This window comes from Indicator indicator, chromosome 19, assembly GCF_027791375.1.
Source record: "Indicator indicator isolate 239-I01 chromosome 19, UM_Iind_1.1, whole genome shotgun sequence".
Taxonomy (NCBI): Eukaryota; Metazoa; Chordata; class Aves; order Piciformes; family Indicatoridae; genus Indicator; species Indicator indicator.
The window spans coordinates 19,214,823-19,358,027 of NC_072028.1; the positions used below are offsets into that span (position 1 = coordinate 19,214,823).

General features: G+C 46.3%; 3 protein-coding genes across 6 annotated transcripts; 1 reads left to right on the forward strand and 2 right to left on the reverse strand.

The window, feature by feature from the left end:
- The first annotated feature begins 457 nt into the window (after positions 1–457).
- On the forward strand, positions 458–10,070 carry B3GNT9 (UDP-GlcNAc:betaGal beta-1,3-N-acetylglucosaminyltransferase 9). The gene is given in 2 exon segments (XM_054389657.1): positions 458–552; positions 8,762–10,070. Coding segments are annotated over 2 exon segments (1,404 nt in total).
- A 12,316-nt stretch (positions 10,071–22,386) lies between these two features.
- On the reverse strand, positions 22,387–61,030 carry PHAF1 (phagosome assembly factor 1). 2 transcript variants are annotated; one of them, XM_054389752.1, is made up of 16 exons: positions 60,967–61,030; positions 55,467–55,549; positions 50,089–50,172; positions 44,254–44,297; positions 43,885–43,964; positions 38,424–38,518; positions 35,506–35,603; positions 32,022–32,134; positions 31,336–31,469; positions 30,597–30,680; positions 29,374–29,456; positions 28,541–28,584; positions 26,556–26,599; positions 25,156–25,214; positions 23,428–23,500; positions 22,387–22,497 (listed from the first exon to the last, which is right to left on the reverse strand). In XM_054389752.1, exons 1-16 carry the CDS (start codon positions 61,028–61,030, stop codon positions 22,408–22,410), a joined length of 1,272 nt encoding a protein of 423 aa, XP_054245727.1. In that variant the 3' UTR covers positions 22,387–22,407. The 2 variants fall into 2 exon arrangements, with proteins under 2 accessions (XP_054245727.1, XP_054245728.1); XM_054389753.1 differs by lacking the exon at positions 50,089–50,172.
- Positions 61,031–80,972: 19,942 nt separating this feature from the next.
- On the reverse strand, positions 80,973–130,039 carry CBFB (core-binding factor subunit beta). 3 transcript variants are annotated; one of them, XM_054389728.1, is made up of 6 exons: positions 129,962–130,039; positions 129,669–129,755; positions 124,992–125,108; positions 104,123–104,239; positions 97,073–97,168; positions 80,973–81,276 (listed from the first exon to the last, which is right to left on the reverse strand). In XM_054389728.1, exons 1-6 carry the CDS (start codon positions 130,037–130,039, stop codon positions 81,208–81,210), a joined length of 564 nt encoding a protein of 187 aa, XP_054245703.1. In that variant the 3' UTR covers positions 80,973–81,207. The 3 variants fall into 3 exon arrangements, with proteins under 3 accessions (XP_054245703.1, XP_054245704.1, XP_054245706.1); XM_054389729.1 differs by lacking the exon at positions 124,992–125,108; XM_054389731.1 differs by lacking the exon at positions 104,123–104,239.
- Positions 130,040–143,205: the final 13,166 nt, after the last annotated feature.

A 143,205-nucleotide genomic window follows, 5' to 3' on the forward strand; every position in this document is an offset into this window, starting at 1 on the left:
GCCCATCTGGATGCCTTCCTGTGTGACCTGCCCTAGGTGACCCTGCTGTGCCAGGGGGACTGGACTTGATCTCCAGAGGTCCACTCCAGCCCCTACCATTCTGTGATCCTGGGCCCTGTCCTGTGGGGTGCAGACAAGAGCCGGGAGCCGTGGGATGCTGGAGGCCATCTGTGCTCCCCAGCCCTCCGCTTGATCACGTGTCAGGCTCTTGGAAGCAGACCCAGCTCCTTCCCTTGGTGCTGTGGCTCCTTCCAGCAGGCCAGAGCGAGCAGGGGTGTGTGTGAGGAGGCAGCTGGTGCCTGGCCTCGGAGCCTGCCGGCATAGGCAGGCCACCCTGGTGGGCAGGGGAGCGTGGGGAGGCTGGGCTGGCCGTGGGCATGAGAAGGGCCGGGAGGGCAGGAGCACAAGGGTGCTGTGCTCAGCCAGGGTTTCCTCGGTTTCACTCCAAGGGTGAGGAATGTCTGTCCATAACCACATCCAGATGTGCCTCCTTGGCAGCCTGCTGCTGAGACACAAGTGAGGGGACGTGGGCTCGGCGCTCTCGAATGGGATGTAAGTATCTGTTCTGTCTGTTTGATCAGGGTGGGCAGGGGAGGCTCAGGCAGCAAGCAGCCCAAAATGGAGACTGTCCCTGCTGCTTCCCTTCTCCTCCAGCCTGCAGCTTTTCTTTCTGCCTTGTTCTTGCAGCGTCCTTAGGTGCAGCACCCTGAGCTGCAATGGTTAACATGCAGCGGGGTCGGCTGCAGGCACTGAACGCAGCGTCCTGCTACGTCTGCTTCATGCTTTACTTCCCAAAGAACTTTCTCTGTGGTGTTTGAGGTTGATTTTACAGCAGAAAGTTTGGGGCTTGTTTAGACTGTGCCTCCAAAGAGAGGGTTTCCTCCCTGCCACAAACGTGCTCCAGTTGCCAGCCATTCCTCGGCAGCAACAGGACACGAATCTCCCCCTGCCTGTCACACTGGTGAATGCTTGGAGCAAAACCTGGGGACTTCCATGCTCTTCAGTGTCACAGAGAGAGAAAGGAACAAATAAGCAGCAAAATGGGCAGCTTCTGATCACGCTGTGTAACAGCTTTTGGGCATGTTTTGATCAACTTGAGCAATGGGTGGCATCTGGAAATGAGTGGGGTAAGTCAGCATGTACTGCCTGTCCTGTCCGTGCCTGGGTGTAACAACACATCCAGGCTCATGCACTGGAGTTCCTGGGGGTTTGGGGCACATCACCAAACTACTGATCAGATCAGCAAAGGGTCTGAGAGCTGAAGAGGCAGTCAGTACTGGGAAGGGCTGGGAAAGGAGGGTGGTTGTTTTGGTGGGGCTGTTTCTTACCCCTTCATGACCCTGCAAAGCTTCACTCTCCTCCTGGGACCAGGGGAAATGCAAGAGGGAGGAGGGCTTGTGCTTGACTGCTCCAGGAGGGGCCTGTCTCCCTGAAGCACTCAGGGTGTGAGCTGAGCTGTTGAGCTCTCCATAGGTCTGAAAATCACTCCACCTACACATAAGACTGCACCTGGATTTAGGAAAGTACCTCTGGAGGCTGCTGAGCCTGTGGAAGATAATTGCATGGTACCTTCTGCTACCTTGTTGGCAGCTGAACGCTCTCATTAGAGACCTGGTGCCACACTTAAGATGAACTGGAGCTTTGCCTGTTGGTTGGATCTTGCCATGGCATGCCTGGCAGCAGTGCAGTCCCACACAGACACTGCCCCCATGGCACATCTTACCCCACAAGGGCCAGGAACATGTCCTGCACTGCTGAAAGGCAGCAGGACTGCAAGCCCCAAACCCTGCCACATCTGCACAAGTGACTTACCAGTGGAGCAGCAGGGTGATGGGAGGAACAGTGCAGGCAGCCAGCATTTCCCAGAGGTCATGGAGATGGTTGTGCAGGCAGACAGGGCTGCAAAGACTCATCAGGGCTCCCATGCACAGCTTCCTCTTGCCTTGTGCCATGGTACTGGGTGGTTCCTTGATGGGGATCGCATTGCCCTCTACAAATCCTTCAAAAGAGGTCGGAGCCAGGTGGGGTTTGGTCTCTTCTCACATGCAACAAGTGGCAGGACAAGAGGATATGGCCTCAAGTTGTTGCAAGGGAGGTTCAGGTTGGATATTAGGAAAAAATTCTTCACAGAAAGGGTTGTCAAAGCATTGGAAGAGGCTGTCCAGGGAGGTGGTGGAGTCACCATCCCTGGAGGTATTTAAAAGGCTGACGTGGTGCTGCGGGATGTGGTTTAGTGGTAGTAGCTTAGCAGTAGTGGTGGGATTGTGAGCTCCAGGTGGGTGGTTAGACTTGATGATCTCAAAGGTCTCTTCCAACCTCAGCAGTTCTATGGGTGGTGCAAGTTCCTTTCTGAGACCCTTGTACATGAGAACAGACATCTGAACACCCCCACCTCCAGCCTTTGTCCAGCTGCTCTGCAGTTTGTGTTTCAGTTTGCACTGTTTCATTAAAGCTTCACCAGCTCTGGTGAATGCTAAAAGGAGGCAACTGCAGCTACCATTTGCAAGCAGCTAATGCGTGACTGGCATTGCAAAGGCCAGGCTGGCAGTGCCAGCAAAGGAGACTGCAATAAAACAGGACCAGCTGGGAACCTGGAAACCACATATTTGAGGACTGGGGCAAGCAGAGAGAAAAATAAGGCACTCTTGTCCTCTAACAGTGCGGATCTCATCCATTTGTTTGCACTGGCCTGAAAAGCAGCTGGGAGAGGAAAGCTGGAAACGGTTTCTGGAGCAGGGCCTGCATTTTTGTTACCTGCTTGCACAGTTTCAACCAGCAGAACTTTTGTCTCCAGGTGCTGCAATGCAATGGCAGCAGTGACACTGTGCTGGTGATGCTGCACCATGGGGGCTGGAGCACTGCTGTGACAACGACAGCATCCAGCAGGATCCAAGCAGCACTGTGGTGTGCAGCTGAGCACTGACTTTGAGCCTCTGCCCCTTTGCTGTGCATGTGTTTGGCTCTGGCTCACAATTCCAGCTGCTGGGAAAGCTCTCAGGACACTCAGCTAATGAAATCCTACAGCCTGTTCCCAGTTTGTTTATAGATGTGCAGAGTTCCAAGGGGCTGGCTGAGATGGGCTCTCCTGATAAGGCAGCTTGGAGACTGCTTTGATTGCTTCATGTTTCTAGAGCTCTGCTCAACCAATGTGTGCTGAGGGGTGTCACTTGTAATCCAGCCAGCCTTGTGCTTCTAGTCAAGATCAAGTTGTCCAGCATGGCTTTGGAACCCCATAGTTCTACAAGAGATCTCTTCACCCACACCCTGCCATGCAGAGAGGCACCAAAGCCATTTGGAGCTTCAAGGAGGTTATTGACTTTGCCTGGGGGAAAACCAAACAATAAATCAAAACCTAACTAACCAACACCAAAAAAAACAAAACCAAAAAAAAAAAACCATACAGGAATAAAGCTCATGACATGGCACCCAAAGAGAAGTGAAAGAGGCCTTCTTCCTCTGCCCCAACACACAGAGCTGGTTTTCCCCCTTTAAACACCCCAAAACCTGCTCAAACAGTGCAAGCCAAGTTGCTTTGTATGTGGGGCCAAACCAGCCTAGCACTGAAAGCTGACATTTCCCTGTGGGCCCCCCAAGGACACCCACGAGATACAAAAAGATGAAGTTTTGTCTGCACAAGACCCAAACTAAGACAGCTCAGCTGAGGGTTTAGAACCTTTGCTTTAGGGCTTCAGGGTCCTGTACAAGGGTAAGAGGACAGCAGCAGAGTGGCTTGGAGCCAACAAAACAAGTGATCTCCACACAGAGTGCTGCTCATGTCTGCCTGCTCAGCAATGCATTCAAGCTAAGCTAGTGTGGACACAGAAGTCAAACACTCTCCTGGCCCTTGGAGGATGGGACCAAGTGAGGCTGGGTTGGAAGATGCAGTCACCAGAGCTCAAGGCAATGCAGGCTCCCTGCTGTCAGCACCCTGGTCTAAGGGAGGTAAAGCTAAATTTGTGCATGGCACTTCTTACAGTCCCAGCTGCAAGGTGGGCACAGAGTGTGGTGGTCCTGCTGCCAGCTGGTTCTTGAACAGCGTCAGCAAAAGGAGGCAGAGGAACAGCAGCACAAGGTGATGGAGGACATGGGAGCTTGTGGAGTGAATCAGAGTGGAAAAAGTGCCAGAAATGAGGTGGGAGAGGAACACATGCACTCTGTGAGTCTAGCTCTCAGTTTCCAGCACTAGGTATTACAACCCAACTTTGTTCTCATGAAATGTGTTCAACCAACATGAAAGGAAAGCAAATATCCAAGACTTCGAGCTTTGCCTCAAAGCATCCCCACCACCCAATATTTTCCAAGCTCCCCTCAGGATTCCAAACAAACTCATTGAACCCACTGGAGCTGGATCCCAAACACTTTCTTTAGCTCATTTCACAGAGAAACAACTAAAACATCTCCATCAGCATCCACAGCACCACATATTGCATGACCTCACAAGGAATGCAGCCCCTCCACCACCCAGCTCAAACCTATCAGTGACAGCTCCAGCTTCAGGAATGGGGAGGGCTGGGAGGGAGCTGGAAATGCTTCACATGCAGTGGGGCAGCAAGTGGACCTCCATGCTTGGTGGGGAGAGGTGCTCCTGAGAGCCAGGCTGGGACAAGCGTGCAGCAGGGCTCCTGGCTGTGTTTTGTACCTGCTTGCTCAGAGTTCCAAGTTCCCAGCTTGCCTTGCTCCTGCAGCTGCTTTTCCTCAGGCTGGGTGGATTTAACCACTCTTCAAGGCACAAAGCAACAGGCCAGAATCTCCAAGGCTTCTTGACTGAATTCAGGGACAGGATCCAGAGGCTTTTCCCCACCTGGGCCCATGTGAGCACAAGTGCCAAGTGATGGAGAACATGACAGCTGCGGCAAAAGAAGGAAGTTTCCAGGATGAGCTCAAGGCTTCATGTCATCCAGCTGAAAAGAAAAGAATGGCAATGTAAAAATCACCATTTAGCTGCTCTTATTGCAGCTCTCCTTGGCCATATTTCAGAATCTTCTTCTAAACTCAGTGAAAGCCAAGCAGAGGACTGGGCCCTCTGCCCGAGTGTGCAGCAGCACAGCTCAGATTCCCTGCCTGGATGCTCACCAGGGTGCCGTGCCCAGCTCTGACTGCTTCCAGCTTTCAAGCATTTTCTTGCTTCTCAGGTCATGCAGGCTCTGCCCTCCTTGGTCCTTCCCACATGTTCCCTTTGCACAGGCTCCCCATGTTTCCACTTCTTCAATATGGGACCTCTCAGCCTCCTGCTCAACCCTCTAACCCTGCTGGTGCTCGCAGCCCAGCATGTGACACTCCCAACCTTCCCCAAGTCCTCCTTTAGCCCACTCCTGGGGCAAACCATCCCATTCAGCCCTGCTCCTGCAGCCATCCTCAGACAGCCAAAGAGGAGGGACAATTTCCCATTTCTCCACACTTGGAGGACATGGGAGGCAGCCCTGGCAGCCAACCCTGCAGTCCCCGAGGCACTGAGTGATGCAGCAGTGCTATAGCCCCAGCTTGGATGGAGATCACCCTCAGTGGTGCACAAAGCCCAAGCATGTCCACCTTGGGTATGGACATGCAGCAGGAACCTGCACTGAGAAACACTCTGCTGTGCTCACAACTCTTTTGTTTGGCATCAGCTATTTTCTTCTCTGTAACTTTTACTTCTCCCTTGTGCTGAGGTGGTTGGATAATCTTTTCTGGCTGTAGGACATACTGGAGTGTCTGTCAGAATCATCAATCCCTCTGAATTCAGGAACAAGGCAGGTTTTCCCACACTGACATCCATGGATAGACCTCACTCCTGCATAACAATCATAGGATGGTAGGGGTTGGAAGGGAGCTCTGGAGACCATCTAAGGCCAGCCCCCCTGCCAAAGCAATCGAGGGCATTTCCTTCCAAAGAAGGGAATTTCAGAAGAAGGAAATCTCTAGCAAAGACTGAAAAAACCCAAACCCATAAAATTTGATCAGAGGAGACTAGCAACTTCTTTTGAAAGCTAGATATCTATATGCAGCACTGAACTCTTTTATTTCAGCATAAAATTGGCTATTTCAGGTCCCTGTCTTTCAATAAATGACAAGACAGAAGAAAATCCTGGCTATCAGCCCAGGCTTGTAATAATTCAGGGTTTGTCTTGGCTTTTTCAGGGGTGCCTGTTGCCAGATCCTGAGATGCTGGCAAGATAGACCTGTAAGTCATGGAAATTATGAGGTTTGTGACACACACGTCTTATTCCAAACCCTGACTGATAAAATTAAACACAGGAATGAGCCAAGACTTCCATCCAGCTCCTTAATTACCATCTGCAGCCTGGCAGCTGAAATAAGATCAAACCTTGGCATAGAAAATTGGAAAAAAAGTAAAATAAAAATCTGCTATCAGAGTGGGGAAAGAGATGAGACTTTGTAAAGGACTCGGGTGGAGAGAACACAAACATCCCAACTCTATCAGGATCCATCCCACAGGCTCCACATCTCCCACTCACTTTGGAGACCACACAGAGCCAAGCAGCACCTCAATAAAGCCCATCCCGTAACAAGACAAGGAGCAAAAATGCCTCAGGTTTAGTTCTTAAGGGCTTTTTGAGACAGGCTCCCTGTATTTTGGTACCTCATCCAGCAAAAATTCTTGTTCATGATGAGCAGAAGAGCAAGCTGGGTAAGATGACCTTGGCTAATTCAAGACAACTGTAATACCACCAAAGGAAGCTTAAGAGCACAGAATCATAGATCAGTCCAACCATCAACCTAATGCTACCACGGCCACTAAGCCATGTCCCCAGGGGCCATGTCCACACCTTTCTTCAACATTTTCAGGGGTGGTGACTCCACCACCTCCCTGGGCAGCCTGTTCCAATGCCTGACCACCCCTGAAGCAAAGAAATTTTTCTTCATCTCCAACCTAACCCTCCCCTGGCACAATTTCAGGCCATTTCCTCTCCTTCTATTACCTGGCATGAGGGTACCTGCATCTCACTGCAACCTCCTTTCAGGGAGCTGTAGAGAGCAATGAGGTCCCCCCTCAGCCTCCTTCAATATAAACAATCCCTGTTCCTTCAGCCACTCCACACCAGACTCGTGCTCCAGACCTTCCACCAGCTTTGCTGTCCTTCTCTGGGCCTGCTCCAGAATCTCAATGCTTTTTCTGTAGTGGGGGGCCCAAAACTGAACCCAGGATTTGAAGTGCCCCATTACTGAGCTGCTGTGGGGACAGTGGTGATGAGAGAAGCTGTTTGCTACAGATGCTGGACCAGCTCCTTCCTTGAACTATGGTTACATGCTGTTTTCTGCTTCTTACCCCTCCTTCATGACTGGTTTTGTTTGTTTGCTTGCAGTTGAAGAACTGGTCGAATGAGACAGAAGATCTCCAGGAAAAGTGTAAGCCAGAAACCATATTTCATGTTTCAAAAGGCAGCTTCACCTCCCACACTTGACTAAAACATTCCTAACATCAGGTTCTGCTTTGCTTCTGCCTATTGGGATTGATTTGCCCCCCTGTTGCTTACCGGTCATGGATGGTTTTTGATCTCCTCTCACACGTAACAAGTGATAGAACAAGAGGAAACGGCCTCAGGTTGCACCAGGGGAGATTCAGGTTGGGTATTAGGGAAAATTTCTTCCCAGAAAGAGTTCTCAGGCCCTGGCACAGGCTGCCCAGGGAGGTGGTGGAGTCCCCAGCCCTAGAGGTATCTAAAAGACACATGGATGTGGTGCTGAGGGCTGTGGTTTAGTGGTGGTGACTTAGCAGCAGTGGTGGGACTGCAAGCTGCAGGTGAGTGGTTGGAAGTGATGACCTCAAAAGGTCTCTTCCAACCTCAGCAGTTCTATGATTTGGCAGAGACAAAACACCCATGGCCCCTCTAACCTTGTTAATGGAGGTTATTTAGAATGGTTTAATATTTTATAAAAAGATCACTGCCAGCAAAAAGGCCTTGAGTGCAGCTGAGAGAGTGCTTAATGTGTTCATTTCCAAGCACAAATCACAACTGGTTTGCTAGAGCTGGCTCTTTGTGCACCCAGTGAGAAGTCTGCCCTTCAGCAGCCAGCTCCCTGCCTCCCTGTTTTGACTCAAAAAAAGGGTAAAAGCAGCAAGAAACAGTTACCAAGCTAGGGGGGAAAAAAATAAACAAGAAAATAATCTAATGATTTTTAAGGGCTTCTAGTGACAGGATGAGGAGGAAGGGATTGAAGAGATTTAAACTGGAGATTAGAAAGTAATTCCTTACAGTGAGGGTGGGGAGACACCGGAACAGGTTGCCCAAGGAGGTTGTAGTTGCCCCCTCCCTGCAGGTGTTCAAGGCCAGGTTGGATGAGGCCTTGAGCAACCTGGGCTAGAGGGAATTATCCCTGCCCATGGCAGGGGGTTGGAACTAGATGAGCTTTTTTAGGTGTCCCTTCCACCACAAACCATTCTGTGATCCTCTGTTTTATGGAAGGAGGGCACTGCTCATCATTTCCACCTCAGTCTTGCCAAAACAGCAAAATCCCTGAAAAATAAAACCTGTTGGGCAGAGGAATGTGGGAGGAAGGGCTGGTTTCACCTTGTGCTTCAGGAGTGATGTTCAGGATGATGGTTTGGTGACTTAACTGAGTCACACAGCCAGAGAAGTAGGATCAGCAGTAGGTTTGCAACCCTTGGACCTTGGGCAAGTTCCTCAATGTATCCCAGTGTCGTAGGAGTACCACAAACTTTTCTGCTGGTTACTTAGATGGTGTTCCAGCCAGCCTTGCCTGCATGCTTCACCAAAGCTGCTAACTCCTCCTTGCTGACTCCCTGTATGTTTATTTACAGATGGACATTGGTGCTGGGCAGATCAGACACAGCTCTTAACAGTCCCAGGAACACCGTGGAGACCATGAGAGTTCGTCTCAAAGGGGATGCGATCTGTACCCTCTTCCTGCTGGTGGCACTTTGCTCTTTACTCTATTCCCAGCTGGAACATTTGGTCCCAGCAGGAAACAAGGAGCTGACGCAGAAGCAGCCTTCAGTAAGACCAAAAGTAGTCTCTGACTCCAGAGGGCCTTGGAGACCAATGCCAGCACAGGCAATAGTGTCCAGACCTCAAGTAACTCCTGTTGTGAGACGAAAGGAAGTGGCCAGCAACAGGGTCCAAACTACAACTCCAGCCCCAATGACTGATTCTGCCTTCAACTTCAAGCTCTATCTCCTAAACAAGGACAAGAGGAACTTCAATCTTCTCATTAACCAGCCCAAGAAATGCAGGAGAACACCAGGAGGTCCCTTTCTGCTCATTGCTATCAAATCAGTAGTTGAAGACTTTGACAGACGTGAGATTGTTCGGAAGACTTGGGGCAGGGAGGGTTTGGTGAATGGGGAGCAGATCCAGCGAGTGTTCCTCCTGGGAACACCAAAGAACAGGACAGTGCTAGAAACCTGGGAGACCCTGATCCAACAGGAGAGTCAGGCATACAGGGACATTTTACTGTGGGACTTCATGGACACTTTCTTCAACCTGACCCTGAAGGAAATCCACTTCCTGAACTGGGCTGCTGAATTCTGCCACAGTGTGAAATTCATCTTTAAAGGTGATGCTGATGTCTTTGTTAACGTTGAGAACATTGTTGACTTCCTTGAGAGACATGACCCCACCAAGGACCTCTTTGTTGGGGACATCATCTACAACGCCCGCCCCATCCGTATCCAACAGAGCAAATACTACATCCCAGAGACCATGTATGGGCTAAGCATCTACCCAGCCTATGCGGGAGGAGGAGGGTTTTTGCTGTCCAGCCACACCATGAGGAAGCTCTCCAAGGCCTGCAGAGAGGTGGAACTCTTCCCCATCGACGATGTCTTTTTGGGTATGTGCCTACAGAGGATCAACCTCAAACCCGTTTCGCATGAAGGATTCAAGACCTTCGGTATCGTTAAGCCATCTGCCGCCCCGCACCTCCAGACATTTGACCCTTGTTTCTACAAGGACCTCATGGTAGTTCACAGCCTGAAAGTTGCTGAGATCTGGCTAATGTGGAACCTGCTCCACAGCCCACGTCTTTCCTGCACTCAGAAGAAGCAAGTGAAGAAGCCTTTCCAGTGGAAAATGAAGGCTCAGGTAACACAGGCATCACCCCTTGGATAACACACAGGCAGACCACAGGAGAAACAGGCAACAAACCAGCTGAGAAAGGGAACCTGGTGCCACTGCAACCAAAGGAACCCACTTCAGAACTACTTCAGCACATGTCATTTACAATCTTAAGAAAAGATGGCCAATTATTGCAGGATTTTGCCCAGACCACACATTTACACATGTGCCGTGTAAGTCTTTCTCCATTAAGGACTCCAAATAACTCTTCATAGTATCTTTAATTTATTATTATTTATTAGAAATGTAGTAGTGCTTAGTGGACCAATGCGTAAAAAAAGATAGTCCTCAGATTTTTAAGCGTTGAGAGATGTAGAAGAAGATCACAGAATTATTGAGGCTGGGATAGACCTTTGAGATCATCAAGTCCAGCCTATGACCTAACACCACCACATCGACTAGACCATGTCACTAAGACACAGGGCAAGAGATCAGAGTCACAATGGTTAGAAAGACCTTTAAGATCATCAAGTTCAACCATTATCTAACTCTCATGGCATCAAGGAGCACAGGAATTGTTGTCAGCTTCTCACCTTGACTTGGACTCATTGAGAAATGACCAAGCTGCACAGAAACTGGAGGAAAGGGAATCAAGTCAAATCACCACTGCTGAGTTGGCTTTCTGTAGGCCTTGCATAAGAGGAGAACAGAACAACTAACAGCTGTTGACATGGGGTCCTATACCTTGAAGGTAGGATGGAAAACAAGAAAATAATCCAGAAGCTGAGGCTGGCATGGCTGGTTGAGCAAAGGGCAGGTAAAGGAGACAAGTGGAAAGAGACAGAATTCCAAAGGGCCTTTAAAGAAAGAACAACTTTGAGGCGATCCCTCTGAGCCTGGATGTTTCATTATTTGTAGCCACACCTCAGTTTAAGCATCTGCTCCCCTGACACACTCAGGTTTTGGCACTTCTACCAAGAGCTCAGACACTCAAGACTATCCGTTTGCACTAAGTGTCAGTCAGCAAAATCACCCAACAGCATCTGATCTCTCTTACCATCTGATCCAGATCTTGAGAAGATTGGAGAAATCCTTTGGGCCTTTGCTTGTGAGGGTAAAACCACACAGAGCTGCTGCTTGTATCGCATTTGGGAGCTTCTTCAAACCCAGGGAAAGCTTGTCAACTGGCTGGGCTGCTTTCTGCAGTCCTCAGTGCTCTTGCCTGCCATACAGCAAAGTGTGAAGAGCAGCCAAGACTCTTCATAATGCTGTGGGTGACATGTGAAGGGAAAAAGTATTCTTCAGACAAGAATGCTTCAGATAAAAGCCTTTCTAAATTTACTGCAAGAAAGCAAAACCACAAAGCAATCTTTCTGCTGGACTTCCCAAAGTTTCAGTCTGTCTGCAGCTTCAGAAGTATTTTAAGTACAAGGGACACTGGATTGCTCAGTTTTGCAAAGAACTGTCAATGCTTTGAAGCAACAGATTACCTTAAGAGAACATCATCTTTTTGGACATCAAAAAGGAAGCAAAATGCCTTGACATCAGGGTTTAAAAAAAAGCTATGAAATCCATGGGGCAAGGAGCCTGGATTCACCTCTGACACCATGGCTGTTAATTCTTTCAGAGTGTTTCCCCCTGTCAACAAAACTCCTATCCACCAGAGAACCCCTAATGCCATCCCTCCTCAGGAGGGCACACACACACACACAGCTTCAAAGGAAACTAAAATCAGTTATAAGTGTCCAGGAAGCTGCTTTCCTTTGAACAGAACCTGCAGCCTGGCTACATTTCTTGTTGGGGTATAACCTTCCTCCCACTCAGCAGCAATCCAGGCTCACTACTCATTAACTAAGCTCAACATGGAGTAAAGCAAGCTGACAGCACCTGTGGGCAGACTGCTGCCAGCAGGCTTGCACATTATCATTGTGAGAGCTTAAGCCTCACAACAATGCACACTCAAGGAAAGGTCAGCTAGAAAGGATCAAAAAATCCCTGTTGACCTTCACTGCCCAGAACAGCTCCTAACTTCCAGAATTGATGTCCATCATAATCAATGCTATGAGGAAATCTCCCCCTTCATTAACATTTTTCATCAAGTCTCATGTTAAAAGAGAAATAAATTCAATCTGATGTTACTTGCCCAACAGAGAAGGTCACTCATTTCTAGTGTGGATTATACTCACAGCAGTGAGATTTCCCACAGCTTTGGGACCAGAGGAGGGTTTTGGGCTTCCCTGCATCCCCAGTCTGTTGGCTGTAGCCACAGACACATTCCCAGATCCTAAATGGAGACTGGTGTCTAGTTTTTTTTTAGCAACTCCTCTGTGCCATGTCTGAATTAACCAGAAATTCCCATTTCTTGCATAAGAGCAACATTTTCACACACAGATTGCCTGTTTAACTGGAATGAGTCTCTGGACTATTTAGGTGCTGGATTTTGATGCTTCCTTGCCCAGGATGTTTTGGCCTGACCCAGCTCTTGTGCTGGGCTCAATCACTGAATTGTTTTGATTGGAAAAGACTTCTAAGATCACCAGGTCCAACCATCAACCCACCATGGCCATGTGCACAGGTTTCTTGAACACCTCCAGGCATGGGGACTCCACCACCTCCCTGGGCAGCCTGTGCCAATCCCTGACCACCCTTGCAGCAAAAAAATTTTTCCTCATCTCCAACCTAAGCCTCCCCTGGCACAATTTCAGGCCATTCCCTCTCACTCAATCACCAGTTGGACTTTGTGATCTTGAAAGCCTTCTTCAACCTGAACAATTCCATGATCTGATAGATTTTCAGGATGCAATCCTGAAATCCAAAAGCTCATGTGAGCTCTACAAGGTTCTGCCAGAGCCTTGCTGGTGGGAGAAAGCCAGTCACACCACTGTCTGCTGTCACCTGTGATGGTCCTGTGGTTATAAGTGTGTACAGAAACAAATCACCTGTGATCAGTTTCCCACCTGGGGAAAGTATTTATGCCAGAACTAAAAGACAGCACATGGATATGCAGCCAGTTGTCAGAGTGAGTCTGTCAAGCACTAAGCCTATCACCACTATTTTTCATGAAGACAGCATGAAGAAAAAAACCACTATTATTTTAGATAACTTGGTAAATATTTCCTTAAGCTGGGCTTGAATTAATGGTAAAGACAGAAAAATAAACCCTGGCTTACCTTATGATTTTTTACAGGGCAGATAGTCAGGTCCAGTGCAGTCCTTGTTGAGATCTGCTTTTTAAGCTTGGAAATATAGATTGACTCCTCCTCTAGAATGTCTTCAGTTCTACCCACAATAGAGTATTAACAAGTGCATTTTGTCCAAGATCAGAGCCGTTGTTCAACAGCCACCTCTCACAATCTCAGTGTGGTGAGGACTGGAAAGAACCTCTGGAGATCATCCAGTCCAACCCCCCCCCGCTAAAGCAGAGCGCCCACAGCAGCATGTCCAGGATCACAATGGCCAGCTGGGTTTGGAATCTCTCCAGAGAAGGAGACTCCACAACCTTGCTGGGCAGCCTGCTCCAGGCCTACAGCACCCTCACACCAAAGAAGTTTCTCCTCTTGTTCAGATGGAACCTTCTGAGCTCCAGCCTGTGCCCCCTGTCCTTTGTCCTCACCAGCACATATCCAGATAGCTGGCAGAAACAGCACTGGAGAACAATGTTTATACTCTGTTGCCTTAATCTATGGAATGCCTGATTTCTTTTCTTCAATGAATACTAAACCTACTATCTGTTAGTGCAAGACACAGTTGCTTTTGTCTTTGCTCTCCAGCCTCTGCTGTGTGGCCTTTTGGACCTGGTTTTAAAAGCTGCAGCCAAGCTCATGGTAGCCCAACCTGCTCATGGGGAAATGCTGGAGGGCAGTGCTGCAGCCCTGCAGTTCATTAAGTTCTACTGACTGCTAAAGCAGGCAAGAAGTCTTTGATTTCACCAAAAGGTAGGTTTCCTAAAAGAGATAGGGGTCTTTACAGAAGACCTTAAAACCCCTTGGTGGGTATGAGCTGGTAGAAGGACCCTTGAAATGACCTTTCTGATGCATCTCAGCAAAGCCAACCCATCCATTTCTGAATGATGTTCTGAGCAGCTTTAATTAGCTGCCTGATTCAATGCACCACTTGAGGTTTTGCTACAAAGCCTTGCTTGGCAGGTTTGGGTTTTTTTCCATAACTAAACCCATCATCAGAAAAGGAAACATAGAAACATCCCAAGAGGGTTCCACCAGTAGCAAGGAAACCAGTCAGACTTCCTTGAGACAGACAATCAGCTAAAGCTAATACAGTGCAGTAGGTTTTACTGAACCCCAGAGATCCCCACACAGTCAGATTTTGGTCCTGCTGTACAGAATTAGCCAGATTTGGTCACTAAAAAGAGCAGAGCTAGCTTGGACCTCACGTTCAACACCTCCAAATCCATCCATCCATCTGAACACATCAACTGGTAGCACATGCCAAGATCTGTTGTCTGGTCAGGCCATGCAGACCTAGACACCCTAAATGAGAAAGCCAAAGCTGGCTCTGAAGCAACTGAGCAACATTTCCCAGATGGTGCTACAAACTCTGCTAACATTTATCAAAACCAGCAAAACACTAAACCCAGCTTCTCATCATTTTCTAGGCAGTAAAAATTCCATCCTGAGAGATAAGAGAGGAAACAAGCCCCGAGAATTGAGTGCATCCAAGTCCCTCAAGAGCAGGCAACAGCTCCCCCACCACTCCTGACCAGCCCAATGCTCTCCCCAGTTCATTCAAACCCAACCCAGGGATCTTCTCATTCTCAGCCCACCCAACGACAAGCCCAGTGCTAAACTCAGGAAAAAACTATAAACAAGCATGGATCCATGGTGACTGCCTTGTGACTGCTCATCAAGGGGCTGATAAGCATGGGTGGGAATAAAGGTATGGTATTAAGACACTCACTGCAGCCATAAAAATCAGAGAATCGTAGAATTGTGTCAGTTGGAAAAGCCCTCCAAGATCATTCAGTTCAACCATCAGCCCAACCCCACCATGGTCATCAAACCATGTCCCCACATGCCTTGTCAACATGTTTCTTGAATACCTCCAAGGGATGGTGACTCCACCACCTCCCTGGGCAGCCTGTGCCAATCCCTGACCACTCTTGCAGCAAAGAAATATGTCCTCATCTCCAACCTAAACCTCCCCTGGCACAATTTCACACCATTTCCTCTCATCTTATACCCTGATACAAAAGGGAATAGACTGACCCCCACCTCACTGCAACCTCCTTTCAGGGAGCTGTAGAGAACCATGAGGTCTCCCCTCTGCCTCCTTTTGTCTAAACTAAACACCCCCAGTTCCCTCAGACACAGAAGGGAGAAACAAAGTTTGCAGCCTCCATACTTGTTGATACCCTCAAAGAATCATAGAAAGCACTGGTTTGGAAGGGATCCCTAAAGGTCACCTAGTCCATCTCCCCTGCAGTCAGCAGGGACATCCCCAACTAGATCAGGTTGCTCAAGAGCCCCATTGAGCCTGAACTTGAATGTCTCCAGCAATGGGGCCTGCACCAACCTTCAGGGCAACTGGTTCCAGTGGAGCTCTCCAGTGAGGAACAGACAAACTTGGGACTTCAGTTTTCCAACAGAAAGCAGAGATGAAAAGGGAGCAGAGTGAACCAGGCTGGTGTGGCTCCTGAGTTGCTTTGCTTGCTTGTTGTATAATCCTGCAGGGGGTTGGTTGTGCCTAGCATTTAAAAATAAAAATCTCTCTGAAGGATGCTAATCCTGGAGTGCAACTCATGTACCACATAGTGTAGGTGTGAAACATGAAAGCACTTACAAACAGCTTCCAAAACTGCAATCTGCAGTGCTCTAAAGTGACCAATTTCATGAGGAGAAAATGGAGAATTAGATATGGAAGAGAAAAAGGTTTGGATAAATCATTAGAGCCTAGTCCAGACCAGCACTTAAGAGTTACCAGGGTATCTTACAGCCCAGCAGGGACCCACTCTGCAAAGTCCAGCCTGCCTTTCCCACTGTTTCAAACAGTATTCCCAGACTGTGAGAAGGAATGGTTTTACCTGCTGGAAAAAACACACATCCCCACAAACCAACCAAGGGTTTGGCAAAGAAAAAAACCCAGCCATCTGAACAGTGACTGGTTACAGCTAAAATGCACACAGGGAGAGAAGATGACATTTGGGTTCCACCTAAACCCTCTATGCAAAACACCCACCCACCCTCCTCCAAGCCCTAATCCCTTTGTTGAAAAACAATTTTCACTCATTGAACTTGTTCCACCCTACCACTGATCAAAGCCCCAAACTTCAGTAAGACCTGATCCTGTTTCAGTGCTTTTCAGGAAGCTCCATTTTTATTTTCCCCTTCTCTGGCTTCAACCATACCTTCACCCTGAAGGAGCCAGAGCCAACCTTATATGAAATGAGCCAACCAGAACTATGCACATGCAGTGGCTACATGTGCAGTGTCAGGGACAGCCAGAGAGGAGAGAGCTGGGTTGGTGCAACCAAGATAAAAGAAGTTATCATCTAAAAAGGTCTTTCTGGGCCCAAAGTTGACATGGAACAGTTATCTGCAGAGCTAGCATGAAAAAACTGGGTTTGCATCATACCACCAAGAGTTATTCTGAACTCAAAGAGCTCCAAGACACAACCTGCCCAGGTGAAATTTGCCATATGAGAAACTTTGGTCCTTGTGGGCACACTGAAGCAAGCAAAGGGGACTAGAATCTCTCTCTTATGAAGAAAGGCTGAGGGACTTGGGGCTTTTTCAGCCTGGAGAAGACATCAATGCTGATCAATACCTCAAGGGTGACTGTCAGGAGGATGGAGCCAGGCTTTTTCAGTGGTGCCCAGTGACAAGACAAAGGATAATGGCCACAAAGTGGAACAAAGGAAGCTCCATCTAAACATGAGGAGGAACTTTATGTTGAGGTTGCCATAGCCCTGGAGCAGGCTGCCCAGAGAGGTGGTAGAGTCTCCATCTCTGGAGTCGTTCAAGGCCCACCTAGACACTGTCCTGTGCAACCTGCTCTAAGTGTCTGCTCTGACAGGGGGGTTAGACTTGATGATCTCCAGGGGTCCCTTCCAACCCCTTTCATCCTGTGAAATAGCTACAGCTTGGCCTCACCATTGCTTTCAAAGGAAGAACCACATACAGACTGACTCTCATATACATTTGGAACCATCAAACAACACCCAACAGAAGCTCAGCAACTACCAGGCTCTAACAAAAAAAAAAAAAAGGAAAGTCAACATGCAGTGGGCACCAACACCCTCAGCTTCCCTTTGGAGAATGCCAGCTGGAGTCAAACCTCCAGCCAGCCCCTGCCAAGGATGAATCACCATCCTGCTGTAATGCTGAGCTGTGGGAAAGACTTTGGGTTTGGACAGGTTTGATGGGAGTTTTGGAATATGAATGATCATGAGTGCATGAATCAGTTCTCAGACACCACCTGATTATTATGTCAGCAGAAAAAAAAAAAAATTGGTTAGAATTAGAAGCACAACTCTTCCTGGCAGCAATAAATTGAGTTCGCTTTACAGGAACTGCATTTGGGAGAAGAGAGGGTTCTAGTATTACACAGCAATGCTGATCGATGTAGCACTGCCCATTAACACCCAGAGGAGCCCAGGGACTGCTTGCAGGCCTAAAGAACATGAGAAGAAATACCAGCTCCACTTCCAGAAAGGGCAAAGCAAATGAAATCCTGCAGAGAATACTCCAATATTCAAGGTAAGGACAGAATCACAGAACGCATTGGGCTGGAAGAGACCCTCCAAGGTCTTGTCCAAGCCCCCTACAGTCAGCAGGGACATCAACTACAGCAGGCTGCCCAGGGCCACATCAAATCTAATCTTTAATGTCTCCAGGGATGGGGGCCTCAACCACATGCCTGTAGAACCTGTTCCAGTATTTCACTACCCTCACTGTGAGGAACTTCCTCCTGATGTCCAACCTAGATCTGCCCTGCTCCAGTTTCAAACCATTGCCCCTTGTCCTATCACCACAGGCCCTTCTCAATACTCCCTCTCCAGCCTTCCTGTAGGTCCCCTTCAGATACTGAAATGCAGCCATAGCAGACAGACTCTGGATTTCTCTACAAAGGAAGAGGACATCAAAATGGGATCACATGCACAGTGTGTTTATTAAAAATGCAAAGGTACTTCACCTTGTATCAAACAGGTTTATCACAAGAAACCCAAATGAGGGACCACTATACTGCCCCCATGCAGGGTCTGCATCAGGCCACACACAGCTCTTCACAAGCACAGCTGCTGATCTGTCACAGCCCCAATCTCTCTCCTGTGAGAGGAGAAGGTGAGGGGCCCTGCCCAGCTGGCCTGACAGAGCTCAAGCTGGCACACCACTGCACCCCTAGCACCCCTCTGCAAGGTATCTTGTGGTTCAGCTCAACAGCCTTGTTCCTACCACACTGCCAGCTTCACCTTCTCCCCCAGAGTCCCTTTATTCCCTGTTCTTTCCAATCTCCATTGTGATTCAAGACTGCCTCCAGTACCCCCACCCAGCCCTAAACTTTTCCACACAGTACATCATCAAGGCTCCACACCAGCTCCCCTAGCACATCAGCACAGGAACAGCCTGGCTTGATCCAGATAGCAAACAAACCAAATCATCTCAGAGAAGCAAGCTAGGAACAGCTGCAATCAAAGGCAGGGTTAGGAAACCCAGAAGAGCTGCTCCACATGATCTCCTCATGCCCTTCTTCAGCTCTGCCTCCCAGAAGTCAAAGGCTTTGCACTCAGCCCAGCAGCAGCAGCCAAGATGTAAAATTGCCTTTTTTTTGTCAGAGGAACTTCGGGATGAAAGGACTGACCTAGAGAAACATCTGGGCTGCCCATTTCATCATCTACACTCTTTTAGTCACCTTGACTCACCAGAGCACTCCAAGTGAGGAGGGGAGTCACTGCAGTTGTCAGATACCTGTGGTTAGCTGCTGGCATCCTGTCCTAAGTCTGACCACAGCAGTCCTGACCTCACACTTCCCAGGAATTTCAACTGAACACGCTTGAGAGCAGGAGAGTGGTGGCATCTGCAGAGCCATGACTCACATAATCCTGTCAAGAATTTATCTCCTCCTGCAGCTACTCTGGAGCCTGCGTTAGAAAAGGATTAATTAGAATTAATTGAAATTAGCAGGATCACTGTCATAGTTTAGCAAAAAGCATAAACATACACATCACCTCCACTCAGAGGTGAGAACATTCTCCAAGACCACACTGAGCTCAGCACAAGGCTTTTGTATTCCCAAACTGAAGGATGGTAGAGAAGGGAGAGCTGAGTGCTCTTCCCTGCATTACATAGCCACAGAAGAAATGCAGGTGGAAAGAGGAATTCAGGTCCTTAGGTCCTGCATTCACCTTTCAGCTGACTTCTAAAGCTCTTCTGTAGAAGATCCTGAGGGCACAAGAAAGCAGCATGAGGTTTGCTCTTTTACTGCAGGCTTTTCTTCCATTCTGTTGGGTGATTAAACTCTTTGAAGCTTGATTGATTTTAATGACACCCAAAGGCTGACATGAGCATAATCATCACATTTTGTAATGCAAGACAGAGGCCACTGGTTAGTTACCATACTTTAGATACTTTCCTTTTCCTCTTTGGGGCAAAACTTTCTGTGCTTTCATACATCTACTAGGAGACAGGCTGCCAAGTTGTGTTAGTTTTTATACAGGTCCTTCAGAGAACACACTCTAGTGGCTGGAAAAGAGGAACATCAGTCAGGTACTTTAAATATAACATCTGAAAGAGTCAAATAAAAAGGACTAATTTATAAGGGGAAAAAAATAAGAAAAAACCAAAACCATCCACGATTTTATTACAAAAACACCCAGCAACTGTATTTAACACAAAAACAGTAACTGAGAGTCTCATTTTATTTTTCTTTCAGTGTACATGCTCATTATTATTCCATTTAATTTACAGAAGGGCTATGTAAAATGAAAGTAAAATTAAGAGAGGAAACAAACAAAGGAAAAAAAAAAAAGGAAGGTTGAGGCCTAGAATTTTCTTAGCAAGCAATGATCACAGGAGACAGCACAGATTGAACAGGGGTTCAACAGGAGTGACACCTAGGGATAAAGGGAAACTTTTTTTCCTTATCCATTAGATTCTCCATGGGGCTTTTTTGTTTGTTTGTTTGTTGTAGCAAAACAGTTGAGAGTATCACAGTATACAGGAAGACTAAATGGCAAAGAACATCTCACACACACACACGCACCACATTTATCCCTGCTACTGGTCCAGGATCCAAAACTTGAGTTAACAGGCCATTTCCTCTCTCTCATTCATTGATAAACTATACAGGATTACACTGTACATGGAGTTAAAATTACAAAAAATGTCCTATTTACAAAATCTGTACACACATAGTAAAACTCACAAAATCCTCGTCTATGTATCACAAGTTGCTACACCAAAATATTAAAAATGGGATAAAATTATACATTTCTCTTGTCCTTTTTTTGTTTTCTTTAGTTTTCTTTAAAAAGGGTTCAATATTTCAAAGACAGACCACCTCTATTTCTCCCCAAATAAGACCAGTAAGAGAACTAGAAACGTAAAGTATCCTCCTGGGATAAAAACGTCGCGAGCAGCATCTCCCAACTAGAAAGAAGCCTAAAACCTGTCTGCTGGGGTGGGGTGTGCAGGTAGCATCTATGTACAGAAATGGTGACACTACAAGAAGGATGTCTTTGGCTAAACCTTTGGCATAAATTAAAAATCATACATCAAAAACTGCAGAGAAATAAAAAAATAGAAGGTTTTCTGGGTGATGGCAGAGCGTGGGAATTTCTTGGTGAGATGCCACGACATGCAGCCTCTCCTGCCCTGGGAGCATGAGATGCCATGCCATGCAGCCTCTCCTGCCCTGGGAGCATGAGATGCCATGCCATGCAGCCTCTCCTGCCCTGGGAGCATGAGATGCCATGCCATGCAGCCTCTCCTGCCCTGGGAGCATGAGATGCCATGCCATGCAGCCTCTCCTGCCCTGGGAGCATGAGATGCCATGCCATGCAGCCTCTCCTGCCCTGGGAGCATGAGATGCCATGCCATGCAGCCTCTCTTGCTCTGGGAACATGAGATGCCATGCCATGCAGCCTCTCCTGCTCTGGGAGCATGAGATGCCATGCAGCTTCTTCTCTAAGCAAACAGAGGTTTCCAAGAGAAAACCTCTAAGATTTAAGGAAATCAAAAGAATTTGGAGCAGAGGCAAAGCTATTTCTTTGCTGAATTTTTCTCCAGTATCAAAAACTCTGTCAAACCTTTTGACTAAAGTAGAATTCAATCCCAGAAACAGCCACTTCCAGAATTATTTTGTGAAACTGCTTATGAAAAACAACCAAAAACCTAGTAAACCAGCCATGGCAGAAAACAAGTAGAACAAAACAAAACAAAATCATCTTTTTTTCAGCATATCAAGTACATATTAGTGCAGGAAGGTGGATAAATTTGATCCACTGTATAAATAAGCTTTTCTGCTCAGCCTCCATTAAATAACCATCACACCCCACTCACACTCAGTACACAGATGCTCCTCAGTGAAGATAAAAACGTTTTGTTTTCTTCTCTCATCAAGTAATTAAAGTGTATGTAGTGCAAATGTTACAACCAAGTATTTATGCAACATGCTACTTTGCTTGGTTTTAAGAAAAAAAAAAAAAAAAAAAGAAAAAACAACAAAAAACCAAAACCAAACCGAAGTTACACAAAGAAAACAAAAAATAAAACCCAAGATGTGGTGCCTGAAAAATCACGGACATATATACATCCTTGTCACACTTGGTACAATGTCCTAAGCCACAGAAATACCCAGGTGTTTATATCTAGAATATATACACACACACAGTTTTGCTTTAGAATGTGACCACCACATCGATACAGTAACACAAACAGACTCAATACCTGCTTCCAGATGCTCCAAGGCTCAGAAAGTTTGTGCTTCTAACTCTTGCAGTCATTACGTGCCCTCCCCACCCTCAAAACCTCTTCCATGTTTTCCCTCCCCACCACTTCTGCCAGTTGAGAAGGGAGGGACAGTCTCTTCAGGTCTGTGCTGCATAGGATGAGGGCAACAGAGAGGAATAAACGACGGCACAGGCACCTAAGCTGCTTTCCTCCATCAACAGTTCCATGCCCCATGATGAAGGGTTGAGAGAATTTCCCCTCCACACCGCTCCTGGCTGGAAAGGCTTATTGAAACCAAACAAAAAACAAAACAAAACCCCCCCACAAACTAACAAAAAAAAAAAAATCCCCCCCTCCAAAATAACAAACCCTCCCCAAATAATAAAATAAATCATAACGTGCTTTCCATATTCTAAGTGGCAGCAAATCAAGGCACGCTGTACTAATTCTGTAGCATTGAGATTTTTAGCTGACTCTGCAGGGGATGCTCACTGGGGCAGGTCTGATGTTCTCAGCTGGCTGCTGGGCCGTGTTGGGCCGTACAGAGTAACAGAAGCTATGTGATTGTTCTGCATCACCTGCAAGAGAACAGCAGGGAAAAAGAGAAATCAAAGACACGTGGAGACCAAACGGGCAGGCAGGAGACTTCAAATGGTAAAAACAGAACTCATCGGCCACCCACGAAAAGAAATCCTGACAACCAAAGGAAGCAACAAGCTCTTGACTAGCTCCTAAAAAATGGTCTCTAGATTGACAGGATATTGTGTCCAGCTCTGGAGACCCCAACACAAAGAGGACATCTAACTGTTAGAGCAGGTCCAGAGGTGGCCACAAATATGATCAGAGAGCTGGAGGACCTTTTCTATGAAGACAGGCTGAGAGAGTTGGGATTGTTCAGCCTGGAAAAGAGACTGCTCCAGGGAGACCTTCGTGCCACCTTCCAGCATTTGAAGGGGGCTACAGGAGAGCTGGAGAGGCACTTTTTACAAAGGCATGAGGTGAGAGGACAAGGGATAACAGCTTCAAACTGGAAGAAGCTCAATTTAGATTAGACACCAGGGAGAAAGTCTTCCCCTTGAGGGTGGTGAGGCACAAGAACAAGCTGCCCAGAGAAGCTGGGGAGGCTGCAAGCCTGATAAGCATTCAAAACCAGGATGAAGCCTTGAGCAGCTTCAGTCTAGTAGGAAGTGTCCCTGCCCATGGCAGGGGGGTTGGAGTGAAATGATCTTTAACAGGTCCCTTCCAACTCAAGCCATTCCATGACTCTAAGATTTAAACCCCAGTGTGCTCCACCACTGCTCGGAACCAAGCGCATGGCATCTCCTGCCAGGACAAGTTCCAGGTGACAAATCTCAAGTTCCAGCTTTAACATGCAAATGTACAATCTCAGAGAAGAGACTGGAAAGCCACTTGTTTCTGCCAATAAACTCAAAAAAAAAAAAAAAGGGAAATAAGAAGTAAGGAGTAGTAACAGCAAACTTCTCATCTTCTCTTGCTTTTCACCTAACCTCAAAGATCATTCGTTGCAGTCCAAAGCAAAAGGTTGACCCAAACGGGTTAGTGTTGTTTGGAGATGATGACCTGAAGAGAAGAGAGGAAAAAGACAAACAAAAAAGAAAATAGATGTGTGAGGATGAGTAATTCTTAATAAAATAAGGTAAATTATAGCATCTTTATTATGGCTTTTATCAAAAGCAAGCAGATCTGTTACTGCAACGCTGCTACTGGACTCCAGGTCAGCCAGAGGGCTACCTCTGCTTAATGTCACAGAGCCAGGGAGAAAGTAATTGAAAGAAATTACTAATGACCTCTACAAGAAAACTTTCACCTAACTTGGACAAGAAGAACTCTGAAAATAAACAGATATATAATGGGGAAAAAAATGGCACCATGTAATAAAATAATTACAAGTTATTTTTGTGCAAGATCCTTTCCCAATCTTCAACCTACTTTGTGGCTCAGCCTCTGCCATGTGTATTTAGTATTTGCTGCCTATTAAACCACTGCTGTTATGTTAAGCACAATTACCCTGTAAGATGCTGAAACAGAATGAATCCCAATTTTACTACACAGGATTTTTCAGGGTTAATGCATCACCTGTCATTCAGTTCCAAGATTCTTGGATCATCTAGGTGAAAATGACAGACTGCCACCCCAATGCATTTTTGGATCACAGCCAAGAAAAATCTCAACCCTCTAGAAAATATTTACCTTTTGGCTTTCTTATAACTGATCATTTTCTCAAATTGCATGCCTGAGACATTTGACATGTGCTCAGTAAAGCAGACTCTGGTGGAATTACTCTGGTTTTCATCTGTTGTGAAGAAGGGCTCTGCAATCACTGTTTTACCTCAGCTTTCCCTATGCTCTAATGACCTCCTTCATGTAAAACAGGAGTAAAGAGGAGCAAAGGGCAAAAGGATTTAGGGGGAAAGAAAAGAGCACCTCTCCTATGAGGACAGACTGAGAGAGTTGGGGCTGTTCAGTCTGGAGAAAAGAAGGCTCTGGGGTGACCTTATTGTGGCCTTCCAGCATCTGAAGGGGGCTACAAGAAAGCTGGGGAGGGACTTTTTAGGATATCAGTTAGTGACAGGACTGGGGGGAATGGAATAAAGCTGGAAGTGGGGAGATTCAGGCTGGATGTGAGGAAGAAGTTCTTCCCCATGAGAGTGGTGAGAGCCTGGAATGGGTTGTCCAGGGAGGTGGTTGGGGCCCCATCCCTGGAGGTGTTTAAGGCCAGGCTGGATGAGGCTCTGGCCAGCCTGATGTAGTGTGAGGTGTCCCTGCCCATGGCAGGGGGGTTGGAACTGGCTGATCCTTGTGGTCCCTTCCAACACTGACTGATTCTATGATTCTAAATCAACCTGAAAAATCACATGAAAGCCTGATGGAAACAGCTTGTTTTGTGTATCTGAAATTGCTGCAGCATTCTGACAGTAGCCATGGCTTACACTTGTCTCAAGATATATCAGTTTCATCTCAGAATTTCTGTGATTCATAAACAGAATTCTGTATCATAGAAAGATGACTGCAAACATAATGCCTGTTCAAGCCAACCCCTGCAGTAACATCATCCTGCATTGCAGCCTCTGTCCTCTAAGAGCAGCTGCTTAGTCTTAGTGGCCAAAGAGTCTGACAGCAAACCAGGCCAAAGGTGCAATAACTCCTCCACTGCCTAAACTCACCCTTTGTTATCAGCTCAGTCCTTGCCAAGCAAAACAAAGAGAGGTCCTTACCTGTGAAGTACCACTGGCTTCTCTACAGGATGCCCCAGGAGATCCTGAATACTGTCCCACTGTAAATATATCAAAGACTTTGTGTTAAAATGAGGTACAGGAAAATGCCTTTTTTTGTATCTAGGAAGAGAATCATGTACATTTGGTTGTGACACACTCATCTGCCAAATAAATCATTTACAGCAGTATTTTGTGACTGAAGCTATATTCAGTAATGAAATTATCCATTACTAAGGCTGGGAAATCCACTCAAGATTTATTCTTATTTTTGTCTCAAGATAGCTTTGAATTAAAGTTATTAATATTAAAAAAAATAACCCCTGTGAATCTTGTGGGTAAAATGTAGCTGGAAAAAAAGTCTCAGCATGTAGCATTTCAGGGACACCTGAGAGGACAAAACAGCTGTGGGAGACCTCAGCAAAATACTTTCTAGCATGTCTCTACAGAGAGAGAAACAGCAGCACTGCCACCTTTCCCAAAAGTCTTGCCTTGATTTAAGTGACAGGTTTGGAAAGCTGCACTATTTACATGTCCAGCTTTTCACCACTCTGAGCTGACTTAAGAAGCTGCAGATTCACACACAAGGCTGAAATTAAATCAAAGCACCGAAAGACATAAATAATTCAAATCAAAAAAGCAAAGAACTGCCACTTTCAGGTTGCTGACTCTCATTTTTTCCTCTCAGTATGGCACCCGACATTCACCAAAGCCTTCATTTGGCACTCCAGGAGCCCAGAGAGCTGCACCAACCCTGGCTGAATGTTAACTGTAGAGACATTGCTGAACCCTTGAGAAGTTTTTTGAACTTAATGTAGCCCTGAAACATGCAGCAGCAACTGTCCAGTGGTCAATTCCATTTAGGTGGTAAGGTTAGTCTTTCAAAGAGTCCACTGTCATCAGGAGGTGTCACATTGGCAGTGACATCTCTGTAAGGCCTGAGAAGCATCCCATTACAGGCACCCTGCAGCAGAAAGCAGAAGGGCACTGGATCCTCTTGGATAAATGCTGCATGGCTTCAACAGCTCAAGTTCAATAGAAAAGCACAAAAAAACTTGTTCCAGAAATCTCTCTTGCAGCTAATGTTCAGCCACTTTCCACAGCAGCTATTTTACTGTCACTTTCCATCACTTCTTTTACTTTTCCATTTCTACCTGCAGCTATCTTCAAATGCACAGCATGCAATAACACCAGAACTGAGTTTACTTCAAGTGTGCTATCAGAAATGCCTTCAGCTCTTAATACAACAAAAAGGTTTCAATACAAAGCATAATACCTATATTAACTTCTGGCCTTGAACTTCTCTATTCTAAAAGGTGGGACAACTGCTGTTAGTTCTTCAAGGTGTATTGCCAGGCAACTCAGATGGTGTAAGGAAAGCATTCAGTTCTGCACAGACTTACCTTGCTGTACGTTGTACATGTTTCTGTCTGTGAATCAGCACTATCTGTGAAAGAAAAACAGAAATGCCTTTGTTTGAACACTCTCCTATAAAATCCCTCATTTTGGGAGGTCAGTTCAGGCAACAGGAGTCATACAAGTATTAGATCACTTCATATACAAATTTACCAGCATTCAAAAGCAACCAACATTGTCAACAACATTGATTAAATGCCATTAAAGCACTTGAATGCAATTTGGAATTGCAGGCAATTGAAGGTGATGAAATAAACCTGCCTACAGGCAGCCAAGTCCCAAGCTCTAACACTGTGTTTCAGCTGTAACCTCACAGAGAAAAATGCCAAGTGTAAAAGAAATTAGATTCCTCTGTACCCAGTTACCATGCCTAGCACAGCCACTCAGGCAGATGACATGGTATGGCTCTCAGCAAGTCCAGACACTTGACTGCACTGGGAAGGAAGCTGGCTGAATTGACAGCTTGAGAGTCAGGAGCTGGCAGCCTGACATCAGCTAAAATGCCACTCTCTCAAAACCAGAGACAGCAAAGAACTTGGGAATTCAACTCTACCTATATCAAACCATCTGCAGGTGTGGACAGCATTGCATTTACACTTGTGGTCTTAAAAACCAAATTGCTGGTAGTTTGAAGCACTTCCACACACACATTTGGGGAATACTGAAAACAGTTTCCTGAAGCAGTGTCTAGGTCCATCCTCACTAAATCAAATATAACACATGGTTTTTGATAACAGCTCCTCTGATTTTCTATCTGCTAACTAAACACACTTCATGCTGAAAGAGTTCAGTGTCTGTGCAGCTCCATCTCTGGCTGTCAATTTACTGTCTGCAGCTGAAGGGAGTTAATGAAGCTGCATCAGGCACTGCCACCAGATGGAAGATGGGGGTTCATCAATTTTAGGACATTTATTTACAGTTTGTTACACATGCTGAACATAAGCTAGAGACCAGAAAGGTGAGTTAAAAAACAAACACAACAAACAAAGAGCAAACAAAAACTCAGACAAATTCAAAAGAAACTCATGGTTATGAGGTGAACACAAAGAATCAGCACTGAACGCTTTTGAAGCACTTCCCAATCACCCGAAGGAAATGAATTTCAAATTAATTTTAAAGGGAGGACTTTCAAATTTATTCTCTTGGCTGAAGCACAAATCAGCCTTTATATGAGCTTGTATACACAGACATTGTTTTGTTTAGGTCTGTATTCCACTACCTGTTCCAGCTGCTTGGACAGCCACAGGAGAACTGCACTTCACCCAGGCAAGTGAAGAAAGAATCCCTGGCCAAAACCTTGCCAGCATCCAGCATTCCCTGGATAACCACAACACTCCTCCCAGTACACCTGTTAATTTGTACATTGAAGAACTCTGCCTCGGTCCCTGTCATCTTCAACCAAAGAGTGGAGCTGGGCACATGCTAAGGTATCTTGAGGACTCTGCCCTACTGACTATGTAGAGGTTTTGAAGTGAACACAGACAGACTTTGTCTACAGCACACAGAGCCAACACATTCTCAATGTTTGTTCTCATTCCCAGCTAAACCAGCTTAAATATCAGGATTAAGCCCTTCGAGAGCAAGCTCAGCACAGAGAAGTTCAGCAATGGATGGGACAGACCAGCTCAGACTAACACTGCCTTATAGATTTGGAGCCTCTAGGTACAAGGTGATTGATTTTAGCAGTGGCAGCAGTACAGAAAATGAGTGATGCTGCAGCTAAAGGTTTGCACAACCCTACTAAGCAAACAAGGTGATGTAAATAAAATCAGAACTACCACCTTGTCCTGAAAGTTTTTTTTCCCCCCACTGAAACAGAAACCTAACACCCAAATTTCTCCCTTGTCTCAATGATACTATGATATGATTTTCAGTGTTAGCATCCTATGATGCTGAAGGATGCATTAGAATTCAGAACTGTAAGCATTTTGTGGTGTGCCCCCTGAAGCAGGGGAAGAGATGACCTACTCACCTCGCTTAATGACTAGTGGAATCTTGAATTCACAGCGATGGTAACTAGAAAGTGCAAATCAGAAAGCTATTAGAGAGCAGAAAAGCCAACATCAACTGCCTAGCACAACCTCAGGGCTCTTAACCACTTCAATGAAAAGTCATACAAATAATGAAAAGGAAAATGAAGGAGTTAAGAGATGAAGTTCTCATTTCTATTTTCTACATCAAATAACGAAGCAGCCTGGGAAATGTTCTGAGAGCTTTCTTGAGGACACAGAAGGTCCTCCAGCACAAATTACACAGTGGATGGAGAAATACTCAGATTAGAAACAGCACAAGAGATTTGTCTGTCACTTGCTTTAATCAGACATCAAATCACTCATTCTTTTAACCATATCCATCCTCTGAAGAGCTCAGAGTTAAAAAGTACTTAAAAATATATTCAGAAGCATGAGACTATTTTATTTTCAATGACTAACTGAAAAAATGCCAAGCAAAAACCAGCCAACCTCCCAGGACACTTCTATGAATGCAAAGTTTGCCTCTAGCAAGAGACTTAGCACATTACAGCTGGACCAAGAACTACCTTACCTCATTTACTCCTTTAAGATATGCTTTACAATATCAAAACATTTAAAAGCATTAAGAAAAAAAAATAAAATGTGGTAATAAAGATGACTGAAACCTGCATAGGGTTATCAGATACACCAAAGACACTCAGGGGGCGAAAAATATCCTGGAGTTCCATAAAGAAAATTTGGACTTTCCCTTGTCAGATGTTTTCAAATACTATTTAAAATTAAAAAAAAAAAACCCAAACCAAACCAAACGAGAGATCAGTTTTAGACTCACATGTTGAAGTTGTAATGACCAGGGTAATTTGTGTGGAGGACAAACTTCTTCACCTTGTGAGTATTTGCATCAAAGAGAATATCCTGTTGAGGTAAAAAGAAACAAACATGAAGCAATTTGGGTAGAGGAAGGTGGCTTTCCCCACACTAACCTGAGACTGGTTACACCAGCTCCTGTAGATAGTGGTATCTGCCTACCACAAGGGTGGTGAGGCACTGGAACAGGTTGCTCTGAGAAGCTGTAGAGGCTTTAAGCCTGGAATTGTTCAAAGCCAGGTTGGATGGGACCTTGAGCAACCTGGTCTAGTAAGAGGAGCCCCTGGAACTAGATGATCTTAAAGGTCCCTTCCAACCCTCAATTTCTGTGTCTTATTCAAGCCAAGTGGAATCATGAAAAGCTGCATTTGAAAATGAGACTATTTGTAAATTCAAACCCACACATTCCCTCCAGCACTCAATCACAGCTGCAGCTTCATTTGCTAATGTTGGCAAGTTTTCTAAGGAGGCCTTGCATTTCCTCCATATTAGTTACAGGAACACAGACTAAAGCAAAACAGCTCTAAGGAGGGACAGGAGAGTTGGACTACATCCCACAGCCTGGCAAGCTTCCACAACTGGTGCTGTGGCACACCTATCTCAGTTCTGTGGGACAGGAGCAGGGATTTCTAGAACAAAAACTAGTATATCCATAACATCAGGCACGGCAGAGGGAGAAAACCTAAGAGTGCAAAAGCACAAAGTGCCCTTCATCCACTGGTGGAGATATCCCAGAATCCCAGCATGGTGGGGGTTGGAAGGGACCTCTGGGGATCATTCAGTCCAACCCCTTGCTAAGGCAGGGCACCCACAGCAGCCTGCCCAGGATCACAACCACCAGGTGGGTCTGGATTCTCTCCAGAGGAGACTTGACAAACTCTCTGGGCAGCCTGCTCCAGAGCCCCAGCACTCTCAAGTGAAGCTTTTCCCCATGTTTAGATGGAACTTTGTGCCCTAGTTTGCATCCATTATCCCCTGTCCTATCACTGATAAAACATTACTGACTGACTCTGCCAGGTCTAGTGCTAGAGAAAACTCAGTGTAGTTTTTCATATCCACAGATTCCTAAGGCAGCAATCAAGACTTTTACAGCCTTTCATTTCCCACAGCCTATAACCTTCTGAAAGGAAGGCTGAGTGTCTACATCAGACCTTTCCAGGCATTTGTTTATGGCAGCTTCCCACTCACCACTCCAAGTGTGAAATAATTGAAGAAGTAGTCATTGCACTTCGATGGGACCTGCTTGTGGGGTGAGGGTGAATGGATTTTCATCTGCAAGAAACATTTTTCAGATGCAGTAAATAACACTCACAGAGATGAATGCATTTGCAACATCACTACATCCCAACAAATTGCCTTAACCTCATGTGAAGACATGTTCAAATAAGAGTTTGCTTCATGACAGGACCATCAGCTGCTTGCAGTGGCATAGTGACACATCAGCTTTCTTTTTTGTTTGTTTTGTTTTTTTAAGTTATCTGAAGTAAAAGATTTGCTACTATGTAAAAAGAGGAAGAAAGGATCAGAGTGTATGAAATTATGGTACAGAAAATAGAATTAAAAAATCTAGGCAGTACACACTGCTCAGCTGCAGTCGATAGTGCTGCCACTTTTAGCAGTTTAAGACAGTTAAATTCAAATTCATGTCACTTGAAATAATAAAATGCCACTTTAAATAAAACATACTAAAAAACCTCCAACAAAACAAAACCAACCAGATTTGCATCAATTTATCTTAAAAAAAAACAAAACAAAACACTTTTAATACCCAAATTATTCACCCTGGTCTAGCAGAAGTCAAGTGAAGCACTCCTAATTTGTGCTGCCTAGCAGCTGAACTTCACCTTGCAAAATGCAAACCCTGTGGTTAAACCAAGACAGCACTGAAGAGAAACAAAGCCCTGTGTGTGAATGAGCCCCCCCTCACCTTATCTTCAGACTTGTAGAAGACTTTGTGTGGAGAGCCCAGCGTGCTCAGCACGTCCTGGCAGGAATCCCCGAAGTACACGCAGCGCTCGAATACCCGCATCTTGGCGTCAGCTAAAACACCCGGGCCACAACCTGGGCAGTGGAAAACAGCTCAGCCTTCATCCCTCCTGCTCACAGCACACACCAGCAACTCAACACCAACAGCTTAGTGTTTCTCTATCACAAACCAAACAGCTGCATTCTTTAGAAATTTCTTCTCATGTCCAACCCAAACCTCCTCTGGTACAGCATGAGGCAGTTGCCTCTCATCATCCACTTCTTTCTTGTGAGAAGAGACAAATCCCCACCTCAGTCCAACCTTTCAGGGAGTTGTAGAGAGCAATGAGGTCTCCCCTCAGCTTCCTTTTCTCCAGGCTAAACCCCAGTTCCCTCACCAGCCCTGTTCTCTAGACCCTTCACCAGCTTTGCTGCCCTTCTCCAGCACCTCAATGTCCTTCTTGGAGTGAGGGCAAGTTTCACAGGGTTTGGGAACTGCTTTGTTTTGTTTTCAATAGTACAAGGTATATAAACCACTTCAAAAGCCAGCTGTAAAGGCATCACAAGTAACCTCTGTTTGATTTATAGAGGTCTACCCTTCTTTTCCTGAGGAAAGAAGCAGCTCAATGTTCTGAGCGTCAGCAGTACCTGCAGTGAGCAGGCGAAGCCGTAAACCTGAGGGTCCAGTTCCATCTCGCAGTACATCGACGTTCTCAGCATACACATTGCCAAGGAAACAGCTGAGAGGCATCAAGGGAGCCCTGGAACCAAACAGACAAAAACCTCCTCAGGATTCACTTCATCTTCACCTAACAAGGTGCTACCAGTTCACTGGAATGGAGCACATGAAATCTGACAGAGCTGCGTTGAGTTCAGACTGAAAATCAGAAATGAAATTAAAAACGGAAGGATCAGAAAGTCTGGGGGGGAAAAGCAGAGGCGTAAGGCAGCACTCAAATGCAGGACCCTTCATATTAGTGAAGCAAACAGCAAGTTTCAAAAGCTCCAGGAACTGCAGAAGCAAGGTGTCTAGTCTAAGCTTTGTGTAACTCCTATGAGGAGTTACCACCTTAGACTTCTGTCAGGTAAAATGGAAGTTGTACAGGTTTTAATCTGAGCTTTAGGAGGGTGATTCAATTGACCTGATTAGGGCCATGAGGATTATTAGAGGGATGGAGCACCTCTCCTATGAGGACAGACAGAGAGTTGGGACTGTTCAGTCTGCAGAAGAGAAGTCTCCAAGACGACCTTATTGTGGCCTTCCTGTATCTGAAGGGGGCCTAGGAGAAAGCTGGGGAGGGATGTTTTAGGGTGTCAGGAAGTGACAGGACTGGGGGGAGCGGAAAAAAAAACAAAACAGAAATGGGTAGATTCAGATTGAATGTTAGGAAGAAGTTCTTCCCCATGAGGGTGGTGAGATACTGAAACAGGTTGCCCAGGGAGGTAGAACTCTCATCCCTGGAGGCTTTTAAGGCCAGGCTGGATGTGGCTCTGAGCAACCTGATCTAGCGTGAGGTATCCCTGCCCATGCCAGGAGGTTGGAACTGGATGATCCTTGAGGTCTCTTCCAACCCTTTTATGATTCTATGATCATGAATTCATTAAGCAGAGGATGAAATCATAGAGGAGAATCATAGAATGGTTTGGGCTGGAAGGGACTTTAAATATCGTATTTATCTCCTTCCAAATCCCATGCCGTGGGCAGGGACACTTTCCTCCACCTCAAGTTGCTCAAAGCCCCATCCAACCTGGCTCTGAGTGTGTCCAAGGAGGAGGCTTGTACTCCTTCAACTAGGCACATCACCCAAATGCAGCAGAAAGGCCTCTGTGTGATGTTCTCCCTACACTTGGGAGGGTGAGTACTCCAGAGCCCAAAAGGTGAAACCAGCTTGTGCAGGTACACCACAAACAACTCTGCTGCTTTACTGGGGAACTTCTCATTTTAACTCAATTACAGTCACATTTGGGAAAAGAACAGCCTTAAGTGAGGTATTTTGTTGTGGATGCCTCCTCCCTGGAGGTATTCAAGGTCAGGCTGGACAGGATCTTGAGCAACCTGGTCTATTGGAAGGTGTCCCTGGCCCATGGCAGGGGGGTTGGGACTAGATGATCTTTAAGGTCCCTTCCAACCCAAACCATCATCTGCTTTTCAGTGGAAGGGCTGCATTTTCTGTGCTAGTTTGTGGAGGCTCTGTAAAATCCACTGTTCCTGGGTAAATTTGTCCTCTGAATGTCTTGAGCAAGAAATCAAGCTTTGAGCTCTCACACACACCACAGCCCCATGCAGCAATTAGTGGTTCCACTAAAGCCCACCAAGTCCCAGATGGGCACAGACAACATTTTTCTCAAGTGCACTTCTTTCTAATTAGGAGCCAATGCCTGCACAAACAAGGTTCTCTCCCTTCTGAGCAGTAATCCAAGGATGAGTAAATCTTCTGCTAACATTAAAACAACTGTCTCTGCAAAAACTACCACTGTGTCACGTTGGGTCTTTATAAGCTGAAAGGAAGAATCTACACGAGTGCCTGCCCAGAGAAGGGCCATGAGGATGATCAGAGGGCACCTCTCCTATGAGGACAGGCTGAAAGAGTGGGGATTCTTCAACTTGGAGAAGAAAAGGCTCCAAGGAGACCTTATTGTGGCCTTCCAGTATCTGAAGGGGGCTACAAGAAGCTGGTGAGGGACTTCTTAAGGTATCAGGTAGTGATAGGACTAGGGGTAATGGATTCAAGCTAGAAGGGAAGAAATTTAGGTTAGACATTAGGAAGAAATTCTTCACCATAAGGGTGGTGAGACACTGGAACAAGTTGGGAGATGGTAGAAGCCTCATCCCTGGAGGTTTTAAAGGCCAGGCTGGACGTGGCTCTGGGCAACCTGATCTAGTGGAAGGTGTCCCTGCCCATGACAGGGGAGTTGGAACTTGATGATCCTTGGGGTCCCTTACAACCCTGACAATTCTGTGATTATCCTTTAGTAACAAACCCCAGGAACTATGTTTTTTAAGAAAATCAAAACACCAGGTACTGTACAATAAATTACTACTTAAAAACCCAACAGAATACAATACCACAGAAAACGTGAACTATATTAAACCAGAATTGTTTCATTAGTATTAAGGCATGAAGATTAGTTTCCTCAGAATACTTCTGAGTGAATTCCTCAGAATACCTCTGAGTGAATTCCCCAGAATACCTCAGGGTAGGGAAGCACTGGAACAGGTTGCCCAGGAAAGTTGTGGGAAGCTCCAACCCTGGAAGTGTTCATGCCTGCTCTCTGGAAACATTCAAGGCCAGGCTGGCTGGGGCTTTGACCTAATCTAGAGGAAGGTGTCCCTGTTCATGGCAGGGGGATTGGAACTATGAGGATAATTAAGGGACTTGAATATCTCTCTTGTGAAGAAAGTCTGAGAGAACTGGGACTGTTTAGTCTGGAGAAGAGAAGGCTGGGAGGAGATCTTATTAATGGCTGCAAATATCTGAGGGGTAGGTGTCAAGAGGAAGGGCACAGGCTCTTTGCAGTGGCACCTAGTAATAGGGCAAGGAACAACGGATACAAGCTAGACCCCAGGAAGTTCCACCTCAACATGAGGAGAAACTCCTTTACTGTGATGGTGCTGGAGCACTGGAACAGGCAGCCCAGAGAGGTTGTGGAGTCTCCTTCTCTGGAGACTTTCAAAGCCAACCTGGACATGTTCCTGTGTGGCCTGCTCTAGGGGATCCTGCTTTGGCAGCAGGGTTGGACCTTATGACCATTTGAGGTCCTTTCCAAGCTCTAACATTCTGTGTTTCTGTCTCTTTAACGTCCCTTCCAATCCAAACCATTCTACAATTCTGTGCTATGACTTCCTCCTCTACTTAAAGTCATTATCAGGTCAATTGAATCAGCCTCCTACAACTCAAGCAAGCTGATTTTAGAACAACATAAATCAAACCAAGATTTGATTATGAGGTCTGAAGACAATGTCGATGGAAACGTGAAAGAGGTTATCTAAAGGCATTCTGCACACCAAAGCCACCAAAGACCCAAACTGAACTAACAGTACAATTATACTTAGCATTCCCAAAACTCTAAGGAAATGAGGAAGGAAAAGTATATTCTAAATGCCCAGAAGAGCAGAAGCAGCTGTACATACTTGGTGTCCTGCAGGCTGTTCCCATTGTAGATGTACATCCGTTTCACAGTCGCACCGTGGGGGATTTGCAGAGAGGCCAGACCATGAGCAAAGTTAGGCTGTGGGTACACAAAATCCTTCTTGTTACACACCAGAGGAGATGCTTCAGGTCAAAGTTGGCTGTTATAGCAGAAACAGCACATTCTTACCACTTCAGGTGAGTCTCTAGCCAAAGACAAGGGAGAAAACACCACCAAACCCCACTTGCAGATGATGTTTCTTTAGATGACATCACTCCTGGACTGCCAAGCTGGGGTGGAATGCTTACTGGTTTTCCACCAAAAGATGGCACTAGTCTGACAAGCAGCCATTAGGTGTGCTAAGATCCAAGCTGGCTTGGTTTCATCTCTGGCAGCTAGCAATGTAGACGTATTTGCATCTTATGTAAGTGCTAAGAAATTGGCTAACCTAAAGGTAGGACCTTTCTGCCTCCAGCTGTGTTAATTTCAGCCTTTTCCTGCTTTTACTGGTTTCTAAGTTGCCTTCATCTGATGAACAGAGACTCACTCCTGAAACAGATTTTCCCCTCTCCTTATCAAAACAATGTGATAAGCTTGTGGTGATAGGATTTCTGAGTGTTCTCCTCAAATAGAAAGCGTGCTAAGGAAGTCAGATTCATTCTTATGGAGCCTGCTCCTTTCCACTCTGAAAAAGGCTCAAGGCTGTCAAGGCACTTTGCTGGCACTGAACATAAAAGAAGCTAACTTGGCCACATGCAATCAACAAAACCAAGGTGTGCAATATGCAAACTGTTACCCTTTAATGGGACATCACATAAGGGAAACAAAAAGTTTAGGCTAAACCATTAAGTCAGAACAATGACTTTCACTGCTGTAGGTATTTAGAAGGGAGCTTCCATCACTCAGATTGGAATCAGGCAGCTCTAGATTTGCTATCTGCCCACAACACCTCAAACAGCTTTCTGAAGCAGTCAGACTTCAGATGACTTGAACGTACTTGTGCCTTAGCAACAGAGGAAGATTCTCTAGAGCCATGAAGTGCCTATGCCATATATACTTCATTTCATAACAGAAACAACATGAGCAGGTTTTCATGTTCTGCTCACCTGCAGGTTGTAAAAAAAAAAAAAAGTTTAAAAAAAAACCCAAACCCCAAAGTCTTCCTCAGTTGGTTCTTTTAAACATGCAGAGGTCACCCTGCCTTGCTAACCAGCTGAGCATTCCTGCATGATCCCCTCTGAACTTGAAAGATCTTGCTACCTTGAAATTTCATTTCACTGTCTTCACTCTTTCCCAATGTCCCACTCTGAAAGGCTCCACAAACATTCATCTTCCCTGGGGACTGTTTCATTACTGTTTCCTAAACGATCCTACTTCTGCCTGTTTCTAATCCTGGAGAGAAATTTGTCTTTCACTCTGTGCAAACATTTTATTAACCTCATTTGAACAACTAGATGAAAGACTCTGGAGAAGGCAAAGTTATTTTCTCCACTGCACCATCCCTGAGAACCACCCCATATACGTCTCAGAGCATATTCACACCAAGCTGTCTGGAACCACTCCTAATTATTTTTAGTGACCTGAACCACAGATCAAAACAAGACACACAGATGCAATGGCTAAAATTGATTCTAGCAGGTTTATTTTAACATCTTTTAGTTTTAGGTAGTCAGCAAGGAGCAGGGAGCTGAAGTTGGTGATCCTTTTGAGCCCCTTGAGGTATTCTATGATCTTTTCAAACCTCCACTATAACCACTGACACTTAGCTCAGCCATTTCATAAATACCCTGGGAACCCTTGCATGAAAAGCAACTATTCTTCTTTGGCTTTTCAGGTGTCTAGTTACACAGTATTGCAGTACATTAGAGGGACCTCCAGAGACCATTGGGTCAAACCCTGCTTCCAACATCTCTGAAATCCATCTGACCCTCACTACTGCCACAGAGAAAGTTTTGGGTTGGAAGGAGCTTTGAAAGATCTAGTTCCACCACCCTGCCATGGGCAGTGACAACTTTCATTAGACCAGGTTACTGAAATCCCCATCCAACCTGGCCTTGAGTAACAATAACTTGCCTGAACACGACTATTAAAGTACTAGGTTGTGACACAAAACCATGGGTCATCACGTTGGCTATTTCTCCCACGTGGTTTTAGCTCTTTCTTCTGCTCTTTTTTTATTTCAAGACCATACAGCACATTCTTTTTAACTTATAAGCCTAAATAATACAACTGAGAGCATTTCCATCCTCACACAATACAAGTTGGACACTTTTGTTAGGATAGGTAGAAATCACTGAGTACTTGATCTTGTTTCCACTACTGGCAATGACTTCCAAAGTCTTGAGAGAACACTAATATGTTCAAGCATTCACTAACTCATTGAATACTTGGTGAACATGCAAGCAGGCATTACAGATAATGCTCATTCATTAGACTTCCTTAAAAGCACTCATCCTGAAGGGCACTTAAGATGAAAATGCATTTTGTGAACTCTATCCCAGTTCCATTGCATAATCGCCTTGATGAGATTCAAAAATATCTGATAAAAGAAGAACAGCCTCCCAGCAGACTCCTTAATATTTATGTATTTGCATAGACAGCCTTCTTATTTTTAGAAGGGTCCTTTCAACAACAGCACTGCTAGTCCCAGTTCAGGATGCAAGCAAAACCTCTGCATGTATGCCTTCTGCTAAGAGGGAGACAATTTTTAATGCTGAAATGATTACGTAGCACAAATAAGAGCACAACTGAGGACTTAAATTCCTTCCCAATTGCTGGTTACTTTTGCTTGCAGGCAAGGCATGTTGTAGGTGATGTTTTTCAAGTACCACACAGGCAAAAAAAAAAAAAAAAACAAACCCAAACACCCTAAAAATCAAAACCACAAAGACTATCCATTAACTAAGAGTGATTGCTGACCTCGTACTTCGGAGTTTCAGTCCAGGAGTCTAACTGAAAAGAAAACGACAGTCCTCTGAAATTGAGGTGAAAGAGTTGCTCAGCTGAATTATACACTGAAAGGGAAAAGAAAGGAAAAAAAACACAGAGTTACCAATATAAAAGAATTCTCCACTTCAGATCTAACAGTGTTTTTATCACCTCAATGAATTTACTACATCAAGATGCAGGACGAGCTCAATTCCAAAGGGCAGTCATAGTGTTATATTTAGTGTGTTGCAGTAGAACACAGCAATAAAAGAAACTTTAGACTCGTTTAGAACTGCCTGTGCAAGCCTGCAGGCACTAAGCTAGCCCTACTGATGGGATTGTACAATAGAACACCATCAATTATACCTTAATATCCCTCAAGCAGTTTAGCAGCCACTGTTACACAAAATAATTCTGTTCATTGTCATGTGAGAGGCTTGTACAGCCAGGAAGTCTCAGACAGATGTGCCCAGCATGCACAATCTACCCTCCTCAAGCTTCAATCCACTCCCTGTCATCCTATCCCTACAAGCTCTGGTAAAAGTCCCTTCCTGGCTTCCTTGTAGTCTCCTTCAGGTACTGGAAGGCTGCTCTAAGGTCTCCCTGGAGCCTTCTCTTCTCCAGGCTGAACAGCCCCAGCCCTCTCAGCCTGTCTGCTCCAGGTACCTCCCTGACACTTCCACCTCTCTTCCCAATCAGGTCTCCTGCTTGCACACCCTGTGTGCCACCTGTGCTCCTGAGCAATAGAGCCTGAGGAGGAACTGCTCCAGACACACATTTACAGATAGCATCAGCAGGAGTACCAGCAGAGTAGGCAGCTCACACCACAAGCAGTAATAAATAAGCACACACACAGCTGTCACCATGTCAAGAGATGTCCTGATTTACTGCAATAAATTGCACATCATCAACTATAAACAGAGAAGTGACCCCCAGTCCCTACTTGAACAAGAGATGTTGTTTTGTCAGTTAAAAGCAATCCCAGGAGACTGGAAGCTTGGGAACATTTTGGGGATTGATGCTACCAAACTTCAACCTGTGCCTGGCAGCTGCTGGGGGGCAGGAACAGAGTGTTCTCATAACACACAGAAGCTGGTTCATTTGCAAAACAGGTTGAAAAACAGCAGAGAAAAGAAAACAAAACCCCAAAGCACACCACACCAAGAGAAGCTGCTTTCTTCCACTTTACCAAAGGAAAGGGCTCCAATGTGCCCCTTTCTTTTCCCCTTACAATTTTATATCTTAAATGACATAGAAGAGAGAGAAAATGAATACAAATATTGTATTTTTTCCCTCCCTCCAAGTGCCTTTCAAAGCTTCAACTTGAGATACATGTCACAAGATATCTGGACAATGCCAGACCGCCCAGGACAGGCAAATAAGAGTTGAGCAATAAGCATGAAGCTTTCAAAAGTCATCATTTGCCTTTTGTGCAGAAAGTGCTGGTTAAGAGCATTTTCCCTGCTTGTCACTCAAAGGAAAACGTGTGGGGAAGAGAGAAATGTTTTGATCTGCAGGGAAATTACACAAATCTCTCCTGTGATAAATTATGATGCATCTTTTCCAAAGCCTTCAGCCAGCTGGAGAAGTGTTTTTCCCCTAGTCATGCCAAGTGTGATATCTGATTATATAAATCACATTGGTTCCCATCCCTTGCAATATTTGTTGATGCTTAGGCTTAAAGGGGAAGGAGTGGTTTTATCCTTACCCCAAGCTCTGTCCTGTCTCCCTCCAGGCCACATGTCCCCAGCATGTGCCTGAACAAGGTAAGCCAGCTCTTAAATGTAAAATAAAAAAAGAATTAATTTACTACACAGGTACCTTGCAGAGTAATTCCACTGAGAACTGCTGACAAGAGCAAAAAGCCTGCTGCTTTGCTGCTGCACTCCAGGTGAAGGAAGAGAGAGAGTTTGCCTTACAGGAAAGCAGCAGGGCGGGACCAGCTGGGGAACGTTTCTGTAGAGGAGGGGATGAAGCCACTGACACCAAAAAGGCTACAAAACAGACAGAGTCCAGACAAAAGCAGAGGCAGATCCAAAACCCAAGTCTTCCTGGTATCAAGCACAAGATTTTTCTGGCACTCCCACTCTGAAGCCTGAGTGAGAAGACAGGAACCTCTCCATCCTCACAGGGTCACGGTGGCAGGAGGGAAGGATGGTTTGGGGTTTTTTGATTTTAGTTCTGCTGTATGAGTTCAGTGCAATCCCACAGCCCACATCCACGCTGAGTGGCACTTGGGCACACGGCCACATCCACGAGGATGTGATTTCAACAGCACCTCTGGCAAGAGCAAGCCCTTCCCAGCAGGGAGTCAGGTCAGAGAATCATGGAAACGTGGGATAAAAAGCCCCTTGGCTTGGAGGAAGCTGCTGACCTCCAAAGTGGTCATATTTCAATCAAGTCTCATGACAAACAAACATCAGCCATAAACTAATGAAGCTGGTTGCAATTTTCCTGATGAGTCTTCTGTTTTTAAAGCCACTCATGTGGCAAACCCAGAACTGCTCATGGAAGGTCAGCTTCAACACAAAACCACTGCTAACCTTCTGAAACATGTTGCCAAACTACCACTGCATCCTGTTGCAGGAAAAGTCTTGCTGCAACCATCTTGGTTTCAAGTGGAAAAAAAAAACCCAACAAAACCAAAACAACTTTCTGTTGGAAATTCTAGCAGAGGCCAACAGAGATAAAACACAAAATACTTGTAAACTTCAAGGGCTTGCACTGGGGTTTTAGAGGAGTATTAGGAAAGGAAAAAAGGGATGGTTCTGTCACATTTCCATTCATGGCATTTGGTACTTTGCTCATAATAAGAGGAAGGTTTCTCTTCCCACCTTTCTCTCCCTACCTCACATTTTTGTGGGATATGAAAACATTCATCATCATTGGGTGTTAGGAACAAATTCTTTACCATGAGGGTGGTGGAACACTGGAACAAGTTATCCAGGAAGGTAGCTGAGTCCCCATCCCTGGAGATATTCAAGGTGAGGCACCACAAGGCTCTGAGCAACCTGATCTAGCTGAGGATGCCCCTGCTGACTGCAGAGGGGGTTGGACTAGACCTGTGGAGGTCCCTTCCAACCCAGATTCTATCCCTCCCACAAGCTGAAAATTACTAGAATTTGTCTTTTGTGATTCAGAAACCACAAAGAAAAGAAAGTCAGAGAAAGCCTGCACTGCATGATGCAGTTCAAACTGTTTATGATAGGCAGCCTAATACAGAGCATTTACCAAATTTCCAGGGAGCAAACTGAATAAGCAACTGCAGTAGTGAAATGGTGAGAGGCAAATGCTTCAATAAGTGTATTTTTCATCTCTCCATGTCACTGGATGAAAAGATGTTAGGAAAAGCTATCATCAGATGAAGCAAGTCTGCTAGTTTTCTTAATTGAATGTGACAGGCACACAAGAGCCTGCAAACTCAGCAGGAGGACATGTGGTACCAAAGCATGCTTGCAAGTGCTTGCACAGACTCTTACCCAGCCATAAAACACACTATTCCTGATCACAAGCAATGCTTGCAGCTGGGCATCTATTTTTATGGTTCCAGGTATCACAATTTTGCAAGCACTTCACCTCTACAGATCTGCAAAAAAACCACTGCCACAAAAAAAAAAAAAAAAAAAAAAAAAAAAAAAAAAGGGAAAATGTCAAGCATAGGGAACCACCTTCATCCTTCTGAGTTCTAAACAAGCTCTTTTTCCAGAGGAGATCTAACTACAGATCTCAAGAGTTCCTGCCCAAGAGAAAATACTAATTCTCCTCTGGTAAGACCCCACCTTGAATACTGCATCCAGTTCTGGTGCCCCCATCATAAGAAGGTCACAGAGCTGCTGAGTCAGTCCAGGGAAGGGCCACGAAGATGATCCAAGGGCTGGAGCACCACTGGTATGAGGATAGGCTGAGGGAGCTGGGGTTGTTCTCACTGGAGAAAAGAAGGCTCCAGGGGGACCTTAGAGCTGCCTTCCAATAGCTGAAGGGATCCTACATGAAGGCTGCAGAGGGACTTTTCAAAAGGGTGTCTAAAGACAGACCAAGGGGGAATATTTGAAGCTGAGGGAGAGCAGGGTCAGGCTGGAGCTGAGGAAGAAGTTCTTCAGTGCAAGGGTGGTGAGACTCTGGAATAGGCTGCCCAGGGAAGCTGTGGCTGCCTCCTCCCTGGGGGTGTTGAAGATCAGGTTGGATGAAGCCTTGAGCAGCTGAGTCTAGGTGAGAGGCATCCCTGCTCAGGGCACTGGTGTTGGAGATTATCTCCTGAGCTCTCTTGCAACCTAAGCCATTCTGTGATTCTATGATTAAGATCAGGACCAAACTGCAGTTCAGAGATGCCAGAGATGTGGTCCTTGGAGCATTATGGCTAGAAATCCTCCAAGCTTCATTTATCTCCATGTAAGATTCATCTACTAAAGTAGACTTTTATGCAGTGATGTTACTTTAGCCACATGACCCTCCACAGTTCATAAATCCTGTTCTGTAACATGCAAGAGATGCTCTGCAGGGAGCAGGGAAAAGGACTGGATATACAACCCCCATCCATCACAAAGCACACCAGCCTATTTGGGATCAGTCTGCCTACTGCAAATGGACTGGGTTAAGCTAAAAATAGAAAATGATGCTCCAAAAAGGGTACCTTGCCTAAACAAAGTTAACCTTCTTTCTTGTTATGCCAGTTTGTGCTCCATTTCTTGAGGTTCCCGAGCAGTTTAATTAGAAATATCCTCTTCAACTTTTCACCACTGGTTTCTTTTCATCACCTAACAACCTCCTGAAATACACTCTCCATTTTCCTATGTAAACAAGGAGCTTGCTCCTGCTGCAGAGGTGGTAAACAGCCAAGGAGCCAAGAGTGGGTTCAGCCAGGCTACTTAAACTTGTCCTGGTTCTGGTCATGCTGCATGATGGCAGGCTTCACACCTCCCCAGTGCTTCCAGTAACAGGAAGAAGGCACAGGGAGGTGCAAGGCTGTTCTACACAGGCTCAGACTTGCCCCTGCCCTAGGAAGGGTGCAGCAATGTTCTGAGAGCACAGAGCCTAAGCAAGCAGTCCTCTGCACAAAGATCAGCTCAGCCACCTCTATGTTCATAGTATCACAGTATACATGATCCCAAAGGGCACTTGAGAGCTGACCATGTGTAAGAACATGCAAAAACAACAGCATCAACAAAAAAAGGTCAAGATTTGCTGGTGCTGGCAGTTCAAAACTGACTATTAATGACATCTGAAGGCACCATTCTGTGCCAATGACTCTCTGCCTCACTGTTTCCCTCCAAGTGCACTTGCAGTACCCTTTACACGATATTCCAGCTGTAAGAACAGAACCATTCTGGAACACAACTTCAGATCATTTGACAACAGAAGTGCCTACACATTTCTCTAGGCAGACATACAAGAAAGGCTTCCTGGAAGTCAGTCTATGACTTTAGCTGTGCATCTCAGAAATACTTTGGCTTACCTCCTGGATGTGTTGCTCCAAATGACTGATCAATTTGTTCTATGGTTGGAGCAATTGCCTGAGAGTTAAAATGGACACCACTGAAAAAGAAAACAAAGTGAATCTGCCTTAAGAATATCAAATGGATGCTACAAAAGTTTAATGCAAATACCACATTTAGACTGGAAGAGATCTCCAAGACTGAAGGAAAAAAAATAGGTAATTTAACCAAGTGTTATGTTCAAGAAAGTATAATTATCTACAACCTTGTTAAGTAAACAACAACTATCAGCAAAAAAAAAAAAAGATTGAAAACATGAAGATTAAAAAAAGGAGAGAAACTAATCACTGGAGACAAGAAGAAATCATGGGAAGTCTAAAATCACTTACCAATATTTTAACTTCACCTTAGTCAAGTCATAAACTTCAATCACCTGAAATACAGGAAACAGGAACATCACCATATTTCACATATTTTAGAGGCAAGTTCTTGTCAAAAGAAAAAAAAAACAAAACACACATCAAAACCCAACAAAAAACCCTGCTCTCATCATCCTGAAGAATGCCTGTGCAGGGTGCACTGAATGCACTGTTCTAACTTCCCAGCCCTTCCTGAAGTAAAAGATGAGCACAGCAGGACTAAGCAGCAGAATTCCATTTCCATACTACATAAAAAGACATCTAGCAGCCTCTGCAAGCATTACAGAAGATAAAAAAGCAGCCCACAAAGAATCAGGCAGAGCTGTAATACCTACTTCTGAGATCCATCAAATATCTCAGACCATACTGACTATTCCAAGGAGCTCCTCTCTCTCTCCACAGGCAACAGTGGCTTTGGATCCTTCCTTCTGAATACATCAACATGCATCTGAGATTGGCTTCATGTGGTTTTCATGTGACTGTTACTGGTTCTTGAGACTGGACTGGGGTTTAGCATCAGAGAATGCTTAGGGTGGAAGGGACCTTCAAGACCATCTAGTTCCAACCCCTCTACCATGGGCAGGGACACTTCCCACTAGACCAGGCTGCTCAAGACCCCATGCAACACCTCCAGGGAGAGGGCATCCACAACCTCCCTGGGCAACTTGTTCCAGTGTCTCCCCACTCTCACTGCAGATCAGTTTTGGCAAGTAACCATGATCAAACACAAGCTTCTTCCACCCTGTGCTCCTGTGCCAGCAGCAAAACATATAGAGCACATCAGAACTGCTGCAAAGCAAAGGTAAAGTGGTTTTTAATCACTTTGTGTGATCCTCCAGCAAATCACTGGCAGATTTCGCAGGGACTCAGCCTTCAACTAGAGAACAACACAGAATTCTCCAGGGAGCTTGCTACCAACTGTGGCTTGAAAGCCTAAAAATATCACCAGCTAAGAAGGAAGTCTTGGTTTTGGGAGATGCCCAGCAAATAACCCTAAGTAAAACAACTTGCAATGACTAAACCACTACGTATAAAGAAAGACATCTACGTTTACTGGTACTCCCTTGACTCACACAAAACTGGAAGAGTTCTCTGAAGCACTTTGTTCATGAAGCACCCCCAGACATTTCAGGATACAAGCAAGAAGCACAGCACAAAGCAACTAACAAATGAACATTCTGGTAGGATCAATATTAAGAGGAGCAAGCAAATGTTGCTTCTTAAATACACTTTGAAGGATGCTTCTTGGAAAAACCTAGTTAGCCAGCATTGCAATTCAAACAGTTGGAACTTGGGCAGGTTTCCCTTACTGCAGAGCTGGTACAAAACCAAACAGGCAGCTTTTAAGAGCAGCTAGGAAGGATTTTACTTTTTTTTTTTTTTTTTTTTGGTGACCTTGCACATCATCCTTTCCCCCCAGAAAATTAAGGAAAAAATCACCCCCAAGCACAGAACCAAGTTTTGCAGCAGCTGCTGGAGAGCATGAAGCACTCTCCTGAAGTTCTGCTGAAACCTGCTGTGATGGTGGAAGAGAGGAGGACAAGTCAAACAACAAGCAGCTGTGCAGAAGGAGTTACACAGAACCCAAATGAGAAACACCCCAAGAGCAGCCCACAAGCACCAAACTTGCCACTAGCCCCCTTCCTCTCTATGCTGCAAGGCTATTGAAGTCCACATGCCTTTTACTAACAGCAGAGGAAGAAACAAACACAACTGAAAAACATTTACAGGCAAAAGACCTCCAAGAAGTATTTATGGAAAGAAATGTCATAGAATGGCTTAGTTTGGAACAGACCTTAGAGATGATCTACTCCAACCTCCCTGCCATGGGCAGAGATGACCCTCAACTAGACTCAGCTGCTTAAAGCCTCATCCAGCCTGGCCTTGAACACCCCCAAGGAGGAGGCAGCCACAACCTCCCTGGGCAGCCTATTCCAAAGTCTCACCTCCCTTGTATTGAAGAACTTATTCCTCAGATCCAGTCTAACCCTGCTCTCCCTCAGCTTCAAACCATTCCCCCTTAACCTGTCTCTAGACACTCTCAGGAAAAATCCCTCTGCAGCCTTCCTGGAGGATCCCTTCAGCTATTGGAAGGCAGCTGTAAGGTCTCCCCTGGAGTCTTCTCTTCTCTAGGCTGGAAGTCATGAAAGCCACATTGAAGAAACACTCCAACAGGCCACAGCACTAGAGGAGGATTTAATTTTCCCTGCAGAAGCCACACTGACAATAGGATTAATGTGATTCCATGTGCAGATCAAAACAGGAGACCAAGGAGTGCTCGGTGATGGGTTTACTACACAGGCAGCTGGTTTAAATTATTAAAAGCTGATGTTTTGTCACAGTCAGTTTTGATAATTACCACTGAGTAAGCCTCATAAAAACATTCACAGAGCTGCTACCCAGCAGCAAGGGGCCAGAGCTCTGAAACCCCACTCCTTCTCCATCTCAGAGGGACAGTGTGAAAGAACCTTGTTGCTACAAGTCAGAAGAGTGTTTTCAGAACCTGGTCCTGGATCTACTCTGACCAGAGCTCAAACTTAATGTACTTACAATCACTGAATTGTTTCAGTTGGAAGAGACCACAGAATGTTAGGGGGTGGAAGGGACCTCCAGAGCTCATCCAATCCAGCCCCCCCCTGCCAGGGCAGGATCACTTAGAGCAGGTCACACAAGAATACATCCAGGTGGGTTTTGAGTGTCTCCAGAGAAGGAGACAACCACCACCTTTCTGGACAGCCTGTTCCAGTATTTTGTTACTCTCAAAGTGAAAAGCTTTTCCTTCTGTTCCCATGGAACCTCCTCTGCTCCAGCTTGCACCCCTCACCCCTTGTCCTATCATTGGACACCACTGAGCAGAGCCTGGCTCTGTCCTCCTGACACTGCCCTGCACATCTTTATCAACATGAAGGAGCTCACCCCTCAGGCTCCTCTGCTCCAAGCTGCAGAGCCCCAGCTCCCTCAGTCTGTCCTCATAAGGCAGATGGTTCCACTGCCTTCAGCAGCTTTGTGCCTCTGTGCTGGACTCTTCTCAGGCAGTTCCCTGAGGTCCTTCTTGAACTGAGGGGCCCAGAACCGGACACAACATTCCAGATGTGGCCTCACCAGGGTAGGACAGAGTGAACCTCTCTCTACGTGATAACAACAGCCCTTCTAATCCACCCCAGGATGCCCTTGGCCTTCTTGGCCACATTGCTCCAGCTTTGCTCCTGCACCAGCTTCTTCAGGTCTGTCAACTCCGTGTTCCAGCAGCTTGTGAAAGACTGAAGTACAGACATGTATTAGAAACCCAGCACACAGAGCAAGGAGAAGGAGCATCCTGATTTTTCCAGCTTTGCTGCTGAGCAACACTGAAAATAGACTTCTATCCTCTTAAAAACAGGCATCACTTATCCTATGCTATTCCTTAACAAGGCCTCTTGCACTCCCAAACTGATCCCATATAGGTTTCTGAGTGCTTCTCCAAGAGTAAGTTTCCATAGCTCTCTAAGCACCTCCCCAGCTTCACTCTTCATGCTTAAACCCAAGGTCTCACCAGACCACAACATACCAGAAGAGATTGCTTTTCTTCTGGGTTTGTTTTTTTGAAACAAACTTAAAACCACATAGCAGAGGGGGTTGGGTTTTTTCCCTATTCTGGCTTTAAAACACATTATGGAGAAAGGTGAGAAGAAAAGCTCTTGAAACACTGGCTGTGCAAATGACAAAACCAGACCTTCAGGAAACTCTTTGGGGGTGAAGAGCCAGGGCACACACTTGTTATGGCACTTCAAAAGCACTACAAGATGGCACCATTCTGAAACACATCAGTAACCAAAGCCACACACTTGAAGTGACTGCAGCAGGTTTGAGTTCAGCCTCCCTAAGAATTAAACATGTTTGGAAAAGATTTTGTACAGTAGGTGCAGCTTACACTGAAAGTTCCACCTGACAGAGTTGTCTTCTCTTCAGAACTGTCAGTTAGAATGGCTTAGGTTGGAAGGGACCTCAGAGATCATCTACTCCAACCCCTTCTACATTGAGAGGGATTGCCTCTCAAGTAGACCAAGTTGCTCAAAGCCTCATCCAACCTGGCCTTGAACATCCCCAGGGAGGGGGCATCCCCAACCACTCTGGGCAACCTATTCCAAAGTCTCACCACACTCATACTGAAGAGCTCAGCTTCTTAAGATCCAGTCTCAACCTGCTCTCCCTCAGCTTCAAACCATTCAACCCTTGTCCTGTCACTAGACAACCTTATGAAAAGTCCCTCACCAAAAGAACCCTCCCCCTCTTATTCCAGAATGATTTCATGAGCAGAACCCAGCATGAGACAATTACAAACTGAGTTCTGGAAAACTGAAAAAAAAAAAAAAAAAAAAAAAAGCAAAGCTCAGCTGTCCCCCATCTGAGCTCAATTTGAACTGAAAATTGCTCTTCAAAACATGGATTTTTATAGTTTATATCAAAGAAATTTTGAAAAAGAGAAACACAACCACACCAGGGTGTCTCAGGTTACTACTGGCCAAATAAGGACTCCCAACAACTCCTAATTTGAGTTGCTACTCACTTGAAGCATACAAAGAGCTCAAACTCCAGCTGATACCACATTACTGCACTCTGAGTCATTCTCCTGACAAAGCCCCAGGCTGACATTTTGAAGAGTGACTTTGTGCTGTTGGTTTTACTGGAGACATGAGTGAGCAAGGGGAATAAGGCTGCACCTCCTACTGTTCCAAAGCTTGGCAGTGTTGGGTGTGAGCACCCTGTTCCAGATTCAGCTACAGGGGAAGCATTCCTCTTTTTAGCATCACATTTAGCCTCACACTTCTGCTTTCAAATACTAAGCAGGATGGCAGTCAGGGCAATTCACTCTCACCCAATTAGCCAAATCAACACCTTGACACTTCCTAGCAGGGAAAACTCAGCAGGCCAGGTGAGAACCACACTGACAATTGTTCAGCACAGCTGGTCCTGCCAGAAGGACCACTATGCATAACTCAAGTTACATATAGATATCTGAAAATGTTTCAGTTAAAGCTTTTCAAAATTCTTTACTGACCTAGTCACATCTCTCCAGCCCCACAGTCACCCACATTGTGTATGGATGAACTGTTCCACCACAGATCATCTGTGAACACAAATACCAGGAGAGCTCAGCAACCAACCTGCCCTTTATTTTGCATCTTAACCACACAAAGCATCCCAGGGAGAGGCAGGTCAACATTTGGTCACTTGAAAAGCATAGAAGCAGAATTGCTGGGCTGAGGACTTTGCAGGAATAAAAAATTTGTCTGGAATAAACTGAAGTCAATGCAAGCAGCAGCTGCTCATGACAGACCTGAATGTGGCTTTCTGGGAGAAATCATGCACCCACTGCTAAGCAAAAACTTAAGTCAGCTGAAGAGAATAGGAGGAAGTCAGTTTACTTAGGAAAGTAAAATGGCAACATGGATAAAGGAACAATCTGGGCAAGAAACAGCACTGTCTGGCCTGCATTCATCAGTGATCTGATTTCAGATCCTCTGCTCAGCTTTAGCAATGGCCTTTCACAGCTTCTGCTGCAACCTCAGACAACACAGGCATCACTGGACCATCATACTCCTGTGGCACTCTTACAGCCCCCAGGATGACATGTTAAAGTGTCTTAAACCTATAAACCAAGATTCAATCCCCCCAAGCAGAGAAATGCAGTTCATTATCATGACAGAGCACTATAGACAGCCAATTAAATGTCTAAAGAGCCACATACTTATGCTCTGTTAAGTGCCAATACATCCAAGGGGGTTGATTTGCATGGTTTTGTCTGCAGGAAAGGTGTTTTATTACCTTAAGTCTCTGATTGAAAGCATCAAACAGCAGTTTGATTCCATCCTGAGTCAGGTTAAGGATGAGGTCATGGCTAAGAGGTGACTGTAAGACAAAAAAAAAAAAAAAGAAAAAAGAAAAAGCTGTTAGGTTTTTAAGTTCAAGGCTTCTTTGTTAAGGTATCTACCACTGTGGAAGTATAAATTGGTTACTTGGGAAGAACAAAACTGCCTCAGAAAAACAACCACTTGTTGTTCAACAATAAGCATAACAACAACAAAAAAAAATATTCTGGCCAAATCTCTCAACTCCTTCAGGTGAAAACAAGTAGAATGGTTTGTGAGACCTGTACCCTGCAAGAATTCCCTAAGGGGTAGCTGTCCATGACTTGAAATGGAAGAGGTAAAAAAAAAACCCAAAACCTAAAACCACCAAACACAACACCTTGAAGATTAACCTTCCAAGTTCAGCATCAGAGACATCATGCAGGGACACTCTGGTGCCACCTTGGCATGTAAAAGTAGCAGCCCAGCTCACCAGGCCTCACATCAGAACCCAGCAGACATTGACAGAAAGATGGGGAGAAGGTTTTCCACTTCAGGAATCAGTGTGTCAGTCTTCTTCAGGCCTCAGAAGAAAGGCTTCAGACTCTCATGTTGTGAATTTAGGTTTCCTTAGTTACTGTGAATCATAACAACTAAAGGCTTCATTTGCAGCCTGCTGGAGTCAATAGGAGACATTCCACTGGCTTCACTGGTGTCTGTATAGGCTCTAGGCCATCTCAATGGGCTGCAGCACTTCTGCACCAGCACAATCCACAGATACAGTCAGTTGGCCTCAATTCAGCTGTTTGATCATGTACCATCTAAAGCATATTTGCTTCACAAAGCTCTACCCTCCACAACTGTCTCCTCAGAGGAAAAAATGCTGAAGGACAGGCAGGCAGCAACATTCATGCCCTAGCATTGCACCAAGCAGTTATCTTGCAAAAAGCAGAACGAGGATGGGACATCTGGAGCAGAGAGAGGCCTCTCCTGTGGGCAGCCACACCACACAGCCCTTCTTATGAATCAAGCATAAGCCATCTTACAGATGTTTCACCCTCCCCTTTGCTCTTCTGGAAGAAGGTCTGTGTTTTGACTCTCAGAAGTCTCATTTTCATCCTAAACTTTCTCACACTGTCTTCTAGCCTGGATGATTTTTTTGTGTGTGCATTGCCACCCCTCCCCAAACTATATATTTAAGTCATCAGATCCTAGCCTTCATACTGCTAGGTCAGAACAAGCCACAGGGCTTTCAGTTCCTACTTGTGAGGCTGATTTCTCATTCCCCTTGATCACTCCAGTAGCTTCTCCTGAAGCAAGTTCAGTTTGAGCTCATCTTTCTTGAGCTGATGTGTAAGCTGTCTCCTAAATTAAATCTTCCCAGCACCTGGCATAATGGCATCAATATTTCACTACTGCTGGCAAACTTGTATCATACCAAGTAGAACTGAAGCAGCAATACAGCCATGAGCCCAAGGTAAAAAGCTCCAATCCTGGATCCTGTTAAGGCTTCTTTAAAAATCATTTGTAAATTCTATTTAGGAAGGCCACAGGCAGAGCAAAAACCATGTGTGATGGTGCACTAAAATATGCCAACAGAATTCTGATGGGAGGTACAAGTCAAAGTGCAAGGTTCTGCCACCTGGGTTGGGCCAACCCCAGGCACAAATCCAGGCTGGGTGCAGAATGGGGTGAGAGGAGCTCTGAAGAAAGCCTTGGGGGTGTTGGTTGATGAGAAGCTTCCCATGAGCCAGCAGTGCCCTCATGCAGCCCAGGAGGCAGCTGTGTGCTGGGCTGCAGCCAGAGGAGTGTGGGCAGCAGGGCAAGAGAGGGGATTCAGCCTCTTTACTCTGCTTGACTGAGACTCCACCTCCAATCCTGCCTCCAAATTCTGGTGTCCCCAACATAAAAAGGGCAGAGAGTCCAGAGGAGAGCCACAAAGATGATCCAAGGCCTGAAGCACCTCTGCTGTAAGGACAGGCTGAGGGAGGTGGGGTAGTTCAGCCTGCAGAAGAGTCCAGAAGGACCTTAGAGCTGCCTTCCAATCCCTGAAGGGAACGTGCAGGAAGGCTGCAGAGGGACTTTTCATGAGGGTGTCTAGTGACAGAGCAAGGGGGAATGGTTTGAAGCTGAGGCAGAGCAGGGTCAGACTGGAGCTGAGAAAGAAGTTCTTCAGTAGGAGGATGGTGAGACTCTGGAATAGGCTGCCCAGGGAGGTTGTGGCTGCCTCCTCCTTGGGGGTGTTCAAGGCCAGGTTGGATGAGGTCTTGAGCAGCCAAGTCTAGTTGAGAGGAGTCCTAGCCCATGGCAGGGAGGTTGAAGTAGATGATCTGAGGTCCCTTCCAACCTGCATCATTCTTTGATATGCTCTGCATTCTACTGGTTTCTGAGCTGAATTTTCACAAGTTTATTCCAAATTTGCAAGTACTTTGGAGTGGGTGAGGAAAAAAAAAAAAAAAAAAAAACACAAACACCACCAAACATCTGAGAAAAAAATTGATAATTAGCACAACAAACAGCTTCTGGTCTGTGCTGCTGTATTTTCTAATGGGAAAAAAGAAAGTTTCAGATTTAGTTCACGTGACTCAATACACAAAATAGAACCTCAAGTATGAAAGATGATACCAGGAAGCAACAGGAGAGTCCTTGCTGAAGGAAGCAGCTCAGATGTGCAGTTATACTGCTAATCTATATAAAGCTGCAGGGAAAACTATTATCACTAAGCAACCTCAGTGACAAATCCAGAGGAAGAGGCTTGGGAAAACATACAAAGGCAATTAAGCACCCACTTAAACTGCCAGTTTGGGCATCCCATTTATGTCAAGTTAAAAAGAGCCACAGGCAGAGCTAATTGTATTTAATTGGCATATAAAATTTTGAAAGGAAATACTGCAGCCAGTTCCAGGATTAGAGATTCAGGATTTTAGATGCAACAAATTTACCATTTGATCATCCTCTTAGAAAGCCAAGAGGAAAGATGTTGATGGTTGAGCAGGTAGAGTTTAGCTTGATAAAAGTTGTGCATGGCAAAGTTGATTAAAAGCTTGGAATCTTTTAGGGATTGCAGCAGTGGCTCTCTGTGCCATGATGTTCTGCAGGAGGGTGAGGATACAGCCACAGTCAGCTGCAGGTCCTGAATGGCACATGGGAAATGGAATCATACACAGAAAAAATTATCAGCAGCACAACTGTTCCACACAGGTGAAGACTACTTTTGTTGGGCTATGAAGATGTTAGAAGGATTTTGACATTTATTTCAGTTTGGAAAGAAAAACACTACACCCTGTAGATAGAATAAAAATCCAGGCCACATGGTCCAGAGCTGCTTCCTAGCTTGCTCAAACCTGGCTTTCTAGCACTGGACCACTAATCCTTCAGTGACTCTACAAACCTGAGAGAACCAGGAATCTCACCATTTGTCTGAGCAAACCTAGAAATAATTCTGGAAAGCACTGTGGTAAGAAAAGCTGAACAGCCTCCAAAGCATCCAAACCCCAAGGAGCATATTCCCTGCCAGCCAGATGCTCCCAAGGATTAAGTACAAGGAGCAAGATTTTCAATTGGCAATTCAGCCACCATAAACCCCATAAATCTACATAATGTGAAACAAACAAAAAAAAAAAAAAAAGGATAAATTTAATTACAGGAAATCCATCTCCAGCAGCACATACCAGAGCTGAGCCCCTTCCCTAGCCAGTGCTCCCTGCAAACCTGTGAGGCCTCAAGCAGTATTCAGATACAAACTGGCACTGAGCAGACTTTGCCTTTCTCCTGATGCAAGGATCTGCAGGGCACAGGATGAATGCCCATTTCTCATCACTTACATTTGGAGAGTCACAGTCCAGCTTTGGCCATCTCCTGTTTCCCTCCCCTTTGTCATAGAATCACTTGGGAGACAAAAGCCCTCCAAGACCATCGAGTCCAACCATCAACCCAATGCCACCATGGCCCTTAAACCATATCCCCAAGTGCCATGACCACATTTCTTGAACACCTCCAGGCATGGGGACTCCACCACCTCCCTGGGCAGCCTGTGCCAATGCCTCACCATTCTTGCAGCAAAGAAATTCTTCCTCATCTCTAACCTAACCCTCCCCTGGCACAACTTCAGGCCACTTCCTTGTGTTTCATCACCTGATACTAGGGAGAAGAGGCCAAACCCCACCTCACTCCAACCTCCTTCCAGGGAGCTGTACAGCAATGAGGTCTCCTCTCAGCCTCTTTTTCTCCAGCCTTTCTAGGAAGTTGGTCTACTGTAGCCCCCTTCAAATCCCCAAAAGCTGCTCTAAGGCCTCCCCTGAGCCTTCTCTGGTCTGAACAGCCCCAACTCTCTCAGCCTGCCTTCATAGGAGAGGTTCTTCAGCCCTCTGATCACTATTGTGGCCTCCTCTGGACTCATTCCAGCAGTTCCATGTCCTTCTTGTATTGGGAGCTCCATAGCTGGACCCCAGCACTGCAGGTGGGGTCTCACCAGAGTGGAACAGAAGGGCAGAATCCCCTTCCTTAACCTGCTAGCCACTTTTCTTTGGATGCAGCCCAGGACACAGCTGGCTTCAGAGACTGGAACATCTGTGCATATGAGGAAAGGCTGAGAGAGCTGCATCTGTTTAGCTTAGAGAAGAGTTGGATCTTATTAACACTTACAGATACCTAGGTGTGAGTGTCAGGAAGATGGGGCCAGATTCTTCTTAGTGGTCCCCAGTGACAGGGCAAGAGGTAATGGCCATAAACTTGAACACAGGAAGTTCCATCTACACATGAGAAAGAACTTCTGTGTTTTGAGGGTGCTGGAGCACTGGAAAAGGCTGTCCACAGAGGTGGTAGAGTCTCAGTCTCTGGAGACTTTCAAGGCCAACCTGTTACTGTCTGACCTTCACTAAGTGACCCTGCTCTGGCAGGGAGGTTGGACTCTGATCTCCAGAGGCCCCTTTCAACCTCTACCATTCTGTGGTTCTCAGCACTCCCAAGTCCTTCTCCTCAGGACTGCTCTCTACCCATTCCCTGCCCAACCTGGACTTGTGCTTGGGATTGCCCCAACCCAGGTGGGGGATCCTCCCCTTGGATTTGGCAGACAATCACTACATTGTATGTCAGGATGACCCTCTAAAGCCTTCATTCTGGGACCCAAGGAAGTGGACTACAGAATCATAGATTGGTCTGGGTTGGAAGGGACCTCCAAAGGTCATCCAGTCCAACCCCCTCTGCAGTCAGCAGGAACATCCCCAACTGGATCAGACTGCTCAGAGCCCTGTCAAGTATCACCTTGTGAATATCTCCAGGGATGGGGCCCCAACCATGTCCCTGGGCAAGCTGTTGGAGTGTTCCACTCAGTGGGGCAGACCCCACTCCACTCACCTGCTCACTGTAGAGAACCTGGACGTTTTTGATAATGCGACAGTGCTTCTGAAGGATTGCTACAGCCTGAGCCAAGGGCATGCCTGTAGATAAAAAACAAAGACATTTCTTCAGATGGGAGATCAGCTTCCAGTGGTTTGTAACAGAAAGGTTACAGATGAGGTCAGAGCTGCCATCAGCAAACAGCAGGTTACAACAGGAAGGTATGCAATCGGCAAACAAGCTGTCCTGACTCACGGCACCAGCACAGACGTGGGGACAGAGACAGGGAAGTCATTGTTTATCTACCACCTTGTCAGGCACAGAGGAAACAAAAGGCTATCTAGCCACAAAATTTCAACAGCAAAGTTCAAGCAGAAAAAGCACAGCACTTGCCACAATCCTGACACAGCATCTTTTTGGGGTTGCCTATCTGCTAAGTGATGAAACAGCCGGGACCGAACGCCGCCAGATGTGGTGAGGGCACTCCTCTACACCCTCAGGAGGCTCCTGCAGCTCGTTTTATGGCATCCCCTTTATCAAGCTTGATAAAGCCCTGAGCAGTTATATCAGGTAGATACAAACAATGAGACAGAGCAGTGATTCTTCTCAGACCCAACAGGCCACATTAGCTCTGAGGCAGCCACATTTGTGTCACGGAGGGAACTTTATCAGTTTACAGACAAGATAAAGGTGCTAAACAATTTGGTGCAACTGAAGGAATACACTTAACCCTCTAACAACCCCAAGGGCTCTTTTCTTTGGGTGAGATTTTTTTCCCTTCAGTATCTTTCTTATCTTGACAGCTATATACTTTTAGAAATGGAATGGAACAATTGATTCTGCAGAAAGAATGGCACCACACCATCCCACCCTTTATCACACTTCAAGTCTTTGTTGCTTTTCCAAATGAAAGGTGAGCCTGCTCCTGGATTCCAAACAGGCCTTTTTAACAAAGAGAGGTTATGAGCTCATAACTGAGAAGCTTTATTTCCTTCCTAATTGCTGCAAGTCAATTTAGATTAGTTATCTGACATTTTCTTTACACTCCTTACAATGTTCTTCTGCATTTCTAGCTTTTAAGTATTAAGAAAGCTGCCTTTGGGAAAATTTACCATGGGACTTGAAGTTTATTTAGGGAATCATAGAATGGTCTGGGTTGAAAGGGACCTTCAAAGGTCATCCAGTCCAACCCCCCCTGCAAGTCAGCAGGGACATCCTCAACTAGATCAGGCTGCCCAGAGCCTTGTTGAGCCTCACCTTGAATGCCTCCAGGGATGGGGCCCCAACCACCTCCCTGGGCAACCTGTTCCAGTGTTCCAGCACCCTTATGGTGCAGAACTTGTTCCTAACATCCAGTCTAAATCTGCCCTTCTCTAGTTTGAAGCCATTGCCCCTCATCCTGTCCCTGCAGGCCTTTGCAAACAGTCTCTCTGCAGCCTTCTTGTAGCACCCCTCAGGTGCTGGAAGGTTGCTATTAGGTCTCTCTGGAGCCTTCTCTTCTCCAGGCTGAAGAAGCCAAGCTCCCTCAGCCTGTCCTCATGGCAGAGGTGCTCCAACCCCCTGAGCATTTTCATGGCCCTCCTCTGGACCCTCTCCATCAGGTCAATGTCCTTCCTGTATTGAGGGCTCCAGAGTTGGACACAGTACTCCAGGTGAGGCATTCACATTTCTAGTTACCAGCTACACCTCTCAGACTATATATCATGTTGCAAAGCACCTTTTAGACACTAGCTACAGGACCAAAGTGAGAAAACTCCCTCCCTCCCTCCCTCCCTTGAAATATATGTCACACATACCCCCACATCACCCTAGGCACTGCTTTAATGCAATACCAACATAACACTGAAAGGGAGAAGGGATCATTTTCACTGTCACACTAAACTACATGCCTGTTGTGCTCACAGACTGCAGATTTCCTGCAATTAGGAAACCAAGTTTGGGAAAAAAAAAAAAAAAACAGGCTTTCTAGATCACAACCACAGCAATTCCATTTATAAACACCATACACAACTGCTGCTGTGAAAGTGTTTTTCACATTAGCCTGCTTGAACTAGGATAGTCAGAAATCCTGGAAGCTTACTTTTTTTTTTTTTCCCTCCTTTTTGCAGACTGAAATTCTACACCAGGGGATGATACAGGAATTATTTTAACAAGGGTAATAAAATTAACATGCAGAGCCAGGCAATAAAGCAACACTGTTTCCTATTACCTAGGAAATGGCAGTTGCCTTGCAGCCCAAGTGCTGGGTTGTGCAAAGACAGCTCTTTTCTATCAGATAATATTTTCAGAATGGAAATGCTCATCAATAACAGCAAGAAGCCAAGATCAATGATGCTGCTGTGAGAGTTTTCACATTTCTTAATCTAGGACATGAGATGACAAAAAAAAAAAAAAAAAAAAAAGCAAGGATGCTTTAAAAGTACAAAGCCACTAATTTTAGGAGACCTGTAGAAATGAGACCATGGGCTCTTTAACCAAACAAGTAGCAAAGGCTGAAGCAAAGCCAGCTGACAGCATTTATACCCCAAGGGGAAGCATCAGGAGCAGGTAAGGTTTCAGTCACAAAGCATGTGGTTAAAGGAACTGTGCACAAACACCAAGCTCAGTTTGTAGCCTGATGTAAACTGATGCAATCTGGGGCTGGTAAGTATGCAAACAGCTGGCTCATGTGACTCCTTTACTCACAGCTTTCCCAAGCTACAAGCAAGTGGACATGGACTGATGTTGTTCAGTTCTCAGCCACGCAGAAAGCAGCAGATTTTGGCACACAGTTGCTTAGCAAAGCTATGATGAGCAACTCAAGTTCTCCAAGAGCAGCACACAGCATCTCAAATGTGTGGAGGAGACAGTATCCTCCCTCTGCCTCCATCAGCAGACAGCCAAAGGAGGACTAAAGGAACTGGGTTATTTTTCTCCACCCTTCTCACACACACACACTACACCCCCTTTTCCTCAACATTCATCAGCCTTTGCAGTCAAAGAGGAAAACAAAGAATTCTTTTTTCCCCCGCTCAGCAGTCAGGGGGGAAGGGGAAAGTCAACATGGTTTCCAGCACATCAGTCACTCAACCACACTGAGCCACAGCAAGGAACACCCACAAAGATCAGTGCTAGGTCTTGTCTATCACAAACACCTCCCTTTTCTAAATGCTGGAGTGGTACAAGTGGCTCAAGACACTCCTCTCACATACAGTGGTCATGAACAACATGGCTTGAAGAATTCGTATATGCTATGACTGCATCTTGAGGGGCACAGGGGTAGAGGAGTGAATAAACATTCATTAAATCTCACTTCTCACTTCACTGACAAGAGAAAAAAGGAAGGATAGAAGAAAATCCAAGAGGAGATGAATTGTAACAAATTATATAAGGGGAAGTGAAGTTCGTTAGGAAAAGAAAGTATAAAAAGCAAGGGAAATGAAAGTATGCCTTAGAAATTATACACCTCAAAGGCTAATAACACAGCTATAGGCACTGCAGAATAAGTATTTAATTGTTCTCTTTTAAAACAGCAGGAATGTAGCCCAAGAAGAGCAGCGACACAGGTACATAATTGAAGACAAAACTCAGCCCTGGTTAATTTTTTTGTGCTCTGGTCACAGAATGAGTCAAGGCTGGAGCCAGAAACAGAATCCAAAAAACTCATGTAAAAAATTTTCCTGGCATTTCCCCTCAGTCATCTCCACTGTGGGCACAATACTGGAAGCCAGAGTCAGCAGCAGTTCAGGAATACTGCCATTAGCCCTGCTCAGAGCAGAGCTAAACAAACCCTGCTGGCAGCCAGGATCCCATTTACACCAGCCCTCCCAACCTCACTACCAGTAACACAGCCAAACCCAGCTCCAGCAGCAGGGACCATGTTCATCCAGCATCAGGAGCACAGGACAAAGTGAAGGATCTTAATACCTCGTCAGCCTCCTGCTCTGGAGCAGCAGGTCATGCTAATTATACATTAGACACATCACGTGGTGGCTATGTTTACTCCAAGCATTACAGCCCAGTGCCCTCCCTCTTACATCTCTCCCTCTGTGTGTACACAGAGAGACACAGATCACAGCTTGAACCAGGAGACTGCATTCACGGGCTTCTTTGGGGGGTGCTCTTAGGAAAATCCAAGGCATTTCCCCTCTTTATTTTTCGTTGTTGTTTTTTTTTTTTTTTAGTGAGAAGAACAGAGGGAAGCTGGTACTACATATTTCTGCAGACTGGCAGGGTGTATAATCCCAGCTTGCTTTTCATTTTAGGTAACACAGGCACTAAAGGATGGCAGAAGGTCACAGAGAGCAGAGAGCACAGTCACACGTTAGCAGTACAAGGAGATCACCAAGATTTCAAAGTGTGGGACCCAAGGTGCTATAATTAGCCTCCAAAAGCCACTCCAACACTCCCAGTAACCAGCCAGTACTTAACTCTGAAGCCACAACAGCATGAACAGCCCTTTGTGTCTCAAGGGGTTCATACAAACAACTCCAGGTCACAGCACCACTCCTCTAGTGTCATCCAAGTTCGTGGCAGTTGTGTCACAATGTTCTTTAAGGAACAGTCTGTCCCCCTGCTGCCAGCAGCAAAGTGTAACTCAAGTGCTGGCAGATACAGAGGGCTGCCACGCAGAGCTCTGTTTACATTAGCCAAACTGCTACTACCATTAACCGTGCTTTAGACAAAGCAACAGCAGCCACGGAAAACTCTTGAAAGAAAAAGAGCCCAGTGTGGAGATCTCAAACAATCACTCAGAAAATCAAACAGCTACAGAGCTTCTCAGAGGTTTGAGGACCACCAATATCTGCTGGCAAACACAGGCCACCTGGAAAACCCACACCATCCGAGTTTCAACTGCACACCAAAGTGACCTAAGCCAAATTTTCACCGTCTAAAGTTCTTTCTTATGGCAGCAAATAAGGCAATGGCTGGTAGGAAAAGAACTCTCTGAGAGATAAAAAGACAAATCATTAAAGGGGAGAAATGCTCCTTATCTAACCCTCAGGAAACCTTTCCAGAGTTTATTTTCTCCACTATAATGTCACAACCTGGCAACAACACAAAGAAGCTGTGAAACTCAACTCATATTTATGAAGACTTTGTACAAAAAAACCCCACAAATGCACAGTATTTACGCCAAGTATCAGTTAGAGCTGTTGGTATCAGCTGACACACATTCAGGTGACAATCAGCACATCCACGGAGTGGATTTAAGCAATTACCAGTCTGAGATGGCAAACCAAAACAGAACAAGGTGAAGGAAGCAAAGAAAACGAACGAGCTGATAAACAAAGCACAACTTAGCATGCAGTTGCTCAAGATGAGACTATACACAACAAGGGAACTCCTAGAGCTCCTACATTAGCATTTTAAGCTACAGAGAAGGGTGAGCTTTGACTCTTTCTCCCTTTCACTCCTGCAACCCCCTGAAAACCCTGGGAGAAACTTTACGAACGACGGACCAGAATCCCCCGCAGGTCCCACGCACAGAGCCCGGGGCAGGCAGGCAAGCTCCAGAGAGACACACACACACACTTACCCAAGGTGAACTCCCATTGCTCGTTCCCCAGAGACCGCTCGGGCACCACCTCCAGATCTAGCATTGGCTCAGGTAGCGCGGAGGCCGCGGGCTGGCACGGCAGGTCACCGGTGGCTCCGCCGGACCTCTGAGAGAAGCAGGAGGGAAGCTCGCAAGCCTGCATCCCGACCCCCCACCATGCCACCACTCCCCGGGGGAACCCGCCACCCCCAACCCAGCCGGGGAACAGCGCTGAGTCACAGCGGAACCCCCCCGCGTCGAGCTGAGGAGGGGGAACCCGGGCACCGCCACCACACCAACCAGCCCCCTCTCTCCGCCTCACGGCCCCGCTGCCGCCGCCCGCCCGCCCTGCCCGGGCCGAGCACCGAGCGCGGGCAGCCGCTGCGCCTCCCGGTGCGGGGAGAAGGAGCCGGTGCGTCGCTGCTCATCCCGAACGTACCGACGGCAGGTCCCGGCCGGCGGCAGAGGGGAGCGGGGGGGGGCTGCACCCCCCTCCCCCCGCGCTGCGGGCGCGACTCACCTCACTTGCGGCTGCTGAAAAAGTGCTTTGCAGCTGCCGTCAGGCGAGCCCGCGCGGGGCGGGGCGGGGCGGGCCCGCAAGGCTGCGCACCGCCCCCCGCCCGTGGCTCATGGGACAAGGTCTCAGCTTGGCGAGGGGGAATCGCCAGGTTCGAGTCCCGGCCGCGCAGGCTCCGGGCTGCCTCGGGGGTGGTGGGTGCAGCCACGCTGTCGCCGCTTTCTGTCCTTGTCTCCAGGAGAGTGTCGGACCCGCAAGGCAAAGCCTAATTACACCGTGTCACAGCCTGTCACGGTAGGCTCAGGATTAAGAAAGAAAAAACAAACCAACCCAAAGCGACCCAGTTGCATCCAGTTTTTCCAGTTGAAAGGACAGAGTGGGGGAAGCAGAGCTACCAGAGGGGTGATTCAACGAGGAAGAAAGTCTAATGAGGTCATTTGCTGTGCAGTGTTCTTTGAGAAAACAAAGAACATTGAGCTTGAACCTAGGAAGTTCCATGGAAACAGGAGGAGGAACTTCTCTACTTTGAGGGTGCTGGAGCACTGGAACAGGCTGCCCAGAGAGGTGGTGGAGTCTCCATCTCTGGAGGCTTTCAAAGCCCACCTGAATGTGCTCCTATATGATCTGTTTTAGGTGAAGCTGATCTGTCAGGGAGGTTCAACTCAATGATCTCCAGGGGTCCCTTCCAACCCCTACTGTTCTGTGATTCTGCGAAAACAGGGATGCTGCCACCCAAAGAAGTCCACTTTTCCTCTGGGATGGTGGGCACCAGACATGAACCTGCTCTGCTCACACCCAGAAAACCCCAGAAGATCCCAGGTGCAAGCAGTTGGCATCCACACAGTGAATGAGGATAAGAGAGCTCTCCTGAGCTGTTGAGATGCTACCACTGCTTTGGCCACCCCAGCATCAGACCATCACCCACTACTACAGTGGAAACTTGACCTGAGATGAATGGTACCAGGTCAAGCATTGCCCAGCGTAAGCAGAGAATTAAAAATAAATGAGAAAGACCAAGGGTAAAAGCTCGTGTGCGAAGTGATGCATCTGATGGAGTCAGAAGGGTCCAGAAGCTTTGGAAGGAGCTGAAATTCCTTCTGCTGGCAGGTCAAGGTTCCAGGAGGGGCAAAGAATGGAGAAAGATGCATTTTTTCCCCCCAGGTTTATTTGAGGGTGGTAGCAGAAGAGCCTCTCCTTGGGCAGTACCCATCTTCTGTCCCCTCAGTGGTGTGACACTTGGTCCTGGTTTGATTCCATCATCCTTGTGCTGCCCACATGCCCCATCTTGTGTGCACACCATGTCCCAGTGGAGCTCTGCAGCAGGCCAGCACCACTGCATAGAATATCCATCACACAGAGTATCCATCAGGGACAGAAAACACCAGTGAAGAAAGCCTTTCATGCAGCTAATCACAGGAGTTTGGGTGTCTCATATGAAAAACCAAGACAAAACCAGAATTCCTGCTGGGTTTTCCACTGCATCTCCTTCCCACTGGAAACCTCACATTCCCCTCAGATGTTCCACCTGCTCCTTGTGTCACCAGCAAACACAGAACCTTCCTAAAGCCCAGAGGAAGCCTGGAGGGCCCTGGTCTCTGGTGGAAAGGAGCTTTTCCCTTCCACCCAAGCTTCTGGTGAGCTGCTCCCTAAATCCCGGCGTGTGCAGAGTGTGCATGCCCTGCTTCCACCCCAGCTCCAAAGACACACTGTCCATGGAGCTTCAAGCAACCTTTTTGACTGACAGAATACACACAGATACCCACAGGAGCAACCTCAGCTCCTTCTCCACGGGCAGAGAATCCCTGGCAGGGGGACTGGAAGCATCAAGACAGAAATCCCAATCATGCTGCGGGGCAGGACCTCTGCCAGGCTCTGCTCTGAACACCTCCTTTCTCTCATCTCTCAGGTCACAGAGCTGTGCAAGTGGGTGAGATTTTAATGTACACTGCACAGAGCAAGCCCCAGGGACATCAGCTTTCCCTTGAAGTCAGCTGCACATTGCTCTGTTTATTATTCATGCCTTGCTTGCTGGGGATTTTTTTTTAAAGCATGGTGACATCTTAATATGCTGAAAAGCTCAGAGGTGCTGCCAATTTTCTCCCTTCCTTCCAGCCCTCTGACATCTCTTTATTGGCTCAAAAAAAAAAAAAAAGAAATTAACCTTTCTTCTCCCAGGATCACAGGCTGAGCACTCCAACCCAGCACATAAATATATATCTGTAGATGGTGACATCCATCAGGAATGGACTTGAGAGAAGAAATACCCTGGGAGGAGTCTTGTGTGCCTCATTTATTTAATAAAGCATGCCCCAGCACCCACTTTGAACTGGCATGCACCCCTCAGGTGCAGTGATGGGTCCAATCTTGTCCAACGTCTTCATCAGTGACCTGGGTGAAGGGGCAGAGTGGACCCTCAGCAGATTTGCTGCTGACACAGACCTGGGAGGGCTGGCTGACACCCTGCCAGGCTGTGCTGCCAATCAGCATGACCTGGACAGGTTGGAGAGTTGGACAGAAAAGAACCTCAGGAAGTTCAACAGAAGCAAGTGTAGGGTCCTGCATCTGGGGAGGAATAACTTCCTGCACCAGGACAGGTGAGGGGGGACCTGGTGGGGAGCAGCTCTGCAGAGAAGGACCTGGGAGTGCTGGTGGGCAACAAGTTGCCCATGAGCCAGAAATGTGCCCTCATGGCCAAGAACACCAATGATCTCCTGGGGGGCACTAAGAAGAGTGTGGCCAGCAGGTCAAGGGAGGTTCTCCTCCCACCCTGCTCTGCCCTAGTGAGGGTCCTGGGTCCAGTACTGGGCTCCTCAGTTCAAGAGAGACAGGGAACTACTGGAGAGAGTCCAGTGGAGGCTACAAAGCTGCTGAGGGGCCTGGAGCAGCTCTGTGAGGAGGAAAGGCTGAGAGCCCTGGGGCTGTTGAGCCTGGAGAAGCTCAGCAAGAGCTAAAGGGTGGGGGGCAAGAGGCTGGGGCCAGACTCTTGTCCTGTCCCAGAGACAGGACAAAGGTCAGTGGGCACAAACTGGAACCCAGGAGGTTCCATCTGACCAGGAGGAGAAAATTCTTTGGTGTGAGAGCCCTGGAGCAGGCTTCCCAGGGAGGTTGTGGAGTCCTCTTTTCTGGAGAGATTCCAAAGCCACCTGGCCACTGTGCTCCTGGGCAAGCTGCTGTGGGTGCCCTGCTTTAGCAGGGGGCTTGGATTGAATGATCCCCAGGGATCATCCTCCCACAGTGCTGGGATTCTGTGAGTGTTAGGTGCTGGATGGAAAGTGGGTGGATGCAAATCAGCTGGGCTTGGCAGAAGCTCTTCCTAAGCTCACTGCAGCATTGACTGATGCCCTTTGAACCTCAGTGCTGCAGCCTGGGGACCACAACAGCCTGGGCTCTCATTAAGGAAAAGTTCAACATCCTTTGAGAAAGAGTAGGGGGAATATGAGCTGAATGGAGACTAGAAAGCAAGGAAATCCCACTGCAGCATCACAGAGAGCAAGTGGATGAGAAGCTCAGCATGAGCTGTCAATGTGCACTTGCAGCCCAGAAAGCCAACCAGAGCCTGGGCTGCAGCAAGAGAAGTGTGGCCAGCAGGTCAAGGGAGGTGATTCTCCCCCTCTGCTCAGCTCTGGTGAGACCCCACCTGGAGTACTGCATCCAGTTCTGGAGCCTCTATTACAAGAGGGATCTGGAGGTGCTGGAAGGTGTCCAGAGAAGGGCCACCAAGATGAGCAGAGGGCTGGAGCTGCTCTGTTATGAAGACAGACTGAGAGAGTTGGGGCTGTTCAGTCTGGAGAAGAGAAGGCTCCCAGAAGACCTTCTTGTGGCCTTCCAGTATCTGAAGGGGGCTACAAGAAAGCTGGGGAGGGACTTTTTGGGATATCAGGTAGTGACAGGACTGGGGGGAATGGAACAAAGCTGGAAGTGGGGAGATTCAGGCTGGATGTGAGGAAGAAGTTCTTCCCCATGAGAGTGGTGAGAGCCTGGAATGGGTTTGTGCAGGGAGGTGGTTGAGGCCCCATCCCTGGAGGTGTTTAAGGCCAGGCTGGATGAGGCTCTGGCCAGGCTGCTGTAGTGTGAGGTGTCCCTGCCCATGGCAGGGGGGTTGGAACTAGATGATCCTTGTGGTCCCTTCCAACCCTGACTGATTGTAAGTGCAGGGCAGCTGCAGACAGAGCATCTCCTCAGGTCCATGCCCAGCACTGTGCCCCAGCCCTCTGCTTCCCTGGTGTGGGCAGCTGCTGGGGCTCCCTGGCCACCTGGGCACACTGCTGGCTCATCTGCAGCTAGCTGCTGACCAGCACCCCCAGGTCCTTTTCCACCAGGCAGCTTTCCAGCCACTCTCTCCCTTGTGGGGTGGGATGGCAGCTGTAGGGAATTACTAGCGTTTTACTCCACTTCCCCAAATCCCACACATCTGCAGGGAGATGTCATCAGAGAAGAGCTGAGCTGTGCAATCCAACCCACCAAAAGAAAGAGAAGAGGAGAATAAAAATGCAGAAGCTACCAGGAGGCACCAAAAACGCAGGAGGGTTGGAGAAAGCAGCAGCAGCAGCAGACAGCGAGGGCGAGCTGCCCTCTCCTGATGAGATTTCACAGCGACACGAATGCTGGCTGGAAGGAAATCTGCCCTGGGGCTGGCTGCCTCCCAGAGCACTGCAAACAGCCCCCAGACTTGGCAGCCCTGCTCGGTTGGGGAAAAGGAATTTGCTGTAAAGCTCTGAAGTTGTTCTGGTTTCTCTGGAGGTGCATTTGCTGCTGAAAAGCTTTCAGTCTGCAGTTAGAAAAGTCTCCCAACAGCGTTTACAGCTCTCCTGGCTGCAGAACAAAGGGAGCTCTGCTTGTGCTCCTGAGGGAAGCATGGAGATGCTCTGGGATGGTTTATCCCAACTCCCGGGAGGGAGTGGGGGGTGGGGCTGTCCCACCTCTCCAGAATTTATCAACTCTTCTATTTATCCCACAGCCAAAAGCTTTGATGGATCCTACTGAGGTGGACAGCACCTCCTGGACTCAGCTCAGGCAGAGCCACGCTGCACCCTTCATCCATCAGAGAATCACAGAATTGTTTGGCTTGGAAAAGCCTTCTAAGATCATTGAGTCCAGCCATCAACCCAGCCCCACCATGGCCAGCAAACCATGGCTCCAGCTGCCATGGCCACAGCTTTCTTGAACACCTGCAGGCATGGGGACTCCACCACCTCCCTGGGCAGCCTGTGCCAATCCCTCACCACTCTTGCAGCAAAGACATTTTTCCTCATCTCCAACCTAACCCTCCCCTGGCACAACACTAGGGAGAAGAGACCAACCCCACCTCACTGCAAACTCCTTTCAAGGAGTTCTTAAAAAGCAGTGAGGTCTGCCTTCAGCCTCCTCTTCTCCAGGCTAAACAATCCCAGTTCCCTCAGGTACTCCTCACCAGCCCTGTTCTCCAGGCCCTTCAACCAAACGGGCTTCAGCCAGCTTTTTGCCCTTCCCTCAACACCTTCCAGCACCTCAATGTCCTTCTTGGAGTGAGGGCCCCCAGACTAAACCCAGCATTCCAGGAGCAGTCTCACAATCACTGCCTTGGCCCTGCTGGCAAGTGCTGCACCAGTGCCAGAGTGGGGGTCCCCAGGCAGGCAGGGGCTGGCAGTGCCAAGCCTGGCCCTTCCCATGGGATACCGCTGGCTCCAGTTCTCCCTGGCTCAGCACTTCTCCCCTCCTTGCCTGTGCCAAGCACGCCCTGCTGGGATGTTTTCAATCACCCAGAAACCCACTGGAGCAGCAGCCAAGGTTGAGAGGCAAAATGTGCAGCGTCAGCCCCTGGCTGGGGTGTGGGGAGCTGCCCCCCTGCTCTGCCTGCAGAAGCTGTGGCCAAGGGGCAGTGGGGCAGTGCCTCATCTCAACAGGCTGGTTGCCTGCACACACACAGCCTCCAGCATGTCCTGAGCCCCGTCCAGAGGCCCTCACAGGCTGGGGCTTGCACCCTCTGGGAGAGCATCCTCCCCTCTGCCAGCTCTGGGGTTTGCTGGGCTCACAGCAAGAGAGTAAAGATCCTGAGGTGGTTGTGTGCATGACCAGGGACAGAAGGTGATGCCCACACAGCTCTGGTACATCCTTTGCTCAGTCAGGACCACACTGACCATGGGCATGGTTTCCCACATCCTGAATTTGGGTGTCTGGCAGCTGCAAAACCTCCTCTGCATTTTTTTTGCACTGTGCTTGGTGTCTAGAGATGGTCAGAAACTGGAAGCAGCCAGGACTCCTCCAAACATGCCAAGAGGTTGTGTTAAACACAGATGGAGAAGAAGAGCAGCTGGCATGGCCCCTGCCCCTTGCAGGGCAATCTGGTGTTCCTTCCCATGGCAGGGGGGTTGGAACTAGAGGATCTTTAAGGTCCCTTCCAACACAAACCATCCTGTGATTTTCCAGGGCTGGGATGAGGGCAGGGGCTGGAGGGAGGGATGGATGGATAAGGATGAAGGGAGCAGCAGCAAAGCAGCAGCTCTTCTGCATCACCCAGGCACGATGGCTGGTGTGGGTACATGCATTTGGCAGAACTCATCCCTTCCAGAGATGTCTCAAAAGCTCTGATTCATGCAGAGTTAGATCTGAATTGGCTTCAGCCTCATTAGAAACAGATGTGCTGGTCTCTCTTTCCTTCTCAGGGTGGTTTAGTCTGGGAGACGGTGCCAGGCGTGGGCAGGATGACAAGTCCAGCTCCCCATGGTGCTGGTGCTGCTGGGCAAGGAGCTGGAGCTGCCAGCTGCCCTTACCCCAGTGGCTCACAAAGCCAGGAGAGCTGCATGGCTGGCAGGGCTTTCACCTGGGCTCAGTTCCACATCTAAAGATGTTGGGTCCTTGAGCAGCCTGATCCTGGGGTCCTGAGCAATCTGATCTAGTTGGAGCTGTCCCTGCTCACTGCAGGAGAATTGGACAAGATGATCTTTGAGGATTCCTTCCAACCTGATGCATTGTATGATTGGGTGACTTCCAAAAGTGACATTTGAGCCTCAGAGTGGATGCCAAGGATGGGCCACAGGGCAAAGCACACAAGGAAAGGGCAGAAGGCACCAGCCTCAGCACTCAGGGTTTCATCCTTTAATGGGAGAGGAGTCAGAGCAGCAGGTTTGAGTGGTGGAGCCCTCCTGGAGCCCCTGAAGATCTCACTTTGTTGCTGACTTCTGTCAAACAAGCAGTGTGGGGGTGACTCAGATCTCACTCACGGCTGCAGCAGATAAAACAAACAAATGAGATGCTCAGTAAGCCTCACTCCAAGCTCTCAGCCCCCTTTGCAGCTTCCTCATTTCACAGCAGGAATCCACTTGGTCCAAGGCATGCATCATGGAAATTCCTCCTGAAACCCAGCTTCCATCAGTGACATTTGGGAGCTTCCCTGGGTCTTGGGGAGCAGCACCTGGAACCACCCAGGCACTCACTCTGGCCAGGGTGGCCATGTCTCCATAGCTACTTTTCTGTCCCCTTTTCAAGTTTTCATGCCTGTGGGCCACCAGCCAGCTTCTCTGCAGCCCTTTGGGGAGCCAGGAGGAGCATGTCCATCCACCCTACACTGCCACCAGCACTGCTAGCAGAGACTTTGCTGAGCAGATCCCCCACTGCCAGCCCAGCCCCAGTGAGAAGGGGCTGTGCACCCAAAGGAGCAGTTTTCCACCTAGGTCAACATCCATGCTTGCTGCCACTGTGTGGTGGCAGAAAGCCATGAGACACCAACCCCCACTTTGCAGGGAGCTGAGCTCCCCTCTGAGTGCCACAGCCACAGTGCCAAACCACTGGTCTCCACCACAAGCTCCCCACCACTGCTGGCTGGTGTGCCTCCACCAGCAGCACTGCCTTAGGAGGAAGAAGCTGTTCCAGGGAGGGAGGCCAGACCCTGCTGAGGGCTGAACGCAGCACACACCCTCAGTGGGAAATGTCTGCTGCTGGCTGCTCTGGTAAAGCCACCAGGCTGTACCACCAGGGCTACAGCACTAAACCACAGGGCAGCCCACTAGAAGGGTGGCACATTGTCACCAGAGTGATGAGGACAGCAGCTCATAGGGGCTGCTGTCTGTCACAGCTGGAAGCCTCTCATGAACTCAGTATAGCTGGGCACGAGAGGAGTTTGCTGCCATGGGAAGAATTCCTGTTGGCTTCCATGTGTCATGCCAGAGAGCCAGGAGGGATTGCCTACAGCCTTCCTCGGCCAGAGGGGAGCTGGAACAGGGCCTTTCCTGCAGCCCCTGCTTTCCCACCTCACTCCTTTTCCCTCTGCAGCCATCTCTCACACTTCTGCACCACAGGTTCTCCAGTTCATTCCCTCTTTCATTCTGGTCCTGCTTTGCAGTGTGCTGCCCCACGGTCCCACCAGCACATCCTGCTCTGGATCCAGAAGCAGAGGGTGAGACAGAGAGGGTTTGGAGCAGCTGGTAACCAAGGCACCTTGGTGGGCTTGGTGGTTTGGGGGACTCATGCACCCCATGGACCCACCGACACCAGGTCCCAGCGGTCAGACACCAGATGCAGTCTGCAGAGCAGAACTGAAAGCAGAACCAAAAAGAGGATCTGTCCTCTCCTCTGTGTGGGAGCATCTGCTCAGCAACTCCAGGGCAGGGTCAGCACTGCCAGGAAGGGGGCTTGGGGGCTTCCCAGTGGCACCAGCAGCTCTGGCCCAAGCAGAAGGCAAGCACTGGGCAGCTCAGGAGTGGTCTGTGCTTGCAGTGCTACCTTTCCCTCCCTTATCTCCTCACCCTGCCCCCCCCCATCCTCAAATGCAGCAAAAGCAAATGACCTGAGGCTGGACCCCATCTGGCCCAGAGGCAGGGCTGAGCAGCTCCTAATATCCTCCCTTTCTGGCCTGAGGCAGCTGTGGGCACAGGCTGCTGGTTCCAGCAATGGTTTGTCTGGGTGGCTGCAGGCTGGGGGCAAGGCAGAGGCATCAGGGAAGGCCACTGAGGAGCAGAATGGTGCTGGGAAGGGAACTGCAGCATCCCTTCATGGGTTGGTGTCTCACTGCCATCTCCCACCCCTGTGAGAAGGGGCCAAGGGGATGTGAAGCACAGAACTGCTCAGCTCTCAGTGGGACAGGAGGGGACCTGGAGCTCTTTCTGGTAGAGCTGGAGGGGTCAGTCACTGTCAGTAACACCTGCCCTGGTGGGACCCCACTTCCCTCCAGCCCACCTCCATTTTCACTTCCAACCTGAGGTGCTCAGGCACCTGCTCACTTCCCAAAGGCAAAGCCACCTGTGGCTGACCCCAGCTTTGTGTGGCTTCTTCCAAGAGCTGGCTGACTTCCCTCACACAGACCTCAGCTCTTCACAGCCAGAAGAGCCTTCACTGCTGGGAAGGGGCAGAAGCCCTCAACCACTCCTGAAGTACTCCAGCAGCAGCAGCTCTACCACCCCTGGCAGGTGCTTCAGCAGCTGTGGTGGCTTGGGGAGCTATCAAAGCCAAGCACAGCCAGCAGCCAGAAGCTTGAGTTCTGTGCCCCTGCTCCTGTTTCTTGGCCTGGACTTGGCTGGATTTTTGCATGGTATGAACAGCAAAAGCACAAGGGCTGGGAGATGCCAGTGGGTAATGCTTACAGGGGTAGACTCAGGAAACCAGCGGAGAGCAGCTGGAAAAGGCAGGAACTTCCAGCTGGGTGTGGACGTTTCTCCAGCTCTAGGAGGCTTTTCTACTTTCAAGCTAGCTCATCATCTGCTATGGGGAAGAGACGATTGCAGTCCTCAGCACAGGAGGGACATGGACCTCTTGGAGCACATCCAGAGGTCATGGAAACGATCCAAAGGGCTGGAACCCCTCTGCTGTGATGAAAAACTCAGGCAGTTGGGGCTGTTCAACCTGGAGAAGACAATGCTCTGGAGAGACCTTACAGCAGCCTTCCAGGATTTGAAGGGGGCTACAGTAGAGCAACTTCCTAGAAAGGCTTTTGTAGTGACAGGATGAGCAGTAATGGCTTGAAACCAGAAGAAGGTGGATTTAGATCAGACAGGGAAAAAAATCTTCCCCATGAGGGTGGTGAGGCACTGGAAGAGGTTGCCCAGAGAAGTTGTGGAGCCTCCAAGTCTGGAAGTGTTCAGAGCCAGGTTGGATGGGACCTTGAGCAAGCTGCTCTAGTAGGAGGTGTCCCTGTCTGTGGCAGTGGGGCTGGAACTAGATGATCTCAAAGGTCCCTTCCAACCGAACCCAACCCATGCTATGATTCAACAGTTTTGTCTGTGCAGTGGGAAAAGAAGGCAAAGGTTGTGTGATTAGCTGGGTAACTCAGTTCTAGGCTCTTCACATCATCAGGCACTGCAGGGGGTTGTGAAGAACTCCCAAGGAAGGCTCCAGGGAGACCTTCTTGTGACCTTTCAGTACTTCGAGGGGCCTCTAAGAAAGCTGGGGACAGTCTTTTGAGTGGGACCTGTTGTGATGGGACAAGGAGTGATGGCTTGAACTGAAAGAGTGGAGAGAAGGGAGAAATGTTTGACACTGAGGGTGATGAGAGCCTGGCCCAGGTTGCCCAGAGAGGTGGGAGCTGCCTCATCCCTGGACCCATCACAGCTCAGGTTGTTTGTGGCTCTCAGCAGCCTGCTCTCATTGCAGATGGGGCTTGGATGACCTTCAAAGGTCCCTTCCCAACCCAAACCCCTCTGTGATTCCACAGCCACCACTGCAGGGTGACAGCAGCAGCAGCCAAGGCAGCATTTAACTCTCCCACACTGTTTCCCCCACTCCTGAGCTTTAAAACCTGAGCTGAGGGCAACTCTGGCAGTGGCTCGCTCTCAGCCTGCAATGGAGAAGGCTGTGTGATAAAGTCACTTAGAGCCCCAGCAGCTGCCAGGCGTGCAGCAGCTGATGAATATGCATGGCCTGGGATTTACATTCCATGGCAGCACTGAGGCAGGCCAGCAGGCAAATGAGTTATGAGAAACGTTGCCTATGCAAATGCCCTGCTGGAACTTCTCACCATAATTCTCCTCCTCGGAGCCGCTTCTGCCCTTCTCCTATTTGCATTGGAAATGGAGTAACAAAATCATGTAAGGACAGAGACTGCTCCTGTTTCTCTGCAGGCAGGATGGATTCCTAAACAGCTCTGTCACAGAGTGGAGCCCTGAACTCATGGTGGACACCAAAAAAAGGGAAAAAAAACCAAACCACCCCAAAACCCACACAAGCCCTCCAAGATCCTGGCAGGTCATGACCTTCTGGAGTTCTCCAAACCTGTCTCTCCTTCATGTAACTTCCCAGCCCTCACCTGAGGAAGGAGTAACTTGAAGAGGACAGACCACCACAGACCTGCAGGAACAGAAAGCTGCTGGTTTCACCCCCAGGTTCATTTTCACAGTTTCTAGCTGTCAAGGGGATGACCAGGAGCCCTGAGCAGGACAGCTGATGGCTGCTGGGTCCTTCAGGAGAGACTCAGTAACCCTTGTGTTCAGGCTTTGTAAACTCTGTAACATGGGCTGAGCAGTTAGCACTCTGGATTCTCCCACCTGAGAAAGCAGCTGTGTGACTGCAAGAAGTTAAAGTCAGCCTGAAGTGACCTCATTGCTCTTTACAGCTACCTGAAGAGAGGATGGAGTGAGGAGGGGGCAGCCTCTTCTCCTTGGTGACAAGCAACAGGAGCAGAGGAAATGGTTCCAAGCTGTGCCAGGAGGGGTTCAGGCTGGAGGTTAGGAAATATTTCTTCACTGAAAGGGTTCTCAAACATTGGAATGGTCTGCCCAGGGCTGTGCTGGAGTCACCATCCCTGGGGATGTTCAAGCAGCCTGTGGACCTGGTGCTTAAGGACATGGTTTAGTGTTGGCTTTGCAGTGCTGGGTCAGAGGTTGGACTGGATGATCCTGGAGGTCTCTTCCAACCAAAGATATTCTGTGATTCTGTGCTACCTCACCTGGCCCAGCTCACCAGCAGCCTTCTCCATTCTGGTAAGCTCCAATGTTTCCACTGGTCTTCCACCCCCCAGCAGAAGACAGCTGTCCCTAAGGCACACAAATTAAGGGGAAGGATTGGAATGTTTTAAACCCCCTCTTCTACTGCAGGTGCCTCAGCCTGACAGATTCCCTCTGCTATTCATGCACCCAAGAACAATCCAAGAGGAGTCGGGACAATCTGCCTCTGGCCTTCAGATGCCTCCACCCCACAAAAAACTTCACAAGTTGCTCCTCTGCTTGTGATGAACCTTGTGCAGGAAAGTAAATCACTGCATCCACCAAGGTGTAGGCAAAGCAGTGAGTTCCCTGATGGCTTTTACTCACTGCTCTTCGAAGATACCTTTCAAAATGAACTGCTTTGATCATAGATTCACAGAATGCATCAGGTTGGAAGGGACCTCAAAGGTCATCTTGTCCAACCCCCCTGCACTCAGCAGGGACATCTCCAGTTATATCAGATTGCTCAGGGTTCCATCAAGTTTGACCTTGAATATCTCCAGGGATGGAGTCTCCACCACATCTCTGGGCAACCCACTCCAGAATTTCACTACCCACCTTGTACAGAACTTCCCTCCAGAATTTCACTACCCACCTTGTACAGAACTTCCTATTAATGTCTAACCTAAATTTCCCCTTCTCTGTGATCCTGGGCAAGCTGCTGTGGGTGCCCCTGCTCCAGCAGTGGCTGGATGATCTCCAGAGGTCCGCTCCAACCCCTACACCATTCTATGATTCTCTGATCTTTTCCAACCTGTAGGATTCTATGAGGTAACATTTCTTAGGGTTACTTGAGCAGACAGCCACTTGCAGAGTAAGCAGAGCACAACAGTTATAAAATCCCCAGGAGGCAGCAAAACCCTGAGGCAGGAGAATCAGCGTTTTCCCCAGGTACTTCAGGCTGTAGGAGAGCCACCACTAAGCCCTGGCCAGTGCCTCAGCACGGGCGAGCCGAGTGACCACTGGATGTCACTATTGCTTTAACCACAGACACACCGAGCCAGCGCTGGAGGTCAGCGCTGAAACAGGCAGAGAGCCTTAGCAGGATGTCACAGAGCTCTCAGGGTTGGAAGGGATCTCAAGGGTCATCCAGTTCCAACCCCCCTGCCATGGCCAGGGACACCTCAACACTAGAGCAGGTTGCTCACAGCCACATCCAACCTAGCCTTAAAAACCTTCAGGGATGAGGCTTCCACCACCTCCCTGGGCAACCTGCTCCAGTGTCTCACCCCCTTCCTGGGGAAGAATTTCTTCCTAACACCTAAATTCCCCCTCCTCTAGCTTGGATCCATTTCCCCAGTTGTATCACTACCCAATACCCTAAAGTCCCTCCCCAGCTTTCTTGTAGCCCCCTGCAGATACTGGAAGGTCACAATAAGGTCTCCTTAGAGCTTTCTCTTCTCCACAGTGAACAGCCCCAACTCTCTCAGCCTGTGCTCACAGGAGACGTGCTCCAGCCCTCTCTCATCCTCGTGTCAGAAATCAATCCAGAGCAGCTCAGGTTTTCACTACACAGAAGTTTATTATGAAAAGTTAAAACATGTAACAACAACCAAAACAACAACCAAAAAAAGAAAAAGTAGCAAAAAGCAGTCCTGTAGCTTAAGGCAACTCTTATACAGGAGATGAATTCAAGAAAGATGATGCAACTTCAGTTTAAATAGGAACCATGAAAAATATCCAATTGCATCAATAACTTAAAACTGCACTTTCAAAAGCAAGAGGGAAAAGGGAGGGGGGGGGGGGGATGTGAGGGTTTGTGATCTTAATGCCAGCATTAAGATATGGAAAGAAGCAGAAATGCTAAATGAAGATAGGGAAAGCTGAGTATTTACACAGAGACAGCAACCTGACTAACTGATAGCATCGCTTCCTGTGTACCCCTGGTTGCAAACCACTGTCTGAAACGGGGAGGAAAACCTTTTTTGTTCTTTTTTTCTTTTAGAATAAAATCTTCAGACCATTCATTCAAAATTGCCACAGAGAGCAGAGAAGATTCCAAGGGGAGGGATGCGTGCAGGTGTCCCTTAAACAACTCACTGCAGAAAGACTTTGAGGAAGAGTCTGGCTTGAAGGGGAAAAGAGGAGCAAGAAGAATCCATGGCCACAGAGTGTGGGGAAAAGAAAACCCCAAGAAAAAACTCTTTTAGGTGAGTCACATTGAAAATGAAGTATCAAAATATTTCTGTTTGATGACATCCTCACAGTTTACAGCTACTGACATTTGGAAGTGATGTTAAATAGCCAGATGGTTAACACAACATTGACATCTGCTTATGTTTTTGCCAGACCTTTGGCATCTTTTTTTTTTTTTTGCCAGACCTTTGGCATCATTTATTTTTGCCAGACCTTTGGCATCATTTTTCTTTGGCCAGACCTTAGACATATTTTTTTTTAACAAACCTTTTGCATAATTTTTGTTTTGCCAGAACTTTTGCATCTTTTTTTTTGCCAGACCTTTGGCATCATTTTTGTTTTGGCCAGACTTTTGGCATCAATTTTTTTTCTTGACCAGATCCCTGGCATCAGTTTTTGTTTTCCCACAATCTTTGCCCCCCCCTTTTTTTTTCCACCCAAATTTTTGCATCATTTTTTGCATCATTTTTGTTTTGCCAGAAGTTTTGCATCTTTTTTTTTTTTTGCCAGACCTTTGGCATAAATTTTTTTTTTTTTGGCCAGACCTTTTGCATCATTTTTTGCTTTGCCAGAATTTTTGCTTTTTTTTTTTTTTTTTTGCCAGACCTTTGGCATAAATTTTTTTTTTTTTTGGCCAGACCTTTTGCATCATTTTTTGCTTTGCCAGAATTTTTGCTTTTTTTTTTTTTTTTTTTGCCAGACCTTTGGCATAAATTTTTTTTTTTTTTGGCCAGACCTTTTGCATCATTTTTTGCTTTGCCAGAATTTTTGCTTTTTTTTTTTTTTTTTTTGCCAGACCTTTGGCATAAATTTTTTTTTTTTTTGGCCAGACCTTTTGCATCATTTTTTGCTTTGCCACAATTTTTGCTTTTTTTTTTTTTTTTTTTGCCAGACCTTTGGCATAAATTTTTTTTTTTTTTTGGCCAGACCTTTTGCATCATTTTTTGCTTTGCCAGAATTTTTGCTTTTTTTTTTTTTTTTTGCCAGACCTTTGGCATAATTTTTTTTTTTTTTTGGCCAGACCTTTTGCATCATTTTTTGCTTTGCCAGAATTTTTGCTTTTTTTTTTTTTTTTTTGCCAGACCTTTGGCATAAATTTTTTTTTTTTTTGGCCAGACCTTTTGCATCATTTTTTGCTTTGCCAGAATTTTTGCTTTTTTTTTTTTTTTTTTGCCAGACCTTTGGCATAAATTTTTTTTTTTTTTGGCCAGACCTTTTGCATCATTTTTTGCTTTGCCAGAATTTTTGCTTTTTTTTTTTTTTTTTTGCCAGACCTTTGGCATAAATTTTTTTTTTTTTGGCCAGACCTTTTGCATAATTTTTTGCTTTGCAAGAATTTTTGCTTTTTTTTTTTTTTTTTTGCCAGACCTTTGGCATAAATTTTTTTTTTTTTTTGGCCAGACCTTTTGCATCATTTTTTGCTTTGCCAGAATTTTTGCATTTTTTTTTTTTTTTTTGCCAGACCTTTGGCATAAATTTTTTTTTTTTTGGCCAGACCTTTTGCATCATTTTTTGCTTTGCCAGAATTTTTGCTTTTTTTTTTTTTTTTTTGCCAGACCTTTGGCATAAATTTTTTTTTTTTTGGCCAGACCTTTTGCATCATTTTTTGCTTTGCCAGAATTTTTGCATCTTTTTTTTTTTTTTTTGCCAGACCTTTGGCATAAATTTTTTTTTTTTTGGCCAGACCTTTTGCATCATTTTTTGCTTTGCCAGAATTTTTGCTCTTTTTTTTTTTTTTTTGCCAGACCTTTGGCATAAATTTTTTTTTTTTTGGCCAGACCTTTTGCATCATTTTTTGCTTTGCCAGAATTTTTGCATCTTTTTTTTTTTTTTTTGCCAGACCTTTGGCATAAATTTTTTTTTTTTTGGCCAGACCTTTTGCATCATTTTTTGCTTTGCCAGAATTTTTGCATCTTTTTTTTTTTTTTTTGCCAGACCTTTGGCATAAATTTTTTTTTTTTGGCCAGACCTTTTGCATCATTTTTTGCTTTGCCAGAATTTTTGCATCTTTTTTTTTTTTTTTTGCCAGACCTTTGGCATAAATTTTTTTTTTTTGGCCAGACCTTTTGCATCATTTTTTGCTTTGCCAGAATTTTTGCATCTTTTTTTTTTTTTTTGCCAGACCTTTGGCATAAATTTTTTTTTTTTGGCCAGACCTTTTGCATCATTTTTTGCTTTGCCAGAATTTTTGCATCTTTTTTTTTTTTTTTTGCCAGACCTTTGGCATAAATTTTTTTTTTTTTGGCCAGACCTTTTGCATCATTTTTTGCTTTGCCAGAATTTTTGCATCTTTTTTTTTTTTTTTTGCCAGACCTTTGGCATAAATTTTTTTTTTTTGGCCAGACCTTTTGCATCATTTTTTGCTTTGCCAGAATTTTTGCATCTTTTTTTTTTTTTTTTGCCAGACCTTTGGCATAAATTTTTTTTTTTTGGCCAGACCTTTTGCATCATTTTTTGCTTTGCCAGAATTTTTGCATCTTTTTTTTTTTTTTTGCCAGACCTTTGGCATAAATTTTTTTTTTTTGGCCAGACCTTTTGCATCATTTTTTGCTTTGCCAGAATTTTTGCATCTTTTTTTTTTTTTTTTGCCAGACCTTTGGCATAAATTTTTTTTTTTTGGCCAGACCTTTTGCATCATTTTTTGCTTTGCCAGAATTTTTGCATCTTTTTTTTTTTTTTTGCCAGACCTTTGGCATAAATTTTTTTTTTTTGGCCAGACCTTTTGCATCATTTTTTGCTTTGCCAGAATTTTTGCATCTTTTTTTTTTTTTTTGCCAGACCTTTGGCATAAATTTTTTTTTTTTGGCCAGACCTTTTGCATCATTTTTTGCTTTGCCAGAATTTTTGCATCTTTTTTTTTTTTTTTTGCCAGACCTTTGGCATAAATTTTTTTTTTTTGGCCAGACCTTTTGCATCATTTTTTGCTTTGCCAGAATTTTTGCATCTTTTTTTTTTTTTTTTGCCAGACCTTTGGCATAAATTTTTTTTTTTTGGCCAGACCTTTTGCATCATTTTTTGCTTTGCCAGAATTTTTGCATCTTTTTTTTTTTTTTTTGCCAGACCTTTGGCATAAATTTTTTTTTTTTGGCCAGACCTTTTGCATCATTTTTTGCTTTGCCAGAATTTTTGCATCTTTTTTTTTTTTTTTTGCCAGACCTTTGGCATAAATTTTTTTTTTTTGGCCAGACCTTTTGCATCATTTTTTGCTTTGCCAGAATTTTTGCATCTTTTTTTTTTTTTTTTGCCAGACCTTTGGCATAAATTTTTTTTTTTTGGCCAGACCTTTTGCATCATTTTTTGCTTTGCCAGAATTTTTGCATCTTTTTTTTTTTTTTTTGCCAGACCTTTGGCATAAATTTTTTTTTTTGGCCAGACCTTTTGCATCATTTTTTGCTTTGCCAGAATTTTTGCATCTTTTTTTTTTTTTTGCCAGACCTTTGGCATAAATTTTTTTTTTTTGGCCAGACCTTTTGCATCATTTTTTGCTTTGCCAGAATTTTTGCATCTTTTTTTTTTTTTTTGCCAGACCTTTGGCATAAATTTTTTTTTTTTTGGCCAGACCTTTTGCATCATTTTTTGCTTTGCCATAATTTTTGCATCTTTTTTTTTTTTTTTCCAGACCTTTGGCATAAATTTTTTTTTTTGGCCAGACCTTTTGCATCATTTTTTGCTTTGCCAGAATTTTTGCATCTTTTTTTTTGCCAGACCTTTGGCATCATTTTTTTTTTTTGCCAGACCTTTTGCATCATTTTTTGCTTTTGCATCTTTTTTTTTTTTTGCCAGACCTTTGGCATCATTTTTTTTTTTTTGCCAGACCTTTTGCATCATTTTTTGCTTTGCCAGAACTTTTGCATCTTTTTTTTTTTTGCCAGACCTTTGGCATCATTTTTTTTTTTTGCCAGACCTTTTGCATCATTTTTTGCTTTGCCAGAAGTTTTGAATCTTTTTTTGTTTTGCCAGACCTTTGGCATCATTTTTTTTTTTGCCAGACCTTTTGCATCATTTTTTGCTTTGCCAGAAGTTTTGAATCTTTTTTTGTTTTGCCAGACCTTTGGCATCATTTTTTTTTTTGTTTTGCCAGACCTTTGGCATCATCTTTTTTGGGTTTTTTGCCATTAATGAGGAGTGTAATTCTCAAATTTAAAAAGAAAAAAAAAAGACTGAAGTGTTCTAAACACACAGAGTTGACCCTCAAAATAATTTCTTAATGCTGAAGCCAGATCACCTATTTTCCAAGGGTGCTTAAGTGATGATGATTCAAATCAGGCTGTACAGGAAGCACCACATTTTAACCAAGCCAAATGACATCACTTTCCCCAATCTACTTTGCTTTAAACATTGGATGCAATTGAAACGTTTGGGGAACAAAACCCGTTCACCATCGCCCCAAAGAGAACAAAACTCATCCCACAGCTTACCCTGTTAGGAAACACAACAACAGAGCCTTGCTTTGCATAGGATCCAAGACAAGTGTGAGAAATTTTCTGCACACAGCCTCATCTCAACTTTTCACCCTTCAGCACAACCTTACAGAAAAAAAGCCTCGAGAGAGAAAATATACTGAAAGCAGCTATCTTAAACCATGATTTTCAACACAGATCACCTTGGCACCTGCTCACTTTCTGTTCCCAGTTGAACCTGCTGTTGAATATCTTGATTGTAGAGTTGCAGTATCCCTTTTTTTTTTTTTTAAGAGCTAGTTAAAAAAGATCCCTGAATAAAACAGAAGCCAACCTGCGACTTCCTCTGAGTTTCAGCAAAGGACTATATACAGGGGCTACAATAACCACCCACATTGGCTTGAGACAGAAGAGGAAAAAAAAAAAAACAAAAACAAAAACAATCTAAGACAGATACTGGGGAAGAACACATTAAATGGATGGAAAATAAGACATTTGAAGGTTTTTATTTCAGAAGTGGAACCAAGGAATCGTTAAGCAGTGAAGAGAATACTGCAACTGTAACGTTCACAAACCCACAGCGTTTTGCAAACTGATGCCAACAGCTCAGATTCACTGGGTTGAGAGCCTGGAAATCATGCACAACAATGTCAGCAGTTTTAAGAAGGGTCTTGCAAATTCAGGGAGATAAACAGACCAATGGAAAGGGAACCTGAAAGGTAAGGATGCGTATCTAAAAACAAAAGCAGGAGCACAATGAGGACAAATCAAAACTCAAAAGCCCATGTTAAAAAAAAAAAAAAAACAAACCCCAACAACAACAGAATAAAAGAGCTTGGAATGAATTTGGCTTCCAGCAGTTTACAAAACCAAAATAAACCAGAAAAAGAAAAAAAAGAGTCTTAAATCTGTCATATCTTGACCTATTTTTAAGTGACAATTTTTATTACAGTTGAGGAAAAAAAAAATAAATGGTTTTATAGCTGCATAAGTTTCCATTTCACTAAAATAGTGCCAACAAAAATAAGTTTGCATAGAAGAAACAAAAAAAAAAAAACCCCAAAACAAAAACACAACCCCAAAAAAATTTCCAATTGCCACTGGCTACATGCTTCCAAATGGGAAATGCAGGTATCATAACATAAACATAGTGCAAACCATGGCAGCTCAGGGTGGTTGGGTCAGGAAACAGACCATAATATACCCAGTTATCACAGTTTCTGGTCTTTTATTAAATCCTTTTGCCAAGTAGAAGCAATGCAGGTGTGCAGAGCCGTGGGACGCCTGCTGCTGGGACAGACTAACGGAGCTTCAGATCATCGCCACTGCCTAGGTTAGAGCCCGGGCTAGGGTCTTGCTGTCTTCTTGCCTGCAGGAACAGACATGCATTGAGGAGCACAGAAGTCACTGGGCAAGTTATCAGAGCAGTTCATTTCTTCACTGTGTTAACATCAACAAGACCATACCCAATTGCAAAGCAGAGACTTCACATTTCAAGCAGTAACCAAAACAATTGTTTTGAATGTCAAAATCGTTCCTTCCCCCTCAAGCCCATCCTCCTCCCAAACCAAAACGATCTTGGAAGAGAGATGTGGAGCCAGCAGGTGGGCACCATTCTCTCTGGAGAGGCACAGAGCTCTCCATCCAGCCTGGAGAAGGCAAGGCATAGTTAGGCAACTGTTTTGTGCCTCCTTCTCCAAAACACATTTTCTGCCCTGTGAAATTCCTTTAGAATCATAGGGGTTGGAAGGGACCTCTGGAGATCGAGTCCAACCCCACTGCCAGAGCAGGATCACCCAAGGCAGGTCACACAGGAATGCATCCACATGGGGCTTGAAAGTCTCCAGAGAAGGAGATTCCACAACCTCTCTGGACAGCCTGGGGGCCAGGGCTCCAGCACCCTCACAGCAAAGAAGTTTATCTTGATGCTGAGGTGGAACTTCCTGGGTTGCAGTTTGTATCCACTGCCCCTTGTCCTATCACAGGGCACCTTTGAAAAGAGCCTGGCCCCTTCCTCTTGACACCCACCCTTCAGATATTTATAGACATTGATCAGATCTAGTCTCAGTTCCTCTGTTAACCCTTCCTGTAAAGGTTTCAGGATCAAGTGAAGTCTTTCAGGATCACTGTTGGAGGAGACAGACTAGAAGGGAAGATGGCTCGGTACATCACACTGTTCCCAAATTCATCTCCTCGCAGTGTTTTCAGTTACTTAAGCTTTTCCTGGACTAGAGACTTACAACACTGCACTGTTTCAGGTGCATTTTAGCTACTGAGGGGTGAGATGATCTGCTCCCTCTGTTCTGCCTGCTCTGGTCACACTCTGCTTTTCCTCCACGCGGAACTCGGAACGTGACAACCACCATCGCAAAGCCACAGAGTTCTCAGTAACCCCTCTGAAGAGCCACACCACAGTATCACAGATTCACATCAGAGCTTGGAAGGGACCTCAAGAGATCATCAGGTCTAACCCCCCCACAACCAACAGCACTGAAGACCTTGAGTGCTAGAGCAGCTTTTGCAAGCTGGGTTTTTTTCTACATCATTTCCAACCCCCAAAATCATTCAGCCCTGACGATGGAGATGGATGTGGAAAAATTAACATGGAAAAGGCCACACTTTGGGGCTGTTTTTTGTTGTTTTTCCCTTCAAGAGAAAATTTAAACTGCTCTAAAGACTTTTGTTAACACCAACTGGCTGCTCAAAGTTTCAATACACACATCCCTACTAAATTAAGACTTGCACTACACTTAACAAAAGGAGAGCAGCACAGAGGAGAGGGAGCCTTGGGGGTCCTGGTGGATAGAAGGATGACCATGAGCCAGCAATGTGCTCTTGTGGCCAAGAATGCCAAGGGCATCCTGGGGTGGATTAGAAGGGCTGTGGTCAAGAGGGGTCCTCCTCCCTCTCTACTCTGCCCTGGTGAGGCTGCATCTGGAATATTGTACCCAATTTTGGGCCCCTCAGTTCAAGAAGGACCTCAGGGAACTGCCTGAGAAGAGTCCAACACAGAGGCACAAAGCTGCTGAAGGCAGTGGAACCATCTGCCTTATGAGGACAGACTGAGGGAGCTGGGGCTCTGCAGCTTGGAGCAGAGGAGCCTGAGGGGTGAGCTCCTTCATGTTGATAAAGATGTGCAGGGCAGTGTCAGGAGGACAGAGCCAGGCTCTGCTCAGTGGTGTCCAATGATAGGACAAGGGGTGAGGGGTGCAAGCTGGAGCAGAGGAGGTTCCATGGGAACAGAAGGAAAAACTTTTCACTGTGAGTGTGACAGAGCCCTGGAGCAAGCTGCCCAGAGAGGTTGTGGAGTCTCCTTCTCTGGAGACACTCAAAACCCACCTGGATGTATTCTTGTGTGACCTGCTCTAGGTGATCCTGCCCTGGCAGGGGTCAGGACTGGATGAGCTCCAGGGGGTCCTTCCAACCCCATATGCTCTGTGGTTGTGTGAATGCAGTCCCACTTTGCAGACTTTTCTCCTACTGAACAGATTGGAACAAGATTTCTTCTGGTTTTGACTGCTGCCTTTCTTCTCCAAGGAAAGAAAGGCAAGCCCTGTCCTCAGGAATTACCAAAGCCAGACTTACATCCAAGCTAGTTACCAATTTTGTACTCAACGGACATTTTTACACTTAACTAGGAAAAACCAGCAAGTTAAATGCTCCTCTTGCCCTGCTGTAAAAGCAGCAGAGTTTCTTCTTCAGGACCCAGCAATTTTATTGTCAGATTTCAGGGAAGGCTCCAAGGTATGGACATATGGTTGCATTTATGCTTTGCCTAAAGTGGCCTTTTCTTTCCAAACATATGAAAGAATTCACATGATTCATGACCTCACTGCTACTTGCAGAGTCTGCAGAAGCCACTACTGAACAACTACCAGATTTGCTCTTTCAAGTGATATGCAAAAAGCATGACAAATTACCCTCCAAATGTACCCAAAGCAGTCATTACAATATCTTACACTAGTCCGGGTGGATAAAAAAGTGTAATTTTACATTTCAGTGAGTGAGGATTTACACAAGGGACTGCAACATGCCAGGCTGACTGCTCCATCTCCCTCAGACACCCTGCTTTACTCCTGAGCAAGAACACCAACATGTGAAACAGGCCTGTTCTATCAGTCCCCACCCTGCCAAGGGGCATGTGGCACACTGACACAGCTACAGCTAGGCTGCACAGGCTGGAAAAAGGGAAAAAGCACCATAGATCTGTCTCTCATTTTATTGTTCAGACAGGAGAAACCACCTTGAATGTAGGCAGCAAGTTTGTGGTAGAGCATCAGGCACTGGGCAAGATTTTTGGCCACTGACAAGGGGCAAAATCCTAGAATCATGGAATAGGTTTAGGGTGGAAAGGAACTTCCAAGGTCATCCAGTCCAACCTCTCTGCAATCAGCAGGGACATCTGCAACTAGAGCAGGTTGCTCAAAGCCCCAGACAACCTGACCTGGAATGGGTCCAGGGATGGAGCATCTACCACCTCTCTGGGCAACCTGGGCCAGGCTTTACCTACCTTCAGTGTTAAACATTTCCTCCTTCTCTCCAGTTTAAGTCTCCACCTTTTAGTTGACACCCATCTCACCCCTGGTCCTGTCACAACAGGTCCTGCTCAAGAGTCTGTCCCCAGCTTTCTTAGAGCTCTCTTTAGGCAGTGAAGAGCCAGCAGAAGGTCTCCCTGGAGCCTTCTCTTTTCCAGGCTGAACAACCCCAACTCTCTCAGCCTGCCCCCTCAGCAGAGGGCTTCCAGCCTTGCTGTGGCATCCTCTGGCCCCACTCCAACAGGTCCCTGTCTGTGCTGTGCTGAGCACTGCAGGGTGTCAGCAGAACAGAGCAAAGGGGCAGAATCCCCTCCCTGCCCCTGCTGCTAGAGATCAACCCAGGACAGAGCTGGCTCTGGGCTGAGTGCACATTGCTGGCTGTTGCCCAGCTTTTCACCCACCAAACCCACAACTTTCCTAAGAAATGCCATGAGATCCCTAACTCTGCTTGCACAAGGAGTGTGACTACCAGTGTGGTGGTACCTGGTACTTCATAGAATCAGCCAGGTTGGCAGAGACTTCCAAGCTCATCCAGTCCAACCTGTCACCCAGCCCCATCCAATCAACCAGACCATGGCACTAAGTGCCTCATCCAGGCTTCTCTTCAACATCTCCAGGGATGGTGACTCCACCACCTCCCTGGGCAGCACATCCCAATGGCAAATGTCCCTCTGAAGAACCTCCTCCTCACATCCAGCCTAGACCTCCCCTGGCACAAGTTGAGACTGTGTCCTCTTGTTCTGCTGCTGGTTGCCTGGGAGCAGAGCCCAACCCCCACCTGGCTACAACCTCCCCTCAGGTAGTTGTAGACAGCAATGAGGTCTGCCCTGAGCCTCCTCTTCTCCAGGCTAAACACCCCCAGCTCCCTCAGCCTCTCCTCACAGGGCTGTGCTCCAGACCCCTCCCCAGCTTCGTTGCCCTTCTCTGGACACCTTCCAGTCCCTCAACATCTCTCTTGAATTGAGGAGCCCAGAACTGGACACAGTACTCAAGGTGTGGCCTAACCAGTGCTGTGTACAGGGGTACAATGACCTCCCTGCTCCTGCTGGCCACACTATGCCTGATGCAGGCCAGGATGCCATTGGCTCTCTTGGCCACCTGGGCACACTGCTGGCTCATGTTCAGCCTACTATCGACCAGCACCCCCAGGTCCCTCTCTGTCTACTTCTCCTCAACCTATTACAGGAAGCCAGCAGTTCCTTTTCTAGATGTCAAATGCCCATTTCCAGAACTGTCTCAGGTTGGGGTGCTGTGCTCAGCACTGCTAATCCATCCTCTGCAGTTCAGCAGGTGCTGTCAGTCTGGAAACACACCTCACAACACCATGCAGGAGCAGCAAGAAGGCCTCCCAGTGAGTAATGAGCTCAGCTTCTCCAAGATTAAGGAGCCTTGCTTCAATTAAGAAGGATGCATCTATCTTTGCCACTGGGAAATGGAGGACTCTGCTGTGAGTCATGCAGAATGGGTCATGTGCAAGCAGCAGTTATTCATCTTCCCCCAGCAATATTTCATGGCTCAGTCAAACACTGAGTTGAAGTTTGAAAGGGAGCACTACTTCCAGTGTTACTCATCTGCTCTTTAGTGAAAAGACAATATTGGCTTGAGAGTAAAAAAAAAAAAAAAAAAAAGGTAAGGTAAATAAATAGAACACAGATCCCACTACAGCTGTAATTTTCCTTTAAAAACTATGTGTTGAAGCCAACATAGCTGCCACTCTCCTTCCAAACATGGAGCAGTGTCCATTAGATGGACACAGAGGGATCTTCAGTACAGAATCACTGTGGTGGGGAAGGACCCTCCAAGATCAGCAAGTCCAACCATTATGTGCACTGGAAACCCAGAAGGCCAACAGTGTGCTGGGCTGCATCAACAGCAGTGTGAGCAGGAGGACAAGGGAGGTGATTCCACCCCTCCCCACCTGCAGCACTGCCTCCAGTTCTGGGGCCCCCAACACAAGAAGGACCTGCAGCTGCTGGAGAGGGTCCAGAAGAGGCCAGGAAGATGATCACAAGGCTGGAGGAACCTCCCCTGTGGGGACAGGCTGAGAGAGGTGGCCTGTTCAGCCTGGAGAAGAGAAGGCTCCAGGGAGACCTTATAGTGGACTTTAGGGACTTGAAGGGGCTCCTAAGAAAGCTGGGACAGACTCTTGTGCAGGGCCTGTTGTGACAGGACAAGGAGGGCTTCCAGCCCTCCCATCACTGCTGTGGCTCCTCTGGACCAAACAGGTCCCCATCTCTCCTGTGCTCAGGGCTCCAGAGCTGGACCCAGCACTGCAAGTGGGGTCTGAGCACAGCAGAAGGACAAAACCCCTTCTGTCAACCTCTGAGAAAATATCTCCAGCTACCTCCTTCCTCTGCATGTTCAGAGGCCTCTGATGTACCACCTAAGGAAACCAACTCATTTAACCACATGAGATGATCAGGAAAAGATAATGCAGTCCCAGCAGCTGGTTCACATGATAGCTCTGAGAAAGCAGAGCTGGGGAAGCTGGAGGGAGATTTTAGTTAGGATGGCCAGGGCTGCCCTGAAGCTGTCCTTCCTTTGCCACAAATCATCTAACCAGCAGGCAAAACTGGCACCTCTCAGTCCTAGGCAGTGACCTCACAAGCCCTTGCTCTGTATATACAACTTGAGGCACTGGTGAAGAGAAGAGGAGGAGGAGGGAGGTAATTTGAAGAAGGGCTCTCACTAAGAGTATCCAAAATAAAGTCTCTCCATGGACAACTCCACTGCAATTCTTTAATTGCATTCTGGCAGCTCCATGCTGCTGAAACAGACAGAGCAGATGCATTATGAGCCTTGGCATCTGTCATCTATAATTTACTAAATAAGTGAGAAATCAGCCTGGGTTATGAGAAACTAACCAGTGCACATTTGGATTCTCTCAGAAGGACTGTCAGCCTCCTGAAAAGGATTGAAAGAAAGAAAAAAACAAACCCCAACAAACCCAAACCTGAGAACACATTGCAGATACTTATCTAAAAAGCATACAACCATGGGACAAAACCCACCCAAACAAAAAAACCCCAAAGGCAACTAAAGCAATACTCAGAGAGTGACCAGTTCCAGCCAAGCACACCTCCACCTTAGTCCTGCCAACTGAGGCAGACCTAACAGCAAGGAACTGAGAGCTTGCTGACTGAAAGTTTGCTGAGGACACCAAACCAGGTGGGGTGGGTGAGACAGCAGAGGGCTGTGCTGCCCTGCAGCCAGACTGAGCCAGGCTGGAGAGCTGGGCAGGGAGAAACGGAATGAAATTCACCAAGGGCAAGGGTAGAAGTCTTGCACCTGGGAAAGAACAACCCCATGGAGCAGTAGAGGTTGGGGAATGACCTGTTGGAAGGCAGTGAAAGGCAAAGGGACCTGAGGGTCCTAGGGGATGGGAGGTTGGCCATGAGCCAGCAATGTGCTCTTGTGGGCAAGAAGGCCAAGGGCAGCCTGGGGTGGGTTAGAAGGACTGTGGTTAGTAGATGGAGAGAGGTTCTCTTCCCCCTCTGCTCTGCCCTGTTGAGGATGCATCTGGAATATTCTGTCCAGTTCTGGACCCCTCAGCTCAAGAAGGGCCTCAGGGAACTGCCTGAAAAAGTCCAGTGCAGAGCCATGAAAATGATGAAGGGAGTGAAATATCTTCTTTACAAGAAGAGCCTGAGAGAGCTGAGGGCTCTTTAGCTTGGAGAGGAGGAGCCTGAGGGTGCCCTCATTCCTGTTGATAAAGATGTGCAGGATGAGTGCCCAGAGGCTGGAGCCAGGCTCTGCTGGGGGATGCCCAATGCCAGCACAAGGGGCAGTGGTGGAAGTTGGGGCATAGAAGTTCCTTGGAAACAGGAGGAAAATTTTTTCCCTGTGAGGGTGACAGAACACTGGAACAGGCTGCCCAGGGGGGTTGTGGAGACTCCCTCTGTGGAGATATTCAAAACCCAGCTGGATGTGTTCCTGTGTGATCTGCTCTAGGTGCTCCTGCTCTAGCAGGGGGATTGGACTGGATGAGCTTTGGTCCCTTCCAACCCCCAGCATTCTGTGATTCCTCTGAGCTACTGGTTAACTGCAGCCTCTCCCACAGATGTGTGACCATAGCTCAAATGCTCCACTTCAGTTACCCTTCCTCAACAGGATGAGGAAACTCAGCCTCCTCAGAATCCCAGTCAGCAAACCACTACAAGAGAAAATGCCAGTGTTTGTACAATGGAACTTCTCTGGTCAGAGTTCCAGCCTGATGAAGCACCCTGGATGATGTCAGGTCTTTGAGGAGCTTGAGAAGAGACTCTCCCTCTCAATCTTTGCTTCACAGTATCACAGTATGCTAGAGGTTGGAAGGGACCTCTGGAGATCATTGAGTCCAACCCTCCTGCCAAAGCAGGATCACCCAGGGCAGGTCACACAGGAACACATCCAAGTGGGTTCTGAATGTCTCCTGAGATGGAGACTCCACCACCTCTCTGGGCAGCCTGCTCCAGTGCTCCATCACCCTTAAAGATGTTCTCCTTCACGTTGTCTGAGGAATTTTTGCTGCAGCAGCAAAGGGATCCCATCATCAGTACATCCTGCACCTCTCAGCCTCTGGCAGTCAGCAGCAGGCTTTGCAGCCCAGAGCCAGGCTCTGCAGTTGCTTTGCTTGCTGGCCACAGCAGCCATTTTGCACTCACCTCTGCTATTCACTTGAACCTGGGAAGAAGTCTCTCTCAATTATGTCAAGCACCACTTAAAATTATGCAAATAATGGAAACCAGCCTCTCCAATTTGGCAGGAGATCTGGATGTTAAACTACAGGCCTTGCAGAATGATTAATGCTATGAATTCCACGCTTGATGCTCCTCTTTATTCCTACATCCATTCTGCTGCCCTTTCAAACTCACTGGAGTCAAGACAAACAAGTTTGAGGCTGAGGGAGCTGGGGGTGTTCAGCCTGGAGAAGAGAAGACTCCAGGGGGACCTCAGAGCTGCCTTCCAGTACCTGAAGGGATCCTACAAGACTGCAGAGGGACTTTCCATGAAGGTGTCCAGAGGCAGGACAAGGGGGAATGGTTTGAAGCTGAGGGAGGGCAGGGTCAGGCTGGATCTTAGGAAGAAGTTCCTCAGTATGAGGTTGCCTAGAGAGGTTGTGGGTGCTCCCTTCCCTGGAGGTGTTCAAGGCCAAGTTGGATGAAGCTTTGAGCAACCTGGGCTAGTGGGAGGTGTCCCTGCCCATGGCAGGAGGTTGGAGTAGATGACCTCTAAGGTCCCTTCCAACCTAAGCCATTCAGTGACTGGATGCATTTTCTTGACAAAGGCCATAGATTAAAATCATTTAGCACCTACCACCATCAAGAGTTCATTTCAAGCTTCCAACAATCTTCCTCCCAGAACAAAGTACTCTCCACTAAACTGCTCATCAGTTGGGTTAGATGCTGAGGCTGCTGGAGAGCTGTGGAGCACAACCAGGCCAAGCAGCACAATTTCCCTTCCCAGTCTTGGCACTCTTCTCCTCCTAAAATCTTTGCAATGGTTGAATCTTTGTTTAAAAGCTCTTCTGAAGCTCCAGATTCTGGTACCCCACATTGGTAACTGGACTCAAGTAACAGCAGGTCAATAAAGAGAAGAGCACAGCTCCTAAGAGCTTCAAGAAGGGACTAAAATGTTTATCTTTGGGTAAAAACTTCCTTTTCCAAGGGAACAAAAATAGCCAGAAATGCTCCCTTTTAAGAAACTATTGTTTGAAGGCTGGTCTAAAGGTTATAAATTTATAATTAATATTGATTGCCTGCAGCTAGTTGCTCAGCCCCTTTCTAACCTTCATTGACTGCAAGAAGATGCTTAGATTACACTATGCCTTGATTTGCAAGATTGATCTCCTCTGTCCTACAGTCAGCATTGATTCTCTTCAGCTCAAATTGTTTCTCTGGTATCTGCATTCCATAGCACTTCTGCACAACTTCCCCCCCCCCCCCCCCCCCAGCCACTTGGTGGTTTTGGGAAGCAATCTCTAGTCATAACATCACAGAATGCATCTGGTTGGAAGAGGCCTCAAAGATCATCCAGTCCAACCCTCCACCCAGCACCTAGCTGTAAGCCTCACTGTAGAACCTTGGGGCAACAGATGTTCACACCTCCTTCAGTGCCTGTTCTCTAAGTTATGTTGTATTCACCCTGAACAGAAACAAGTCTTCTACATATCTGCTCACAGGAACACACCAACACAGCAAGTCTGCACTCCCCACCTGTGCTCCTTTGAGCTAGACCACAACTAATCCTAGTCAGGATTTGCCTTCCCAGCTCAGTCTCTGCTCAGTGAGGGCACCTTCTGAAGTTCAGGGCAGGTTCCCACAGCCAGTGGTTGCTTCTAGCAGTGAGAACGCTGATGGGGAGAGTTACTGCCAGTGGCTGGGGTACAGAAAGGCTCTGGCTTGGACTTGCTGCTGTGCAGACCAAGGGCACTACTAAATCTCATGGCCCAGTGCAGTAAGTCAGAACTGGCACCTCTGGGCAGGAGTGGACAGGACAAGTGACCCTCAATCAACCAACAAGGGATTGCATCCCATGGACATCATCTTCAGGGTCAAGCCTCTTCAACAGCCAACGTCCCAGGAGGACTCTGCCTGTTTGGCCTTCAATCCTGATCAATGTACTCCTAAATCCAATTCCACATTACATGGTTATGTAGTCCTGCTCTGGCAGGGGGGTTGGACTCCATGATCTCTGGAGGTCCCTTACAACTCCTAACCTCCTGTGATCCTGTAATCCAGCTCCTCAATCTGGTTCCTGTCTGATGCTGAGTTCAGGCTGGGACTTGCCCCGTGCCTGCCCCCAGCATCACAAGGCTGGGTTGGTATTGGTCTATGTCTATTTGTGTATTTCATTTTATTGCTCTTCTTTCCATCCCAGCTGCTTCCCTTTCTCTCCCAACCCATCAGTCTCCCTCCTTTATTCCCTCTGGGAAGGCAAAGGGCATCTGACACTTATCTAGTGGCCAGCCCAGCCCTGACCCTTGACACCTCTGCACATGAGGCATTAACAGTTTGGGTTTCTTGCACATCCAAAAAGCTGCATTAAAGGTTATACCAATCTTATATCCTTGGAAAGTACATAAATAAATAGTAGCAAATAATAAGTAGTAAATAATAAGTAGTAAATAAATTCATTCCAGATTAATTTTTGAAGGGAAAAAAAAAAAACAAAACCCAAAACCACCAAAAAACCCCCAAACTCAGAACTCGATAAGGAAAAATGAAAACAAACGGAAAGAGCCTTGCTGGAATATTCTGTTTTCTGCTGAAGCCAATAATATTTGACAGTAATAATTCCAGCATATTTAGGCTGGTGTTTAATCTTCAATTCCTTTTTTGTTTTGGCTTGGATTTGTTGTTTTGTTTTGTTGTGTTTTTTTTTTTAATGAAGAAAGGAGAAGCCTAGGATCTTGGAGGAATATCAAAATTAGCACTCTGGAGCCCTCAACACAAGGATGTGGATCTGATGGAGCAGGTCCAGAGGAGAGGGCCACAAAAATGATCAGGGGGTTGGAGCACCTCTGCTACAAGGGCAGGCTGAGGGAGCTGGGGGTGTTCAGCTCTAGGGAGACCTAACAGCAACCTTCCAGTACCTGAAGGAGGCCACAAGAAAGCTGCAGAGGGACTGCTCCCAAAGGCCTGCAGTGACAGGACAAGTGGCAATGAGTCTGAAATTAGAGAAGAACAGATTTAGATTGGATGTTAGGAACAAGTTCTGCACCATGAGGGTGGTGGGAAGACTGCAACAGGTTGCCCAGGGAGGTAGTTGAGGCCCCATCCCTGGGGATATTCAAGGTCAGGCCTGACAAGGCTTTGAGCAACCTGATCTAGCAGAGGATGCCTCTGCTGATTGCAGGGGGGCTGGACTGGATGACCTTTACAGGTCCGTTCCAACCCAAACCATTCTATGATTCCATGTTTTTTAATCCAGCAATTTTTAAAGGATGGAGGGTTTTAGTGCTTTGTATTGAGATGGATTTATACAGGAATAGACAAGTTTCAAAACAGTGCTATTTTTTATTTTTTTCCCAGCAAAATGAAGGTTTTTTTAAAATGGGAATTTCATGCAGTTTCCTGAAATGGCTCTGCTTAGCCATTAATGTAATTTAAATTTAGCCCAAGACCACAAACAGACAGATTGCTAGACTAGACTGTTTGAGAGAAGAGCAAACCACTCTGCCTCTTTACTCTTACTCACAGTGCTGCTAAAATAAAGAGCGTGGCAGGAACATGGGAAATGAACACAAAACAGAAAAATATGACATTTAAAAAATGCCAGATGAACAAATGAAGTTGGAAAACTGAGACGAGATCCAACCCATCCCCAAGAAAAGCAACCAGAAGAACATCCTTAGGCTAAGCTCAGGAGCAGGACAAACTGTGCACTCAGATCAATTGTGAAGTTATGGTTTGGCTGCACAAAACAAACCACAAAAACCCTACACCTGCACAGAGCAGCACACATGAGAGTCTCTTATCTTCATCCATTCCCTGGAAAATCCACTGCTTTCCACCTTCTGCTGCAGCCAAGAGCTGCCAGGGGATACCTGTGTGCTGCTTCTCTGGGCTGAGCACAGGTTGGTACTTCCAATGTATTCTAATTTCTCCAGCTGGGGGCTGCACCCAGTCACAGAATTGTTTTGACTAGCAGAGACCTTTAAGATTGAGTCCAACTGTTAGCCCAGCACCACGACACCATGCCCCATAGCACCACATCTACACAGCTTTTTAATCCCTCCAGACATGGGGGTTCCACCATTGCCCTGAGCAGCCTGTTCCAGACCATGACAACCCTTCAGGGGAAGGAATTGTTCCTCATGTTCAACCTAAACTTCCCTTGGCACAACTTGAGAACATTTCTTCTTGTTCTGTTACTTGTTCCTTGGGAGAAGAGACCAACCCCCACCTCACCCCAACCTCCTTTCAGGGAGCTGTAGAGAGCAATGAGGTCTCCCTTCAGCCTCCTCTTCTCCAGGGTAAACAAACCCAGGACCCTCAGCTGCTCCTCACCACACTTGTGCTCCAGACCCTCCACCAGCTTCACTGCCCTTCTCTGGACCTGCTCAATGTCCTTCTTGGAGTGAGGGCCCCAAAACTGAACCCAGCATTTGAGGTGCAGCCTCACTGGTGACAAGTAGAGGGGGATGATCATTGCCCTACTCCTGCTGGCCACACCATTGCTGATCCAGGCGAGGATGCTGGTGGCCTTCTTGGCCACCTGGGCACACACTGGCTCATGTTGAGCCTTACCAATCTCTCTGTCATTCTGGACTGTGTAACACATTTTGCATCATGCTACTATGGCCAAAACACCAAATAAAAAGCTAAAGCTTTTACTCCAAGACTCAAGCACCTGTAGAGAGCAAGTCCACAGCAGTTTCTGCTCATCCCTAGAGACATTTAGGACTGGACTTGGTGTGCCCCTGGGGAGTCTGCTCCAGCTGGAGGTGTCCCTGCTCACTGCATGGAGGTTGAACAAGATGACCTTTGAGGGTCCCTTCCAACCCAATGCTATCTGTGAATTATTCCTCAATTGTTCCTGCAGTTGCTCTTTTCCCTCTCCCTTTCAAAATCTCACCCCTCTGATTTCCAGATATGAGCCCTTTGAAGTGCTCCCAACCACCTCTGCTGATCACTCCTAGGCAAGGATATACCACTTTGGTTTAAAAGTCTACAGACAGGCTTAGGACAGGGAATCTTTTCTGCACAGCAAGCTGTATAAATAAAGAACTGAAGCTGATCATTTTCATATGCTGCCAGGCTTTGGATGGATAAATGTTTCCAAAGAGCTGGCGCCTCTGTTTGGGGTAGGAGTGGGTGGAATATTGTAGGATTCCCCCTCTGTCCCCCACTGCAGCAGAATCTGGTCTCTATTAAAGACATTTCAGCTGTAATTCTACTGTCTGAAACATCCTGAGTTTAGACAGTGTTGCAATCCCTAAAACAATCATTAACACTGATGGGATCCTGTTCCAGGTCTGGCAATTCCCAGTTTTATTTTCCTTGCCAAGCTTAGCAGGGAATCAGTTTTCAGTAATGATGAAAGGTGTATAGATATCACATTAAAAAAGAGGATGCTGAGGGAACCTTCATCTGTGTGCAGTCTAATATACATTAAAAAAAAAAAAAATCCACTCAGCACACTTAGAACTGATCTCTTCTAGCTGCCCATCTCTGCAGTCCAAGCTAAGAGCCAGAATTTACACTCCCAGTGCACAATAAAGCTGGGACTAATGTTTTTATAGCCACTGGCAACGCCATCATCAGAGGGATACCACTGACAAACTCTCTTTCCAGGCTGATTGAGCACTGGAAAATTCAATACAGACCATAAATAAAACAAACATGGGGAGATACATTTATGCATTGCTTTCTACTGAGAATTCTATCTGATGACCACGAGCACTTTCTGTAAGTGCCTGCTGATTAAAGTTCATTTGATTCTGCCTGACTACTGCATTAGGACACGAGTGAAGTGAAAGGCAGGGAAACAATGAATGGTTTGGAAGGAAACCTGATTCCTCCTTAGGAATTGCACTGTAAATCTATCTCTGCTCTCTCTCTCCTTCTCCTCTGTCCCAAAATATCCTGGGTTTTATGCAATTCCAAGATCCAGAGTGCAAAAGCTCCTTGTAAACATTCCACCAAGCACACAAATGAGAACTGAAATGTAAAAACCAATTATAGAACTCCAAGTAATTGAGGCAAAGACCTCTTGGTTACACATATTAAATAGGGACAAGAAAAACAAAACATGAAGCATGCAGAACAAAATGCATTCCAATTCTTAGCAACCTGGATTTGACATCACATAAATCTGACAATGCTTTCATTCTGCTTAAACAGACTTCAAGACAGTAATTTTTTTTCCTTTTCTTCCTTTCTGTAGGTAACCTACACCAGTGCTTTAGAGCTGGGACAACTGCTGGTGTTGTTTGAAGAGAAAATGGGTACTTGCAGCTAATAAGGACATGATTTAATAACAACTGCCTGCTGCTTTATTAAAAGCAAGAGCCTTCTCAGAAGCTATTGACTCCAGCTCTTGCAGCTGGCCAGGGATGTTGTTTTGTATGTCTCAAGTGTGAAAGGTTTTGATGTTTGTCATCTAGCCCTACATGCTCCATCTCACTCTTAATTGAAAGAGTTTTTGTGTGTCTTAGCTGCAAATCAAGTGTTTACTACACTTGGAGGAAAGAATAAGTCTCACAAAACTCCAGGAGTTGTTTCAGGAAGCCTCACTCTTTGTTAACCTTCAGCACTCAGTAAGCACACAGCTGCTTCTCTGTAGTAACAGGAGTGGGGAAGGAGGGCACAGGAAAGGAAAATAAGAAAAGCTTGAAGTGAATTGAGGTCAGAAACACAAAGCTCATCTTCAAGTTCCTACTGTGTTGTTAAAATTAAGGCAGATCATGAGCAGCATTAAGCTAATTCTACCTTTTTGTACTGAACTTACAAGCAGGTTCCAGCTGTGCAGTGACAATGATTCAGGCAATCCAGCTGCTGCTCCAAGCATCCAGTGATAGGGAGGCCTCCAAGGCAAGGATTTTAGCTTTGCTACAGCTGCCATTTGACCTGGTGTGTAGAGATGCACACCAGCCACCCCTTCTAAATGAGAGATGGTATTCTCTGCATCTGCCTTTTCCCCCTCCTTCTTGTGCTCAGTCTCTTCCAGTTGCACTTGGAAGGGAACAGTCTGATCATCTCAATTATCAGTAAGGATGCCAGGAGAAAAGTAGCTTAGCAGTAATAATATCCAAATGTTCTAAAAAGCTAAGCAGCAGCAGACTGATCACATTTGATTACAGTGAGCTCAGGCTGTACTGATGAATTAGGAAATAGGAAACAGAGTTAGTAAGGGAAAGCAATTCCGAGTGTTTGTTTTCTCTTTGTTCACTGCCTGACCTACAGCCTCTGCCTTAACTTGCCAACTCTCCTTATGTATTACTTGCCCTCTTACAGATCTTGCCTTTCTGACATCTCAGAGCAGCTGGTTTCCATTCCCTTTTCTGGCTCCTCTTTTCTTGATCCCCCTAATTTCTGCCCTCAACAAGAGCGAGCAAGATTCACGACTGTGGGCCCTAAAGAAGCAAAGAACAAGGTAGGAGGGACACACCAGTGAAACAAAGGGGTGAGAGCTCCCATCAATAAGAAAAAAGGTGAGAGGAAAATAAAAGCAGCCTGTACAAGAAAGCAGATTGTGGTAACTGATTAAATTCACAGGGAGTGTTTCAACAACATGGGCCAGTGGGCTACAAAATGATGTACCCACAGCTCCCAAAGTCTTTCCTGTGCTCATGAAAAGGACATGGGGCAAAAGATCCCTCTCTTCCTGCTATTGAAGTATCAGCTAAGAGAGAGATGGCAGTTCTGTGGACAAATCTATCCTTACAGCTGAAGTACCCCCAGAAAAGGCCACCTACAGAAAGGAGGAAAGGGTAAAAAAAAAAAAAAAAAAAAATCAGAGACTTCTCAGCACAGCTTAACCTTGCAACGCAGTTCACAGGAGTTCAAAACAAGGCATGTGGCAATTCTGACGTGACAACAGCAAACACAGCAAGCACACAACATTGCACAGACAGACAAATGGAAACAAATCTAAAGTTTTGGGAAAGTACTAACCAGTTACTGACAGCAGCTGTGAAACCCTCACCTCCATTTCCTCCCGATGAGACCTGTCTCTATCCTCGAACTCACGAGTCCTTCGCCGAGCTTCTTCAAAGGCTTGTTGTGCCAATGCATCCTCCTGCTGCCAAACCAGATGACATAAGAGTGACACAAAAGGCTACCCTCCTTTTCTACATCACATCACACTGCTTTTGAATAGCGGGGATCACTTGGCAGCAGAGACTAATACGTCCTACAGAATCTGCTGGAACGCAGAGCGGCTCCAGCAAAGGCCAAGCGAGGTTAATGAAATACTCACCTTCAGCACTGCAGTGGAGATCAGCAAGGCTGCAAAGCAGCTGCTACTGAAATACATTTTGAAAGGAGAAGCTGCTTTCTCCAAACTGCTGCTTTTGTAAAAGCTAGGAATTCTCAAAAGTTACATGAAAAGAGGCAAAACGTTTTTGTTCTCATGCGAGACACAGAGCTGTTGGAGAGAGTCCAGGAAAAGGCCACAAAGATGATTTAAGGGCTGGAGCACCTCTGCTATGAGGACAGGCTGAGGGAGCTGAGGGTGTTCAGCCTGGAGAAGAGAAGGCTCCAGGGAAACCTTAGAGCTGCCTTCCAATAGCTGAAGGAATCCTGCAAGATTTCCATGAGAGTGTCTAGAGACAGGACAAGAGGGAATGGTTTGAAGCTGAGGGAAAGTAGGTTTAGACTGGATGTGAGGTAGAAGTTCTTAAGTACAAGGGTGATGAGACTCTGGAATAGGCTGCCCAGGCACATTGTGGATGCCTTCTCCCTTAGGGTGTTCAAGACCAGGTTGGATGAAGCCTTGAGCAGCTTAGTCTAGTTGAGAGGTGTCCCTGGCAGGGGGGTTGGAGTAGATAATCTCTATCCAGGTCCCTTCCAGCCTAAGCCATTCTGTGATTCTGTGATCCAAGTCACCTTGAGGACAGCATTCAGATCTAGCACTAGCACTGGGAGGTGTCCCTGCTAATGGCAGGGGGCTTGGAACTAGATGCTCTTTAAGGTCCCTTCCAACCTAAACTAATCTATGAATCATGATATAAACAACAGTCATTTAATGCTCTTTCATTTAAAAGCCAAAAAAGGTATTGCCTAATTACAAACCAATTAAAACCTCTGTCTTATGAAAAGCTGCTGAAGGTGCATCACTACACAGTAGTAATCCTTACTTATTTTAATCATTGAAACTTTTCAGATGCATAAATTGCAAAGCAGAAGTCATTCCTCCACTTCTTTGTACACCCTCCTGTACAACCTGCAGGTTTTCAACAGCCCTGTGGTTTATTTTCCACAGTGGTTTGTGCCCAGGAAGACATTTAACAAATTAATGCTCAAAAAACACTCCTTCAGACCCTATTTTTATTAGGAAAAGTTTCCAAACTGTTATTAACACTTCAGCCATTATTAATTGGGGTGCAAATTATTTCTCTTCAAGAGATCTCTGACCACGTATTTTCCTCAGAATAAAAACAAATGGTTCTGGTGCCACTGTTCTCTTGAAATGTTCAGAATGAAGGAGCCAAACACAAAGAGGTTCCACAAAACTCTGCACTGGGACAGGGACTGTTTCCAAAAGCCTGTAGTGATAAGACAAGGGGCAATGATTTGAAATTAGAGGAGATTTAGATTGGATGTTAGGAACAAGTTCTGCACCATGAGGGTGCTGGAACACTGCAACAGGTTGCCCAAGGAGGTAGTTGAGGCCTCATCCCTGGAGATATTCAAGGTCAGGCTTAACAAGGCTCTGAGCAACCTGATCTAGCAGAGGATGCCCCTGCTGACTGCAGGGGGGTTGGACTGGATGACCTTTGGAGGTCCCTTCCAACCCAAACCATTCTATGATTCTGTGATAAACTGCACTGGTTCTCCCTCAAGCCCTCAGCTATAATTACCACTAATTCTGCTTCTGACTCCCACACACATGCAAATGTTACTTTCAAGTTGAGAATTTAAAAAGAAAAATCCTAACCTTGACTGTTAAGAGGACAAAAACATGCTGAGAACCCAAGTGAGTTTTAATCTACCAAGGGATTAAGTGCATGAATGTTTTAATTTAAGATAAAGCATCCCTAGTCTGAGAGAACATTAAATGGCTTTTTTTGCCTTTGGCACACTTGTGCAGCCTGAAGCTCCTTTGTGAACTGATGTGGATGAGTGTCCTTCGTGGGCCAGCACAGTGAGATACATGCAGCTGTCAGTCAGGAACAGGTCCCCAGACAGCTGTGTTGAAAGGCAATGTCTAAAGCTGCCAGTAAGAGAACATTTTAACACTGCTTACTGTTTTTTTTAAGGGTAGAATTTGGCCCTTTAGAACTATCTTAACGTTCATGCAATGCATGGTAGCCAAGGTCAGACAGTGGAAAGGAAGTTTGGTCTTAATAATGCAGAAGGATGGAGATAAAATAGATGAGCTTGGCTCCCAGGTGACTACAGAAAAGCTGCCTTCTTTCTCATTTACAAAAGCTATGCATGCCAGAATCCCAGCATAGTGTGAGATGGGAACTCTGCAGATCATCCAGTCCAACTCCCTGCTGCTAAAGCAGGGCACCCACAGCAGCTTGCCCAGGATCACAATGGCCAGGAGTGGTTGGAATCTCTCCAGAGAAGGAGAGTCCACAACCTCTCTGGGCAGCCTGCTTCAGGGCTCCTGCACCCTCACACCAAAGAAGTTTCTCCTCCTGTTCAGGTGGAGCCTCTTGGGTTCCAGTTGATGCCTGCTGTCCCTTGTCCTTTCATTGACCACCACTGACAAAGAGTCTGGCCCCAGCCTCTTGCCCCCCACCCTTTAGCTCTTGCTGAGCATTGCTCAGATCCAGAGGGACTCCTCTTCTCCAGGCTCAACACCCCCAGGGCTCTCAACCTTTCCTACTCACAGAGATGCTCCAGGCCCCTCAACATCTTTGTAGCCTCTGCTGGACTCCCTCCAGTAGTTCCCTTGAACTGTAGAGCCCAGAACTGGAAACTACACTCCAGATGTGGCCTCTGGGGTATGTCTTCAACACCCTTTGTGGTGTGGTTGGTTGGTTTGTTTTTTTTTTTTTTTTTTTTTGGTTTTTTGGGTTTTTTTTGTTTTTTTTTTTGTTTTTTTTTTTTTTTTCATTTACAGACTAAATGAAAGCAGGTGTTTTTTTAAATAAAATATTTTGCTTTTCACCATCATTTAAAGTGTTCCTGAAAAAAAAAAAAAAGATTAATATACAGCTTCAGGCAGAATATTTTAAAGATATGGTCAGAACCAGAAGAAACTAAATCAGAAATTCATAGTGGAAGAATCACTGTGCTGACATCCACACTAACCACTTGCTGACACCTGAAACACTGATTTACTAGTATCTGAGAAAGGGAGGGGGGGAAAAAGCATCAGATTTTTTTTTTTTTTTTTAAGTACAAACCCCAATATTCTGCTCTGCTCCTGGTGCTACACCAGAGACATTTTGTTAACTCCAGGAACTTGTACCACAGGAAATATAATAAACTTTTTTTGCTTTCCCAATGTCACTCAAATCTGGTAATTACAGCCTGGAGAATTTAGCTGAGCCCAAATCATTTATCCATTTTAGTGTCACTCAAATAAAAATGCTGCTACTAAGAAAAAGAAGCAGCAAAACATTGAGCCAGATCAACATGGGACCAGAACAATTCCAACCCAGGAAAACAAAATAAAAAGAAAGAAAGAGGCTTCAACACACCCCAACTCATAAACAAATCCTCACACCCAGCAGCTTGGTAGGAAAAGACCTTGTGAGACCAACCACTTACAACCAGACCTAAGAATGAAGTCAGAAATGGTGTTTTAATGACACTAAAGATAAATATCAAATCCAGGGAAATTTCAGGCCCAATTGGGAAGCATGTTCAAGCTCCTGGGTAGAGCTGTGTCTTTGTTAGTCCTCTGAAGCCTGAGCAGGCAGATGAATCAGGGCTCCAGCAAGAAAAAGTGAGACTGGTCAGCATTAAGACATTGAAAAGCTGTCCATTAAAGAACACTAAAAGTTACTATCCAAGCATTTTAATGTTATGCAGGTGATTTTTCTCCCCAAAATATTTTTTTGAGCTGGTGAAGGACAGTGTAATTTCCAAGAGCAGGGCAGCAAAAAAGGGTTTTATCCAACCCCAGCATTAGTAAGAAGTGGGAAGAGCCAAGAAAATGCAAGAGGTTTGCATTTGCATAGGGCAAGCCTACCAGAAAGTGTGAATAAGAGGTGTGTGAAAGCCAACAGGACCTCTGATGACAAAAAACAGTGGGTACCAGAGGCACTTAAAGGTTTAAGTATGAGGCACTTAAAGCCATTCTAACATCTGTGTTATTTTGGGATCAAAGTCAGCAGTTAGGGCAACTGCTGCCAGCAGTATTAAAACAGGGTTAAAAGGGGAAGCAGAAGTGACAGATACAGGAAGAAGGAAACTGAAGAATGTCAAAGATTGCCCAAATGTTTACAGCACTAACAAATACAAGAGGGCAGCTCTGGGTCTGTGTAGTGCATTATGACACTGGAAACTCTCAGCTACTACTATTGTAGCAAATGGAGATGACCAATGACCTCCTTGTCATCACTGAGAAGCACAAACTGCAAGCAAATGACACAGTATCTGCAACTGAGTGCATGCAGATCTCTGTAGATCCACACTTGTAATACCTCCAGCTCAGCTCCCTGTGCTCAAAACTCAAGCAAGCACTGACACCTCAGAGCAGACAACCACCCCTCACACACACACAAAAGAATAAAGCACATGCCAGTGCACAAACTCTTTCTGGAGGCAACAAGAAGGAATTCTTAAGTCTAGTCCAGACAGTGTATACACATTGGGAAACTAAAATAAACCCAGAGCATGAAAAAACATTCATGGGGAAATTGAGAAGAGAAAAATTCTACACACAGGTCACCCAATCCCCCTCCTTTTTGGAAGGGTGCCCATTTTTGCCAGGAACTATCCAATTTTGGAAGACAGTGACACTACCCTGGAGTGCACACTGAAATCTGTCTCATCTCAGTACAGAAGCCAGGTGACAGTGTTCTGCTTCAGACTTGACACTTACAGATCAAGGATCTTGGGATTTCTTTGGTACAGTCCTCAGGGTTCTGTGTTTGACCTTGCTGTGTAAGCTCCTGTAGCCTAAAGGCCTTCTGGTGGAGTCTACAAGGAGTTACTCTCTTGCTAGAGAGCTCAGTGCTGTGACAGGGACTTTGCTGGCTCAAGACACCAACACCCAGCTCTGGCAGTAGAGAACATCAGAGCAAACAGCTGTGTTCAAGTCAAAACTTGGTTCTGTGGCTTCTCTCATGGATTAACTAAAGGTGGCAGGACTACTCTCAGAACAGCACATCCTCTCTTTTGAGGCAGCCTGCAGAAAGCCTGTGGGGCTGTGACCAGTTCAGAGGCTGTTTTAAACACAAAGAATTTCTTTTAACCCAGAACACAGTCACAATAGAATGAGCTCAACATGCAAAATCAGTTTAAGTTAGGGAGAGAAAAGGCACCACAAAGCTTGCAACTGCACACAGCTCCATATAAAATTTATTTCCAGCTCTTGTCATCAATGTGCCCTCCAGTTCTGCATGCCTGGGAGAGAAGAGTGCTCTTGGTATTTAGATGGAACCAAAGGGTTCCTACTTGTGACGTAGTCACCAACTGTGGCTGTGAAAAAAGGGAAACCCCAAGCAAGTGAGGGCTGGGAAACTGGAAACAAAAAATGCAGCCTTGGGTAAATCAGTTCCAGTGCACAGCTACCAGAGCAAACCCTTCAGAGGGCACAAAGGGAAAGCAAAGGTAATTTGGAAAACCAAACAGTTTGTGTGACTAGTAAAAAAACACCCAGATGTAAGACACATGTGAAGGGTAACAAGGACAGACAGAGGGGATCACCAGTGTCACACAAAACAGTTAAGTTACATGACTCTGGGTCCCTGAATGTAAGGGAACAAAGGGAAGGAGATAAAGAGACATGAAAAAGAGTTGTCCTTTAAGAGAAACTGAACAGTGGTTCAAAGGGAATTCAGGGGGAGTCTCGATGGTCTTGGGTGAAAGGAAGCCTTCAGAGAGAAGCTAGGAGAAAACATCACTACACAGGTGAAGAGTAAATTATTAAGAATCATTTGTTGGAGAACACAGAACCTGGGGAGGAAAACAAGAAAAAAAAAAAACAAAAACCCCAGGCTGCATGAAATTGCTCACCTTCCTCCCTCTCTTTGCATGCTTAACAAACCCTTACATTCAAAAGCATTTTTATACATTCTTAAATTATCAAACTACAGAAACAAGCTGCTGAGTTCACCACAAAATATGGACTGGATGGCAGAACTCTGCTAACTGATGTTCCTGCACCCCATTTGCTGTCCACTGCAGAGGAAGGTGACCTGTGTGGAAGCCCACAGAAACCTGGTGCAGCAGCTTTTAGGAGCTTTGGTACCAAGCTTCGTCTCAAAAGCAAAGATCTGTCTCAAGTCTGACAACAATAAGGAACCCTACAGCTGTGTAAGTGAACCTCCTCTATCAGATGCACTTAAAAAGTCATTTCCTCTGGAGTTACTTCCCTCTTGTGCCTGTCCAAAGATCCAGCTGCTCCACAGTCATTTTGGTGGTAGGAAGTAGGTAGATAGGAAGTAAGCCCTCAAAAACTCCCATACCTTAAAAGAGAGTCTACCACCATTAGAGAACAAAAGAAATAATCCTCCCTTCACAAGTAATAAACCAAAAAGCTGCTTAAAACACCCCAACCACTCCAAATTTAAGCAGCTGGACAGACTTGCCAGTGAAATGGTTACAAGCTACAGCCACAGCTTCTCAAATACTTCAAGATTTATCACTCTGTAGCACCCCGAGTGCTAAATCACCCACAAAGTTGTAAACTGCAGATGATTCCTACCCCTAGTATTCTGCTCTAATTAAAACACTTACTTTAGCTACAACCACATATGTCTGAGCTTCTATATTCTGAAGTTTTCATGGGGCTTTGCACTCCAAGGGAAGGCAGAAAACAAGCAAACCAGAATATGAGCTCACTACCTGACTGCACCTATCCTCACAGGAGGACAAATGGCCAAGGCACATGGGCAGAGTGTCTTACCTGTGCTCTCTCTTCATCAAATTCCAGGCAGCCCATACCATCCAGTCTCTGTAGATCTATCCAGCCTTTCCAGATGACACAGACACCGTTGAGAATCATAGGTGCCTTCAAGTACACCTGAAAGCAAAGCACAGCACACTCTGAGTTTGAAAGCGCTTCCACACATGAGTTTGAAAGCGCACCACGGAAAATACTGACACAGGAAGCTTCTAGATGTATTCTTAGAAGAACATCCAAACCAGCTGGTAACATGAGACTCCACAGCTTCTCCTGCCTCCTTTCCAAGAACTCCTTTTAATCAAGCCAGGGCTGCAACTTTTGCCTACTGTGCTGGATGGAACAAATTTAAGCTGCGCTCTTGTTGTATAAACCGCCCTGCATCAGGATCTGGTTAGAATCCTGTAACTGCTTTCAGTTAGTCACTGTTTGTCTTGTCAGCTTACCTTCATGTCACAAAAAGTGGCACGGTGCCAGGCAGAGAGGATCCTTTACACCACATTTAAATGGTTAAACGAGGACACATGCTTCCCTTCTCCCAGGCAGCACCGTGTTTTACCACAAAGCAGAGGGCTCTTTCAACAAAGAGCTTGAGAGCAGCCCTGAAGAAAAGGCCTTGGGGGTGCTGGGGGATGAGAAGCTCAACAGGAGCCACCAGTGTGCACTTGCAGCCCAGAGAGCCAAGCAGAGCCTGGGCTGCAGCAAGAGAAGTGTGGCCAGCAGGGCCAGGAAGGTGATTCTCCCCCTCTACTCCACTCTGCTGAGACCACACCTGGAGTACTGCATCCAGTTCTGGAGCCTCTGTTACAAGAAAGGTCTGGACATGCTGGAAGGTGTCCAGAGAAGGGCCACCAGGATGAGCAGAGGGCTGCAGCACCTCTCTTATGGACTGAGAGAGTTGGGGCTCTTCAGTCTGGAGAAGAGAAGGCTCCAAGGAGACCTTACTGTGGCCTTCCAATATCTGAAAGGGACTACCAGAAAGCTGGGGAGGGATTTTTTAGGGTGTGAGTAGTGATAGGACTAGGGGGAATCTACAAGTGGGTAGATTCAGACTGGATGTTAGGAAGAAGCTCTTCCCCCTGACAGTGGTGAGACACTGGAAGAGGTTGCCCAAGGAGGTGGTGGAAGCCTCATCCCTGGAGGTTTTTAAGGCCAGGCTGGATGTGGCTCTGAGCAACCTGATCTAGTGTGAGGTGTCCCTGCCCATGGCAGGGGGGTTGAAACTGGATGACCCTTGAGGCCCCTTCCAACCCTGACAATTCTATGAAAGAACAAGCACCTGAAATCTGCAAACTAGTTGGAGTTTAGTAAAATAAACTCTACCATCCACAGCCTGCTGAAAAGTAGCAAGTCTTCCTGTGTCTGTTCTAGCATTTGGGAAAGACTTTTCAAAGAGAAGCAAGAGCAGATGATCAAACCCATCTGCAGCACCACAGTGCCTGGAGCTGCAGCAAGGAATAATGCATGAGCTGAAGGCCCTACATCTATCTAGGTAATGGCAGATGATACAGGGATTTCAAGCAGAAGAACTTCCCCTTCTAAAGGCCACAGATTCATCTCCACACAGGGAATTTAAAAAGAAGCAAATGCGACGCTTAATGAGTTCTGACACACTGTGTTTGGTGACATCAGCCTTAAAAGAAAACAAACAACCCCAAACCCAACAAACCACCCCACAGCACAATTACCTAAATAGTAAAGAAAAGAAGAAGGAAAAAGAAAATCCAGTCACTCTTCAGTAGTTATTTTGAGTCTAGTTGGCAAGTCAAAAGCCCTCCTGGAACAGAAGTCGGTCTGTGTTCAATCACCAGAGAGGCAAATCATGCATGCACGCCTGTGCCCACTTCAGATTTAAAGACATTCAAAATCCTGTGGAGCCTTTTCAGTCTTCAGGAGCAGCCCACTTAGGATGTGGAATTTCCACACTGAGACTCCTCTAACAGTTCTGCATTCATCCTCTGGCAAATCCTCAAAGTGTAATTGATGGTTAGCATTTCAAAGCATCCCAACTGTGCCTGCTTGCTCAGTTCTAATGCTTACCAGCTCAGGTCACCCAAGCAGAAAAAGAAAAGGCCTGGAGATAGAGAAGATAGAGAAGGGTGGTAAAGTCTCCTTATGCAAAGGCTGGTCTGGTAAAATTAAGCATTGAACAAGATGGAAGTGTTGCGGAAGAACTGGAACAAATAACACAGAGTAACAGAATGGTTTGGGTTGGAAAAGACCTCTAAGGTCATTGAGTCCAACCACCAACCAAACCCCACCATGTTCACTAAACCATGGCCACAGGTTTCCTGAACAGCTCCAGGCATGGGGACTCCACCACCTCCCTGGGCAGCCCGTTCCAATCCCTGACCACTCTTACAGCAAAGAAATTTTTCCTCATCTCCAACTTAACCCTCCCCTGGCACAATTTCAGGCCATTTCCTCCCCTTCTATCACCTGAGACTAGAGAGAAGAGACCAACCCCAACCTCATTGCAACCTCCTTCCAGGGAGTTGCAGAGAGCAATGAGGTCTCCCTTCAGCCTCCTGTTCTCCAGGCTGAACACCCCCAGTTCCCTCAGCTGCTCCTCACCAGACCTGTTCTCCAGACCCTTCCCCAGCTTTGTTGCCCTTTGTCAGGGCCTGCTCCAGCACCTCAATGTCCTTCTTGGACTGAGGGGTCCAAAGCTGAACCCAGTATTCTGGGTGTGGCCTCTCCAGGGCCCAATACAGGGGCACTACCCTTGCCCTACTCCTATTGGCCACACTGTGATGGAAGGCTCCACTCCTGGAAGTATTCAAAGCCAGGCTGGATGGGTCCTTGAGCAACCTGGTCTAGTGGGAAGTGTCCCTGCCCAAGGCAGGGGGTTGGAACTGGATGATCCTGAAGGTCCCTTCCAACCCAAACCATTCCATCATTTTGGTCATCTTCAGGTTTTCCTTTCACCTAGCCTCTCCTATCCTTCTGGCCCACAACAAAAGCCTGGGACCTCAAAAGTTACAGAGGACTTCCCAAAGATGACAAAATGTAGCTTCTGAAGCTGCCCAGCAGGACAGTATACTTTGTTTGGAATGCCTCTACCTGCCTCCTTTCAGCAGCTGTAGCTCAGATGCAGCTGCTGAGGGCTCAGGACCTCAAACACCCACCTTGCACATCAGCTGTAAGCCTGAGTAGTGCTGGAAACTTTGAAAGTCTTCAGAAGGCAAAGGAGAAAAGGGCAGCAAGTTGTCAGAGCTGATGTGATCCTTGATGCCCACGATCTGCCCTGAGCAGCCTGCCCAGCAGCTGAGCTGCTGACACAGCAGCTCGCACACCGCTGGCCTGCAGCCTGCCCTTCCAAGATCAAGAGCTCCTGAATCACAGCCTTCAACCTCATCCCACGGGGTTCAGCAGCTTTTCCAGAAATCAGATAGCAAACACTTTTCACCTCTAAAAGGAGGAATCCCTTAGCAAGAGAGCTGAGTTTTTGCAGTCACTCTATGGTCATTCAAATTCAGGATAACTCCCTGTCAAGACTACACGTGTTCACACAGGAACTTTTGTCTCATTAAAACACACATTCAAGCACACTGTTGCTTTCCCCATTGTTTTAGAGAGAGGGATTTCAACTCCTTTTCCCTCCTCTCCTCTTTCTGGAGCATGGAAACCACCTAAGGGTGAAGCCAAAACCGTTTAACCACACATTTCCTTCTTCTCACACAAAGCCACGCTGGGTCCCTTGCCGTTTCCGAACCTAACAGAACGATTAGTAAGTTACTGCTCTGCTCTGGGAGCACATCACCTGTTATGGCACCTCAGCACCCAGCACCAAGTCAGCTTTTTAAAACTATCAGAATCCTCTGCTCTCAAAGCTGCCTTAAGATAGTCACAGTAGCAAAGGCAAAAGTCTTTCAGGTGGAAAAGACCTCTAAGATCGAGTCCAAGCCTCATATAGCTTCCACCTTTAGTCCTCAGTATTACTGATTGAAAGTGGATAAAAGGAAGTCTTTGTTAGAGTAACTCTTTCAAGGTTTGGTTGCTAACCCCAGGCTGACTGCACTTGTATCAGTTTACAAACCTGCCCCACACCTCCAGGTGCTTTTCATCATAGTGTCTGGAAGAAGCTGGATTTAGATTAGACGTTAAGAAGTTCTTCCCCAGGAGGCTGATGAGGCACTGGAACAAACTGCCCAGAGAAGCTGTGGAGGCTACAAGCCTGGAAGTGTCCAAGGTCAGTTTGGATGAGGCCCTGAGCAACCTGATCTAGTAGGAGGTGTCCCTGCCCATGGCACAGGGGTTGGAATTTCATGATCTTTAAGTTCCCTTCCAACCCAGAGAACCATAGAATGGTTTGGGTTGGAAGGGACCTTAGAAATCATCTAGCTCCAACCCCCCTGCCATGGGGGCAGGGACACCTCCTATGGGGGCAGGGACACCTCCCACTAGACCAGGTTGCTCAAACCAAAACCAGTCTATGATTCTATGTCAGTCTTGGATGAAACACTTGGATAGACACTGGGATGAAAAGCTCTGGAGAGCAGCAGGAAGGAGGAGGGGTGGAAGTCAGGCAATCACCAACTTTATCTTCAGTGGACAAACCTAATGCTACTTTAGAGGAACATTTCAAGAGGACAAGTTGAATTATACAGCTGCCTCCTTTCAGAGTACACCTCCCCCCCCAAACCAAAGGAGGTGCAGCTGTTCTGACAGTGACAGCAGAAGGCTGAGCATTATCATACACATGCTGAAGGAGAGAAGCTGTCCTTCATTTTCCACACACACAGGCACAGCCTAAGCTGATCAGTTTGTCAGATTCTGAGACTGTCACATACTGAAATCGGCAATTTTCCCTAACTTAAACCAGCTGAAATTTTGCTGAGATGGTTGTTACACAGAAGTTTAATTTCACCTCATACTGCATCTCTCATTTCCACCTCCTACTACAAATCAAAGCAGCATTAGAACCTTTTAAATGAGAGCAGCAGATATGTTGCTTTTACATCTGAAACAGGCTTTTAGAGTTAGAACAAATGTTCTGCTTGGTGACTGAACAACCACCAAGAGTAAACTCCTATATGCTGGCAGATTGTCTGGATGGAGGCTCAGCAGCTCCACAAACACACAGGTGGTGCTGCATCAATATATTCAGCCCTAAGTTGTTGAGCTGTGTTTGTGCTTTCTCAGCCCTCAAGTTGGCCTCTCTCTGTGCCACACAGGCTATCTCACCTTCCTTTGCGTCCTCTTTCAACTAATCTCTTATTTCTTTTCACCTGCATTTGAATGAGCAACCCTCTGCTCTACCCCAACCAACTGGGAACTGGCTTTGTTGTTAAAAATAGGCAGGGAGGTGGCTCCTGGAACACCATTTGTATTTTTCAAATCCAGTTTGTTTTTTAAGAAGTGAAGCAGACAGAGTGCAGTTCTCAATGAGTTTAAAAAAAGAACACACACACAAACGCTGCTTCACTTGAGCCCAGGACCCCAAACTTCAGTTTCACATCCTATTCTAGTCCTCTAGTAAATCTTTATCTCACAGTACCAGGGGTATTTAACTGATGTGCCACAGATACACTATCTGTATGCTCCATCCACACATCCTGCAGTTAAGAGAAAATGTTCCTTCTCCATAAAGCAACCCAAGCCATTTCCTCCCCCAGAGACTGCACACAGTTCTCACCACCCACTGACTAATGAATCAGCAGGCTCACAACAGCCACCACCACCACCCATGAGACCAGCTTCAACCCCCCAGGAAACACCAGTCCCCAGTGAAGTGCTGTGGTGTGTGTGTCCCCCTCCCCCCTCCATTTCTGTTTTCATTTTCCCAGCACACTGGAGCAAAACACATTCTTACAGCAGAGGCTCAGTTCTGACTCACCCTCTGCCTCATCACACACACATCTGCCCATTCACAACTGCTCACACAAGCTGCCTCTCTCTTGGCTGAGCCAAGTCTGTCTGTCCCAGTTTTGATCCCACCTTCTGAATCATCCTCCACTTTTAAACACTGAAGCAGCAGCCTCCCTGGAGACTTCACGTACGAAATGCTGACCATTAAGCATTTGCTCCAAGCAAGAAAGATATTAAATCAGTTAAGGCTAACTTCATCATTTCATCTTCTCTCAACATGCTCTGTGTGCAGCCAAGCAAAAGGGAACTACTTGTTCAAGGTGTTCAAATAGAAACCTCTGCATTCCTCTGTCTCCTCCTTTCAGATTGCTCTTCATGCACATCCACACATCCTCACACACACAGTGTGATGGGCTTGCCACACAAATCTGGCACAGCTCCTCTGCAGTGTGGAGTCATTCCCTCCCTCCCTCCTCAAACCACAGAATCCCAGCATGGTGGGAGATGGAAGGGACACGTGCAGATCATCCAGTCCAAAACCCCTGCCAAAAGCAGCAGCACCCACAGCAGCTTGCCCAGGATCACAACACCTGGGGGGGGCTGGAAGCTCTCTGGAGAAGGAGACTCCACAACCTCTCTGGGCAGCCTGCTCCAGGGCTCCAGCACCCTCACACCAAGGAAGTTTCTCCTCCTGGTCAGATGGAACCTCCTGGGTTCCAGTTTGTCCCTGCTGCCCCTTGTCCTGTCGCTGGACACCACCGACAAGAGCCTGGCCACATTCTCTTGCCAAGCATTGAGCAGATCCCCTCTGGGGCTGCTCTTCTCCAGGCTCAACACCCCCAGGTCTCTCAGCTTTTCCTCCTCACAGAGATGCTGCAGACCCCTCGGCATCTCCGTGGCCTCTGCGGGCCTCTCTTTACATAGATGTGGTATAAAATACAACAACTCACTTCCAGATCATAGCCAGAGAATTGCTGCTAGCCTGGGTATCTAAAAGGGGCAGATAAAGAAGCAGGAATTTCTGAAACACCAAGAGGAGGACAAAAAAAGCTTTCCTAAAACTTTGCAACACAACTTACACACCTAAAGCCCTCAACTATTTGGGGAAGAAAACAGAAGAGTGCCTTGATCGGTGCAACAAGAATTAAAGTTACAGCAAAAGCTGACAACTCCACACCACACTGTTTGCTCCTGATCCCTCCTCTTTTGAAATAAACTAACAAAACCCAACCAAGTCCGGGAGAGCTTGCATCATCCAGCAGGCTCTGTAAACTGGCTTAGGAAACAAACCCCTTGGTAACACAGTTTGAACTGGGAATGAAACAGTAAATAAAGAGAGTTGAAAAGCAGCCCATTTACAAAGTCATTATGGGTGCAATAGGCTTTGTAGTGATTTTAATCTCAGAACAATAGACACATCACTATAAATCAGAAGAGCTCCAAAACCCGACAGTTTTAGATCAACCCTTCTGTCTCCTGCCTTCAAGGGAATTGTTCTTCTTCCTTTAAACACAAGGAGGAAATGTTTTCTAAATTGTTTTGAAGGCTACATCTTGAACAGCTGCCACTCTATGAAAAGGAGGGTTTGGGACAAGTTAAACTTGACCCTGTTCTGCAAGAAGGCAAAGCAAGTGACACCTCCTGACAAAAAAAAAAAAAAAAAAGAGTCCTTCCTCAACAGTTGTACAGGGATGACCTGGCTGTGGCTTTCAAGATGAACACAGCTCTCCAGTTTCTCAAGGGTGGCACCTTTCTCACTACTGCACCACATCACCAATGACAGGCTGTGGCTGCTTCATATGCACCTGCCATGGGGGGACTCCAAGATGACGCTGGCCAGAGCAACAGGGCTGCCCCTGGACACCTCAGCAGGCACAGAGGGCCATGCAGCACCCAGCACTGTCGCTTCTCTGCCTGGGACCTGCTTCTGCCAGCTCCTCCTCCTCGGGGCTGCACACAGGTGCCAGCTCCTCCTCCTCGGGGCTGCACACAGGTGCCAGCTCCTCCTCCTCGGGGCTGCACACAGGTGCCAGCTCCTCCTCCTCGGGGCTGCACACAGGTGTTTCACTTGCAGTTTTAGAATCATAGTCCAAGAATGGTTTAGGTTGCAAGAGGCCTTTAAAGCTCATCTCATCCAAACCCCCCTGCAGTCAGCAGGGACGTCTGCAACTAGAGCAGGTTGCTCAGAGCTCCAAACAACCTGACATGGAATGGGTCCAGGAATTGGGCATCTCCCAGCTCTCTGGGCAACCTTGGCCAGGGTCTCAGCACCCTCACAGTGTCAAACACTTCTTCCAGACCAAACCTGCCTTTTAGTTTAAACCCATCACCCACTGTCCTGTCACAACAGGCCCTGCTGGAGAGACTTTAGCCTCTGGAAATCATTTGAGATGAGGCTGGTAAGATCAGGCCTTCTGAAGTATCCTTTGGAAAAAGCCCACTCCAACTTTTTCAAGTCTTCTTCTTTCCCCAGTATCACCTTCACACACCCAACACTCACCCCCAAAAATGATCAGAAAGAGATAAAAAACCACCCCCAACCTTTCAGGCTTTTTGTTTTACAGAACACAAAAAGAATTTCTGGAAAGAAGGTTCAAAACTCCAAATGAAACAGAGTTACTCTATTCCATCAGCTATGACAAGGTGGATGCCTTCAGCAAATTCAGAAACATTAACAAAGCAAGTTTGTTTGCTGAGAGTCTCACTCTAGGCTGTTAAGAAGAAAACAGAAGTTCTAAATGCAGCCTTTCATGCCACCATGGTTTAAAGACTACAAAAAGCAGTGGAAATCCCAATTTACTGACTGTGAGGAACAGAAGGATCTGCTGGAATGAAAAATATCCCAGGAACTGCTACCAGCCTGTACGAGAATTCTGATAGCAGACACCATCCCTGGAGATATTCAAGGTGAGGCTGGACAGGGCTCTGGGCAACCTGATCTAGTTGAGGCTATCCCTGCTGACTGCAGAGGGAGTTGGACTGGATGACCTTTGGAGGTCCCTTCCAACTCAGACCATTTTATGGTTCTATGATTCCATGAATACCTAAGAGCAGCTGAGCAGAGGGCTATTTCAGCTGTTATTTGCAGGGGTTTGTTGGTGCATAAGAGGTTCAAACTGGTGGTGAAAGATTTGAAACCCCTGCATTTCCCCCCCTTTTAGAGCAATACATCCCTAGTTGAGTCTGCTTTTGCCTCAAGTCAATTCATCAAGTTGTAACTATGATTTAATTTCTCAAAAAGCTTTTTAATTTAGTCTGACTCTCATCACAGAACAGTCAGGGGTGGAAGGGACCTCAAAGCTCAGCCAGTTCCAACCCCCCTGCCACAGGCAGGGACACCTCACACTAGATCAGGTTCCTCAGAGCCATATCTACCCTGGCCTTAAAAACCTCCAGGGATGGGGCTTCTACCACCTCCCTTGGCAACTTTTTAGGAAAATACTGTACCTGCCAGACTCAGGAGGCAGAAGAATAGGTCCATTAAATCTAAGTTTTAGTCTCTTAGATGCATTTCCCTCTCTCCATGGAAATCTACACATGTATACGTGCCTGTATATACATGCAAATGTCAAAGGTGATGCAAGATGCAGCTTGAAATATTACCTTGAGGCATTTCACAGCCAAGGGGAAAAAAAAAAAAAAAAAAGATCATCTCAAAACTCTTCAGCAGTAAGTTGCAGTCAAGAACACCAACCACAGAAAAATGTGTTTTAGCTCTCTAATTAAAGCAGGTGTTTGATAACAAGTGATAGCATTCCCGTAGTGTATTCCCTGAGGAAAGAATGTGCTCCAGGTCACAACTGGAAAGACATCTCAAGAAATACTTGCTATAGTTTTCAGCTTCATAGCAAAACCTGATGGCCTGGTGTTCTGTTCTCTGGCCAGGTCTGAAGTATGGCTGTCTAAGGCACCTGGTTTTATCACTAAGGTCACTGAAGTTTTGCAAACTGCCCATCGAGGTAAAACTCAGGTGGAACACAAACCATTTTTGCAACAGGTAGTAAAAACATCCAGAGGATCAAAGAGATGGTCCAGTTGGAAAAGCCCCAAGATCACTGAGTGATACCTCACCTAAAGAGCTGTGTCCAGCCTTCAATACAAGAGAGACATGGACCAGACTGAAGGTCATGAAATTGATCAGGGGGCTGGAGCACCTCTGCTACAAGGACAGGCTGAGGGAGCTGGGGGTGTTCAGGCTGGAGAACAGAAGGCTCCAGGGAGACCTAACAACAGCCTGCCAGTACCTGAAGGGGCTACAAGAAGGCTGCAGAGGGACTGCTTGCAAAGGCCTGCAGTGACAGCACAAGTGGCAATGGTCTGAAATTAGAGAACAGATTTAGATTGGATGTTAGGAACAAGTTCTGCACCATGAGGGTGGTGGGAAGACTGCAACAGGTTGCCCAGGGAGGTAGTTGAGGCTCCATCCCTGGGGATATTCAAGGTCAGGCCTGACAAGGCTTTGAGCAACCTGATCTAGCAGAGGATGCCTCTGCTGATTGCAGGGGGGTTGGACTGGATGACCTTTGGAGGTCCCTTCCAACCCAAACCATTCTATGATTCCATGCTTCTGTGCACTTCAACAGCTTCACCCTTCCCTTAAGCTGGAGTCAAGCATGGGAAGCCTGCATGAACATTTATTCAGGGAGCAGGGCTGTATAAAGCTTTAAAATAAATGAAAATCCGTAAGGTTTTGTATACCATAACAACTACAGAGATTTCATCATCCAGTAAAATTTCACAGTGTCATAATTATTCTGCAGAAAAATATCAGCTTCTGCAGAGAAACATCATTAGTAATGGCTGGGAGTTTTTCTTAAACAGAGTAATGAGCACTTTCAGAGTTATGTTTAATACCAAGTTCTCCAAAGAGCAAAACCCTGAGAAGAAGTCAGCACAGTCATAAAAACAGTGAATTATATAAGCACTGTATGATTCATGGGAGAGGGGAATGGGCTTCCATTCCCTATAAATTAGCTACTGATTCATTTTCTTGGAAGTTCCAAAAGTCTCTAGCTGACATAAGCTGTAGTTCTAGGCAGCAAGAATAAAGCTTATTCTTACTCCTCTGAAGCTCTGTCAGGAAAGCACCACCCTTCATGTTTCATATTGTAAGACCTTCTGAAGTCATTAGTAACATCTCAGGGGTGTCAGCTGAAGCCAAAACTCACCACGAGCCAGCAAGGGCTGCTGGCAACCCAAAAGGCAGCTGCGTGCAAAGCAGTGAGAGCAGCAGGACGGGGAGGGGATTCTGCCCCTCTGCTCTGCTCTGCTGGGACCCCACCTGGAGCACCGCATCCAGTCCTGGGGCCCCCAACATAAGAGGGACATCGAACAACTGGAGTGGGTCCAGAGGAGGCCACAAAGATGATCAGAGGGTGGGAGAAGCTCCCATGTGGGGACAGGCTAAGAGATCTGGGTCTGTTCAGCCTGGAGAAGAGAATGCTCCAGAGAGACATTAGAGCAGCCTTCCAATACCTGAAGCAGGCTACAGGAAAGCTGGGAAGGGACTTTTGACAAGGGCTTCGAGTGACAGAAGGGCCAAAGACTTTGAGCTGGAAGAAGGGAGGTTAAGACTAGAGATTAGGAAGAAATTCTTGACAGCGAGGGTGAGGAGACACTGGCACAGGTTGCCCAGGGAGGCTGTGGTTGCCCCCTCCTTGGAGGTGTTCAAAGCCAGGCTGGATAAAGCCTTGAGCAACCTGGGCTAGTGGAAGGTGTCCCTGCCCATGGCAGAGGTTTGGAACTAGGTAATCTTTTAGGTCCCTTCCAACCTAAACCATTCTGTCAATCTATGAATCTTTTTGCTCTGCTGTAACTAAAACCCTGAGAGTTTCCTGCAGTGAAAACCCATCAGGCTCCCAGGCTGTGCTATCCCTTTGCAGGGTGCTATACTCTTGATTCTCCTACTTCTGGAGACATCTGGACACAAGATGGTTGCCCACTGCTCTTCTACCCATGTGAAAATGCTTGCCCTTAATATATTAAAAATAAAATAAATCCTCAAGCTTCAGAAAGGAATCCCCAAAGACTCTTCAGCAGCATGAGAAAAAACACTCTACTAGAGCTGTTTTACTTTGTCTAGATGTCTTCCTGCCTTAGTTCTCCTATTCTTCAGCATTTTTAGGCTTCTAATAGTTTTCCACAAATAAACCCCCAAAAAATCCAGTAGTGCCCCTGCTGAAGAATGTTTGCTCCTCCCTTGTTTTAATCTAATTTGGTACTTTTGGCTGAAAAGAAGCTAAAAATTTCTGGTCACCTTGGACCTGTTTTGTCAGACAATGCTGGCTGCTCCTCAACTGCCATCAAGAGAGATTTCATCAGGACATAAAACCTCCCATCAAGTGTTCCAGAGCTGTTTTCTGCCCTAGATTTCAGGCCTAAAAGTAGCTGAAATATGTGGCAGACAACATTTTGTCCTCAGCCAGTGGATTTCAATAGAAAATTAAAAGCTTAATGACCCTTACTGCAAAACTTATGCCAGGTTTAAGAACTCCTTCTGTCACAGAATCACAAAATCGTTAAGGTTGGATAAGATCTTGAAGATCATCAAGTCCAACCTTCTACCCAACATCTCCATGACCACTAGACCACGTCCCAAAGTGCCACATTTACTTGTTTTGTGAACACCTCCAGGGATGGTGACTCCACCACCTCCCTGGGCAGGCTGTTCCAATGCCTTGCATGCCACCTTCTGTGGCTTTTCTGCTCTGTTTACACTGAGATGAACAGATAAAATGAATTGCATACCCTGAAGTCCCACAATAGAGTTGCTGCCTGCTCCCTGGAAGTTTTTAAGGCCAGGATGGATGTGGCTCTGGGCAACCTGATCTAGTGGGAAGTGTCCAGGCCCATGGCAGGACGGTTGGAACTAAATGACGATCCTGGAATACTGCATCCAGTTTTGGGTTTCCCAGTTCAAGAAGGACAGAGATCTACTTGAGAGAGTCCAATGGAAGGCTACAAAGATGATTAAGGGATTGGAGCACTGCCCTATAAGGAGAGGCTGAGAGACCTGGGGCTGTTTAGTCTGGAAAGAGAAGCTGAGGGCTGGGGGTCAAGAGGGAGGGGACAGGCTCTGCTCTGTTGCACTCTGTGACAGAACAAGGGGCAACGGTTATAAAGTCCAGCACAGGAGGTTCCACCTCAACATGAGGAGGAACTTCATCAATGTGAGGGTCACAGAGCACTGGAACAGGCTGCCCAGAGAGGTTGTGGAGTTTCCTCCTCTGGAGACTTTCAAGCCCCATCTGGATGTGTTCCTGTGTGACCTGTGCTGGATTCTATGATCCTGCTCTGGTAGGGGGGTGGACTCAATGATCTCTGGAGGTCCCTTCCAACCCCTAACATCCTGTGAGCCTTGAGGTCCTTTCCAACCCTGACAATTCTGTGAACTAAGCAAAATATCTTAGGAGACAGAAAGAAGGCAGAAGTTCTTCACAAACTCCTCAAGTAGCTACAATCTGGATTTCATATACAAGTCTAGATATTACTGCAACAGAAAACACAGACTTTCTGCTCAGACAAAACATCTGCAGCATCAGCTCTTCCCCCCCAAAAATGATCCTTTCATTAGCACTCATCCTCTTGGAACAGCAGTCTTGTGCAAGAGCCCTCTTTCCCCCACTCCCCCCCCATATTGTTGTCCCAGCACATATTTCACCAGGCCAACTTGTTAAAGCACCAAATATGCAATTATGCAAACTAATTAGCTCATTTTGTTACTGGAGCTTTGGACAATAAAGCTTGGAGAAGCATTTCAGTAACTTCCAGAAGAATGACAGTTCCTTGTAGCAAATGCTTCATCATCCTATTGAACGTTTCTTTTCTGTAGTAGGAAGTATGAAGTGATTTTCACAAAGCAGCAGACATCCTCCCCAGCAATGCTCTTACTTTTCTCATTCATTCAGAAGAGGAGAGAAGCCTGATGTTAACAACTCCACTTAGTAAGTGGAGACTGATTATGCAAAGGAGAGGGATTCAACAATCCCAAGCGTCTGGATTTCCCCCAGGATCCCTGTGGCAGAAACCTCCAGCACTGCTTTCATCTGCCCCTTCTACAGAGCTGCTTTCCTAAATCCCTTGCTAGCTCTGGGTTTGGTCCTCTCTGGGCAGCTTGAGGATGATGGCATCAGAGCAACTTTGAAGGCTTGTCTACACAAGTGTGTTTAGACCACCAGAAGAAGTTGAAGGTTGTATGTAAGTCTGACTAACTGCTACTACATGATGGAATAAAGCCTAATCTGAAACAGATTTACTGATGGCAGGTTTTAAGTAGTTAGGGAGGCAGCAAAGCTGGTGAAGAGCCTGGAGCACAAGTCTTGTGAGGAGAAGCTAAGGGAACTGAGGTTGTTCAGCCTGGAGGATGCTGAGGGGAGACCTTCTGGCTCTCTACAACTACCTGAAAGGAGGCTGGAGTGAGATGGAGGTTGGTCTCTTCTCCCTAGTAACAAGGAACAGCAGTACAAGAGGAAATGACCTCGAGTTGTGCCAGGGGAGGTTTAGGTTGCACATAGAATTTCTCCACTGAAGGGGTTGTCAAGCCCTGGAACAGGCTGCCCAGGGTAGTGGTGGAGTCACCGTGCCTGAAGTGTTCAAAAAAATGGACTTAAGGACATGGTTTAGTGGTGGACTTGGCAGTGTTAATGGTTGGACTCTGTGATTTCAGAGGTCTTCTCCAACCTTCATGATTCTGTGAGCCACAGAAAAGGTTGGTAGCCATCACAACCAGCCGTGCTGCAAGCACTGCTCAGGAGCTGCACCATCACTGCATGCACCACAGTGCATGAACAAGGCTGCACAGGTCCCTGGAGGATGGGAGGAGTGACAGGATTCCCAGGAAAAGGCTGTGGGTACTTGTCACATGAGAGAGGCCTGGTGTGACTCATGCTCTAGTGACAGAGGTCACCCAGTGATAAATCACTCTGCAAGAACAACTGTCCAGCTACCCAGCACAGGACAACATGTACCTAATGAGCCATCAGCTCTCAAGATTCCTCCTCCCCAAATCCACTTTGCTAACTGGTGACAGTGCATAAACTGGATGCAGACAGAGGCATCTCCCAGTTCTGAGGGTGGATAAGCAGACACATTATGCCCAGTTGTCTTCAAACGAAGTTTTCAATTAGCTAGCTCTCCTCTATGCAACAGCAGGTCATAATGACCAACACCTCAAAGCAGCTAGGCAAAACAAGAGGAAGTTTCACTCTCCTCTGAATCAAAAATGGTGTAGAAGCATAAAGAAAGAAATGCTGTATCTGTGGCAAAAGAAGAAGGAGAAGAAAGAAACTGAGCTGTCTCTCCTAAATAGAAGACTCTTAAGCACAAACACAGTAATAAAACTGTGAGGGTTGTGAGACACTGGAACAGGTCACACAGGCAGATGGTAGAAGCCCCATCCCTGGAAATTTTGAAGACCAGGCTGGATGGATCTAGCGTCAAGTGTCCCTGCCCATGGGTTGGAACTAGATGATCCCTGAGGTCCCTTCCAACTCTGACAATTCTATGAAAACTCAGAATCACAAGCATCTATAGAAAAGTCATACTCTCTCCAGATCATAGAGATGATTCTGGATGAAAACTGACCGAAGGAACCATCCAGAACAGTGGATTCTTCTTATCCATCAAGCCTCTGCAGGACTCCCACCACGCAATTCCAAGAACAAACGAAGATGTTTAGTCAGGCTGGGTACAACAAACTGCATACACTTCCAAGCCCATTGATCTGTTGTTAGAGTCACCACACACTGACTTCCTTGTTTAAAACTTACAGAAAAAGCCTGAGACATAAAAAAAAGGAATGAGAGTGATGTGGGTTTCATCAGGGCAACTCCATTTCCCCTGGCTGAAGCAAGCAAAAGAACCCTGAAGGGTCCAAGCACACAGCTCAGCAACTGATGTACCTTGATTGTCCCTCAGTTGCTCTTCACAGAACAATCTCTGCCTGGTTACCACGATTTTTGGGGTTGTGGGGTCATTAGGAACACCCAGGTGGAAGGATGAACAATTGTTCAAGGGTGCTTGGGAAAAGCACCAACTCTGAGGACAGGCATCAGTCAGATCTTCCAAGTGCCACATCCCTGAAACAAGCTGAGACTAAGCCAGAAGAGGAATTCTGCTAGCACCAAGGCAGACAACAGCAGATGAAAATGTAAGTCTGGCCACAAAATAACATTATCCTAACCTGTCAGTGATTAAAGGACTAGCTAAAAATCAGGCAAGGACTGTAGGGAGCTGTGCAACAAACCCCAGCTCGACTTCAGATCTGGAAGCAACTACACTGTCCTCCGAAAGAAAGCATTTATGAGAAGGATAGCTCCTAGGAAACAAAATAGCCTCAGCAGCTGACTTCACATATTAAAAGGTGACCCACAAAATACCAAGATACCCCTTAGAGGTTGACATATGCTAGTTCTTAACTAAGTTACATCCTACAGACCCATGTGTCTCCACCACGCAAACAGCTCCGTCAATGTCTGTTAGGTGATGCTCAACTTGTTAGGGCTGTAGCACTGTCCCCTGAAGTGCCCTCAACAGAGACCTTTAACAACAGGTTGAAGGAGCAGACAACTAAGAGCATGAAGTGTTGGTAACAGTTAAGACCACATGCAGCTCATGGCTGAGTTTGCCCTATGTGGTGGGGCACACCACAGTACCATCTTTAATTAACATTATGGCTCTAGCATCCTTCTGGTTTCCTCCCTACAGCCCTACCTCCAGACATCTTTTCCCACTGATTAACAAAACTAAACTCATATTCTTTTTTTGTCCCAAGACTCAGTGGAGTGCAGGGAACACACACAAGTAACTGCTAACTGTGAGAACATCTTAGACGGTGATAGTGCAAAAACCAAAAACCCCAAATACTGCAGGACTGAAAATACAGGAACTTAATGAAATACGGCTCTTTAGCAAGGGCAAAATGAGAGCTGAAACTGTAAATCAGAGACTCTTACTGAATTATTAAAAGTAACCATACCTAAAAAGAAGGAAACAGAAAGGTACTGCTCCAACTCTGTTTGAATGACTAAATCTTTTGTCTAAATTCTTGATGAAGTGGTGAGGCCCAAAGAAAATGAAGTAAAACCTCTGACACAGTACAGGTTAACCTGATATTCAGGTATTCCTCATCAATTAAGCCTTCACTTTCTCCAAGTAAATTCCCCTGGTGATCCTGTGTTTGACCAGGAACTGCATTTGCTCTGAAAATGAAGCAGCCATTGCACCACCCCAATATCATCTATGGGAAGTCAGAAAAGAAAAAGATGATCTGGGGACAAGCCGCAGCCATCAAACCTCTAGTAAGGAAAGAGGATCCATGGGGAAAACTGGTACTGTCAGCTGCCATTTTAATATAGTTTTAATTCAGATGCAACACTTCTCTTCCTCAATCCAGTTCTGTGATGTCTGCAGCAGAAGAGATTTTCAGCTCTTTAAATTCATCAGCTTATAGTCAAATACAATTTCTTAGTTGTAACTGCACGAGTAGAAACCCAGCATCTTCTGGGAGCAAACTGAGGTCTGGCAATCTTTAGTCATGGCTAGAACAAAGTCTAATGAGTAGAAACTGTAGCTCCCTCCCAGATGTGGCAAAGCAAGCACTCTGAATCGATTTAAATCATGCCTGATGTGCTCTCCTCCAGAGTTCACAGCACATTCAGCTGAAAGAAGCCCGTGCTGAAGACTCTGCTTTGTGAGCAGCAGCCGCTCAACAGCAGACAGGAAGTTCAGCTGCCTTAGAAGAGAGATGGAGAACAGCAGTGTGAAGGGGAGGGGAAGTAAAACAACTTCACACACTCCACCAGTGCAGTGGCTGGTATTGAAACGACAAAAGAGGATACCTGAGAGCTATATAAACATCTCAAATAACAAACAAAATCCTGGGACATTATATCTTGTGCAAGAATTACACAGAATGAATCATGTGAGGAAAGCTTGATCTGACAGCTCTTCACAAAACAAGGGGACTTGCCATAAAAGTAGGTTTTGAGTCCACACACACACACACTTAAGCCTGAAGTTCACAAGGTACCTGTATAAAGCCAGAGTAGAAATTAGAGAATGTCAGTAAGCACAACAAAATTAGTCTAAGTAATTAATGATACCAAAGAACCAAGATGAAAACCGAGCTCTCTGTCCCATCCCAAGTGTTCAATGAAGTGAGATTTCAGGCCATGTATTCCACTGTTACACTGTCTCTGAATTTCTTAGCAACATCCATTCACCTATTCTTTAAAACCCCACCAAACAGGGTATCAGCTGACAACACAAAGGATGAGGAAGCCTTGGTATGGTTCAGATATCCAGAGCGAGGACATACACTGAATTTGATGTCCCCCACAATCACAGTGAAAAACAATGTTCTATCAGTTTTACAATCCAGGGACCTATTTTTAGTACTACTTTGTCTTTTGCTATATGACAAACCTGAAAAATTGCTCAAACGTGCAATTAAATTTGCTGCTGGTAAGAGACAGCGCAGAATCTTTAAAACTATCTCGAGAAAAAGAGTTAAGGCTTGAGTTTAAAGCAAGTAGAAACATTAAGTGAACACTTGGCTACCCAACTCTTGAATTAATGAAGAGAGGGTATCCACCAGAGGCTTAACCCAACCATTGTAAGCATCAGATGCCAGCCAATTAAAAGGCAAATTAAGCACATGGAAAAACCCCTTGGTTAAGAAATACCAGGGTGAAAAACCTCAAGCCTGTGAAGGAGATGCTCACAGAATCCTAACTCTGACATAGATTCACAAGTGTGCTCCTCTACCTAAAATTCATCATTTAGGAAGCAGCTCCAGCAGTGGTAGCTTTGTCAGTCTGTGTACAAAACTCCTTAGGCACAACGGTGACACACTTCAACTCTGGGTAAACTATTTTGAGCCATCATTTGCTTAGCTAAACACTGAAGCAGAATTCCCAAATAAAAATAATTCTCCTGTTGGTTAAGTTTATCTACATTCTAGATCTCAAACTAAAGCCTGAAATAATAATTAAGTGACAGCTCTCCCACCCCCACCCCCCTACCCCCCTCCCAGCCGTTTTTTATTCATATAATTAAAAACATGCCTTGCTGGCTCAAATCCAGTGATGAACAAACACACATTATGCACTGCCTCCAGAATCAAAGCTCATAAAACAACGTTGCACAGAGCTAGGAAAAATCACATGGTGTTAAAGAGACTGCTGAGGTCTGTGAAAGCAATTCTTAATCAAACCAAGTGACAACAATCTGCAGGGGACCAAATCTCAAGACAATTCGTACGAAGCACTTCAGTGTTTTGTGTTGATAAGGTAAAGAAACACTCTCCCCATTCTGCTGACTCCTCTGCTGAATGAAGCCACTCCCAGAACTTCAGACAAGCTGAGCTCTGGGCAGAGCACTCACATGTGATTTACAGCAGTAAAGTTTGATGGCCAGGGTGAATTTGTGATTTGTTCACAGCAACACTATTCCCATTTATTAGCCTGTCCACCTCTAGCCTCATTCAGACAAAGATCTTCTAAGCATTTTAAGTGAAGCACTCCAGAATTTACTGTAAACACACATAAAACAGGGAGTGGCATTCATTAGGGAGGCTCATGTTCTATTTTAATACACAGCACATCTACCAGGCTCTTCCATGATTAAAACACAAGAAAATGGATGAAGTCGTTCAGTACTTGAAGAACTCATTCAGAGAAAACAAAGTTACAAAAATCATCCCAGTAAATAAAATTAGTTTTGAACTGGCAAGAGAGACCTCAGTCTTCTTACACATTACAAGAAAAATTCCTCATTCAATTGTGAGCCAGAATCAATATTTTTCAGCAAGAGCCAGATTCAATTCAGTTTCCTTAGCAAAGCAGCCAGTACCCAGCACAGCCAACCTCACTCCTTCTCCCCCAATTTGTCAGACTTCTGCAAGCCTCACAGGACTAAATGGAAAACAATTTTTTCTTCCAAAAAGCCTCATTAACTTGAATTCCAAATACCATATCTGCCCTCAGGAATTTTTTTTTTCCTTCCAATCAAGTTTTCCCACCATAGGAAATATTTACCTTCCACCTAGCAGCATTTAAAAGACCCAACATGCCATTAAACCTAAATGTGCTTCAAACATTTCCTGCAGCCTGGTAGGTTTGGTAGCATTAGCTGTTACTTGTTACAAGAGTGGGGGGGGGGGAAACACAACCAAAACGTTTTAGGCAAAAGAATTTTGTAGTCTACTAAAAAAAAAAACCCAAAACTTTTAAATGGAACAATTATAGAGAAATTAGGCTGAAAAAGGAAGGCTCTGGGGACTTAAGTGCTGGTCCAAACCTACTGAGGTCTGCAGGAAATCTCCTAGTGATCTTTGGATCAGTCCCAAAGCATCTACAGTAGCATAGATAAGTGATGGCAGCTAGATTTAAAAGATGTTTTTCCTGTAAAACAAAACCAGCTCTAAGTGATTTCAGGAACTTGATTCAGATGAGACTAAGGCAAGGTTTCTGCCTTTAAGTCTAACACAGCTTTAGAGCAACCATCACTGTCATCGGTAAATGCTACCTTTCAAGAGCATTCTATGGGACAGCCACCTCAGCAAAAAAAAAAAAAAAAGTTCAGAAATCAATTCTGAATGCAAAGCTGCTCCTAGTGAAACTGAGAAACACATTTCATTCCACTAAGCAGCACACTGGACCCTTGCTCTGTCAACTGGCAACCCAAGACCCACTGAAGAAAACCTGTTCAAACTGCAAATTTTCATTAGCCTACCACAATCCACTGGACCAAGTCTAATTTCTGAACCATTTTAGCAGCACTTGCTCCACACCAAATTTCAACTGTTGCCCAGCATTTGATCACCTCAGCATGACAGCAGAAATCAAGTTCTTCAAAACACTAAAAAGCCACCAGCACTGCCCACGTGTTTGTCTCCAGAGATATTAAAGCGAAGCGAAACCAGATTTTATCCTGCCAGCTCTCAGTGGTACTCATGTGACTACCTACACAAAGCCAAACTGTGAAATATTAGTAATAGAACTAATAAAGACCAGCAGCACGGCACACAAATTTCTTTCAGTGGCAACAATTTCCTTCTTACCTTGCCTCCTTCTCTTTCAAAGTCGACATATTCTCGGGTCGGTGTCTGTCGCTGCTCCCCCTGCCAGCTGGCCGGAAAAAACTGGAGAGACAGATTGGTTCCTGTGGCCACAAAAGCCTTTTAGAAAAATCAATACAAACAGGATCAGGGAGCAAGACATTACATAAATTATGCAGGCAGTCATTTATTTTTACATCAGTTTATGTCTTAAGCCAGGCAGCAGAGAGAATACTTAAAGTCAAAAACATGCACTCATCATTTTTCTTTAAGTATTAAGTTACAAACATCTGATTCCATTTTGACAACATTTGCCATTGGCTGCTTTGGATAGAAAATAAAACATGGAATCAATACTTTTCTTCAAATCAGTTTTGCTGACATTAGGATCTGTCCTTTCAGTTCTGTCTGGACGCCCTGCACAGAGACTCAGTACCTGCAACGTTAAAAATTGCCTGTGCTCTTTCAAGAGCTTGCACAGAATCTCTAAAAGAAGTACTGCAGGAGGAAAATGAACTCCTGAGCTTGGCCTTAGTAACAGGTCTTTTTAACAGCAAAGGGCTCCTCTCTCCTTTCCCAATCTGCTTGTACTCAAATACTTCTCTGAACTGAAATGGAGATGCCCCTATTTTATTGTCTGCAGGCAAGCAGCATTGACATACAGCTCAATTAAACTTCACAGGACAAAGTGCTCATGCCACATTAAGACACCAGTGACATCCAAACCAGCAGATGCGGTGCCAGTGGGAAGGAGGCAACCATAGGAATCCTCTACTGTAGCCCTTTGTAAAAACCATTAAAGGGACTGACAACCATAACAGCAAAAAGCAAATGTGGCTTTCAAGTCAGTAATTTTCTAGGTTTCAAAGGAACATACAATTCAGTTTGCTTCATAAACTCTGCATTTATTTGTACATCAACTCCAAGCCACGAAGTCAGCTTGTAGATACCAAATAAATAACTTTTTTTTTTTGCAAGTAGAACTTGGAGTCAGAGTATTTACACCTTTCTCTGCTACACAAATGTCCTAAAAGCATGCAAAATACTCCCACATGCCCTCAAAGTACTCCAAGATGCTCCCCAAAATAAAACTCTACTCTACTCAAAATCCCAGGGTTAAATGTAATTCATGGCAATCAAATAATCGTATTGATTACCACAATCCATTAATCCAGAACACAGGGTTTTTTTCTTAAAAGCAATACAAACATTGCTCTAACAATTTGGCATTTCCTTACAAGCAGCATTTTTCCAAGCAGCCCCAAAATTCAGCAACTTTGTAGCCTAACTGCGCTGCTACCTATGACACAAAAGGTCTCTCTCTATGTTATTTAAGACAGTTCCGGTGGTGCACTGCAAGGCTGTCACAGGATTAATACCTCCCATTTTGAAAGTAGAAGTGCCTTGTCTTGACTTTTTCCCCCTCCACCAAGTGATGCTAATACTCTGCAACCAGGTTCTGTGCCACACCATCCTTCAAAGCAGATTTAAAAAAAAAAAAAAAAAAAAAAAAAGTATTTATTTTTCAAATCTGTCAGGCACATTCTCCTTGTCATTACAATGGAGGAATTGCTCCTACTAATAGTAGGGCTATTGTCTAGGTACATGAGTATTTGTCCTCCCTACAATAAGCAAAGACAAACGTTTCTATCACTGAAACAGCAGCTTCATCAAGGGTACGCTTGCACAAATAGGAGGTACCAAAACTGGGAGGGCTGCAGACCATCCATATCAGGCTGACGAGTTCTTATCACTCCTTTGCTTTTCCAAGTGGTTCTCTTAATGTATCAACAAAAAAATTCACACCATCTCCAGACGTTTTTGACTTGTAAGCCGTCACTATTTAGTTTGTTCAAGAACCTTATCACCTCCTAGCACCTTTAGCTAATATGCCTTTTATACTCCTTCATTTATGCACTTAAAACGCAAGGAGGGAGATCTCAGAATGTGGACCAAGAGGGCACTGCAGCCCTTCAGACCACCCCAGTGTCTGCACATCCCAAGGATACTGGCTCAGAAGCACTCTATTTGCTTTCTGGGAAACCAAGTGAGGCAGTGAGGTGCCCACGTCTCCTTGCTTCTACCTCGGATTTGTGCAGGAGAGCCATGCAAAAAAAATACAAGAGAAAAGAAGAAAATGAAAGTACAAAATCCTCACAGAATCATGCAGGCAACCCATCAGTTATTAATAAAAGCTATATAGAATTATTCCCTGATTTTTGAAGCTTGTTCCCTCCCTTTAAGCCATCCAATTAAGACACTCACATGCTTCTCAAGCCAAAAATCATAGCTAAACACAGAAAAACTTGAGGAAGGTCTCACTAATCTCCATCACTAAGCAAATTAGAAAAGATATTTAAAAAAATCAAAATCACATCATTGAACTTGAAAGTTAAAAAAAAACAAAACAAAAAAACAAAACACACCACAATTTTTTTTAGTATCCAGAGCCTTTTAAAGCTCAATCTAAAATTCCTCCAACTTTGCAAAAAGCTGAGCAGGTAGCACAGGGGTGACCTGACCCCTACGTAGACAACATGAATACATGAACCTTCCTAACAAACAGGTTGTGAGGAATATACTCAACACAAACTGAAGCTGTAAAGTTATGCCAATAAACTCCAAATCTTACCTGACATTTCACAGTTTCTTTCTCAAAGGTAATCATTTTATTTAATCAAGAGCTGTTTGGCAGAACTAACCAAAACCCCACTGCTGGTTCTACACTAAATCCCTAAGCTGCTCTCTGCTTTGGGTTTTTTCTTATTTTTTTTTTTGCCTGCTAAAAAATATGTGAGCTCTTTTTGCAAAAGCTCCCTTTGGAGATAAAAGAATAAATCCTTGATGTCTGGAAAAAACATTCAAAACTGAAAAACCAGTCAAATTGCTAGCTTTTTTTTTTTTTTTTTTAACATCAGTCATTACACACACTCCATTTCTAAATAAACCTGACTACTTGTGCCCCTCTCACAAAACAAAACCAGATGTTTCCGAACAAGAAATTCAGGAGGCTGTTTTATAATTAAGTAGAAGTAAAAATACACAGGGCAGGTATCACTGCCTGCTTCCACGGGGTGAAGTCCTGGCAGAGAAAGGCTTAGAAGTAAAAAGGTGAAACTACAGTGACTCCCCATTTACAGAAATAAAGTAGCTTTCCACTGCAGCCTGTGCAGCTGATTACCATCAGCTACACGTTCTTTAGTTTTTAGGGAAGGACTCGGGTACACTGTGCACTTTCACCTGTCCAGGAACTTCTAACACAAGCAAACTACACTCCCTTACCTACCCATTGTCTCCCTGGTGACTTCTTCAAGGAAGCAAAACACGTACAATGAAAAATGAATGTTAAAAAAAAAAAAAAACAAAAAGGCAAACAACAAACCAACAGTAAAATTAAGAGAGTGACTAGAAAGGGCCTCTCACAAAACAGTATTACAGGTTCTAAGACCACAGATAACAAGCAGGGCTAAAATAAAGTTACTCAGTGAAAGATGACCATGTACTTGAGTGTCTTATCCCCATACTCACAAAAGCCAATGAACAAATCAGCTGCAGTAACTGCTGTGTTTGGATGTGCAGAAGTCTGATTTTCACTGTGCATGAGAATAATTTCATTGGGAGCTGACTGGTAATATCTATACCACGTGGAATTAAAGGATGATCTCAAACCAACCTAGGCAAAAGTAGGGGTTATTTTCTATGGGAATGGAATTTTACCTCATCCTTCATCATATACTCTAAATGAAAGAGAGGTTACTTCTTCATTTCAAGAACAGTGAAGAGTTAAGAACTTCATTCTCATAGTCTGAGCTAATGATCCTGTGGAAGGAACACACAGCAAAAATCAAACCAGGAAATTAACTGGTCGGTTCTTGACTACTCCGAGCCATACTTCATCTCACTTCTCAATTCAGAAGAAAGCAGTCTGTAACTAATCTTAATGAATGAGAAGAACTGGACTGAAGTTGTGAGTTTCAAAGCCTAATTGTCAAAGCCTTTGATCTAGTTCACAAATACACCAAACAGCACATTTAAGACTTTTAGCGAGCATCTTCTGTACAATTTTTACTCATTTCTGAAAGCTACTATTTCCGGGGAGGGGGAAAAAAAAAATAATAAGAAAAAAAAATTAAAAAAAGAAAGTTGCCCTATTGAAATACAGCTTACAACCGTAACACGTGCCCGGGGAGCAGAGCGCACCGGCGAGTGGCTCTGAAGGGAGATTTTCCTCACCTCCCATCACCTCCCCTTAACCCTGCGCTCCAGTCAACCACGCTTTCACCGCCCCAGTGAAAGCACAGCGAGCTGAGGCGTTTTAGCGGAAAAAGCACTGCTCCTGAAGGGAGAGAAGCGCTGCCTTTCAACCAAACCCGCTTTTCCCTCAGCGGCTGAAAGGCGGCAGATGTAATTTTTCTTTTTCCCGAAGGAAACTTTTCCGCACCCTGAGCCCGGCAGCACCCCGCTCCCACCACACCCCAGCGTTCCAGCTTTGCTATTCCCAAGCCTTCCACTTTCAAAGCTCCCTCAAACTTCGTATTTTTTACAAACAAGAAGGAAAGCGGCCGAGGGGCCCGGGAGCGTTGCCCGGCCCCGGCCGTCACCCTGCCCGCGGCGGACAGGCGCCGGCGGCCGCCCCGGCCCGGTCCCGTCGGGCCCCGAGGGGAGCCCGGCGCAACTTACGATCTCGGAGCGGCCGTCGCGGCAGGCGTTCTGGAAGCGGGCCTGCCTCTCCTCGTGGGGCCGGTCCCTGAAGCCGGTGTATTTAATCTGCGGGGAACAGGGCGCGCAATCAGGAGGGGCCAATGCCGGCGATAAGGGGGTAGCGGAGTGCACTGACTGCGCCTCGTCAGGCTCAGCTCCCTCGCCGCGGCTGACGCCAGGCAAGGCGCGGGGCTCCCCCCGGCCCCTCCGCCGAAACTTTTCCCGCGGCGGAGGTAAAGGGAAGCTGCGGGGCGCCCTCTCCGCCGCCTCACCTCGCACTCGCGGCTGAGCTTCCTAAAGAACTCCTCATTCTCGAACTTGCTCCGCTGGTCGGGGACAACCCGCGGCATGGTGGTGGGGCCGCCGCCGGCTGCCCGCCCCGCGCTGTCCCAGCCCCAGTGCTCGCCTCGCCCTTTGTTAGCCCCCGCCGCCGGCGCCCCCCTCCCTCCTGTCTCTCCCTCCTCCCCTCGCCGCGCCGCTCAGAGGAGCAGCAGCAGCCGCCGCCGCCCGCTCCCGCCTCCCCGCTCGCTCTCTTTCCCTCCCTCCCCTCCGACTTCCTCCCCGGCTCGTAAACTCGGCCCGAACAGCCGCACCATTCACAACTCCGCCGCGCATGCGCCGCGGGGACGCGCCTCTGCCTCTCCCTCCCTCCCTTCGCCTCGTCTGAGGCGGGAAGCGGGATGGAGGGGCTGAGTCGGTGTCCGCCCGGCGTCCCTATCGCCGCAGCCGGGCCTGACTCACCCTTCAGGGTTTGAGGAGAGCGCCGTGGCTCCCTCTTGCTTCCCCCCTCCTCTCGTTAACGCGGCTTGTCTCGATGGTTTCCGGCTTCCTGCTTCGAAGGGAGCAGCCTCGGCGATGCCCGCTGCCCCGGTGGCGGCCGTCCCATCACAGCGGGGACTCGGCGGCCTGTCGCGGCCAGCCCCTGCACCTGCTCCGGGCGGAGAGGGGAGAGGCGGCCGCGTCGTGTCGCCCCCCAGCGCCGTGGGTCCGGTGCGGCAGAAAGTGACAGGGCTGGCGTCCCACCGGCCCCCTTCATGGACCAGCGGGAGCTGACCCGCCCCAGGAGGTGCTGTGAAGGGCCGAAGGGTGGTCCCAGAATCGTTGCCTCACAGCTATCAAAGCCCCGCCAACCGAAGGGGGCTGTATCAGTCGCTGCGCCTCCTCAGACCACAAGCAAGGCGCTTGTTCCTGGGGAGAGCCAAGCACCCACTGCTTCAAAGCATGCCTTTGAAATCCGGCTACCTAGAGCCAAAAACCTAGCACTTCAAAAGTTCGTGCTTAGAAAGCATAGCACCAAGGTTGCAGCCTGAAACAGGCTAATTCAACAAAGGAGCTCAGCAGGACATCATCTCTTGTCCCCAAATCCATTTTTTCATACATGCCTTGATGCATTGTTTTCCCACAACAACTCACAGAATCACAGAATTGTTTTGCTTGGAAGAGACCTCCAAAATCATCGAGTCCAACCTCTAACCCAACACCACCCTGGCTGTTAAATCATGACCCACAGTGCCATGTCCACAGGTTTCTTAAACACCTCCAGGGATGGTGACTCCACCACCTCCCTGGGCAGCCTGTTCCAAGGTCTGACTTCCCCAGGTTTTTAGCAGCTCTGCAGTATTGTAAAGAGCAGCTTCACACACACAAAAAAACAACAGTTGGATATTACGATTACCTACTGCCAAGAGAAAAATATTAGAGCGTATTAGATCTCTTGATAAAGAAATGAGGTTTTCTAATCTCTCAGTATTACAATCTTAACTTTACACGTACTCATGCAAATTGGAAGAGGGCAATGCTGAGGTTAGCCAGAAGGCATGATCTGAATCAAGTATGAGCAAATTAATATAAAAAAAGAAAAAGGAGGGAAGCATCTGGATCTCTTAACTAATTGTGTGTAAACTTCATAAAAGAACAAAACTAACATTTTCTTGCTAAGCATAGACAATATTATAAAAAGATATGTAATACATACTGCAGATTGAGGCAGTAACTCTGTATGTGTTTAAGCTGAATCTTCCCAGTTTGGGAACATTACCAAAACACAGATCCCTGTCTAAATTCAGAAGTTAAAAGAATGGTTTTAAAAGCTTTCTTCACTCATAACCAAATAGAAAAAGGAAATACACTGAGATTGAAAACATTAAAGTGTTATAGATTATCTTGATTCAATTAGATTTATATCAACCCTTAAGTGAAATTCTCCTGAATGTCAGGCACATTTAAAGGTCCCAAAATAAGACATTTTAAAAAAAGGGAAAAAAAAAATCCATATCACTATTCATCTCACAACATGATCAATACCAAGAGCGTAGACCTGCAGGAGAGCTGCCAAGTTCATAAGGTAGAAATCTGCTCCCTTAACCTCCAATAATCTTTCACTTCTTGCTAGTACATCACCCAGTTCCCACCTCCTCACTTCCCCCAAACTGACTGAGCCTTCTCCCAAACAACAAGCTGGGGGGAAAAAAAAAATTACTCACCAAGGTCAAAAGCAAGATGAGTGGTTGTAAAGCCCTAAAATAAGATACAGGAGACATAATCACCCAGCAAGTTTGGGTTTGTGACCTTGGCACAGATTTTGGAAACAACGCCCGATTTGACTGCTTTCCTCCATGCAGCTCTTTGTCTAACCTTTGTCATCTTGGAGTTTCCTTTCTCCACTGCAAAGTTTTTTGTTTTAAATAAAGTGAGTCAGTATTATTGGAAAGTCTGTAACAGATCAAGCACTGCCTCTGTCTGTTGCTTCAGTTGGTCTGATGCAAAAACAGGAGAGCTGAGAGGTGCTGAGGTGGAAAACGGTGGCACAGTATCACAAGATAACTGGTGAGAGACGTTTTAGGGTGTCAGTTAATGATAGGACTAGGGGGAATGGAGCAAAAATAGAAATGGGCAAATTCAGTTTGCATGTTAGGAAGAAATTCTTCACCATGAGGGTGGTGAGACACTGGAATAGGTTGCACAGGGAGGTGGTGGAAGCCTCATCCCTGGAGGCCAGGCTAGATGTGGCTCTGGGCAACCAGATGTAGTGTGAAGTGTCCCTGCCCATGGCAGGGGGGTTGGAATTAGAAGATCCTTGAGGTCCCTTCCAACCCTAACAATTCTGTGATTCTGTGATTATTCTGTTGGATTTTTCCAGTTTCTCTACACTAAGCTGACACACACACAAGTAACTTTTGCTCTGAAAAATAACTCTTTAGTGAAGGGAACCAATTCCTTCATAAGAAATAAACTGGGAGGAAAAGATTCCTGGAAGGAAAATTTATAAAATTGGACCATCTCTTCTTTCTCTCTACCCCAGGCAGCTCCAACATTTCACAAGGCAATTCAGCTCTGACAGACAGAGAAGTTCAGCAGAGGAGAGGCACGCAAATGAACGTCTTCGCTGTGAGAAAGGCTGCAGCAGAATTTCCACTCTGCTTGGCCTGAGTCGCTGGCCACTGGCCAGGCAGTCAACAGAGATCAGAAGCAGCTTTGCAGGTGGTAGAGCTGGGGGACATGAGAGGGAGAGCTGAGGTTATCGTGTCGGAGATGGGATACAAACTCCTGGGAATTCTACAGCTCGCCAAACTCATTTTTGCTTGTAGCGCTGTGTCGTCAACACACCAAACCAAGCTAGAACCTTTCCTCTTTGTGCATATCCAAATGCAACTGCTTCCTAAAGGTGTCTCAGTCATCTCTCTGCCAACCCTTTCAGGGTGGCTCTGGCTGTTCAAATGTTTGTAGCCTTTCCTAGGGGTCTGTAAATCCTTCATCTGTTGGCACCCAATAGCTTAAGCTGTCCATCAGGCCTCTGGGTGAGTTGCCTCCACAAACCAGAAATAGTCAAGCCAGAAATGCCCCCTCCCTGGAAGTGTTCAAGGCCAGGTTGAGCAGCCTGGTCTAGTGGAAGGTGTCCCTGCCCGTGGCTGGGGGGTTGGAACTAGATGACCTTTAAGGTCCCTTTCAACCCAGCCCATTATGTGTAGCTTGTAGGCATGATGCTTTCAGAGCTGTTTCTCAGAGCAGACCCTTTTTCAAAAGAAAATGTGGATAATTGAAACAGGACACCACTGAAAGATTTACAGGTGGGAGGTTTTTGACAAAGGTTGCTTTCTTCAAGTGCCAAGTCCTGCATACACTGTTCTTTCTCTAACCCTTCTCCACTGTGTCTTTAACACCTCTGCTTTCCCCGAGGTACCAGTATTTGATGAACCACTGCATGGCACTGATGTGATATTGTTCTCTAGATTTCTCACATGTGAGACATTAATGAGCCAGGCTCCTGGGTATCCACTGATCTATGGCAGCTGCAGCATAATCAAACACCAGTGTTATGTACATACAAGCTACTCTATGATTATAGATCCATTAATAAACTGTCTGCAAGGTGTAATTATGCACATAGGTGTGAAATGCAATCCACTTACGCAAGGTCTATGCTTATGGGTTCAATGAAATTCAAGGAGAAGGGAAGAAACTAAGCAGCTAAACTGACTTTTTCCCCCTAGACTGATTTTTATTTCCTTACTCCTACAACTGATGCTCCCAGCCAGAGTATCCTCCTTGAAGCCATCCCACCAGTGGCATGAGGTATTGCTGATTGGTTCATGGACCCAGAGTCATGTGCAGAAACCATCCTGAAATGCTCTAACTCGCCTCCAGAGCAGCCTTTCGTGTCTAGCCTGCATACATCAGCATAAAGATCAATCTTATCTCAGCCTCCCAAAACAACCCTAATGAGGGACATGGGCAATGCAGAGGGCCATGAGCTATTAGAGTCAATTCACATCTGTGGAAGTTCTTTACGTAGAGGTGGATATAGGGACTCCAAATGTGACAGCACACAACTTGCAGAACTTGGCTACATCCAGAGTCGATACCTAAACATCTTACCTAGCACACAAAGAGAGATAAGAGCAGTACCATGAAACAAAACGATCTCATTTTGCATTCTGAGTGGGAAGCTGCCTACCAGCTAAAAAATGCTAAGCATGGCAGGTATGAGGGAGGAAGCAGCACCTCTGATGTCTTCTTTCTCTCAGCCAGGCTACAAAGACAGACACATCTCTCCAGATAGCAAAGCTGGAGCCTTTCTCCTGAAAGAAGATGCCTGCAGGTGCTACTTGAAATAACTTGAATGGGGTCCTTCCTCATCAGCACAAGACTCCTGCCTGCCTTTTGGTGTTCCAAATCGCTTGGAGTACCCAGCCAGGACACAGCAGAGCCATCCCATGCTGAAGCTGTTGAAGCCCAAGTTCCCAGCCTGCCCAGTGAGCACCCCAGTTGCAATGACTGTGGTGCTGGAGGAGCTACATTCACACTTCTGCTTCAACCTGAATTACTACTACAGTGCAACAAAAGACCCAGGTCTTCATGGGCAGGGCTAAATGACAAAGACCACCTTTTCCCCACTGGGCAATCTGGACACCCTGGGCTTTCTGCTTTTGAGCCCTGGCAGTTTAACAGTTTGTGTCACAAAGAAATAGCCTTTGTTTCCATAACATACCTGCATGGCCTCTCCTACCAAAGCATGGCCTGTACAGCCTGGGACATCCACCAGAATGCACTCTTCTGACACTTGCATGCCAGCAACTCATCGTAAAGTGATCAGGGATGTGCAGCTGTGCAAGTGCAGTGTAAGACCAGGTGCAGGAGCCTGATGTAATGAAGGTGCCCTCTGGTTACTGAGCTGGACCCATAATGAACTGACAAATCAGGCTCCATACTTTCAGTTCTCCAGGGGAACACGGGTGCTTTTCAGAAACCAGTGTGAGAAGAAACTTGAGAACATCAGCACCAATTATTCCTCCAGTGATGCAACAAAAGCTGAACCGCTCAATTGGAGAGCGGCTTGTCCCAGAAGGCCTCTTGATTCTCAGACTGGTTACTGGGGACATTGATGGTGACCAAAGCAGGGCTGCATTTCTAAGATTCTGGGGCATCTGTACATGTTTTGGCAATGGAACTATGCAGCTTTTATATTTACACACTCCCCCCCCCCCCCCTTTTTTTTCTTTTTTGTCCACTTTTACCACTTGCAGCACTGTGAAAAGAAACACCTGAACTCAGTCTCCAGTGTCTGGCAAGCAGAAGACAGGACTTGATGCCTCTTCCCACCTCACCTGTGGCCTGCTAAGTGATTTTGGGCCTATCACTTCCCCTCTCATTCCTCAATGCCTCCACCTATCAAATGACTGGAGATCCCCAGATGAAGATCTTGAGATCTCCATGTAAAGAGCCCAGGCACTGTCATTAATCCCTGCTGTTGAGCAATGAGGAGAAAGTTGAACTGAGCACAGGGCATGACTCACCCAAGCCTACAGACATAAAAGGAAGTGTTTGAAAGCTGCCTTTGTGAAATTAGCTCTGGAGATGCTGTTATCAGCACAGGGACTACGCTAATGGCACTCAGCTGGATGTTGTTCAGGCACAGCTTCTTCTGAGTCTGCTATCAACCACACTGTCTCATTACATGGCAGCTCCTAATCCATTAAAAACTTCTTCAGAAGTGTATGCATGGGTTTGAGGGGTGGCATGCTCTAGCAGAGAGCCTTTCATATCTCTGTCATAAAAAACACTAAGCAGAACAAGGCATAAAAGGGCTGGACAAGACCTGTAATCTCCTAGCTGCTCTAGAAGTCCCTGCCGCTGTTCAGACCCCAAGGACTTCCAGGAAGCCACATGAGGACAACCCATGCAGACAGTTTCAGTTCCTCAGGTCCAGTACAGGCCAACAGTAGTAATCGGGCAGCTCAGAGTGGATATCAAGTTGCCTATCCAGGATACTGGAGGTTTCCTTCCACAGTAAGGAATGAAGCTGACACAAAGGAGCCACAAGCAGGGAGTCTCCCTAAGAAACAGTCACAACAAGCACGTGCTCTGGTGGCCTCCACCAGCCAAATCTCTACCTGATAAGTGAGATGAATCATCTGTTTGGGTTATTATTTGCTCCTCTTCTGTTTCCAGTCTTCAGGGGATTTGGGTTTGTCGGTTTGGTTGTTTTCCCCTTCTGTTACCATGCACAGCACTGTGAGAACTTGGTTGACACACACTCAGTGGCTCATGTGGAGGACAGCACAACACCAGTATCTGGTCCTGCAGCCATCCTTTCATATTCATGAATGGTTTGGATTGGAAGGGACTTTTGAAGCTCATCTATTCCAAGTCCCCTGCAATAAACAGGGACATCTCCAACTAGAGCAGGCTGCTCAGAGCCACATCAACCTGAACTGCAATGGGTCTAGGGATGGGGCATTTACCACCTCTCTGGGCAACCTGAGCCAAGGTCTCCCCACCTTCAATGTTAAACATTTCTCCCTTCTCTCTCCACTCTCAGTCTCCCTCTTTCAGTTCAAACCATCACCCTTGTCCTGTCACAACAGGCCCTGCTCAGAAGCCTGTCCCCAGCTTCCAGACTGACCACTAAAAGACCATCAAGGTGGTCTCCCTGGAGCCTTCTTTTCTCCAGGCTGAACAACCCCAACTCACCACATGAGCAGCACAAGGTATGTTCAAATTCAAAACATGGGATCTCAAGATTTCTGGGGATGGCTGCTCCTGGGCTGAATTTGAGATGGTGGGGGAGAAAACTAAACAGAGGGTGACTCAAAGCCCTGCTCTTGTTTCACAAGTGAAACTTTATCTCTGAGCAAGCTGTGTTTTAGTCTGTTACACTTTTGATTATACTCAGTACAACTGGCAGAGGTGATTCAGTCTTGGTACAGACAATGTCCAAGTTTGGATTCAAAAGAGATTATTTTGTAACCTTGGAGCTATAATTCTTTCCTCTCTCAGATCCAGTGGTGGAAAGCAATTGCATTTATGAAGCTTTTTTTTTTGCCTTGAAAAAGCAGAAATTAAGTCCCAACTGCACTCAAGGGTTTCAAGACTTTGCCCAACTAAATAAAAATATCAATAAGCCTCACAGGAGGGGAGATTTGCCACAGGCACACCTTAGCTGAAAGCATTTTGCTGGTGAGAAACAATGTTTCTGCACAATCATATGTCTCTTTCCAAAATTCTATCTTTGTTGTGAAGAGTCAGAGTACTCCAGAGGATTTATTGGCTCAACCTGCATTAATCTCAAGAAGAGTTTTGTTTAAATCCCCTGTTCTGTTTCTAGGAAATTTTCCTGAAGATACTGTATGGTAAAGTTTTGTTTCTACTCCCAGTCTTGGTCACTCACACTTTATTTTGCCTTTATGACACTCTCAACTTTACTTTTACCTCATGAAAGGCAGTAAAATGTTACCTTTGAACCTATCTTCTTGCTCTAAGAATCTCATTCTTACAAAATTTCATTTTCAAGGTGAAAGTTGCATTCTAGATCTGTGCAGAGTTCTGCTGTCACACTGAGCACATCTAACCCATGCATTTGCATACAGCTAACACAACCTGGTATAGTAACAAATGGACTCTTGGCTGCTTTCTTGTGCTCTCAGAGAAACTGGTGCTCCACTCAGGTGAGCACAGCACCTAGGGCACAAAGTCTAATTGCAGAGTCACAGAATTGAGTTGCAAGAGCTCTCTATGATCATTGAGTCCAACCATCAACCCAACACCACCATGCCCACTAAACCCTGTCCCAAAGTGCCATGGCCACACATTTCTTGAACAGCTCCAGGGATCGTGGCTCCACCACCTCCCTGGGCAGCTTGTTTCAATCTGTGACCACTCCTCCCATAGAGAGATTTTTCATCATATCCATCCTAAGCCTCCCCTGGTGCAACTTGAGGCCATTTCCTCTTGTTCTAGCACTTGATACTAAGGAGAAGAGATGGATTCCCCCCTCACTCCAACCTTCTTTCAGGGAGTTGTGGAGAGCTAGAAGGTCTCCCCTCAGCCTACTCTTCTCCAAGCTAAACACCCCCAATTCCCTCAGCCACTCCTAGTAAGATCTCTTCTCCAGACCCTTCACCAGCTTCATTGCCATTCCAGAATAGGAAGAGCTGCCACCCTTTACAGATGATCACCAAGAGGTAAAGTCTCTTGCTGAGGCCAGTGCTGGAAATGAGCAATATTTAAATTTGGGTCTCAAACCAAGTCTGCAGGGAAATACTTCTGGTTATCAGCACATTCCATCGAGGGCAGGTTGGGAGCACTCTGGCACAGGAGGTGCCAACCGCTGCTTTCATTATGGAACTTGGAAAGTGAGAAAAAAACCCAGAAAGCTGGCTGCTGCTTTGGGGCTCTTACTAGCTCTGCTTGCCTCATGACAGCTCCAAGAAAGCAAAGAAAAGCCCATTTCTGGGGTGTGTACTGCTGAGGGAGTTGCCTTTTCACCTTCTTTTCATACAGCGCTGTTATTGTTTTTGTTCCCATTGATCTTATCCTTGGAGAATTTGGAAGGGATTTCAAAGAGGCAAGGTGCTGATAGTAACTTTGTTTTTGTGCTTCTCCTCTGTTGCTAGAGCTATTTGTTGCCTTTTTTTTTTTTTTTTCCTACTGACTAGGAATTAGGATGGCCCCAGCCCTCCACCTGGATCCAGATGGGTGTGCCTTGGGTCAGAATGAAGTCTCACAGCTATGACTTCATGAGAGCACAAGAATTCCCTCATGCAGATCTGATTGCATGTTCCACATTGAAGGATATATTTACAGATGCTCTTTTGCCTTCTTTGTGTTCCAAGACAGATTCCTCAGCATGCTGTGCCATAGGATTTTCCTATTAGATGTGGATTTTCCCCTCTCAAGTCTTTACTGTTACAATTTGCTGCATTTTTCTGCTTTGCTTCCCTTGCCCAGGCCTGTGCTTACCAACAGGAAGGAGACCAGTGAGACATCTACAAGCCAATGCTACAGCAGCAGCAAAAGAAGACAGACATGAGAAAGGCAGAGGCTGCTCCTAACCTTTTGGTCACCTTTGTGGTCTCTGTTAGCAGCTGCAGCGTTTGTAGATGTCCAGTTAAGCTCAAGACTGACCCACAGAACAAGGAGAAACAAAGGTCACTTCCAGTTTCACCAGAAAGAAATTCCAGTGGCTACTCCAACCCCATAATCCAACCATGATTAATGTATACCTAAAGGCAGCTCTGGTTTCATCAGAGATCCTAGATTTGGAACAGTCTTAACTGTTTAAAGGGGGAAGAAACCACCTTTGAAAGCTGAAAGAGGGAAAACATGGCTCAAATACAAAGTTGGATCCTGTCACAAGGGGGTTAAACAAATGACAATGCCCACAAACACAGGCTGCTCTGGAGAGCATGAAAAGAAAGGCAGGCTGGTTCCTTCAGGATTTGCACCTCCATTCTCCCCTTTCACCCATACGTTTCAAAGGCTTTCAAAGGAATTTCTGAAACCTACTTTCTCTCCCATTCTCATATTTGCTAGAATTTGACCTGCAGACTCAACAACTGGTGGTGTAGAAGAGAAAAGAAAAACAGGCACACAGGTGGAGTGATCTCCCACACTTTGCTTTCCTGTGAGTCCATTGTCAAACTGAGTGCACAAACAAGGAGTGACTTCTCAAGCTCTTGCAAGAAAAACATAGAATGGTAGGGGTTGGAAGGGACCCCGCCAAAGCAGGATCACCCAGGGCAGGTCACACAGGAATGCATCCAGGTGGGGCTTGAAAGTCTCCAGAGAAGGAAACTTCACAACCTCTCTGGGCAGCCTGCTCCAGGGCTTCAGCACCCTCACATCAAAGAAGTTTCTTCTCATGCTGAGGTGGAACTTCCTGGGTTGCAGTTTGTATCCATTGCCCCTTGTCCTGTCACAGGACACCACTGAAAAGAGCCTGGTCCCTTCTTCTTGACACCCACTTTTAAGGTATTTATAGACATTAACAAGATCTCCTCTCAGTCTTTTCCAGACTAAACAAAATCATCTCAATATCGACTTGAGATTCCCAAGCTGGAATCAGACCAACCAACCCCTGTCCGCCACAAAGAGCTCTGATTTTGTGGGAGGGTTAGCACCTGGCTGGCTGACCTTCAAGTCAAAGCCTTGTTCCTGTCTTCCGATCAGAACACTCAAGCTTTCCAAAAATAGTCCCCATCACTGAAGTTCTCCCATTCAGCCATCACGCAGCACGATCATTCCCTTCTCAGAAACAGCTGAGATTTTTGGCTGCATTTTACAAAGAAAAGGCAGAGAGGAGGGTAAAAAAATAACAAAAAAAAAAAAAAAACCAGGGGGTGGAAAAGAGCTCGAGGGAAATGCCTGGCATGGAAAAGCTTTAGCCTAAATAGCTGAGCTTTGGCAGAACTGTAAGCAGTCAGACTGCTTCTTCCCATGAAAACCACCCAACACACTTGATGGGTGCATCCCCGCTCACAAAAACACAGACACCTCTTGTAGCGCCAAAACCCAAGGCTCCCCAGCAGATCGGCTGAGCAGTAATGAATGGGTTCAGCTCCCAGCAGCAAGATCAAGATTAGCTAACAGGAGAACATTTAACCATAAAGATCATTTGGGTCCTGGGAGAGATTTCCCAGGAGAAATGAGTTTCCATCACAGGAGGTAGTCAGGAGCAGACAGAGCGCAACCATCCCTGCTGTAGCAAAGAGCAGCTAAAAAGGGGACCAGGTGGCATAGCAAAGCCCCTCAATATTTACTTCATACCAAATAATTCAGAGATGCTACCAGTGAGGCTCTTCCCTTAGCAGAAGGATTTTATAATCCTTGATCTTTCACATCTATGTTTTGACAGAGATAATCTCTCTACCCATCTGACAGAAGCGATGAAGCAGAGGCACAGGGAGGTTGTGCAACTTGTCCACGCTCATAGGAAGCTAGCTTCTAAGAAGGGCTGATGACACCAGGATTTAGAGTTCTGCATTCATCACTTCTCAACCCAAAGTGTTCTTCTCCCTGGGAATTTCAGAAGAGTTCACACACACATTTTCATGGACACTAATTGATGGAGTTCCTTTTTTTGGCTGCTGTTTCTTCTGCTCTAGGGCTTTTCTGAGCCCAGTACCCTAGGATCTCCTTACAGCTACCTTAACCTCTTTCTTCTTTTCTCTAGCCAGGGGTTTTCCACTCTGTTGTCAGATCCAAGGCTGTATGCATCCCTTTTATCCAGCAGTCTGCTGTGCTTCATCTTCCTGAGGAAAGATCCTAGATGGGAGCTTTTCAGCCACTACTTTAGAACTTCTTCACTTTGAACTTGGCAGTCTTCATAGATATCTAACTACTTCATTCCCATTTGCCATTTCTGTTCCTTCTCTTTCAAAGGTTCATAAGTTTTGAGCTGGAATGGATTGAACAGAGAAGTTGTGGATACCTCATCTCAGGAAGTGTTTAAGACCAAGCTGGATGAGGCTTTGAGCAACCTGGTCTAGTGTCCCTTCCCATGGCAGAGCAGGTTGGGAACTAGCTGATCTTTAAGGTCCATTCCAACTCTGTGATTTTAATGGTAGAAAGTCAAAGAGGAATCTGTTGGGAATCAGAGGAAGACACTTGAGAGTGTCAGAAGATTCAACAGAGAACACCCTTCTGCTGCCCAGTCAGGGCTGTCTGGTGGCCAGCTGATGCCCCTGGGAACAGCTTGTTTCCTCACCACTTCTCTTTTGCTCCTAATAGCAGCTTCCCTGATGTTATCAGGTACCAACGAATTTACAGGAGTGCCAATCTTGAGCTTCACAAATCTCTAGAGATCCAGAGGGGTTTTGTTTTTTTCTACCTCACTGTCTTTTAGACCTGATTTTCACAGGCTTCTTATTTAGGGTGGTTTTCTCAGCAGCACCAGATTGTTCACCTGTGTTCCTTTGGTTCCCTCTAGACAGGAAATGGCTACAATTAACTCAGGATCTGTCCTCCTTTTGCACTCTGCAGACTGATTTCCCACAGTGCTGGATCTCAGCCTCTCTCACATCTGCTCTCTCTCAGCTTGGCTGAGTACTCATTTTCCACCATGGTATCTCAGTAGCTCTTCTTTGCTCTTGTAAGGAGTCTGCTGCCATTGCAGAGTTTAGCCCTTCAATATCTGGCAGGAACCTGAAGCAGCATTCATTTCCAAAGCCAAAACCTGGGTGTGCTCTTCATGCTGCTGTTTCAGGGTCAAGAAGTGGTATGTTCGGCCACCCAAGTTAGACTTTTGCCTCCAGGAAGAGCCAAATAGAGATCCAAGGGGTTCACACCTTCAGCTTCACCAGTAACCAGGCTAGATGGAGGTGTGCTGAAGTCAACTCATCCTGACACTCCAGGGTTACCTGCTTGATGGATCTGCCTGCGGGCAGCACACCTTCATCACCTCCAAGGTAAAGCTTGCAGATCATTATGAAGGGGCAAACAAGCCTAACTAACCATTATTTGCAGGTCCTTCCTAGTCAGCAAGCAACTGTGGCAGACCTGTTTCTCTCTGCCAAAGAAGAGACAGTCTGGGCACCTCTCAGCTGAGAGAGGACAAGACAACGAGCAGGAAAAGTGTTCCTAGCAGGAGACATTAATTCAAGCACTGTAATTTTCATGTAAGAGCTGCCAATAAAGCATTTCAGAGCAGAGCTTTAAGGTCCAGCTCCCCCCATTTCAAGGTGTGTCACCCACCACATTGTACTCAATTTAAGTGAGTTGTCTCCCCTTAGATGTACAT

Excerpts from the sequence above, each read along its gene's own strand:
- PHAF1 (XM_054389752.1), bottom strand. The coding sequence starts at position 61,030 with ATGCTAGATCTGGAGGTGGTGCCCGAGCGGTCTCTGGGGAACGAGCAA. Across the intron at positions 44,298-50,088 it reads CTTTCAATCAGAGACTTAAG|GTGATTGAAGTTTATGACTT; the intron begins GTAATAAAACAC and ends CCTGTATTTCAG. Across the intron at positions 32,135-35,505 it reads AACAGCCTGCAGGACACCAA|GGCTCCCTTGATGCCTCTCA; the intron begins GTATGTACAGCT and ends GTTTGGTTCCAG.
- CBFB (XM_054389728.1), bottom strand. The coding sequence starts at position 130,039 with ATGCCGCGGGTTGTCCCCGACCAGCGGAGCAAGTTCGAGAATGAGGAG. Across the intron at positions 129,756-129,961 it reads AGCTCAGCCGCGAGTGCGAG|ATTAAATACACCGGCTTCAG; the intron begins GTGAGGCGGCGG and ends TGTTCCCCGCAG. Across the intron at positions 125,109-129,668 it reads GCGACGGCCGCTCCGAGATC|GCTTTTGTGGCCACAGGAAC; the intron begins GTAAGTTGCGCC and ends TTTTTCTAAAAG.